General features: G+C 38.5%; 1 protein-coding gene across 4 annotated transcripts; it reads left to right on the plus strand.

Annotated features, from left to right (window-relative positions):
• The first annotated feature begins 2,388 nt into the window (after window positions 1-2,388).
• Window positions 2,389-62,519, plus strand: SLC38A11 (solute carrier family 38 member 11). 4 transcript variants are annotated; one of them, XM_010801973.4, is made up of 13 exons: window positions 2,389-2,897; window positions 3,577-3,694; window positions 5,859-5,933; window positions 12,110-12,244; window positions 13,467-13,532; window positions 14,850-14,956; window positions 17,093-17,172; window positions 37,764-37,834; window positions 38,501-38,662; window positions 41,542-41,654; window positions 48,236-48,367; window positions 57,563-57,838; window positions 60,743-62,519. In XM_010801973.4, the coding sequence occupies exons 1-13, from the start codon at window positions 2,859-2,861 to the stop codon at window positions 60,824-60,826; spliced, it is 1,458 nt and encodes a 485-aa protein (XP_010800275.1). In that variant the 5' UTR covers window positions 2,389-2,858; the 3' UTR covers window positions 60,827-62,519.
• Window positions 62,520-104,648: the final 42,129 nt, after the last annotated feature.

The raw sequence follows: 104,648 nt of genomic DNA on the forward strand, positions 1-104,648 counted from the left end.
ATTCAATCATATATGCTAATCTGTGTCCTATTAGAATGGCCAAAATGTAGAACACAGACAATTCCAAGTACTTACAGGAACTCTCATTCACTCATTGTACTTGGAGAATACTCAATATGGTCAGGATATTGTTAACTTTGTCATGGAGTGTTGGATTCAATTTACTAATACTTTATTCAGGATTTTGAATATATATTTTTTAGTGAAAAGGCTGTAATTTTCTTTCTCTTAACGTGTTTACACCCAAATTAGGATTACTAATTCTGAATATCTCAAAACTGAAAATGTTGCATTAAAAAAACCCCCACAATTTTAAAAGAAAAAAACTGGGACAAGATACGTGCAAAATACTGTTGGCATCCCAGATATATAAATAACTCTCACAATAAGAAAAAGACTAACAACCAAAATCAAACGGGCAAAGAATTAAAAAATGAGATTAACAGAGGACAACCAAAATATTTAATTATATTCATAAAACATTATACAAAGATCCACATCACTATATATTGTTAATACAAATCTATACAATAATTACATACCATTTTAAAACTCACAAGAACATCAAAAATTTAAAAAGAAACTAAGTCCTGGTGTTAACAATGCAGAACAGGAATTCCATCTCTGCTGGTGGAAGTGTAATTGGGGCTATCAGTTTCTAGAGCCGTTTGGAAATATTTAGTGAAGTTAAATATATGCAAGAACTACTTCCTAACAACTCTACTTCTAGAAAAATGGTCATTTAATATGCTCCACAAGAGTGCAAAATTAGAAATAATCTTAAGGGCTTCCCTGGTGACAAGATGATAATGAATCCACCTGCAATGTGGGAGACCTGGGTTCGATCCTTGGGTTGGGATGACCCCTGGAGGCGGGGCATAGCAACCCCCTCCAGTATTTTTGCCTGGAGAATCCCTACAGACAGAGGAGCCTGGTGGGCCACAGGCCATAGGGCCACAAAGAGACGGACACAACTGAGTGAATAAGTACTCAGCACAGGAGGATGGCTAACTGAACTGCTGCTGCTAAGTCACTTCAGTCGTGTCCGACTCTGTGCGACCCCATAGATGGCGGCCCACCAGGCTCCCCCGTCCCTGGGATTCTCCAGGCAAGAACACTGGAGTGGGTTGCCATTTCCTTCTCCAATGCATGAAAGTGAAAACTGAAAGTGAACTCGTTCAGTCGTGTCTGACTCTTAGCAACCCCATGGACTACAGCCCACCAGGCTCCTCTGTCCATAGGATTTTCCAGGCAAGAGTACTGGAGTGGGGTGCCATTGCCTTCTCCGAACTGAACTAGTGAGATAGATAAAATGAATATGCTGTATCTACATATAACATAATAATATTGGAAACAGTATACTGGGTAGACAAACAATAATGCTAACAGGAAAACAGTGCAGTTTGGGACCATCTTTATAAATCTTGAAAATATGCATATCGTTATATATTGTTTGGGCTTCCCTGGTGGCTCAGCTGGTAAAGAATCTGCCCGCAATGCGAGAGACCTGGGTTCAATTCCTGGGTTGGGAAGATCGCCTGGAGAAGGGAAAGGCTAACCACTACAGTATTCTGGCCAGGAGAATTTCATGGACTATATAGTCCATGGTGTCGCAGAGTCAGACACAACTGAGTGACCTTCACTTCACTTCATATAGTGTTTACGGCTGCAAATGAATGAATTAAAATATAAAGCATGGCTACAAAAGATGCACACAAGCTTCATGAATTAGTTGAGTCTAGCAATGAAGCGAAAGGAATGGGGAAGGGCAAAGGGATGTCTATTGTGGCATTAAATGCTTATTTTTGCAATGTGAAAAAATATGACAAAATACTAACTCTTGTTACTTTGACAGTGGAGAATATATGAAGTTTATAATTCTCTTTAGGTTTTTCTACGTTTTTAAAATGTTTCATAGTTTTACATAAATATTTATGAAAAAGAACCTCTTTAATTATTTGATAAGTAGATGTTATATTACCATTCTTACAGTCCCTGAAACTGTTCTCTAGCTATTCTCTTTGTGATTGAATATTCTCTGGGCCTGTTTCCTCATCTTAGGGTAACAGGGGTGAACAGAGGGTCATTTAAGATTCTTTGTGGCTCAGATACTCCAAGTGCCTTTTCTTTCCCATCCCCTGACACTCCTCCTTACCCCCTTTTATGGTTCAGTAACTGACTCCACTATCCTTCCATCTTCCTTTACTTAAGTCATCTATTCTGAAAAGTTACCCAGCGACATCTGACAAAAGCATTCTTAGTAAACAAGTTTGCTAAAACTTTAGAAAAGTTTTTTGTGTATTTTCCATTTAAAACTCTTAGCTTTTCATGGCTTATCTCTGACCTAAAAGAAGTAGAGGGAGCAGGAGAAGGTGGCAATAGAAAAGAGGTTCCGTAAGTGCCTTCTTACCTGGGTATCAGATTCCAGCCAAGGGGCAGCTAATTTGGGAATGGACTAGAATGAGGCCATCTTAACTCTTTGTGCCATCTGGGCAGGTCAGCGTGGGCACAATAAACTGTACTTTGTAACTGGAGGTTGAGTGGGAGGGTTAAAAAAAAGAAGAGGGAGGGGCGAAATACGGCGAGAGAGGGCCACCTTCTTTCAGAAACAAACACCCTGTAGCATCTCCGCCTCAGCAGGAAGGTGCGTTTGTCTGGGCAAACCCGGAGGGGAAAGCGCCTCGCCTGCAGCGGCCAAGTGAGTTGGGCCGGCAGCCCGCGGGGAGGTGGGGCGAATTGCTTCCGCAGAGCCTCAACCCGGCTCTCTCCCGGCGCCCTGACGCCGGGCTCGGAGGTCGCGGAGGAGTCGAGGACCCGCGCCCGCGAACCTTCCACCCGCGGAAGACCCGGGTGCAGCCATGGGCTACCCCGGGCAGAGGCCCGTCATCCCGCCGCAGGTAAAACTGGAGATGGGACAGGTTCTGAAGGCAGGACCGTTCAAGTTTCCTTCACCTGCAGGAGTTCAGCTGCCTTTACCTGCAGGAGTTCAGCTGCCTTCACCTGGGGTCTTGATTTAGCACCAAGATTGAGGGCAGGAATAGAAGGGAGCGGAAGAGGATGAGATGATTAGATAACATCACCTACTCAATGGACGTTAAGTTTGAGCAAACTGGGAGATAGTGGAGGGCAGGGAAGCCTGGCGTGCTGCTGTCCATGGGATGGCAGAGTCAGACACGACAGCGACTGAACAAGGTTCTCCAGGAGAAAAAAATTTGCCTTAATCTTTTTTTTTTTTTTGGTCAGGCACTTTTCAATATAACCCCTTTCGTTTCACACACACACACAAAAATCACATTTGCTCCCTGGGAGATCCTGTACTCTAGGAGTTCATGCAGCAGTCCACGAACTTGGCACAGCTGTAATCAGCACATTTTAGGATGGAGTGTGTTCAGAAGCTCTGCATTACTAGATATTATTGTTACTTTTTATTATTATCTTCATCTTCTTACCGTTATTGACATCACTTGTTATTATTACTAATATCGTGTTAGTCTCCTACATTGCGTATTTATTTTAAAATGTTCAAAATTTTTGATCTAAGTCTTTATTCAATCGCATTTTTATATACTGAAATAGAGCCATCGAGATGACAGAGAAACCCTGGTTTCTGAACATAAGCACAAAGGGAAAACTTGTCGTCAGTCTGCTGCCGTTTTTAATGTTGTCAACTCAATTATAGGGTCTGGTATAATAGGTAAGTGTTTTTTTGTTTTGTTTTGTTTTTTTAATTTTTCAATGAAAAGGCCAAATTTAAGACATTTATTATGTTGCTAGTATTCATAGATTATTTTTAAAGGAAAAAAATTTAAATTATAAAATTGGTAATTTTTTTTTTCGTAAAAGCCTTCCTGTTTTCCGGTGTGCACACCATCAGTCTTTTATACTAAAGATGGGGTGGCAATTCACACACTGTTTCTACATTTGAGAGTATCCTCCGTGTGTGGTAGATTAAGGTGAAGCTGCAGATGGAAGATAACTAAAAAAATTTTTTCATGGGCTGTATATCAATTGATAATGTTACCAAGTTTACTTTTTTCCCTGTTTCTGGAATGTCTACTGTTACTTGAATCATCTTTCTATAACCTTTTGGAGGTGTAAAACCTCCAGATATTTGAATATATTGCAGATACAAAACTTTAATGTGAAATGTAGCAATCTTGTGAAAAATCAAATCCATGTAATATTTCCTTACCCATTCAAAAAGTATTAAAATTTAAAGTCCAAACTTATTGTGATATATTAATTTTAACTGTAATCAATAAATAGAAATTGTTTTTAAATGGATTTTTAAAACAAAGGAGTCAAGTAATCCGAATTCAAAGAAATGAGCAGCTCATATTTTCCCAGTCTGAAGCCAGGGGTAAATTTCTGGCAAAATTAAGTGTATTACATTATAATAATAAAGGCAGCTTTTTTTTTTTCAGTGCTTCTTATTCTTTTTGTTATTTGAAAACATCCAATTTAAGGTAAAACTGAGACAAATCAAAATCCTTCAGATGCTCCTTGAGACTATTACTTTTTCTCTGTAATGTTTTGACATCTTAGTCACAGTCATCTGGATTGAGTTACTTCTCTTAACTTTCTCAAATTGATGTGTTTCTTGATTTTATTTTCCATATATAGACAATTTTTTTCATATGGTAGATAAAATGTAGGAACTGACACAAAGTAATAGCAAGTAGGGGCAAAGATTTGTTTGAAATTCTGCCTCCATGTGCCGTGGAGGTGTAGGCAGAATCCCAGAGTTAATTCCTAATATGAATACTTGAAGCTGATCCATGTCAGCAACCTTGAAAAGTACCTCTTAATTAGGCTCAGCAGATTTTTTAAAGGGGAAGGTTTTCAGGGAATAAAGCATTCTGGATGGAAATAGTTTATGTACATTTTATTTTAAATTTTTCATTGTACATAATCTAAAATTCCCCATTTCCCCCCCAAAAAAGTTTATAATAAATAATGTTATATACTCACTTCAGCTTTATAAAAAATACCTTTGCCTACTTATTTTTCTCTCCTTTTCCTACAGAGTTGCCCATCTTGACCCCAGAGTTAGTCTTTCCTCGAATCTCATAACCTTTCTATTCTTTATTTTCTAAGACTTTTTTTTTTTTTTTTTGGTGTGGACCATTTTTAAAGTTTTTATTGATTTGTTACAATGTTGCTTTTGTTTTATGTTTTGGTGTTTTGGCTGGGAAGTATGTGGAATCTTAGCTCCCTGACCAGGGATCAAACCCATACCCTCTGCATTGAAAGGTGAAGTCTTAACCACTGGACTGTTGGAGAAGTCCCCCAAACCTTCTATACTCATCATTGTCTCTGTTTTCCCAGCCAGCCTGTAAGGAGAGCTCTGAGTCATTACTCTCCACATATTCTAAGTCATCTGTCCCCGCACCCTGAAAGTGAGAGTCGCTCAGTCATGTCTGATTCTTTGCGACCCCATAGACTATACAGTCCATGGAATTCTCCAGGCCAGAATACAGAAGTGGGTAGCCTTTCCCTTCTCCAGGGATCTTCCTAACCCAGGAACTGAAACCAGGTTTCCCGCATTTCAGGCAGATTCTGGTAAAACCCCGAAATGAACATTATTTGTGTGAATTGGCATCTGTTTATCATGTGATGCTTTCTTATCATATTCTTCTACCTCATAAACTCACTCTGTTGACATGTCCTTAATTTACAACATTTTATTCTGTAGTAAATATTAATATGCTAACATTTAATTTTAGTATTCATATGCACTGTTTACAACTATCTCATATAAATATGTTAATATTCTTAACTGATTATATACAGTAATTGGGGAAAAAACCTATTTGTATGTTTTATTCATGTGATGGGTGGCACATTTTTTTTTCCAGGATTGCCTTATTCAATGAAGCAAGCTGGCTTTCCTCTGGGAATATTGCTTTTATTCTGGGTTTCATATGTTACAGGTAAAAAATACTATATAACTGCTTATTCCTGCAACTTAAATTATGCAATGATTGTTTTACACAAACACACATACACATCCCCCATAACTGAATTTCCTAACTAAAAAGTACATCAAAGAATCCTAGAGAATTTAGACATTTATGACTGAGGAGATTTACTTTTCTTGCTAATCCTCTGAACAGATTAGAAGAGTGTTGTATATTACCAGGCCTAAATCCTTTTCATGTGCCATTTTCACTTTCTGCCAATAGTGGTAGGTGGAGGAGTCATTTTAAAGACTGATTAAGGCTGAGACTGTACTCTGAAAATATAGATGTCAGGAATTCCTTTCCCACAAAAAACATGGACAGGTGCTGACATGGACAACCTTTTCAAGCTCTGTTCATGCAGGTGGCACCAAGAGCCCAGGTTCTCAGCCAGTGGGGGTCCCCACACCACCACCCCCACCCCTGCCAGTCTTCAAAGGCAGCAGTAAGGCACTTCTGTATCCCTTTTGTCCTGCTTCCCACTTTTCATGTAATAAACCTATGTTTGGCCACTTCCCCATCTAAGTACAGACTTTACGACTAGTCATCTTATCTTACTGTGTTTGCACCCCTGCCCTGTCGTCCCCCAAGTACCCCTCATGACAAACACAAAGGCTTTCCTCTGCCTTAGGATCTCTGTGACACAGACAATCCTCCCCACCTCTGCACTGGTGGCTGCTGTGGGCTGCTATGTGTGATCACCTAGCTGCCTTTTACCAGGTGATGCAAAACACCTCAGCGGTCCCCTTCAGTGGAGTGGCAACCCGGGCCTCAAGAGTGTCACCTTCCTGTGAGGCTATGAATCCCAGCCATCATTTCCCCACATGACTGCTAGAAACCCCAAAGCTGGCCTCCTTGCCTCCAGAAGGGACCCACGTGTGGTGCAGTTGGAGCTGCAGAGTGCGACCTCTGCTGGTCTGGGCTGCCTCCGGTCTCCACCAAGACTTTGTCCTTCTGAGCTATGCCCCTGGCTTATCTTTTCACTCTCCATCTCCTGAGAAGCTCCCTTAAATCCCATGCCCAAGAGTCTCTGTGTTAACTCTACTTATGGAGACTCTAAGATGCCATCCCCTATAAAATCTCAGTCTTCCAAAACCAGCCTGTAACTCAGCCATCTTTCCTGAGAAATAAAGTGAAGATTGCCTCAGAGCCTACACTCCCTTCCTCCCTGCTGTCTTCTCATTACCCCCAACCCCCCAAACCTAAGCTGCTTTTAGCTTCTACAGCACTTAATTTGTAGCTTAAGTAATAGGAAATCTGTAACTTGGTGCTTATTCAGAGTTGCTGGTGTTTAATTTTTATGTTATTCAAGAGAACATTTAGCGCACTAAAAAAATCCCATTCAAGGATTTACCCATGTTGTTTTTAATTTCCTGTTTCCCAGTCAATCAGTACAAACAAATAATTAATTTCCTCCCAGGCATAATAACCATGGCTTATTTAAGTGCACTGTGAACATTTGCACACATCATAAACCAGAAGGTAGAAAAAAAATTAAATATACATCACCTAAAATCTCAACAAACACTTGAAGAGAATGAATAGTTTCTTAAAGCAAAGTCACATTATGCATACACAGATCAACTGATGCTGTATATAAACCTACAGCAGTGTCTAGAAGCAGACCTTTCCCAAGTCATATATTACAAAATTACTAATCAGTGGAAATTAGTTATTCTTATTAATTTAGTTGCATGATGAAAATCCTTGTATAGTTTTGATAAATAAAGGATGACCATGCAGAAACAAAACAAAAAATTGTAGACTATGATTCTTTTTTAAAGTTTCTTAATTAGGATTCTAAGAGCAAAATCTACAAATAGGGTTATAATATTGAGTTATTCTTTAAATTGACACTGTAATTATATAATTGTTTGTCTCTACAATTATTCTTTTGTCTTTTTAAGGCCTTTGTCTTTTTAATGAGATATGTTCAGTTCAACAAATGGTGTTTCTAAGTTCTGTTTTCATGTTTGTGAAATGTTGGGGAAAAAGAAAGAATGGTAAATATTTACAGCAAATGATTTTTAATTTGCTTTAAGGTTCTCATATTTGTTGATTAGAGTAAAATAATTTTTATTGTCTAAGCCTATGTAGTGATGTAAAAGAAAATTCACCTGTTGAATAACATAGATTCATTCATGGTTTATCTGTGATTTGCATATAATATATTTAAAGCAAGATCAAAATGTTATAATGAAAGGAAATGTTATAATGATTGATATTTGAGATTCCTAAAACTTTTGAGAGATTTATTTATAGCCTGTATTTTACATGTAAATGAAAGCATCTATTATTGACTAAATTCTTAGCAAATTGTTACTTTTAAGCAATACATTTTGAACTTTGGTAAAATTTAGCAGTCTCATTGCAACCACACAGTTCTTCATCAAAACTTCACAGCAGCTGTGAAATTGGTTACCTCCTATTACCAGTCCTCACTGATTCTCTTCCTTGGCCAGTAACTTGCTGTTTAATTTTCCTGCCTTTAGCCTATATCTTTAACTTTCTGGTCTCTCCTTCATATTACTGCAAGAGTTATCTTTATAAAACCTCAGCCTGATCTGTTATTTCCCAAGTCAAAATGTTCCAAGACTTTGTTATGACCACAGGAAAAAAAAAACCATTCAAATTCTTTCGTGGTTCAGCACAGTTTGCACTTCTAGTCTCAACCCCTACTAATCTGACGTCTCTTTCACCATGTCACCGTCACTGCCTTGTGTGGCACTTGGATTTTAGCCATTCTGTATGATTCCATTACCCACATATAGACTATGCCTTCACACTGACTGCCTATGGATAGTCCCCCTGCTTGACATTATTTTTTCTTCTCTACCCGGTAAAAGCCTGTTTATCCTTCAGGACACTACTCAACTCTTATGTGAAGCTTTTCCTACTGTTAAACAAAGGATATAGGATAAATTACTATGTCATTTGTGCTTGTAGAATATTTTAAAATTTATTTATTAGGTCACTTATCATATTAAATTTCTATCAGATATGTAGACATCTAGCAATCTTGCTTTGCTGATCGTTGATTCATTCAATAGAGTTTTACTAACACTGCTGCCATTATAGCAATAAAGAACATTTTTCTTGCCACGTGAAGCTCACAATGTAGTATGTTAGGCAGAAAAAAAAGCACATAGTTGTGACTTTCATAAAAAATACCATAATATAAATATGTGCGTGACAATAAGGATTCTGGCATTAAACCTAGCCTCAAAGGAGCCGGCATGTTTTGGGGAGGAAAAGACCCCTTCACTGACTGTTTATGAAAAAATGTGAGTGAGCAAAGAAAATAGAAGGATGCTCTAAGCTGATGGAAATGTGGAAATGCAAAAGAGAACGTGTAAGTCATTCTATCTGGCTAAAGTATAGGGTTGATGTTGGTAAGAGGGAATATACAAAGTTAGAGAGGCTTGCAGAGGCGTTTGTGAAGGCTCCCTTGTAATGATAATCATTACCATTTCCTGATGACTGGCCTGACGCAGCCACTATAGTTAATCTTTCTGACTCCATGAAGTAGGTATGCATGTTTTACTTTTTATGAAGGTGGAAATTGAGACTTTGGCAGGTTAAAATTATTTGCCTAAGGTCAGCAGTTACTGCCAGAGAAGGCAATGACACCCCACTCCAGTACTCTTGCCTGGAAAATCCCATGGACAGAGGAGCCTGGAAGGCTGCAGTCCATGGGGTCACTGAGGGTCAGACACAACTGAGACACTTCACTTTCACTTTTCACTTTCATGCATTGGAGAAGGACATGGCAACCCACTCCAGTGTTCTTGCCTGAAGAATCCCAGGGACGGGGGAGCCTGGTGGGCTGCTGTCTATGGGGTCACACAGAGTCGGACACGACTGAAGCGACTCAGCAGCAGCAGCAGTTACTGGCAACAGAGTTGAGATTTTGGTTAAATGCATATATGGATTCTGGGGCTAGACTACCAGGGTCTGAGTCCTGCCTCTTCCGTATGAGCTCTGTGACGTTTAGCAGTTTGCTTAAGCTTCTGTGCCTCACTTTTCTCATTTGTCAAATGCAGGATTGTAATAGCACCTACGTAGGGTTTTAGTGATGGTTAAACATGTCAATAAATATAAAGCATTTAGGAAAAGGCTTACCCACAGAAAGTGTTGTTAAGTATTTGCTAGTGTTTTTGTGGTTGTCATCATTACTGTCATTCTCATCAGATTCCAAATGCAATGCTTTTTCTAACATCACATGCAGCCTATAGAAAATAACTAAAAAATAGCAAAAGTTTTCATTCCTGTAGCATCTGTAGCATGCCAGGCATTGTGGTAGGCATTTAAACATCATCACATCATCCTCATAGACTCTTCAAGGTTAGGGTATTGCCTTACTTTTCAAATGAGATTCAGACTTTCATTCAAGATCCCACAGCTAATAAACAGTTTTTCTGAGAAAAATTATGAAAAGAGTTGATTTTTATTCAAAATCACTAGAGGATTTTCCTGGAGGATTTTAAGCAGAAGACATGGTCAAATTTATGCTATGGTCATATTCATCTGGTAAGAGAGAAAATGTCTGGAAAGTACTGGTAAGGAGAGGATGGTGAATGAGAGAACTATTAGGAGTTTTTGCAGTAATCCAGGCAAGAAGTAATAGAGGGGTAAGCCCTTAAAGCAGGTTAGAGATTAGACGTGAGGAGATACAGTTGGATAATTTATGATGCAGTAGTTAATGGATTTAGTGGACAAAGGAAAATAGAAGCTGGTGGATAATGAGAAATATAGTGTGACTCTCAAGTTTCTCTTGATACTATTCACAGTTTGGAGAAATATGAATGCAGAAACAGGCTCCAGAACAAATATATAAATTAGAATTTGGACGCCTAAATCAAGATGCCTACAAGATCTTCAAGGTAAAATATTTACTAGACAGCTAGATACAGAAATCTGGAGTTTTGGGAAAGTCCTGACTGGAGATGCAAATTCAGGAGTTACTGACATCTGTGTGAAAATTGAAGCCATGGCCGTGAATAAGACACAGTAAGACATCTGGAAGAGTGAGGGGAAAAAAAAATCCCAGAATCCAGGATTTGGAAGAGTTAAAGAAACTGGTGAAAAAACTAAGTATAAATGGCTCCAAAGGTAGGAGGAAATTCAAGAGAAACTGGCGTCAGAAAGGAAAATGCTACTGAAAAGGCAAATACAATTAATATGTAAGAGGTTTCGACTGGATTTATCAACTTGGAGCTCATTGATGAATTTGTTAAAAGAAATTTCAAAGACGTGAGAGAATCAAGGTGGAAATGATATTGCACCGATTTGTATTTTCTTCTTTGTACTCTAATACATTTCCAAATAACTTAAAAGACCAAAAAAAAAAACTTGTAATAGAAACATGAGCAAGACTAAAAAGTAAGAATTTGTTTTTCTTTTTTCTTAATGTAATTTTCTTACACTAAAAAGTAAGAATCATACCTTCTGCACAGTTGTATATCCAGTAGAGTTGCAGTATTATTCTCTAGGTGTTCAAAAAGCATTGAGTTAAATGAGAGAGAGACTAACTTTTCATTATACATTTTTCTATATATTTGTATCTTCAATGTCAACTCTAAAATTGGAACTTAAATCTCTAAACAGTAAATTTCAAAAAAATTCTTAGAGTAGCCTGTTAACCATAATAACGATAAAATAAAGATATTGTACTCTGTTATAAAACAAATTATCTGATTGTCCTCAATCTATTTTTTTTCTGAATGTTTCACAGCACATTTTATTCTCAGTCTTCACATGTTGAATGCCTGTGAAATATTGGATAATCTAACTTCCGTTGCTTGAACATTTGAGCCACATCCTGTTAATAGTTGTTGCATTGGTTGTGTTAGGAAAGTGAAATAGGAAACTGAAGCTTTAACTTTAGTCTGCATACCCTCTTCTGTCTAGTTCATTGCATGGATATGTTAAGTCTGTTTGCATCTTGATTTAAAAATATATAACTGGAAGCAGTACAGTTTCATGAAAGATAATGTTTTAAGAAAATAAAGTAAGCCTTGCCATGGTAATTTACTTTAGCACTGAACTCTTCTTTGAAGCCTGTATTTTTCTTTAAGTCAAAATATATTTTTAAAAACCTTTATATTAAATCTAATCTGACATTTGTTTAATGGTTATTTTTGCCACAGATTTTTCCCTCATTTTATTGATAAAAGGAGCTGCCCTTTCTGGAACAGACACTTACCAGTCTTTGGTCAATAGAACTTTTGGCTTTCCAGGATATCTCTTACTCTCTGTTCTGCAATTTTTGTATCCTTTCATTGGTAAGGATGAATATGAACATGAATATTATAATTACTTTCATAAATACACAACCATTTCTGAATAAAATAATTTTAATAGTTGTTAGTCATTAAAGAATACTAATAGTTGTATTTTCCACACTGAGTGTTTAGCTATTTTTCCATTGTTTTCTGTTCCTTTTGGTCTGTTTTCTAAGTATTTCATTAAAATAAAGTAAGATTGCTTTTCACTGGATTAATGCTTGTAATTCCCTAGTTTGGTGAAGAATATTAGGTTGACCAAAAAATTCATTTTGATTTTTCCATAAGCTATTATAGAAAAACCCAAACAAACATTTTTGACCAATCCTGTAGAATGATCTGGGAATAAAAGTAAATGAGAGAAATAATAGATTTCTTCTAAGCTGAAATTTTTTTGAAAAGCTAAGGATTTGTGGAAGTCATGTCCAAGATAAGTTTGCACCCAGTACTTCTAAAATAAGTAATGTGTTAACATTCACCAATGGCTGAATTGATTTCATTTTAAAAATTAATAACACAGAAGCTGTTATTCAAACCACAAGTTCCTTATGTCTCTACAGAAGGCTAAGAATATATTTCCCCCAAATATTGCTTTTGAAGTCTTCACAATTTTCTAATATTTTTCCTCACTTTGAGTAATACATGTGTTCCTAAAGAGTGTTTGGCACTGAACTTTAATAACACAACAAAACACATGTTTTTAATATAAATTTATTTATTTTAATTGGAGGCTATTTACTTTAAATTATTGTACTAGTTTTGCCATACATTGACATGAATCCGCCACTGGTGTACATGTGTTCCCCATCCTGAACCCCCCTCCTATCTCCCTCCCCATCCCATCCCTCTGGGTCATCCCAGTGCGCCAGCCCCGAGCATCCTGTATCATGCATCAAACCTGGACTGGCAATTCATTTCACATATGATAATATACATGTTTCAATGCCATAACAAATCTCATTTTAAATGCCTACCAAAACTCACTATTATTTAAAGATGTTCTGAAAAGAATCAAAGTGAACGTCTTTGTAATATAAATTGATATTCTCCCACAAATCTGCTGTCTAGTTATTTTTAAAGTCTTAGGTATTTGCAGTCAAAGTAAATATTTGAAAGTAAGCTTATTCCACTATTAGAGAAGTGATAATTGTTTACTTTCAAAATATTCAAGGTGAAATATATGATGACTTATTGGTGACTGTTGTTTTAATTATGTTTTTAGCTATGATAAGTTACAACATAATAACTGGAGATACTTTGAGCAAAGTTTTCCAAAGAATCCCTGGAGGTACGTCAATATATTTATTTTGTATAGTTATTTATATAATCATAATAATTTGAAAGTAAATATTTGCAAGGGAGGAATTGGATGACTTCAGATATCCAGTGATATCTATGATCCAATCTGATTCTAAAGTATTAATCCACTTTTATGTATAATTTAGCTCTAATTTAGCTATTTAAATATTATTATTTATGCTACATAAATGCTACATATCATCAATTCTCTGTGTATCATTTTTTCATGTACTATTTATGCTACACCATTTTTTAAATAAGCAGGCTAACCTTTGTCCCCATTATTTGTATTACAGTATAATTTAATGTAATAAAACTAACCCTTTTTCATGTATACTTCTGTAAGTTTTGACAAATTATCCAGTCATACAACCACAGCCATAATCAAAATACAGAACAATTCCATTATCTCCCCAAATTTTCCTCATTCCCCTTTGTTGTCAAACTTTCCCTCATCTCCAGCGGTTGGGAATACTGATCTGACTTCTCGTCCTGCTTTTCCTTTTCCCAGAATACCAAAGAAAAGGCATCTTGTAGTAGCTAGCCTTCAGGGGTCTGGCCTCTTTCACTTAGGATATTAAATGTGTCTGAGGGTTTGTTAGTGATGTACTCCTTTTTTTTATTATTTGCTGAGCAGTTTTCTGTTATATAGATATAAACAGTTTATCTGTCATTCAGTTGAGGGGCATTTGGATTGTTTCCTGTTTGGCTTGATTATGAAAAAGCCTCCCTGAACACTTTAGCAGACCTTTTCAAAGTTTGCCAAAGCTCCACTCCCCGTTCATCCTTTCACCATATCATGGCTATTTGAGTAATTTAGAGATTGTGAGTCTTTTTGTTTTGAAAGTCCCTCTTCTAAGCCACATAATCTCCAGTAGTAAATACACTCTAAAGGGACAAAGGAAGGTAGAAGCAGGAAATCTGATTTGGAGGCTACTAAAATAATGTGAATGCAAAATACTATAACACTATTTGAGTATAAGTTAATCCTTGATGTTATTATTTCATAGAACCATGAATAAGTTTCATGGTTCTATGAAACTTATTCAAGATTGTAGCCTATCAGGCTCCTCATGGGACTTTCCAGGCAAGAATGTTGCAGTGGATTGCCATTTCCTTCTCCAGGGTATCTTCCCGACCCAGGAATAGAACCCTGGTCTCCTGCATTGCAGGCAGATGCTTTACCGTCTGAGCCACCAGGGAAGCCCTTATAGTAATTGTCATTTTTATAATTAAATATTTGACTACTTGGGTCACTGGTATTATTCATATCTATAAACACTGTATAATAATTATTGTGTTTCAGTTGATCCTGAAAACTTGCTTATTGGTCGCCATTTGATTATTGTGCTTTCCACGGTTGTCTTTACTCTGCCTTTGTCCTTGTATCGCGATATAGCGAAGCTTGGGAAGGTAATTTCTACATTTTAAATACGCAAAGAGATGCACTACGTTACCTGCATTAACTTTGTAAAATTACTGCCTGTATGACCAAATTCTTAATTACAGTATTTATCTTTAGTTACTTACACTTGTATTAGAGTAAACTTTGTTTGATAGTTTATCTTATTTGGGAGAACTGATAGTTAAATACTTGATGAGTATGAAATGAATAGGTCCCTTTCTTTTTCCTTTTTTAAGGCAGATATTCTGATATCAGACAGAACACTTTAATTTTAGAAAATATTAAGAACTATATTAAACCAACTCTATTTACTGAAAAAAAAATCTATCATTTTTTGTAGATAGTTTAGACAATTTAAAAATAAATTAACTTTAATGAAGTAAGAATGAATCAGTTAATTTTTTTGTTGTAAATTGGCTTTGTAAATGGCTTAATTTTTTTTTTAATTACAATGTCTGTTCTGCCCATTTTTATCCAGTGAATTTAAATATCAGTATATTGATTGATTAAGAATCTGGCCAATATTTATGATTCTTATTGCTAAAGAAAAATGGTGATTTATTTGTAATAAAACCAATCAAATAAGTATTCAACTCACCACATATGCTTATCTCTATACATTAGCCTTTATCTGGCTGTATTTTTCTCCCTCACTCTCATAAAATGTTTGTATTTTACCCAAAATGTTATTGGTGTTGCATCTACATTATGCCAAGCATTCTGAGGAAAAAAAATTTTTTAGAGAGCGAGTCATATTTTTTCAATCTATTTTGAAAAATCCAACAGTTGATTAATTTTACTTTTCACTGTGATGTTGGTATGTATACGCAGTGGTGAAGTCCCTCCTTCCAGGCAGAGCTGAGAGTGGGGATGATATTCCAGTTTTCTGCCCATGCTGTCTTCTTTACATTACAGGGATCCAGAAATAAATAAAATTGTATTAAAAGGGACTTTTTGGGTGAATTATCTGAAATATATGAACTATTTCCCATTTCTCATGTTCAGTATAGACATAAATGTTTTCTTCTGAGAGCAAAAGGCAAGGCATTTATGAGAAGAAAGCTAATATTCTATCATATTGATAACATTTGAACATTTTGTCCTGAAATGTGCCTTACGAATGTCATACTGAAGTATCCCAATGCAAAGCAGAGTAGTTAGGAACACTCATCTGGAGTCAGGCTGTGTATCTAAATTCCCCTTCGGCCACTTTCTTGCTGTGTGACCTTGGGATTTTTTTCTTAATATCTCGGTGGATCAGAGGACTCGTAATAAAACCTGCTCTAGTTTAAAACTAACAACCCAAGAAATAAGATTAATGACAAATGAAATAAAAGCAATTTTATATTTTTCTTATCAGATAAAAAATTCTAAAATGTCTTTATTCATTATAAAAAATTGAATAGAAACACAAATTTAATGTAATGAGTGAACATAACACACACAGGCCAGTTTATATTTTAACCTGTTGAAATAGTAACAGAAGAGAGAGAGAGTAGCAAAGAAGACTCTGGAAGCGCAGCTGCTGCTACTCAGTCATGTCCGACTCTTTGCAACCCCACAAACTGTAGCCCGCCAGGCTCCTCTGTCCATGGGATTTTCCCGACAAGAATACTGCTGTGAGTTGAACCCGTGTGTCCTGAGTCTCCTGCATTGCAAGTGGATTCTTTACCACTGAGCCACTGGGACAGACCAAAGGGTGAAACTGCATAGGAAGAATGGACTAATAGAGCTGGAAAGCAGAAGGGAAGAAGCAGAGGCATCCCAAAATGTGTGTGAGTGGGTAGGTGTGCGGGGATGTTGTGTAGGAAGGGCCAGGGTAAGATAGACAGTAGCAATAAGCAATTATAGATAGAAGAAAAGCACAAGTCAACACTAAAAACCTGACAAAAAGTGAAAACATACTTCACTTTATGAAATAGTCATATTTGGTACTTGTTCTATTTGTGGGAAAAAAACTAAGAGTATGATCTGATAAAAATGTACATGCCTGAGATTATTAACAACAATTGGTAAGAATGAACTACTAAAAGTATATCCTAAAAGCTACATAAATTTAGTCAAGTAAAAAGTAAATCACCTAATATTTTCGATTACATTGTCTCTTCTAAACTGATGCTATATCTTTACATTTTCTTTTGCAGATCTCTCTTATTTCTACAGTTTTAACAACTCTGATTCTTGGAATTGTAGTGGCAAGGGGAGTTTCACTGGGCCCACACATGTAAGTTTCCTTGCTTTATTGGTTGATATTTGACTTATACCCATCATTTAGGCTTTCAGATGATATACTATAAATGCAGAAATACAAAATTATGATAGTACCAGAAGCATCATTTAACTATTTGATGAAATGCAAGTATGATTACATTAAAGTAGACCTACATTTTCCCTTGGACCCTGCATGGCTGATGAGATTAAACCATGTTTACTTATCATTTTAATAATCTGCTCAAAGAATTAAAATAAGGAAGGGATTTTGAATAGTGAGAAATAGGAACAATTTAGTGCAGTGGTAGAAAGCAGAAGGAGGGAAGATGATAGAGGGTAGAAATTTCTGTGTCTATCCCAGAGTTAAATATGTTCTTAACAAAATATTCAACAGTCTAGGCTAAAATGAGAATGATAAAGAATATAGTGAATGTTTGCTCTATTAAATAAAATACAGTCACCTTGAAAATCTCTTTTTTCTCTGCTCAGATTATGTTATTTTCTTGTATTAAGAACTGATTAAACATTTGTGAACTGATAGTGATACTTGGTAGTAATATTTGTTTTTTTATATTATTTGGCCAAATAAAATGTTGGCAACTTGGCATTGGGTCCTCAAATTTTAAAAATGTTACTTATCAGTAAAATTTGAAGTATAGGGTCTACTGATCTAAACCACACAGTTTTTTGCTTTGATTACAGAATAGATTTATCAGATGAGAACTGGATAATTTATGTCTGTAGTCCCAAGAGAATGCTAGAATGAAACTAGCTTAAATTGGCTTTAAACACAAAATTGGGTTCCCACTGCTGCTGCTGCTGCTGCTGCTGCTGCTGCTGCTAAGTCTCTTCAGTCGTGTCCGACTCTGTGCGACCCCATAGACGGCAGCCCACCAGGCTCCCCCGGTCCCTGGGATTCTCCAGGCAAGAACACTGGAGTGGGTTGCCATTTCCTTCTCCCATGCATGAAAGTGAAAAGTGAAAGTGAAGTCGCTTAGTCGTATCCAACGCTGTTCCCACAATGCACAATAAATATTTGTTGAATAAATTAGTAAATAATACATTATGGAGTTGCTGTGATACCTTAAATATTTTATTTATCCTAAATAAGACAAAATTAATTTAAGACATAATGTCTAACACAGTACAAGGAACATGCTGGGTCTTCCATTAATGTTATCTATTAAGAAAAAAACCTGGTGAATAGCTGTAATTGATAACACCATCCCCAAGGTAACATTTTTTTCCTACTGATCATTGTTCTGCAAAATCACTTCATTTTCCACTATATATGCTTATGTCAGGCTTCTTAATTTACCAGGAAAATACCAAAAATTATGCCTTAAATTTATTTGAAAAAAGTGTGAAATATCTGAACTAACTTTATTTCATATGGTCTTTTCAAAAAGCATTTAGTTTTTAAGGACTTCAATAAAAGGGATGAGTACAAATATCCATAATATTTATATTAATCTTCTCTTCAAATAACTTAGGAGAAGGCAATGGCAACCCACTCCAGTACTCTTGCCTGGGAAATCCCATGGATGGAGGAGCCTGGTAGGCTGCACTCCATGGGGTCACAAAGAGTTGGAGACGACTGAGCAACTTCACCTTCACTTTTCACTTTCATGCATTGGAGAAGGAAATGGCAACCCACTCCAGTGTTCTTGCCTGGAGAATCCCAGGGACGGGGGAGCCTGGTGGGCTGCCGTCTATGGGGTCGCACAGAGTCGGACATGACTGAAGCGACTTAGCAGCAGCAGCAGCAAATAACTTAGTCCCAGGTCGTAGTTGTATTAATCACTTTGGGCTACTAGAACAAAATACTATAGACTGGGTAACTGGAATAGCAGATATTTATTTCCCCCTATTTCTGGAAACTGGCAGCTTGTTGGGTTCTTCCTGACTTGCAGACGCCTGCCATCCTGCTGTGTTCCCAGTGGCAGACCATGAGAGAGATAGCAAGCTCTCTGGTGTCTCCTTTTATAAAGACACTAATTCTAAACCTAATTATCTCCCTAAGCCCCTCATCTTCAGACACCATCGCACTGGAGGTTAGGGCTTCAGCATACGATTTTGTGGGGGACACAATTCAGTCCATAGCAATAGTGTTTTTGAAATGTAGCTGGTTCACTTCAATGTGGCCATATATTCTTTCATCTAGTAAGCACTTGTTGAGTGCCTATTGCTTCTGTTTTGCTGGGCTGTGCCTACTGCATGTTGTTCATGATCAACTATGGAGAAGGGATTTATTTTAAAAAGAAGAAATGACAGTGCAGTATTAGGAGTGAAAAATGGAAGCATAAATGAGGGGCAGTGGCAGTGCTGCAGAGTCCTTAATAGTCCAAATTAAGGAAGGCTTCCTAGAGAAAGAAAAATATGATACGGGAGTTTTGAAAGAGGAATCTGAATTTTCCAGATAGATAAGAGTATAAAAGGAATTACAGGCCTTGGAAATGTAAGCATAAAAGCACAGAAGCACATATTAAATTCTACTAGATATACTTAGCATCTATCATTTGTGGTTGCTGCTGTTTAGTCACTAAGTTGTGTCCAAGTCTTTTGCAACCCCATGCATTGTAGCCTGCCAAGCCCTCTGTCCGTGGGATTTCCCAGGCAAGGATATTGGAGTGGGCTGTCATTTCCTCCTCCAGGGGATCTTCCCAGCCCAGGGATCAAACCCACATCTTAACGCTTTGCAGGCAGTTTCCTGCATTGCAGGCGGACTTGTTACCAACTGGGGTAACAGTTGGGCCCACGGGGGAAACCCGTAACAGTTTTTATATTGGTACTATACAGGGCTCTGGTTTTCAAAGGCGGAGTTCAGAGCCATAAAAGGCTAATAGCAATATCGAACAGAATACAATAATAATTTTTGGTTAAAATGTTAAATGTATAAGACAGCTATTTTAATTGAAGCTTTTATCATGAAAAGGAATTCTAGAGAATAAATCAAGTTATAATAAAAGGTGTTCTAGATTTGATATAGGGTACTACAGGGCAATAGTAAAGGGGAAAAAAACAAGTAGCTGAAAGGTGGAAGTAAATAAATGTCATTAGTTGAGCCCCAGCAGAACATTTTAAAACAATGATGTTCAACTCTGCTTCATATTAGAATTACTTGAGTAGCTTTAAAAAATGCTGATGCCAGACCCCCACTTGCAGAGATCCTGAAGAAATTGATGTAGGGGCCACGCAATTGGGTTTATTCCTTAATGATTGTGAGTCTGTGAATGAAGATCTAGAGCTTCTTAAGTTGAAGAGATGAAAATCACAACTACACATTTTAACTGACACTATTTTCTAAAAATAGACCAGAGATTTTATGTTATTTATTTTAGTGATTGTTGTGTCATTATTTTTCATGATTCATCCTTCACTTTTTTTTTTTCATTTTCTTATACATACACAATGTGTGAGATACTGTTGTGAACACAAATAGAAAATCTCTCTGCTCTGAGGGACTCACAGTTCAGTGGGAGAAATATGATGATGAAATAACTGTCATATGTGCATTGTATCTTGATAGAAAGGAAAGAGGAAGGAGAAGCCACTTCCTGGTGGCACTAAATGAATCGATTTTTTTACAGCCAAAGAGCTATTTATTTCTATGGTAAACAATATGTGACCTGTATATTTTAACCTTCCTCTAATGCTAATATCATATTTTATCTGAGTCTTTGATATTTTCCTAATAACAGGGATTATTTACTTAACTATTCCAATATTTAGATGTTAAAGAAGTGTGTTTTTAATACTGTGCTGCCTTTTATTTCTGTTTAAATACTACTGCAAACAACTTCTGTTTGTCCAGATTTACAGTCAGGCTAATCAAACCCTGTGTTCAGGGGCTGGCATAGTAGCTAGTCAGGCAGGCTTCTTTCTGAAAATGTAACAGCCTAGAATGCCTTAAATCCATAAAACATGAGAAATTCAATACTCTATGTGTGTTTTTCCTCATTTTTGTTCAGATGAATGATCAGAAATGCTGTACTTTTTCATAGGGCTTTTAAAGTGGTATTTGAAAAAGATCTTTAAACCTGCTATCAGAAAAAGAGGAAGGTCTGCAGTGGCTAGTGCTATTGACCTTGTTACTATGGAAACACCTTTTTAGTGGTCGTGTTTTAAAAATAAAACACACAATTCAATTTCCTTTCTCATAACTCATAGGGCCATAAATTCTGCTTTTTGATATGATTTCAAATATCTCACAGTCCAACAGCTTTCGGTTCTTTCTGGAAATAATGTTCAGTTTTATTGTATTTTCTAACCTTTTGCTTTCTAAAAACTGAGGTGCCAAGGCAATTTAATTGCTTTCCAGAAAGTGTGCTAGTATCAAAATGCAATAACACAGTTTTCCCATTTTTTTTTTCCAAACTACAATCAGAAGCATTATCACTGTGAAAACCTTCATTCTGTGCCTCGCTAATATTCAATTCTTTACATTCAGGATGGAAGTAATAGTATGCAGACCAAATTTATATCTATTTTCTCCTCATAAAACATCTCTTTTACAATAGTTTAATCAATAGTGCAGTGTTCCAAACATAATTTCCTAAAAATGTATCTACACTTTTAATAGGTATTTATGTATATAAAATATGTCTTTTCCGAGGATCTCAATATACTTTAGTTTTGTGAACCCCTTATTCATTCTAACCCTGAAATTCCACAATTAAAGCTGCAAAGAAACAGGAATTACAGGGGGGATTAAAGAAGGATCAGAAAAAAATCGTAAAGACAGAAGAGTAGTGCATATTTGAAAAGGAAATTATTTGTTCTGGCAAATACCACTGATATTTTTTTGATGATGCATAAATTATTGCCTTTTTTATTGCAAATGAAAAACCATAGAACTGGCTGAAGCAAAAGAGAATTTATCCCCTCACACAGCTATAAAGTTCAACGCTGTTTCTATTGTTATATTTTCGTTGTGTTTAGGAGCTCAATCAGTAGAATCATAGTTTTTCTTTTTTCATCTTTAGGCTTTGTTTCCGACTTTGGCTCTAGTTTCTGAAGAATTTCCCCTCCTTGTGACAAGACAGCAATGGCAGTCTTAGCCTACAACTATTCAAGTCCTATCCCATAAAAAGAAAAGGAGCTTTCTCTTTTTTTTTTTTAACCTCAAACCTCACTTCAAGTATTAGTGTGAATTGGTTCTAATAAGAACCCATGATGATCATGCCCTGTATTGAGTTGCTTATGTTTATGTTACGTACCTACCCTTGAAACTAAGGATAGGATCAGCTCAACTAAAGCACGTAGGCTATGGGTCGAGGAAAAGGTACCCCAAAGGAAATAAAGGCAGTGATGCCAGGAAAAGACTAGTCTGGGGACTTCTCTGGTGGTCCAGTGGTTAAAAATCTGTGGGTTGGATCCCTGGCTGGGGAATTAAGATCCCACATGCTGCAGAGCAGCTAGGCTCAAGCACCATAACTAGAGAGTCCATGCCACAGTGAAAGATCCCACATGCCACAATGAGACTCAAGGCAGCCAGATAAATACATAAATCATTTTCTTAAGAAAGAGTAGCCTTTGCGTAGTGCAAACTATAGATGTTCACTTTAAGTGGTAGGAGTTTCAATCAAATGATATAAGTGGAAGCTAACTTGGAGAAAATTAAGATATAAGTTAATTTGTCAAAAAACAAAACCTTTTGTCTTTTAAAAACATCAATGTATGAAAATCTGCTGACAAACCAGCGGCTTAAGTTATTAAGATGTCTAAAAAATATCTTTTTACCATAGGAGATATTGAACATGTTATAGATCAAGCCAAAAGATGGAGCCAGAGATCCCCAGGAGATCTTGAAAAATTGGAACTCATAATATAAAGTGATCCTTGGAGAAGATGGAAGTGATGGGATAATAAAAATGATCTTGGGACAATAAAAATTTCATATGAAAACACTTTCTGGCCAAGAAAATTTTCCTAAGGCTACTTGCGTAGTAGTCAAATGTGCTCACCCATTTGTTAAAATACCATTTGACTCCAAGTTCTGGAGCACTAGTGTTAAGTGTTCTCAGACCAAATGCCAACGTGAAGCAACAAACAGAACCATCATTTGACTTGAGTTTGCATGAAAATAGAAAAAAGACAGCTGCAAGGCTATATATTCTCAGAGAAGATGAGGCTAGTCCCTGTCACAGTGGAGCTGGAGGAGCAGTCTAGGCTGGTCAATATTATGAACTCATTCTATCCACTATCAATTGTTTTGTATAAATGGCTGACTTAGTGAAGCTTGCCCCCTGTGTTATTTCCAGTTAGGACCCAGACTGGTCTCTGGTATAGATCAACAACCAGAGAGCAAAAAAAGAATAGCCTGTTCTTTCACTTAAAACATTTATTAAATATCGTAACTGATACCAGTCACTCTTCTAGGTATTGAGGCTACAAAGATGAGAAAGCACTGTCCCTGACCCCAGATATTTATAGTTTGTGGATGGGGAGAACAGACATTTAATCTTAATATAATATTTAATAGAATTATTACACAGTGCAATGGAAACAGGAAGAAGTGCCCTTAGCCCAACCTGAGCAGGCAGGAAATATGTCAAGATAAGGCAATATGTGATCATCTGCCTTTAAAACAATTATTTGGGTCAAAAAAGGAGAGAGGGGGAGGGTAGGAAGCTAATGCTGGCAGAAGTGAGTGCAGCCCAGAGGTGTATATAGTCACCTAAATTTTTTTTTAATTTATTTATTTTTAATCGGAGCATAATTGCTTTAAAGTGTTGTGTTGGTTTGTGCCATACAGCAACATGAATCATCCATAGGTACACATATGGTCACTCCCTCAGGAACCCCCCCCACTCCCACTCCTCTAGGTTTGTGACCTAAAGTTCTAACATTAGGAGATACATTGGAAGGACACTGCCATTGGTTAGGGAAGCAATCAAATGAAATAAAGTTGCCCCTCTTGAGAGTTTTCTCAAAAACTCTATCTTTATTTTATGTTTTTCCTGTATTTTATCATAGGTTTAACAATGGTCATGTCTCCATATCATCTCTTTTGAAAAACTACCAAGTATGGTACTTTCTCAATCTACTGACCTCTGTTCTCCCATCCCCAGCCACTGTACAGCTTCTGTATTTGGTGATTCTGAAAGTCTGGCTAGAGTGTACAAAGAAATGATCATAGCGACCAACATGGAAGGAAAGCTTTACATGTAGTGCTGAGAAGGTAGGATTTGTTCTTTAATGATGGGTCAGTTAAAGTTCTTCAGCAGGGCAGTAACCAGAGCAAGACTCCATGCTGAACTTCTCTGGCAGCAGAAGTGAGGATAGATGCGGGTATAAAGACCTGAGAGGAGGCTATCTATAGCAAAGGCATTCAGGCAAAAGGCATCTGGAACAGGATAAGAGACAAGGCTGATAGAAAGAGGAGGAAAAAGAGGAGGGTATTGCCAAGGTTTTCAATTTGGACAACCGGAATGGCAGATGGTCCAGAACTCACTAGCAAAAGAAGAAAATGGAAGAGTCTGTTCAGTCAGTAACCACTTACTAAATGCTTACTGGGTCAGTCACTTTTCTAGGTGCTGGGGATGTGAAGATCAGTATTGCCCAGTCCCTTTCTGCAAGCCTCTTATAACTTTGGTGGTGCGGTGGGGTGGATAAACATGTAAAAGATAACCTCAATAGACTGACAGAATTAAGAGCAGGTGCCGATGGGAACATGGAAGAAAAACCCCAGCTTCTTTTAAGTTGTTAACCAGGATAAAAAAGGAAACAAGTCTGGAAAAACACAGAAGTTTTTTGTTTGTTTTTTAATATCAATTTTGAGTAACCGTTGAGGTGGAGAGGAAGGAAGAAGAAGTTTTGGAAATGCAAGTCTGGAGTTTAGGGAGATTGTATAGAGACAAGATTGTATAGAGACAGCACATAACAATAAGGTGAAGAGAGGTATGACCCATGTAGAACCCCAGGTAGAACCCCAGAGGGAAACACAGTTGACCCTTGAACAACATAGGTTTGAATTGCTTGAGTCCATTTATATACAAAGTTCTCTCAGTAGGAAATACTACCACAGGATCACAATTGGTTGAATCCAAGAATACAGAACTCAGATAGGGAGGATCAACTACCTATAAGTTATACCTGGATTTTTCACTGTTCAGAGGGTCAGTGCCCCCAAGCTTTGCGTTGTTCAAAGGTCAGGTGTCATACTCTGGAGCTCACACATCTGAAATTACATTTATTTTAATGGAAATCTTGAGCACTTGCATTTAAAAACAAAAGAATAAGTTTTGAGGTTTCAGGTGATACCCAGGAAGAATGTTCCTGAATAGCGTATGTGTTCACGCAGACTGCAGTTGTGTGTAGGACTGACTCAGAAGAAAAGTAAGCTTGGAAGCGAGGAAATGGCAAAGTGCTGTCAGCTGATGCAGAGCTGGGGAAGTGGGCAGAACTGTTTATGTCACTAATAGCTCGTGGTGTGACAGGAAACATGGAGCCTCTGTTTGTGTGCCAGCCAGAGCACTTAACTCCCGGATGTGCCTGGTTGAAGAGGTTAATATGTAAGGCTCTCTTAAAAACGCAGGCTCTGCTGAGATTGTATGATTTGGAAGGTGCCTGCGTTTAGCTGAAAAGGGTTTTTGCAGGTACAACATGTGATGTCCCACCCTCCTGACTGGAGGTCTGATGTTCTGGTGATCTGAAGCAGTCCCTCTGCAGCTTGTTTTCTCCAGCCTTTGAAGACTAGAGATGCATTTGGTAGGGCTTGCTCTCTACTGCTTGACCTTATTATTCCTCAGCTGCTATAAAGATAAGGACAAGTATGTCTTTTAAAATAGGGTGCAAAGCTTGAATCCAAGAATCCAAACAGATAATTTTCCAAAATGAATTTACCCCCCCACCCCCAAACCAGCCCACATGGCAAACAGAAAGAAAAGGTTTCTGAAAATTTTATAACATCTGTCTGGATTTTTCAGACTAAGAGAAACAGTCATTCTTGTAAAAGTATTTACAAACTGCTACAAGCGAGTCTCCATTTCCATTAGTATTAAAATATGTTACAACACTAGAAGCACTGCTCCTTAAACCATCTGAACCTTATAATAAGCCTTCATTATGTTGCCATCATGTATTTGAAGCTTTGTAAGATGAACTATGGACAGAGGTTCGTGACATTGTACAGGAGACAGAGATCAAGACCATCCCCATGGAAAAGAAATGCAAAAAAACAAAATGGCTGAGGAGGCCTTACAAATAGCTGTGAAAAGAAGACAAGCAAAAAGCAAAGGAGAAAAGGAAAGATTTAAGCATATGAATGCAGAGTTACAAAGAATAGCAAGGAGAGATAAGAAAGCCTTCCTCAGCGATCAATGCAAAGAAATAGATTAAAACAACAGAATAGGAAAGGCGAGAGATCTCTTCAAGAAAATTAGAGATACCAAGGGAATATTTCATGCAAAGATGGGCTCGATAAAGGACAGAAATGGTATGGACCTAACAGAAGCAGAAGATATTAAGAAGAGGTGGCAAGAATACACAGAAGAACTGTACAAAAAAAATCTTCACGCCCCAGATAATCACGATGGTGTGATCACTGACCTAGAGCCATACATCCTGGAATGTGAAGTTAAGTGGGCCTTAGAAAGCATCACTACAAACAAAGCTAGTGGAGGTGATGGAATTCCAGTTGAGCTATTTCAAATCCTGAAAGATGATGTTGTGAAAGTGCTGCACTCAATATGCCAGCAAATTTGGAAAACTCAAAGGTGGCCACAGGACTGGAAAAGGTCAGTTTTCATTCCAATCTCAAAGAAAGGCAATGCCAAAGAATGCTCAAACTACCGCACAATTGCACTCATCTCACACACTAGTAAAGTAATGCTCAAAATTCTCCAGGCCAGGCTTCAGCAATACGTGAACCATGAATTTCCAGATGTTCAAGCTGGTTTTAGAAAAGGCAGAGGAACCAGAGATCAAATTGCCAACATTTGCTGGATCATCGAAAAAGCAAGAGAGTTCCAGAAAAACATCTACTTCTGCTTTATTGACTATGCCAAAGCCTTTGACTGTGTGGATCACAGGAAACTGTGGAAAATTCTGAAAGAGATGGGAATACCAGACCACCTGACCTGCCTCTTGAGAAACCTACATGCAGGTCAGGAAGCAACAGTTAGAACTGGACATGGAACAACAGACTGGTTCCAAATAGGAAAAAGAGTACATCAAGTCTGTATACTGTCACCCTGCTTATTTAACTTCTATGCAGAGTACATCATGAGAAATGCTGGGCTGGAAGAAGCACAAGCTGGAATCAAGATTGCCAGGAGAAATATCAATCACCTCAGATATGCAGATGACACCACCCTTATGGCAGAAAGTGAAGAGGAACTAAAAAGCCTTCTGTTGAAAGTGAAAGAGGAGAGTGAAAAAGTTGGCTTAAAGCTCAACATTCAGAAAACAAAGATCATGGCATCTGGTCCCATCACTTCATGGGAAATAGATGGGGAAACAGTGGAAACAGTGCCTGACTTTACTTTGGGGGGCTCCAAAATCATTGAGCCATGAAATTAAAAAACGCTTACTCCTTGGAAGGAAAGTTATGACCAACCTAGATAGCATATTCAAAAGCAGAGACATTACTTTGCCAACAAAGGTCCATCTAGTCAAGGCTATGGTTTTTCCAGTGGTCATGTATGGATGTGAGAGTTGGACTGTGAAGAAAGCTGAGTGCTGAAGAATTGATACTTTTGAGCTGTGGTGTTGGAGAAGACTCTTGAGTCCCTTGGACTGCAAGGAGATCCAACCAGTCCATTCTATAGGAGATCAGTCCTGCGTGTTCATTGGAAGGAATGATGCTAAAGCTGAAACTCCAGTACTTTGGCCACCTCATGTGAAGAGTTGACTCATTGGAAAAGACCCTGATGCTGGGAGGGATTGGGGGCAGGAGGAGAAGGGGATGACAGAGGATGAGATGGCTGGATGGCATCACAGACTTGATGGACATGATTTTGGGTGAATTCCAGGAGTTAGTGATGGACAGGGAGGCCTGGTGTGCTGTTGTTCATGGGGTCGCAAAGAGTCGGACACAGCTGAGCAACTGAACTGAACTGATTTCTTGTATTTTTTTTTCCAGAATCAAGACTTGCTTTTGGTTCTGTTTTGAATCATGTTTCATTGGGTGTTCAGTTTAGCTTTAAAAATTTTTTTTATTTTTTTTTAAGCAGTTTTAGCTTACAACAAAGTTAAGAGGAAGGTACAGAGATTTCTCACAAACCCTCTACTCTCACACATGCATAGCTTCGCCCATTATCAACATCCTCTAATAGGATGGTACATGGGTTACAACTGATGAATCTAGGTTAGTACATCATCATTACCCCAAATCTGTAGTTTACATTAGAGTTCACTCTTGGTATTGCACATTCTGTAGGTCTGGACTAATGTATGATGACATGCAGTCATCATTATATAAACAGGCAGTGTATTTCACTTCCCCCAAATTCCTGTGTGTTTCCTCTATTCACCCCTTTCCTCCACCCCTAACCACTGGAAACTGCTGATCTTTTTACTGTCTCTATTGTTTTGCCTTTTCCAGTTGACTTTTCAACTACAGTTGAAGTCATAGACTAAGTAGCCTTTTCAAAGTGGCTTCTTGTTCAAGTAATATGTATGCAAGGTTTGTTCATGTTTATTCGTGGCTTGATAGCACATCTCTTTCTCATACTGAGTAATATTCTATCATCTGGATATACCAGAGTTTGTCCATCAACCTACTGAAGGACTATCTTGGTTGTTTCCATGTTTGGCAATTAGGAATAAAGCTGTATTGTACTGGTGTGGCAGGTTTGTGTGTGGAATATGTTTTCAAATTCTTTGGGTAAATACTAAGCGATGTGATTGCTGGATCCTATGATAAGAATGTGTTTAGTTTTGTCAGACACCATCAAACTGTCTCCCAAAGTAGCTGTACCAGTTTGCACTTCCACTGACAATGAATGAGAGTTCCTATTGCTCCACATTCTCACCAACATTTGGAGTTGTCCGTGTTCTAGATTCTGGCCAGAATAATAGATGTACTATTTTTTTTTTTTTTTTCTTCTTGTAAGAGGTACGGTGGTATCTCAGTGTTGTTTTAATTGGCATTTCCCTGGTGACATATGATTTGGAGCATCTTTGCATACATCTGTTTGCTCTCAAGATATCTTCTTCAATGAGGTGTCTGTTAGAGGATCAAGGGATCTTTGGCCATTTTTAAATTGGGTTGTTTGTGTTCTTATTGTTGAGTTTTATGTGTTCTTTGTATATTTTGGAGGTAATGAGTCTTTTGTGAGATGTCTTTTAAAGATATTTTTTCCTCGTTTAGCTTTTGATTTTGCTTAATTTTGTTATTCCTTTTCAAATGCTCAAACGTATAAGATCGTCTGCCAGTCTTGTTATTTTCACTAGAGACCCCCTTTCAGAACCTCTGTCCTCTTTCTTTACTAGATAGAGTAAGTTCTCAGTTTGCTGTCCCACTGTCTTTCTAGGGCTTCCTGTCACCTCTATTTTGTGTTAGACAGCCTACATTCAGTTTCTCAAATCTTTCTTTTTTCTTTGTTTTGTCCTTTTGCTAGAACATCCTGAGTCGCTTCCTGGTGTGTCTGAGTCCTGCACACACAGGGCTTTAGCAAAGAGAATCAGCTGTCTCACATCATTAGCTCCCTCTATGTTGCTGTACCTTCTTCCATTCTCAGCAGTTTTAAGTGACGTTGTAAGCATCCACTTCCCTTTTTTCAAAATACCTTCTCTTAGTGATGTCTCTTCTTCTACCACCCCCTCCCCTGGGGATTTGTCTTCCATTTAAATCCCTTTAGTATCATTCTTGTGAGGCTGAGACAAGAAGTTAGGTTCATGTGTCCCATCCACTGAGTTTAATTGGATGTCCAAGTTTAACACTTGATTATTAATTTGCCTGCAGATTTAAGTACAAATCCAAGCATTTTATTTAAAATACCTTTTCCTCTTTAGGAAAGCTATTCCATTGTTTGTGAGGCTTGCACTGTGCCATGAAAAACAGCAGAGAGGTTGGGGGGAAAAAAGAAAAACTACCTGTATTAGCACTTAATTGAAAGTTTTGGGAAGAGATTTCTGTGTAAAAAAAGGACTAAAATAAGATTTTATATTACTTTGCTAAATATTTCTTTAGCCCCCCCCAACCCCCCACAAAACTGGGAATCAATTACCTCTGCCTGTTATTTGTGCATTCAGTGAAGTTACTGCATCTTCAATTTGGTAAAGATTAATTTTCCATTGCTTCCAAAGACTGTTCAACACACACACACATACACACACCTGAAGATTTTGTAATATGTGCAAGGCCATATCACCTTATTGAAATAAAACATGAAAGTGAAAGTGAAGTCCTTCAGTCATGTCCGACTCTTTGCGACCCCATGGACTGTAGCCTACCAGGCTCTGCGGTCCATGGGATTTTCCAGGCAAGAATACTGGAGTGGGCTGCCATTTCCTTCTCCAGGGGATCTACCCAATCCAGGGATCGAACCCAGGTCTCCTGCATTGCAGACAGATGCTTTACCGTCTGAGCCACTAGGGAAGCCCATAGGACCTCCAAATAATTCCTGAAAGTGAAACTTTCAGTTTCCTAATGTAGCAAAATAAGATAGCTTCTATCTCTCTATGAAAAGGTAGTGTTAAGAGTTCAAGAAATGAACTTAAATGTCCCTGTACTTATTTATATGTTTAACGATGCTGATGATGAAATCCATAAATATTCTTTCATAGTGTTTCCCCATGGTGAAATACAAAAGAAAAACATTTTACTTTGGGGACATGGACAGAATAAAATGCTTTCTATAATCAGAAAATTATATAACAAAAAAATAAGAATAACCCTCAATTTATGTGTGCATATATATATATATATATATATAGAGATAGAATCTTAAAAATTTTAAAGTTAATGTTATACTTTTTTTCCTCTCAAGTGATTAGTCTAAGATGTTATCCAAGTGGTGATTAAATAGTCAGGCAATTTGCCTCTCTGTCCATTTTAGATGTAAAATATCTTAAGGTTCAATGAGTGCCCTCTTTTATTCAAATGTTTAATTATCTTCCACTGGTGGTAGTCTGCATACCACTGTAGCAAAATTTATATCACTACAGAGCAGCTCCTCAACTTAGCTTGGGAAACTGACACTGGAGCTAAGGTATAAACCCTGGCATGAGGTGAGCAACTCTGAGTACCCTGAACTTGAGTGGCTTTCTGCAGCTGGAAGTTGCACTAATTTGGCAGACCGGGTTGTGCAGAAAATTGTTTGGGGTATGGTGGGTGGGAGAGAATACCGAATATTTACTGTGAATATCCAAAGCATAAATGAACCTTTCATCTTTTTCATCATTATCAAAACCAGTTACAGATATATTATCTGTTATCAAGATTAATCATTCAGTTATTTAAAATAAGAATCACTTACCTTTCTCACAGGCCCTTCATTTTCTGCAAGAGTATGAATACCATGGCAAACATTACATTTCATGTACTTGCAGGTCCTTACACCCAGACTAAGACATGTATTATTACTTTAGTGGCAAGAACATGAACAAAGGGAAAAAGAGCGGAAAGAGCCCCATCTAACAGTGGTTGTCCACTATATACCACACTTCTATTCATTTTCTCATAGCCCTTTTAAAAAACACTTACTTAGTGTGCTGCATGAGGTCTTAGTTGTGGTGCATGGGCTTAGTTGCCCTGTGGCATGAAATCTTAGGTCCCCAACCAGGGATTAAACCCAAGTCCCCTGCATTGGAAGATGGATTCTTAACCACTGGACCACTAGAGAAGTCAGATATGTAAAGTAGAATTAATACTGTCTCTGTTCTACAGCAGAGAAAACTGAGACCAGTGTCATTAAGTAATCTGCTGAGAGTCAGCCTGCTAGTATATCATAAAGGTAAAATTTAAATCCAAGTCTGTCTGACCCCAAAGTTCATTATTTTTTTTTTCCATTTCAGCTTGCTGTAATTATGTTTTTTCTTAGTCAAGACAAAGTTCTTTCACAATGGGAATTAAGTTCACTATTGTTCTACTTGTCCCTTATTGGTAATATTAACCACAGTTTTATCTATAGTCAGCAGGAATCACATTAAATGAAAGAAGCAGGCAGGAGCCAAATGGGGATTAAAAGCCGGTTGATTCATCATTAGGTAACACTGACACTTGCTGAAAAGACACTGCTGACGTCAGTGGACTAATTTCAAAGCTGTTGGCTTCCATTGCAGACTCTAGAAACACACCAATAAATGTGGTTGGTTTCAGCTCTCAAGGAAATGAACCTTTACGGCACCAACAGAAGAATCTAAACCGAAAAGAAACCAGAGAGCAGTTCTATTTGGAGGTTTCTTCAGAACAAAATTAGCCTCTCTTTGTGCAAAAGAAATACTCCTGAAGAGTTGTATGTTAATTAATGTTAATTTGATTTTGAAAAATCATTTGAAAACCATTTCTACTTCACAGGTAACTTATTGTGAGTTATTCTTTAAAATTAAAAAAAGAGAAGTGCTCATCCTATAATCTAATCACTTTGTAAAACCAGATTGTCTTCACTTGATTCATAATAATATTTCAATACGACTACTATGTACTGTGTTTTCCCTCTGTTTCTATTCATAATGACAATTTTGATTTATTTCTCAGTATTTTTTTTTGTTTTTTTGTTCTTTTTTTCAAATTTTTTAGTAGCCATGGTTCTTTATAAGTTCACAATATATTCTTGTTTATTGTTCCATTCTTCTACTTGCCTCTCAGAAAGCTCAAGTGGCTGAAACTTATGATGTAAGCTACACTACAGGAAAAATGACCCTTCTTGAAGTAATTTAACTGTTTTAGACCATTAGAAGGTAATTATGTTTTTTGCAACAGAAAATACCTATAGAACTCCATTTAGATCTCTGTTGTCCAACACAGTAGCAAACGGCCACGTGACTTTTTTTTTTATTTTACAATTTTTTATTGAAATATAATTAATTTACAGTGATGTGTTAGGTGCAGGTGTACAGCAAAGTGATTCAGTTTTACATATAAATGTCTGTGTATATATATGTGTGTGTGTGTGTATCCTCCTTAAGACTCTTTTCCATGGTAGGTTATCATAAGATACAGAGTAGACTTCTCTGTGCTAAACAGTGGGTCCTTATTGTTTACTATTTCATATATAGAAGCGTATATGTTAATCCCAATCTCCTAATTTATCTTCCTTTACATGTGACTATTTAGATAAAATTAAATAAAATTAAAAATTAATTTGCCCTAGCCATAATTTTAAATATTCAGCAGCCACATGTGTCTAGGGGTCATCATGTTGGACAGCACAGATGTAGAACATTTCCATCAGCATAGAAAGCAATTGTAAGGGAGCAAAATTTGCCACCCCAAAATACGTTTCTTTGGCCAGCGGATTATTTCAAACTGAAAACAATCAAGACCTGAAAGACTCAGGAAGCACCTTTGACCTTCTTCCTCACTGCTTAAGAGAAGTAGATAGAGGGACATTCCTGAAATAGAGCTATCGCCAGATACCAGCAAAGAGTATGCACTAGGTGTGGAGGAGAAACGGGGCAGGGCCAGAGTTCAGAGTCCACTACGTGGTGTGCCCTGTCTCCTCTAGGCCCAGCAAACATTTGTTTACCAAACATTTACTTTTCCATCTCCATGTGAATTGCCTTCCTCACTTTTGAAGTCCCAAACCACTGCCCCCAGCAGCCTCTTTTATCTTTAACTAAAGATGGTATTTAAGGTAAGGTTTTTGGCCATTTGGGCAATTTCCCCTGAGTCTCTCCTATGTATGCTACTGCTGCTGCTGCTGCGTCGCTTCAGTCGTGTCCGACTCTGTGCAACCCCATAGATGGCAGCCCACCAGGCTCCCCTGTCCCTGGGATTCTCCAGGCAAGATCACTGGAGTGGGGTGCCATTTCCTTCTCCAATGCATGAAAGTGAAACATGAAAGTGAAGTCGCTCAGTCGTGTCCGACTCTTAGCGACCCCATGGAGTGCAGCCTACCAGGCTCCTCCGTCCATGGGATTTTCCAGGCAAGAGTACTGGAGTGGGGTGCCATTGCCTTCTCTGACACATTTTATATTTACCTTCTATTAATTTAACCAGGTTTATCAATTTTTATCTTTATGGTTTTTGCTTTTATAGATTTAAAACAATTTCTGTTCCATCAATATTATGTTTTATTCTTTGAAATTAAATATTAGTTTGGAGAGAATTGACATGACATGATGTCAGTTGAGTCTTCCTTCATAAATATGGTATATCTCTCCATTTGTTTGTCTTTCAATAAAATTATATCATACTATTAATATTATGCATATTTTTTAGTTTTCTTTATCATTGCCATTTAAAAAAACATTTTACTAGTTTTTGTTTGTGTACATCAATCCTAATGATTTTTGTGTATTGAGCTTGTGTCCAGTAAAATTGCTGAATGTTTTTATTAATTCCAATTGCTTGTCAGTAGATTCCCCTAAATATTCTGTTTGCATAATTATATTATGTCCAAATAATTTATCACTTTCCAGTGATTACATATCTTATCACTATGTGTTATTTTATTACATAAGCTAGGAAATCCAGTAGTATATTCTGGAAGCAGTGATAGTGAACATCATCTAGTGCCTGCCTTTAATTGTAATATTTCTAACTTTTCACTTTTTTTTTTTAACTTTTCACTTTTAAATATGTCATTTGCTATGGGTTTTGGTATACATTCTTTATTAGGTCAAGAAAGTTCTGCTTTAATAATAGCTTGCTTAATATACTTGTCGGAATAAATACTAGATTGTGGGCTTTTCTACATGTTTTGAAATGGTCAATGATAAGCTTTTTATTCTCCATTAATCTGTTAATGTGATGAATTATACTAATAGATTTTTCTATTGCACTACTACTACTCTTGCACTTATTGGAAAAACTACTCTTAGACATGATTCTTTCTCTTATACATTGCTTGATTGCATTTGATAATATTTCGTCTTCCATTTTAAGCTTCTAAAATCAGAGCCATCTATGCTTTACATACTTATCCACACTGGGTATCAAGATATCACAAAATATATCAAGAAACTTTCTCTTTTTTTGTGTGTGTGGAACCATTTTTCTGGACTTCCTGTGGCTCAAACAGTAAAGAATCTGCCTGCAGTGCAGGAGACCAGGGTTCGATACCTCGGTTGGGAAGATCCTCTTGAGAAGGGGATGGCAATCCACTCCAGTCTTCTTGCCTGGAGAATCCTATGGACAGAGAAGCCTGGTGGGCTACAGTCCATGGGGTCACAAAGAGTCAGACATGACTGAGCAACTCACACACACATTTTTCTGGAACTCAATCCCAGGCTGATTTATAAAAGATTGGAAAACCATATTCAGTGTCTCCTTCTCTTTCTAGATTTGGGCATGTTTTTCCCTATATGTAACGTATTTTTGGTATTTTTCCTCTTATGAAATCAACATCGTTAAGATGAACACAGAGAATCCAAAATTATTGTAGTTACTATTTCTCCATCTTATCTAGGAATTTCAAGGAACCATATGGACTAGGAAAAGCATTTTAAACTTGAATGAAGAAACATAAAACTCGTGCTTTTTTATTACTCATATAAGAGTCAAAAAATAGGGTACCACCACAATCTGTACTGAAAGGAAAAATTAATGTTACTAACATGCAAAAACCCTAACAGAAGTAGATCATTTAAAATATTAGAAAGTTAAAAATCTTCAAGCTTCTACAATTATTAATGCTGCCTTTTCTAAAAAAAAAAAAAAAAATTTAAGGACTCTGGGCCAAGTTTATATTTTTCCACATTAACGTGGGAATTTGACAGGTGTGCTGCTGTGGGTGATGGTCACTGCAATAAGAGCAGTGGAGGCAGCAGGTGGCAGCAGCTCCCACTCAAAAATCTCTGAGAGTCAGCAAGCCTTGTAACAGCAGGAGGCCTCCCTTGTATGCCATTTCGTTCTTTTGAGTTTGTAACTGCTCATTTCAAATATGCAAAGCAGTGACATAATGCATGAATCGCACTAACTCTGACCAAACAAATGAGACATTTTTTTGTGTCTACGTTGAGAATGAATCACAAACTTATGAAATAGATGGTTTTACACCTGGTGCCTTTCTACTTTCAAGGACCCTTCTTTCCTCTCCTCCTCTTCCATCTTTATGCATTTTGGGGGTCTCACTCAAGGCTTTCCTTTTCAGGGAAGCTGGCCATACTTTTGGACCTTTGCTACCTTCTATTAAATGACACTGTATAATAATAACAATGTTGAGACATAAGCTGATAATACTATTAACCATTTATGGAATACTTACCATATGCTAGGTTCTCTCCCAGATTTTACATATTTTTCTCATTTAATTTATGTAATAACTCAGTGAATTAGGCATTATTAATGTTATCCGCATTTTATATATATCAAAACTGAAGCACAGGGACTTCCCTGGTGGTCCAGTGGTTAAGAATCCACCTTGCAATGCAGAAGATGTGGGTTCGATCCCTGGTTGAGGAGCTAAGATCCCACATGCTGCAGAGTGGCTGAGCCCAAGCACTACAACTACTGAGCTCAGGTACCCCAGTAAAGAGCCCCTACCGCAACGGAAGATTCCACGTGCTGCAACTAAGCGCTGACACAGGCAAATAAATAAATTAGTAACTAAATTTGAAAAAAAAAAAAACTGAACCACAGAAAGGTTAAGTACTTTGTCTAAGATCACTAATAAGTAGATAGGGCCAGAAGATCAACACAGACTGGAGCCTGTGTTCTTGACTGTTCTTCATGGAGACCAATCTGTGACTATAGACAGATTGGCAGATACTTTAATGACACCGGGAAAGAGGGTTATTCAGGCAGTTTCAAGTGCATATATTTCTAAACCCTCTTTGAGAAGTGTATACACAGGTGGCAATTGGAGGTGACTGACAGCTCAGTAAGGAAGAGATGGACAGACCAAAGAGACAAAGCTCAGCTTCTTTACTGACTGTAGAAGCTTGACCAGATGTGTCACCATCCAGAGCTTGACCTTCCTAATGCTTTAAATGGTGATAAGAACACATCAGTGTTACTGTGAGGATTGAGATAGCATAGGATAGTTCCTGGAACATCGTTAAGGACCTTTTCAATTAATATTAGTTCAGTCCACCTTTCTCGATAAAGTGTAGTGCCAGCTGTGAATTTCCTTTGGGTAGGATGAGCCTGGAAGAATGGGTTAGAAGGAAATGAAGGGCTGCATTGATTAATTGAGGAATAATTTTGCTTTATTAATGTCATCTTCCTCATTGAGTATCTCAAATATACATAACAAATATTTTATTAAATTGACAAGCAAATAAAGTGACAGTATTAAGTAATCTATTTTAAATATGTGAAACTAGATTCTTTCCAAGTATATTTGACATACATTTTCAAGGAGCAAGGTTAACAGATTACATCAATATTCCTGGGGAATTTATTTACAATTTAAAAAGATGAATGAGGACTCCTTATAAATTTCTGACTTAAAGATGTTCAGCTTATAGCATGACATCATTTCTTGTTTTCTTGTATGCTTATGCCTGTGTTTGTTTAATCATTCTTTAAATTAACCGATTCTCTTCTAGACCAAAAACAGAAGATGCTTGGATATTTGCAAAGCCCAACGCCGTTCAGGCTGTTGGTGTGATGTCATTTGGTGAGTACATGGTTTCCAAGGTCCTTTCTCAACGTGGGGTCTTCTGTACCATGAAAAAGTGCGTTGCCTCGTATTTGTGTCTGGAAAGCAGATGTCCTGTTTTAGACTTCCTATTAGCAGCGTATGATCCAGTTTGTGCCAACATAAAATTAGGCACAAACCATTCTCACTCATCACTAAAATTTGCTTCAATTTTAACAAGTCTTTTCCTCATGCAGAAAACTCATTAAAGTCTTGTTTCTTAACTTGAAAATCTAGCAAGTGTTAACAGACTTATTCCTTGCACACAAAGTATTGTGAATTGGCCAGGAGTCTAGAGTGACTCTGTTATATCCCAGATGGGAAAGGAAGCCCTGGGCTGAAAATATGGTGTTGTTTAGATTTCCTTTAAGATTGGAAAGGCCAGTAGGAAGTGGGAGAGAAAGTTGGATAGGCCTGGTTTATATCAAGAGTGACATGAAAAGATCACATAAGCCTAATACAAATGAAATTTCTCATTCCTACAGCTGTTAGAAAGATTATTTCTGGCATCTCTAGTAAATTAGTATATTTGAACTTCAATTCATTAGTATTTCAAAGTAGCATATGTCTCTGAATTTTCCAAGAGAAAAGGACAACTATGTGATTTGCTTTAATAATGCTTTTTCCCCCCCCCTTGTATTGCAGCATTTATTTGCCACCATAACTGCTTCTTAGTTTATGGTTCTTTGGAAGAACCTACAGTAGCTAAGTGGTCTCACATCATCCATGTGTCTACCTTGATTTCTGTATTTATCAGTATTCTCTTTGCTACGTGTGGATACTTGACATTTACTGGCTACACCCAAGGTAAAAAGAGAAATTCTATCTTAACATGTTTTGGTTCATATGGAGTGGTGCTATCACTTCTCATTTTAAGTATTATTATACCCAATGCCCTACTTCAAAGTAGAACACATTCTCTCCTCTACCTTCCTCCCTTTCCTAATTTTCCTAATCTTCTCCTTTTTAAACTGCTAAACTTTTTCTGTAGTCCGTTCTCCCTCCTTTGATGGTTTCACTTCAAAGCACATGAATTCTGGCTTTCCTCTCTACTAGTCCACTGCAGTTTCACCTTCAAAGACAACAGTATCCTCTCATCAAGGCTAACAGTCTTCTTGGTTCTGATTCTCATGGACCTCTCTGAATCACTCAACAGTTCTGAGGACTCCCCGTAGAGAAAAGAGCCCAGCCATATCATCATTCACTCCCTCATGTATTTTTTTTTTCCTCTGAGTGCTTCCACTTTGCTTTCAAATCCTATCTCCTCTCCTTTTCTTCTGTTCATCCAACAACCAAGGACATTTCTACTTAGTTGTTCTACTTTTGCTTTAAATGCAAAATATCATCTTTCCTACAAAACCAGCCCATTTCCTCCCCACCTCCACTCTCACCCCAGGACACTGAATTCACTTCTTTCTTCTCCATCCAACAGCTGAGTGGTCATCTCTTCTATGTCCTTGCCTCTTGCATTGCCTCATCTATGTGTGCTAGTTAGGGTAGTCTGACAGCCTGCTAAACGCCGTGATTCATGCATTCCATGGCTTCTGCAGGTCTATTATTGCATTTGACCTTCAGACAACCCTAGGAAGGTAAGTGGAATAACTAGTTTTACCCCCTGCCTAGAACACAAAGAAGCAGAGTAACTTGCCCAAGCTGGCTGGTGACAAAGTGGAAACACGGCTCCTGACTTTCAGTCCCATTTTCTCCTCATTCCGGCTTGCTGTCTACCCTGTTTTGGTCACATATGACCCACTAATAGCTGTCTCTTAACCTCTAGTTCTTCTTGGCTCACTTTTCAGATGACATTGAGGTACCCTTGGGTGAATGGTGCCTTGTTCTAAATTTAGGTTACAGGTGACTATGATTATAAGGAGAGAGTTCTCAAGAAACAAAGAAAGATGACTTAAAAAAAAACAGTGATTAATACCATAATCACAATGCTATCAAAAATATAATACCTGTGTGTGCCATTAGAGTATAATAATGAAGCGACCTTGAAAGTCTTGATAAAAATTGTTTCAAAACATTGCCATATGTCACTAAAGCTGCACAGTTTGAAAGACAAATGGCCTTTAGGCTCCAATCTCCACAGAATCTTGGCTTCAAAATGCCTTTTCTCTAAGACAGAAACCCTTTCTCTTAGTCACACCTTCCTGGTGGTTTTTATCAGTAGTAATTGTTCAGGTATAATTAAGTCTTTACATAACAAAGCTGACAGGTTGATTTTGATTTTTTTTTTTCCTTTTCTAGCTATAATTCCCTAAAACACACTTACAGTCAAGCTTGAATAAGCTGACGTTGTTTCTTTAGGCCATTTTGCCTTAGGCAAATCCAGTCTTGTTGTGCACACTGCAGGCTTCTTTTCTCTTTCATTTCACATACTCCAGCTTGTGAGGCAGTGACAACTCTCCATTGTTCTTGAATTTTCCAGTGACTTTTGAAAAGATGCAGGGCCCGTATTTTAGTGGAAGTTAGAGAACAGGGAGTTTGAGTCCTTTTTCCTAGAGTGTTAGAATCTTTTCTGTCAACCTTGAACCAACCACTACTGTGACCCTTGCTTTGTGATTTAATCTCCTTCTGCCCAAAAGGGACACTAGAAAATAATGTACGTTTACTCCAGTTAAAAGAAAGGAGGGGAAAAGAGTCACTTAAATAAGTCTTGGGAAGAAGCAAGTCATTTAGTCTTTTAATGAAAAATAAGTATACAGAGGATTATTATTAATTTTTTTTATATATAAACAGTGTGGCAGAGTGTGACTTTTATCTAATTTTCTATTCAGTTTAATTGAAAACTGTGACCAACATTTTAAAATGTAAGTATTTTATTTAGGAAATAAACAGCCCCAAATATTTGTTTCTATATTGGGAAACTTTTTGTTGACATGATCTGTGCTCTCACTAGATCCTGTATTTCTTCACATGTGTCTAAGAAAATAGTCTCTAAATAAGAATTGGTTCAAGGTATATATGGTCCATCATTTAGTTTGGAACTAATTAAATATAATACTTTGCCTGGGAACTAACCATATTTTCACCATTTTCAATCAGTGCATTTATACTTGGGTTCATCAGATACCATGAAAGATAGTGTATGTTTGGAATTCCTTGCTGTAGCCCTGAGTTTGTGATTAAACTCCATAGAGTGATATACAGGAAATTCAGCTCCTTACATGTACTAGTCCTACTGTTCCTTTCAGGATTGTCCTTGATCTAAGAATAACATTTCAAAAGGAAATTTGTTTATTTTAACAGACTTTTTTTTTTTTTTAAATAATGAAGTCACTTACTTACTAGAAACAAAGACCAGAAGCAAGTTTATAAAACCAGTGCACAAGAATTTAGGGAGTTGATTCTGGTATAAGAAGACAATGGATAAAAGTATTTTTCAGATGTTGATACAAATTTAAGGCTAATCTTCTAAAAACAAACAATGAGAGTAAGAGAAAAACCATTAGTGATAAATTTGCTTTCAAGTGGAGCATGTGCTAGTTTTAATACCCAGCAGTAATTATGTAGCTTTTGAATGCAAAATTTATATTTAGACTTAGCTGTCTGTTGTATTAATTAAATTAAATGATGTTTATGTACCTTTACTCATATAATAAATATTCAATATCTCATTTATTACATATTTATCTCAAATATCCAGTATCTATTAAGTAAATCTATTTTATATTGTTCTCTAGGAGACTTGTTTGAAAATTATTGCAGAAATGATGACTTGGTAACATTTGGAAGGTTTTGCTATGGAGTCACTGTCATTTTGACATACCCCATTGAATGCTTTGTGACTAGAGAGGTAAGCACAGTCTCTTTCGACACTTTTAACTAGGTCATTTCTCTACTACATTAATTTAGTACAATTTATAAATCATTTGATTCTGCAAATTCCCAAGTGCATGACAAGAAACATAATTCATGAAATTTTCTCTTTTACCCAGTTTAAAGATAATTCATATTCAAATGTTTACGAGTTGTTTTTTCAAAAGTTGGTTTTGAAAATCATGTTTGGTGGTTTAGTTTATATTAGCATAAGTATAAATATTTATACAACTGCATTCCAAAATGAATGTCAGCCTTTAATAGAGTCAAACCAAGATTTTCTTTTACTCATTCTTACAAACAAATTAAGCAGTAAGGTTTAAAACATGTTTTACAAAATTGTCTTTTGGCTAAAATGTTTTATAAGTCAACATGTATAAAAGGCACCATAGGACAGATATGATCAATTGTATTATCTTTTAAAAGACTAAAATATTTTGTCTTACATGAAAACTTAAAATGTATTTTAAATCATTAGTTTTAGAGATAATTTTATTTATATATTTACTAAGTTTATAAATATGTATTTTATATAAATATAAATAAACATTTATTTATGCGTATTTATAAATATGTTTATTATGAATTTTTATCTATACCTGTATATTGATATATTTCACTTATAAAGTCATCTCCAAGTTATATTATATCATCTATCTGGATTCATAGAGGAAGATTAGGTAAAAGAGAACTAATTCCTTTTGCAGAAAGTTGGATAATGTGGCTTTGTCAGGAATCCCTTATACAGTAAGCTAAGAATCCACTGTACCATTTAGCAGAAAAACATGATCCTGTTTCATAGAGGTTCTTTCAGGAATCACACTGAAAAGGCTTAGTCTTAGGATCTATTCCTAGAGACTGTTTACACAGAACACTGTCAATGGATCTAATGTGTGAAGTGAAATGCCTGCAAAGCTTCAAATACACTAACTAATGGGCAGGCTTCTAGAGGCAGACCAGTGCTTGCCTTATGCTGATTCTGGGTAAGGAACAGCACAGGGGAAAGGAATGAAGACACGGTCAGTGCTACGTATGTCCCTTACAGTTAGCATTTGTCCTCACTTACAAATATATAACCCATAGGCCAGCTCACCTCCTTGAATACAGGGAACAGTAGATTGAACTTGAATAAATTTAAATCAAAGAGCTAACTATTGTTGGATGCAGGAAATGGTTTTATTTTAGTTTCTACCCAATACTTTAGGTTCACATCTGATCTCTTGATCAGCAGTGACAGATGGCTTATTCTCATGTGGTTTCTGGTGAGCTGCTCGTGGACTTCTGAGTCACTCCACCTGCAAAGCTTGTGTCTTCAGTACTTGAGACTTGTGTTTCCTTTCTAGCTGCCATGACAGGAAGACAGAACTAAATCAAGATCTCTGCCGTGGTAGCAAATAGTAGGCAGAGGAACTTTGTATATTCCTCACCCATTCACTTCCTTTTTCTTTCTCTCCTTTCTGCACACACACACACACACACGCACATGTGCACACACACACACACACACAAATATATGATTGGCAATAATATAATCAAAGTGATTTCTACTCACAGGTAAAGTAGCTGGCCATGTCCAAGGGTGCCACAATACCAGTCTACCCCCTAATAAATATCTGCACTAGTTTGCCCCACTGAGTAAACTTCCTCATTAAGAATGCACTCGAAATGAGAAAATATTTGGAAGGACATTACCAATTACCAAAAACCAAAATGAGTAAAAATGATTAGTGAAAGTGAAAGTCACTCAGTCGTGTCCAGCTCTGTGTGACCCCATGGACTACAGAGTCCATGGAATTCTCCAGGCCAGAATACTGGAGTGGGTAGCCTTTCCCTTCTTCAGGAGATCTTCTCAACCCAGAGATTGAACCCAGGTCTCCCACACTGCAGGCAGATTCTTTACCAGCTGAGCCACAAGGGAAGTCCAAGAATACTGAAGTAGGTAGCCTATCCCTTCTCCAACGGATCGTCCTGACCTAGGAATGAAACCAGGGTCTCCTGCATTGCGGGCAGATTCTTTACCAACTGAGCTATCAGGGAAGCCCAGTGATTAATATCCCCATTTAATTATTAGCAGAGTTATGACAGTATCCACTCAATGGGGCACTGTTACTTAACTAGAAATGTTACTTACAATAGCTTGGGGAATTGACTTCCTTAAGGTCCCCAGCATCTGATCCTGTCCTACCATTTCCAGCTCTTTTCTCATGGTTCTTTTGCACAGTTAACACCCTATTTACTGTCTCCTCCTTGTCCCCCATATGTATCTTTCCTGTTCTCTTTGCTCTTTTTGACACTGTCTTGGTCTATAATTCCGCTATAAATCCCATCTGTGTTTCAAGCTCTTCCTCAAGCCAAAGTAAGACAAGGACATTTCAGGAATACAATAAAGCCAGTTAATCTCATGGACACAGAACTAGATAGCTAAGTTCAGTTCAGTTATTCGCTCATTCGTGTCCAACTCTTTGCGACCCCATGAACCGCAGCACGTCAGGCCTCCCTGTCCATCACCAACTCCTGCAGTTTACCCAAACTCATGTCCATTGAGTCGGTGATGCCATCCAACCACCTCATCCTCTGTCATCCCCTTCTCCTCCTGCCTTCAATCTTTCCCAACATCAGGATCTTTTCAAATGAGTCAGCTCTTTGCATCAGGAGGCCAAAATATTGGAGTTTCAGCTTCAACATCAGTCCTTCCAATGAACACCCAGGACTGATCTCCTTTAGGATGGACTGGTTGGATCTCCTTGCAGTCCAAGGGACTCAAGAGTCTTCTCCACCACAGTTCAAAAGCATCAATTCTTCTGCGCACAGCTTTCCTTATAGTCCAACTCTCACATCCATATATGACTACAGGTAAAACCATAGCTTTGACTAGACAGACCTTTGTTGACAAAGTAATGTCTCTGCTTTTTAATATGCTGTCTAAGTTGGTCATAACTTTCTTTCCAAGGAGTAAGCGTCTTTTAATTCATGGCTGCAGTCACCATCTGCAGTGATTTTGGAGCCCCCAAAAATAAAGTCAGCCACTGTTTCCACTGTTTCCCCATCTATTTCCCAAGAAGTGATGGGCCCAGATGCCATGATCTTAGTTTTCTAAATGTTAAGCCAACATTTTCACTCTCCTTTTTCACTTTCATCAAGAGGCTCTTTAGTTTCTCTTCACTTTCTGCCATAAGGGTGGTGTCATCTGCATATCTGAGGTTATTGGTATTTCTCCCGGCAATCTTGTGTGAACCTTGTGCTTCATCCAGCCCAGTGTTTCTCATGATGTACTCTGCATAGAAGTTAAATAAGCAGGGTGACAGTATACAGACTTGATGTACTCCTTTTCCTATTTGGAACCAGTCTGTTGTTCCATGTCCAGTTCTAACTGTTGCTTCCTGACCTGCATGTAGGTTTCTCAAGAGGCAGGTCAGGTGGTCTGGTATTCCCATCTCTTTCAGAATTTTCCACAGTTTATTGTGATCCACAGAGTCAAAGGCTTTAGCGTAGTCAATAAAGCAGAAATAGATGTTTTTCTGGAACTCTCTTGCTTTTTCCATGATCCAGTGGATGTTGGCAATTTGATCTCTGGTTCCTCTGCCTTTTCTAAAACCAACTTGAACATCTGGAAGTTCATGGTTTACGTACTGCTGAAGCCTGGCTTGGAGAATTTTGAACATTATTTTACTAGCGTGTGAGATGAGTGCAATTGTGCGGTAGTTTGAGCATTCTTTGGCATTGGCTTTCTTTGGAATTGGAATGAAAACTGACCTTTTCCAGTCCTGTGGCCACTGCTGAGTTTTCCAGATTTGCTGACATATTGAGTGCAGCATTTTCATAGCATCACCTTTTAGGATTTGAAATAGCTCAACTGGAATTCCATCACTTCCACTAGCTTTGTTTGTAGTGATGCTTCCTCAGGCCCACTTGATTTCACATTCCAGATGTCTGACTCTAGGTGGGTTTTCACACCATCCTGTTTATCTGGGTAGTGAAGATCTTTTTTGTATAGTTCTTCTATGTTTTTTTGCCACCTGTTCTTAATATCTTCTGCTTCTGTTAGGTCCATACCATTTCTGTCCTTTATTGAGCCCATCTCTGCATGAAATGTTCCCTTGGTATCTCTAATTTTCTTGAAGAGATCACTCGCCTTTCCTATTCTATTGTTTTCCTCTATTTCTTTGCATTGATCACTGAGGAAGGCTTTTTTATTTCTCCTTGTTATTCTGTGGAACTCTGCATTCAAATGGGTATATCTTTCCTTTTCTCCTTTGCTTCTCACTTGTCTTCTTTTCACAGCTATTTGTAAGGCCTCCTCAGACAGCCATTTTGCTTTTTTGCATTTCTTTTTCTTGGGGATGGTCTTGATCCCTGTCTCCTGTACAATGTCACAAACCTTGGTCCATAGTTCATCAGGCACTCTGTCTATCAGATCTAGTCCCTTAAATCTATTTCTCACTTCCACTGTATAATCATAAGGGATTTGATTTAAGTCATACCTGAATGGTCTAGTGGTTTTCCCCACTTTCTTCAATTTAAGTCTGAATTTGGCAATAAGGAGTTCATGATCTGAGCCACAGTCAGCTCCTGGTCTTGTTTTTGCTGACTGTATAGAGCTTCTCCATATATGGCTGCAAAGAATATAATCAATCTGATTTCAGTGTTGACCATCTGGTGATGTCCATGTGTAGAGTCTTCTCTTATGTTGTTGGAAGAGGGTGTTTGCTATGACCAGTGCGTTCTCTTGGCAAAACTCTATTAGCCTTTGCCCTACTTCATTCTGTACTCTAAGGCTAAATTTGCCTGTTACTCCAGGTATTTCTTGTTTTCCTACTTTTGCATTCCAGTCCCCTATAATGAAAAGGACATCTTCTTGGATATTTAGAAGGTACAAGACCTTCTAAAAGGTCTTGTAAGTCTTCACAGAACTGTTCAACTTCAGCTTCTTTAGCATTACTGGTCAGGGCATAGACTTGGATTACCATGATATTGAATGGTTTGCCTTAAAAACAAAGATCATTCTGTCGTTTTTGAGATTGCATCCAAGTACTGCATTTCAGACTCTTCTGTTGACTATGATGGCTACTCTACTTTCTAAGGGATTCCTGCCCACAGTAGTACATATAATGGTCATCTGAGTTAAATTCACCCATTCCAGTCCATCTTAGTTCGCTGATTCCTAGAATGTTGACATTCACTCTTGCCATCTCCTGTTTGACCACTTCCAATTTGCCTTGATTCATGGACCTGACATTCCAGGTTCCTATGCAATATTGCTCTTTACAGCATCGGACCTTGCTTCTGTCACCAGTCACATCCACAACTGGGTGTTGTTTTTGCATTGGCTCCAACCCTTCATTCTTTCTGGAGTTATTTCTGCACTAATCTCCATTAACATATTGGGCACCTACCGACCTGGGGAGTTCATCTTTCAGTGCCTATCTTTTTGCCTTTTCATCCTGTTCATGGGGTTCTCAAGGCAAGAATACTGAAGTGGTTTGCCATTCCCTTCTCCAGTGGACCACATTCTGTCAGACCTCTCCACCATGACCCGCCCGTCTTGGGTGGCACTGTCTAGTTCTAAATTGTCTTTGATCTTTTCTATCTTGTCAAAAATTAATAACTGTTTGTTTTATTGGATTGTTTGAATCTCTCTAATCAGGATGTTAATTCCTAAGAATAGGAATCATCTCCTAGACATTTTCTCTTAACATAATACAGTGTAGGACATATTAAGTAGGTATTAAATAGGTAACTGGGCTTACCAGATGGTGCTAGCAGTAAAGAACTTGCATGCCAATTCAGGATATGTAAGAGACACAGGTTTGATCCTCAGGTCAGGAATATCCTCTGGAGGAGGGCATGAGAACCCACTCCAGCTTTCTTGTCTGGAGAATCCCATGGACAGAGGAGCATGGTGGGCTACAGTCCATGGGGTCTCAAAGAGTTGGACATGACTAAAGAGACTTAGCACACACACAAAATAGGTAACTGTTGAGTGATTTCCTAATCTGAGTGTCAGTGGAAAATGGTAATCAACTCTTCTCCATTTTTGTTAAGGAAAGGCAAGATAAAATAGACTTAGCTTGTACCAGATAGGATTTAGATTATATGAAGTTAGTTTCCTATTAGTAAAGAATATTAAACATGCATTATTATTAAAAGATATTGTGCTAACTCTTTCCTTAGAAGTCCTTCAGATAATATAAATAACATCTGTAGTTTGTGTTAATAATAACCTTATTGGACTCAGGGAAAAAGAATAAGGTAACTTCTCAAGGTCTCTCCTACACTTCAGAAATATTTTTGTTCACTCAGTAGTATGCCATGTTCTGAGTCTGGAATGTAAGCCAATGCCTGTCTAATAGTTCAGCAAAGAATACTTGTTATTGATGTGTGTGTGTCTATGTGTAAATAGTTTGGAAAAGATACAACATTCATTCATATGACTTAAGATTTGATTGATTGCCTTACTGTATTTTATATAGTCCCAACTACTATAATATAAAATTCTCTTTTAAAACTCCTGCACAACTCTGAGAGTCCCTCTCTAAATAATCTGTTTCTATTTGGCAGGTAATTGCCAATGTGTTTTTTGGTGGGAATCTTTCATCAGTTTGCCACATTATCGTAACTGTGGTTATCATTACCGTGGCCACACTTGTGTCACTGCTGATTGATTGCCTTGGAATAGTTTTAGAGCTCAATGTAAGTACATTTGAAGATTCTAAAAATCTCTTTTAAAGTTATGTTTGCATTTAACATGAGATATATTTTTCCTTAATAAAGGTGTCATTTTCTGAACTGGAATGAAAATGTGCTTGTTATAGTAAATATTTGCATAGATGATATTATGTGGTTTATATTTTTAGAGCAGTGGTTCTTCAATGGGGGAAATGCCTTTCTGTCCCCACCCCCAGTGGACACTTAGCAGTGTCTATAGACGTTTTGAGTTGCCACAACTGGGTAGGCTGACGCTGGTGGTATCTAGTGGGTAGAGGACAGGAATGTGGCTAAACATCTCATCATGTGCAGGGTAACCCTTACACAGAGAATTATGCAATCCAAAATGTCAGTAGTGCTGGAACTGAAATACTGGTTTAAGTAGTTTTTCCATATTTTATTTTCTATAGTGCATAGATATAATTGAAAATAAGTATAAATTAAACAAATCTAGGGGAAATTCCTTTGCAGAGTAAAGACATGTCTGAAGTGAAGTGAAGTGAAGTGAAGTCACTCAGTCGTTTCTGACTCTTTGCAAGCCCATGGACTGTAGCCTACCAAGATTCTCCATCCATAGGATTTTCCAGGCAAGAGTACTGGAGTGGGTTGCCATTTCCTTCTCCAGGGAATCTTCCCAACCCAGGGATTGAGCCCAGGTCTCCCACATTATAGGCAGACACTTTACTGTCTGAGCCACCAGGGAAGTCCTAAAAAAGACAGGTCTAGAGAGATTCATTAAAATATGTAATGAAGGACGTTATATCCACTTACCCATTCACTTACCTTATTAAGTATTTCTCTCTCTCTCTCTCATTTCCTTTGTAATCTCTACTGCTGATTTCCAAATCGATGTCTTCATCATATCACATTTGAATTAATATTGGGGTTTTGCTTCAACTAGCACATATTTAAGTTCTGCTTCCAATTTATCACCATCCTGCTTAAAAACTCTACTTTTCTCTCAACAAGCACAAAATCTGTTGCCTTTATCATCTGACCCCAAGCTATCTGTGGAAAGTTATTTACCATTAACTTCCCAAAATCTACCCACAGCTCTAGTCGATCTTGTTTTAGACCTATGAGTAATCCATATTAATTCTTTCTTTTATCCTTTGGTTTATGTTTATTCTTTCCTGTAATTATTTTTTTCTTTCATTTCTCTCCAAATCTTACAAAGATTTAAAGTCTAGTGCAGCTTTAATATGTTTATTTATTGATCAGATATATATTAAATAATTACAATTGAGCTTTGAACAACTTGGATTTGAAATACGGAGTCTACTTTTACACAGATACTTTTCAATAAATATGCACTACATGAACCTCAGTTGGTTGAACCTGCAGACATGGAGAAACAGAGTATGCAGAATCATATGTGTTATATATGAGCTTCCAGCGGCTCAGTAACCCCCTCACTCCCACGGTATTCAAGGGTCAGTGATACACTATGCCACAGAAGCAGACATACAGGATGGGAGGAAATCAGAAAGGATCTGTGCTTTTGTGGAGCTTACAATCGCACAGGGAAATTTAAAAGTTCAGCTACTATAGAGGCAGTGAAGAAGAGAAAAGGATGTGGGTGTACTCCTAAAAGACACTTTTTAGAAAAGATTGACAGAATTTGGTAACCAATTCAATTGTGAGGTCAGGGGGATAGAGGGGCACATCAAGAATGACTTCTTGGGACCCAGCAATTCCTCTTCTGGGTATTTATCCAAAGAAAACAAAAACACTAATTTGAAAACGTGTATGTACTGTGAAGTTCTTGACAACATGATTTCAACAGCCAAGATATCGAAGCAACCTAAGTGTCCATCAAGAGATGAATAAATAATATGTGGTATGTATATACAATAAAATACTACTCGGGCATAAAAAATAAAATCTTTCCATTTGCAGCATCATGGTTGGATATTGAGGATATTATGCTAAAGTGAAATAAGTCACACAGAGAAAGACAAATACTGTATTATCCTACTTATATCAACGTATGGAATCTAAAAAAAGATTAAACAGAACAAAATGGAAACAGACTCATAGATACAGAGACCAAATGAGTAGTTGCCAGAGAGGAGGGGCAGGGGTGAAATTGATCAAGGAAACTGAGATACAAATTCCCAGTTATATGATAAATAAGTCACGTGTATGTAATACACAGCATAAGGAATATCTATAATATTGTAATAATTTGTATGGGGACAGATTGTTACTAGGGTTGTTCTGATGATCATTTCATAATGTATGTAAATGTCAAATCACTATTTAGTGCACCTAAAACTCACATAATATAATATGTCAACTGTATTTGAATTTTTAAAAGTGACCCCAAAAAAGTGACTCCTTGATTCTACTTTGTGGAAATAGGATAATGAGATCATTTGGTGAAACGTGAATAGAAGTGATTATACTGCTTTAGAGCCTTTCCTCTTCCCCTTCTACAATCCTTCTGGAATTTCTACTCAAAACCACACCACTTAGCATTGATCAATCATGTCCCACAGGGAGGGTGGGCTTTTATAGATAGAATATCAAGTTATCTTTTACTCACTCCATTGAGAGTTAAAGGGGAGGTGAAGGTATTATTCCTTCCAGGTGCCATTTGGATTTGAAATCCCGGACAAAGGTAGTGGAAGATTCAGTCAGGAACACACTGTTGGGAGTTTTCCTGTATCAGATCATGTGGAAAGTAGAGAGTAGGCAACTCCCCCAACCTTCGTATGACTAGGGAAACATCTGTTCCACCAGCAATGGAAAGAAAGTTCATAGGAAATATGGAAAATTATCCGAGGTAACTTTTACCTACTTCCTCATTTTGCATAGGCTAAAGGCTAGTAGGTTCACTGAAAGTCATGTCACGTTCCAACCTCAATGTAAATGGATGACTGCAACCTAAATATAACTTGATTTAAGTACTACCTTATATCATGTATGGTCTGGACTGTCCAAAGCTTGCCTTTGCTATCAAAGTACAAGTTCTTTAGAGACAAGAATGGAGCTTAATTGCCTTCTCCATCCCCCACAGTACATATAGCAGAGTGCTAAGAACACAGTGCTCAAATTACTGCATGGGCCACTGTCCATTGGGAGCACAGTGAAGGATTTCTGTCTACAAATGTTCCTGGACACAGAAGGCATTCTTTAGTAGGCATGATCAGTCCTGTCTGACTCTTTGTGACCTACAGGCTATAGCCCACCAGGCTCCTCTGTCCATGGGATTTCCCAGTGAAGAATACTGGACTGGGTTGCCATTTCCTACTCCAGGGGATCTTCCCAATCCAGGGACTGAGCCCACATCTCCTTCATCTCCTGCATTGGCAGGTGGATTCTTTACCACTGAGCCACCTGGGAAGCCTATTCTCTAGTTGTGGCATCAAGCAATTAAGTCTTACAAAAAATTGTTGGGGCTGACAGTAATAGTAATCCTTTAATTATACTGAGGAGATGACCAGCACAATTCCCAACTCTGTTATTTCTTGTTTTGTGAAGTCTCATTTGAGGTCGCATGTTTGTTTGAATACTGTAGGATTGTGATATGAGAGAACATATGTTTATCAACTGCCTTACTACTCACTATTTTGATAGCCTAACAGTTTTTGTTCCCTTTAAGTTAACCAAGCATACCCATATTGCTTATTTTTCAGGAATAATATATTTATGTATATTTGACCATTACTTTCTGTTAATTCCAAATCTCCCTGACACTTTACATAACAAAATTATAAGCACACAATGGTGGGCTACAGTCCATGGGGTTGCAAAGAGTCAGAAATGACTGAGCAACTGAGCACAATCACATTAAATATTCCAGTTGTGCCTAAGTTGAAATTTTTTGTAGTTAAGACAAATTCTGGTGTTGTAATAAAATAATGATATTTCATGAAAATCTGTTATGAAGTCAAGATCTGAGCTGAGTTTGAGGACTATTTTAAAAATTTAAAACATGATTCTAGATCCTTAGATTAAAAAAAAAAAAAAAGAAAAACCTGGCTATATAGACATTTAAGAAGAGTGCCCAATTGTCATGATCTAAGAACTCAATTACACTAGTTTTAAGAAATCTGAGATGTTCATTCACTTCCAGACCATCTGAGTGTGTATTTTTTTAATCAGTGAAAGTCTTTTTGTAAGTGCAATGTCACAGTCAGGTCTTTGTTCAACTCTGTTTTGTGTGGGTATTTGTTATGTTTTTAACATCAGATCAAGCAGCAGGTCACACAGCCCTTTAGAAGCAACTAAAGCATGTGATGTTTCCCCTCCAAACAACAGTGTGAGCTGACACGTAGGGAGCATTTACTCTGAGTCAAGTGTTTTGCATATATTATCATCCTTAATCTATATAAATTTCACATATGAAGATATAGAGATACAGAGCGATTGGCGCCATTAACAGGTCACAATGGGTTTTTTTAATTGAAGTATAGTTGATCTCTATGGGCTTCTCAGGTGGCCTTAGGGGTAAAGAGCCCACCTGCCAGTGCAGGAGACAGAAGAGGCATGAGTCCGATTCCTGGGTCGGGAAGATGCCCTGGAGGAGGGCATGGAAACCCACTCCAGTATTCTTGTGTGGAGAATCCCATGGACAGAGGAACCTGGAGGGTTACAGTTCATGGAGTCTCAAAGAGTTGGACATGACTGAAGCGACTTAGCACCCACTCATGCAGAGTTGATTTATAACATTATATTACTTTCAGGTGTACAACTTAGTGATTCAATATTTTTATAGATTATACTCCATTTAAAGTTATTACTAATATGAAGCAATGGCTATATTTGCCTATGCTATATAATACATCCTTATAGCCCCTCTATCTTATACATAGTGATTCGTATCTCTTAATCTCCTTCCCTTATCCTATCCCTCCTACCTTACTCCCTCTCCACTGTAGCCACTAGTTTGTTCTCTATATCCGTGAGTTTGTTTCTTTTTTGTTATATTCACTCATTTGTTTTATTTTTTAGATTCTACTTATAAGTGATGATACAGTATTTGTCTGTCTGACTTACTTCACTAATCATGATGTTCTCTTCGTCCATCCACATTGCTGGAGATGGCAGAGTTTCATTCTGTTTTGACTGAGTAGTATTCGAGTGCATATGTGTGTGTGTGTACATATACCACATCTTCTTTATTCATCCATCTGTCAATAGACACTTAAATAGCTCACACTAGTTTTAAGTGGTAGAGAGTGAACACAAGCTTTCAAACCCTGTTGCCCATGTTTTTAATCATTATGCTAGTCAGAAATTTCCTAAGTATAAGGCTTTAAATCATGCAAAATAAATGTATTCATGTCTCCTTCCATTTTTTAAGTTAAAAATCTATGCATTGAGTTTACCTGTAAGTGAGGTTAACAGTAATTCAGAATATACATAGAGAGACTTTAAAAAAGGATTAAATACAAAAAAATGAAATTAAAAGTTTTTCATTTAAGCTGATACTGTTTAGCTAATAGCCTTTACCTTAGTTAATAAGGTAGTACCTAAGAAATTCTTTTCCTATTGTGACTTCTGAATCATCATTAAGTAGAGTAAAGATCTTCACAGGTGATGATATAATAGAATCAGACCTTCAATTTGCAAAGTTAAGGAAATGATATTATTCAGTATAACTAAAATAATATAGAATAAAATTATTCAGACTTATAGTAGTTATTTAATAAAAAAGCAAAACCCCATTTAGAACTTAGCTTCCTTTTTATTTTATTGTTTTCATGGCAGTAGAACAAAATGACTTATTTTCCAAGGCAAATGCACCCTCAATTTTAAAGGATTCATTTTAGAAACAAAATAAGTTCCATTCTTGTTAATAACAATCCAACATCTTGGCACTAGTGTTGCTGTTAGAGAAAGGAGGCATCTGCAGTAATTGGGTCCTTTGGGTTTCCACTTGCAGCAGAACAAAGAGAAAAGATGGAGCAGCTGGTGCCTGTGGCCAGGCTAACCAGCCCAACAAGCACGGTGTGCGGCATACAGCGGAGGGAAGAAAGCAAACCTGTTACCCAGCAAGAGCACACAGAGTAGGCGAGCCGTAGTGCAAGCCGCCAAAGACCTCTGAGCTAGAGTTTCTCTTTAAGGTATAGGAACACATTTCACGAGTCCAGATTGATTACAAAATAGAAATTTTAAGGATGTTTAAGCACTCTTTTCTTTAGTTTTCAGCCTCCTTGCATCAGATGAGAGGTTTCTGTTCAGGTAGGACAATTCAAATACTTTTCCCATCTGTACTGCCAGTAAAAATATTCAACACCTTCTGTTATTTCCCGCCTGCAAACTGCAAAATGCCCTGGTATCAGTAGTGTTTTTTATCAAAGGATAGTGCTTTCTCCTTTTATAAATAGGCTATATACTTTCTTGTCTCTTGATAAACAGTTATGGCATTTATGTGCTGTCAGGAAATTTTGAAAATTATTACTAAGCCAGTGGTGTATCCTCTGACAAGGCTATATTAGATAGATGAAATTAGTTGGACTAATTTATAGGGAATGGACTTCCCAGGTGGCTCAGTGGTAAAGAATCCTTCTGCCAATACAGGAGACACAGAAGATGTAGGTTTAATCCTTGGGTAGGGAAGATCCCCTGGAGGAGGAAATGGCTACCCAGTCCAGTATTCTTGCCTAGAAAATCCCATGGACAGAGGAGCCTGGCGGTCTACAGTCCATGGGGTCACGAGGAGTCAGACACGACTGAGCAACTGAGCACACACATACACACAACTTGTAGGGAATAGAGCAGATGTTTTTATCATTTTACTGATAATCTTGGGTCCTAGCAACAATCTCTACCAAGACGGAGCTTTCAAATATTAGGGAAGGAACTGCTATCTAGACAAGATACTCAACTGGACTTCTTCCAGTACAAACATCAGCTATAAACTTTTCCCACTAATTGCTACTTTCTCAACCTTTAAGAATTATGACATAAACAGAACACCCATTGCTTTGCGCTGCCCAGCAAGTTAGGTTTGGAAGAGTCCCAAAATGCTGACTGATGACAGCTTCTGAGCAGCAGCTGGTTGCAGTTTCCATCCGGATAGCACTTTCACACTCCACAGTTCCTGATGAAGTTGCTTCATGTGTTCCTATGAACGGCCTTTTATCACTCTTTAACACAGACACACACACATGCACCTACTCACACATGCATGCACTCACAAACATGTTTAGTCACTAAGTTGTGTCCGACTCTTTTGTGACTCCATGAACTATAGCCTGCCAGGTGCCTCTCTGTCCATGGGATTCTCCAGGCAAGAATACTGGAGTGGGTAGCCATTCCCTTCTTCAAGGGATCTATCCAAGCCAGGGATTGAACCTGGGTCTCTTGCACTTGCAGGCGGACTCTCTACTACTGAGCCACTAGGGGACTCCTCCTGTGTTTGTATTTTTTATTTTCAAAAATTATTTCATTGAAATCAAAGGATAATTATTATAAGCATAGATTAAGTATTTTTTATAATTCAAAAAACATCAGTTTCAAATGTCATAATGGAGCCTAAGAAATACATAATTCATTTAACTCTGCTGCTGCTGCTGTTGCTAAGTCACTTTAGTCGTGTCCGACTCTGTAGCCATATGAAAATTAATCCTTTATATGCTGTGTACTTTTGTAGGTATTCATCTGTGTTCAGGTACTATGAATAGCAAAGTTATATTGTTCATATATTTCAAATTAGAAGATGACACTTCTTAGTATTTTCCCATGCTTATGTCTGTGACTATAGAAATATTTTCCATGAAGTATGGTTCCTCCTATTTTTCCCCAAATTTTTAGCTGCTGCCTGGCCAGTCTGACTTCATGTGCTCCTCTTAATTGATATTTCTCCTGACTTGCTGTTTTTTGTTAAAAACTTGTATTTTTGAAATCATATGATGTTGTATATTTTTGGTAGGAGAGTAGTACTTAGTATAAAGCAAAGTAAATTCAGTAAATGGTGATACTGAAAAAATCTTTCTTTTAAAAATATTTTAAGGTATAATCTGTTCTTTTACATCACCCAATTTCAAAATCAGTTTTCTATGATTTTCCCCTGGGGTTACTTTACCAAAATAATGTGAAAAAGTTTTCAAACTGTAGGTGATAGGTGTATAGGGTTTTGTTATATGATTCTTTCTACTTTTCTGTATATTTTACAAATTTCCATAATAACTTTTCAAGTTTGGAAAATATATATTTTGTGGAATGCTTCTTTTTCATTCTTAACCTTACCATATTTACTGAGTGCCTGTTTAAAAAAAACAGCTTGTGTTTTATGACTTAAGAAAGTACCATTTATCATATGATTATATTTAATATATTTTAATCATATGCTTCTTTTATTTGATATATAAATAATGTTTAATATAATCAAAAATATATTATCTAAAATACATTTAATTTTAACATTATTTCATTTGCAGAATTCCTTACAGATTTAGCCTCCTCAAATGGAAAGTCTCTTTCCTTTGAAGTCAGTAACTTGTGGTCTATTTATATTAGATAGCAATACTCCCTGTAATTTTCAATCTGACATTCCCCCTCAGGTTGGACTTATCCATAAACTAATGTGGGAGAGGGAGGATGAGTCATAGCTATTTAGTTCTGCTGTCAATTTTCTAGGGTAATTAATGTGAGTAGTTTTACTTGAAAGAGGATTTAGAAATGCTATTTCATGCTAAGTACCCTGAGGGGTACAGTTTTCCTTTCTCATATAGATAGGCACCTACTTTCTTACAAGGTCAAGAAAAGAGAAGAGATAAGACGCATGCCCTATGTATACCTCCGAATATTCCTGTTTTGTACACAGTTGACAAACAGACCTCTCAGTTTTAAAAGGCAAAGTAGGTACACAGCAATTTGAGATGAAGAGTATAAGGAAATATGATGTGACTGAAAATAAGCGAACTTTGAAGAGTTTGCCAGGAATCAGCCATACCATCTGCTTTATTTTTTATATTATTTTTTGATTATTATTTCTTTAGCTTGATATACTATTATATTATTTTACTTTTCTCATCTGTAAATATACTGTCAGAAAAGGAAAGTCTTTCTTGGAATTATTTTTCTTTCCTCTGTTTGATTTAACTGAAGCTGTCATACTTGTCACATGCATGATGATAGATAGATTTTTTAGGTGTTTTTTTTCCAAACTGTCCCAGAAAGGCTCCACTCAGTAACATTATCTTATTTCTTGTTTTCAATATGCAGGGCGTGCTCTGTGCAGCTCCCTTAATTTTTATCATTCCATCGGCATGTTATCTGAAGCTGTCTGAAGAACCCAGGACACACTCAGATAAGATTATGTCCTGCGTCATGCTTCCCATTGGTGCTGTGGTGATGGCTGTTGGATTCGTCATGGCAGTCACCAGCCCTCAAGACTGCAGCCACGGGCAGGAAATGTTCTATTGCTCCCCGGACAATTTCTCCCTCACAAACATTTCAATTTCTCATTTGCAACTGACAACACAACTTTCAATTTTAAACGTCAGTATCTTTCAGTGATTTGCCTCCTTTAAAAAAAAAATTCATTTTTATAGACTTCTAAATTGCATAATAACATTCACACATGTTTTAATCTCCATATTATAAAATTATTACTTTGGCATTTATCAAGATTTGGTTTCTTTACTCTTTAGTCCAATGTAAAAGATAAAACGGAAAAGAAAGTTGAATGTATTCTATCTTAAACCAGGGAAAATATAAATGTTTTAATGACTGTACTGCACAAATCTTAAAGGCAGAAGGAAAAGTAAGGTCTTTGACATTTGCTGCCATCCTCTCAAAGAACTTTTCTCTTTTTAAACCAATATATTGTGCTCTAAAATGAGTAGATGATTGTGGGTTTAAATTTTCTGTGTGTCCTTTAAGAAAAACATAGAGGGCTTTTTGTTTTTTTGAAGTTTAAGGAAAACTCAAGACGATTAAAGAGGCTAGATATCCCAAGACCAAGTGAAGCTCTCCATTGTCATTTCAGTCGCGTGCCTTGTTGAGAGGGAAGTGACTCCCTGGAGTAATGAGTAAAGTCCTGCCCATGTTAGGAAGCATAACTCATAGACTGGGCGTACAGAGCAAGGTCTGTGAGGAATCAAAATTACCTCGAAAGTTTTGATCCTGTGAGAATATAATGGTAGTGCCATTAAATAAAGTGTAAAATGGGGGAAAACCACAAGTTCTTCTAAGGCACAAGCTCAAGGGATCAGTTCTGCATCAGCTTTGGAGTTGTTGAATGTGAAGAGCAGGTGGAAGCTGAATTTTCAGACTAGAACCTCAAGAGAAGAATCAGGGCTACACAAGAGGTATTCTCATTACTCTGGGGGTCCTTGGAGAGACTCTTGGATGCTCTTGTTGACTAGATTCTCCAGAAGGAGACAGAAAGATGGAGTGTGCCATGTCAGGTATTTATTCTCTTTCATGGTGGCTCAGACAGTAAAGAATTTGCCTGAGATGCAGGAGACTCGGATTCTATCCCTGAGTAGAAAGATTCCCTGGAGAAGGAAATGCCAACCCACTTCAGTATTCCTGCCTGGAGAATTCCATGGACAGAGGAGTCTGGTGGGCTACAGTCCATAGGGGTCCCAAAGAGTCAGACATGAGTGAGTGACTAACACACATAACTAATGGAAGAGAGGGGGAAAGCAAGATCAGGTGGGCTAAAAGGACCTGTAGTGCAGGCTGGCAGAACCTCAGCCAGGTCTGCAAGGAATATGGAGCATATATGGCCCTTCAGAGTTGTCTCAATTCAAATGAAATAGCCAAGTCTGAACACCCCTGCCTCCAATAGTCCTTGCACGTGGGCAGCTCTTTGCAGCTGAGCAGACCCTAAAGGAACTGAGAGCTGGAGGCGGTTGGCTGATGGCTGGGTCACCAATGCTTCCTTGTGGGTGGGTGGGGGGCGGTGGGGATCCTGTGTTCATCACAACTGGCCTCAGTTTTTAATAAGAATTTTTTTATATCTCAATGAATATTTCATGTTTTAATACCCATGACAATCTTTTAAAAAAACAAGAAAATTTGGGCCCATTTGGATGGCTAGCTTAAGTCATGTATCACCCATGATTTCATTTCTCACCTTTTCATTTGTGTTTCAGTCAAGTTATCAAGTTGACCGTCTATAGTATTATATTAATTGCTGTCGAATAGGGAGAAAATATGACAGAGTTAATACATACCTGATGTGTTTGAACAAATCACAGCCAAAAAAAAAAAACCATAAGAAGTATATAATGAATATTTCACAGCAGTTTGAATACAGAAGTGGTGAAAGCTGAGTTGTCATGTGACTTATAATAAGAAAGGCCTATTGAAAGCAAAAAAAAAACTGCCCCTTAGCCAGCAGGGCCATGCTCAGGCTTTGAGTGGTAGCATTCACTTCAACAAAACATCATCCATGCCACTAAATTAATACAAATTCTTTTGGCTATATAGCTTTTCTGCATTTCATTTATACAGTTGGTTTTTGTAGTTGGTTAAGAATCATAAAGGTAGGTGATTTATATCCATTTTTATATTGATATGTGTTTTGGTGAAATACTAATCAAAATGCTTTCATTCCTAACTGAGAGAATGTGAGAAAATTTTGCAGCAGTTCATCCCTACATTACTCAGGACTGAGAAACACTGACCTACATAGTTATTAGATAAAGTCATAGGAGACGAGGTTTCCAAGGGTGTACAAAGACAAGTACGTCAAGGATAACGTAATTTAGTGCTTAACCTTCTATTATCTTGTACTTTTGCTATTGCTTCAGATACATTAACCTTGGCTCAAGTTCGTGAAAAGTTCCAGATAGGAACTGAGTCCTGCATTAATGCCTAACAAATATTTGTTCTGGTTTTGTGTTTTCTAAATCAACTGTAGAAAAAGACTACCCTGGACCCAGTTATTAGCTACAAAGTTTACCAGCATCTTTCAAATTATGGTCGAATAAGTGTTAGAAACACATCTATTTCACAAGAATACTTACTAATATTTTGCCAACGTTCAGAACTTTGAGAACCACCCCTTCTATGTTCTGCCTTAAATTCATGAGGTTTCCACTGAAACTTATTCCAAGCTACATTTTACCCCTAACAAAACAACTTGAATATTTAACCCAGTTTTGCACCGTGGCTTATTTGACCTTACAAAGTTCTTCTTAATTTAAAAAAGGAGGAGAGGGAATAGTATCATTACACGCTAAGGCAAACACAGAGCACTACATTTCCTTTAAAGGATATAGATTGGATGGCATCTGTAAAACTTACTAATTGGGTCCTTGTACCTGTCACTTATAATAGGATCTCTAATCTCAACGCTAACTTCCAATATCAAAACAGGGAGATTGCTTTGCCTCTGACCGGCTACAGTGGTATCAAGCAATAATTGTTGTCTCTTGTCTTTCCTAAAAGGACTCTGAAATCCAGGTTATCCAACCAGGAAAATCTCAACTAGTCCTCCTCTGGAGTCATACTGTGCAGCACACATCACCTTAATGAAAGATTAATTTATTGGAAAGGACCAGGCTTCCTTCTGGTTTATCTGCGGTGATCTTCTCAGGGAAGCAGTGCTCGTCTGTTTTTTAGTAGAGCTGGCCAGTGACAGGGCCAGGTGTTGGCAGTTATTCTCAAGCATGGATCAGCAGGTGACCATGAGATGAGGGACCCATAAATGCTTAAGTGACATTGATGGAGGTAATAATTAGCTGCACCAATCAAATAAGCCTAAAGGAGATCAGTCCTGGGTGTTCATTAGAAGGACTGATGTTGAAGCTGAAACTCCAATACTTTGACCACCTGATGTGAAGAGCTGACTCATTTGAAAAGACCCTGATGCTGGGAAAGATTGAGGGCAGGAGGAGAAGGGGACGACAGAGGATGAGATGGTTGGATGGTATCACCGACTCAATGGACATGGGTTTGGGTAGACTCTGGGAGTTGGTGATGGACAGGGAGGCCTGGTGTGCTGTGGTTCATGGGGTCACAAAGAGTCAGACACGACTGAGTGACTGAACTGAACTGAATCACATAAGCTCCTTGAAGAATTTGTAATTATTCTAAAAAGTGTAGAAAGGATTTGCCCAGATAACAGAGTAGACATGCAGAGTGAATGAGAGGTACCATGAGCAGGAGAACATAAGACTGGGAGAGAAAGAAAACAGTACCGTCATCCTCTAGAGCCGTGGTTCACAAACGTCAACACGGGTCAGAATCATTGAAAAGAAAGTGAAAGTGTTAGTTGCTCAGTCACGTCTGATTCTTTGCAACCTTATGGACTGTAGTCCACCTGGCTCCTCTGTCCATGGAATTCTCCAGGCAGGAATACTGGAGTGGGTAAGCCATTCCTTTCCCTAGGGGCTCTTCCCATTCCAGGGATGCAACCCAGGTCTCCTGCATTGCAGGCAGATTCTTTACAATCTTAGCCACTAGGGGAGGCCCAGAATCATGGGAGGGCTTGTTAAAATACAGGTTGCTGGGCCCCACCAACAGAGTTTCTGGTTCTGGGATGAGGCCCGAGAATTTGCATTTGTTCAAAGTTCCCAGGTGATCTGACTGCTGTTGATTCAACAACCATATTTGAATAAGGATGATGATTGGACAAAAGATGGGGCCATTGTTTCAGAGGCTGAGCAGAAAACAAGCAGCGTGTAGAAATGCCAGGCTGGAGTTCAGAAGGAACGGAGAGTGGAGACAGGAGAGAGAGCTCTTGGCAGAGTAACTGTACTTTTCCTTTGTCTCTTTGAAAACTCATTTGAAGAAACTCAAGGAGGGGAGAGGAGAAACCCAGACAGGAAGATTAGTGAAGAGTAATGACAAGGGAGAGGAGGACAGCGAACAAAGAAGGAAACAGATTACGGTCTAAAGACAACACAGCTGCTGTGTTAAGCAGAAAGCCTGGTTTGGAACCTACAGGCATTCAGGGAAAATTGTGTGAGCTCCATAGTTCTTATTATGAGAAGGAAGAAAATATACGGTTTCCTCAAAAATACACCAAGTTTTCCTAGGACTAAACCAAATGTCTTACTTGGAAAAAAAATCTCATTTGGAACATGAGTAAAACTGGGTTGTACTCATAATAACATCATGCAGATAAAGAATGCATGCAACTATCTTTAAAGGATCATTCCACTAAAGTCTGCTCATTGAAAATGAAGATTATCAATAAATTTAATTTTGGAATTTTTTACTATATTGTTCCTTTATAGTGGTATGCTAAATGTTTCATTTTTTTAAAAAGGCACATAGAGATTTAGCCTGTCCTTCATTCCTAACACCTACCTGATATGGTTCTTACCAACTCACACCCAGACTAATACCACAGCCTCTTACCTGAGCATTCTGCTTCCAGGCTCCCCTCCCTTCAAGATTATTTGTGCATCACTCCAAATCATTTCACTTTATAAATGAATGCTTTAATAACACCAAATACTTGTTCAAAAGCTTTCCATGATAAACTCTTCTGCTTACAGGATAAGGTACAAACTCTGAAGCTTGTATTCAAAGCTTTTATAATATGGCCTCAACCTGTCATTCTGGCCTCATCTTCCATGACAGCAGGAAGGAACCTTTTTTTCTGGACTAACTAAAGCATTGCTTTATATCAAAATTGCTTTCTGCTGCTATTGCCATTGCTCTTGAATTCTTGCCATTTTCTCATCTGAAATATCCAAGCCCTCCTTTCCCATCCTCAGCACATTCTATTAGTCCTCCAGTCTTCTCCGCATGCCATCCCTGACAACTCTGCTGCAAGGTAATTCTACCTCCTTTGGAATTCTTTGTCTTGCAGTTGTATGAAGTTGTATGTATGTCTTGAAGTTATATGAAGAAACCATGTCCAGCCAACCAGACCAAAAGTTGAGGACAGTGTGTTTTACAGTCTTTTATTCTTCATAGTCCATAACATGGTGTCTTGAACGTAGTAAACACCTAAGTATTAGAAGTGAGATTGATAGTATAAAAAGGGAAAATGGTTGATTGTACTTATAGCCAAACCTATTAGTTTAATTGCGCTTTTCCAAATATAATGATTGTCATTCAGTGAAGTAGCAAGTTAATGTGATGCAGTCATTCATCTAACAAGTTGGTTTAGGAAATTAAATTGAGGTTCTTGTTTTGCTTCATGAAGCACAGAAGCTTCACAGAAACGGTTTAGAATATTCTTTAAAGAATTCTTCAAGTGCATACCAATCAACACATATCTTTTTGTTCATTTTGACTGCTAAATAAAAATTTTCTTGCCTCTTTCTTATTTGCAAGCTGCTCGGGCCTAAGACCATGTCATACTTAGTATTTTTTGCCAATATATACTCATATATCTTACTCATTCAAGATGCTTGGATAAACACTGAATAACTTGAATTTACCTAATTCAAAGGTATTTAAGTAAAATTTATAATTTGCAAGAAAAACTTACCTTAATTCTTTCATTTGTTATTGTTCCTAAAGAAACAAACAGTCAAAACTTTAAAGCATACAATTACCACCTTGTTTAATCTTATCTGACAGCTTAGTAACTTGACAGAACACTAAAAAGAAGAGGTGGTTTAGGAACATGCAGGCAACAATTTAAGGAAAACACCTGAGGCAACAAAAGATTTTGCAGTTTAAAATTTGAAAGGCTTTGAAAATTTTTATTTCCAAGGCACAGTGGCAGCTGTGTGTTTATTATCTTTTAATTTTGTTTTGCCAGAGGACAACAGGGCTAGTTCCAGAAAAACAAATCCACTCCAGGCTTCTTACAGTCAGGTCCCTCTCATCTCAGTAGTGTTCGTTAGCTCTTTAGGTTCTGGGAGAAAACATCTTCTAAGAGAAAAAGCAAAATTATTGTACCCCAGAATGACAGCCTTTGGGTGACTTCTGACATTCCGTACACAACTCTGCATTCTTGTAAAGTCTTAAAAAGAATTTTCTAAGTTACCTTAACCATTTTAACTATTGTTTCTCTGTTTGCAAGACATAGACGAACTGGAAGTTGAGTGATAGGACCTTGGGTTTTATGTGCTCTGTGTTTCAAAGCATTTCATAATAAATTTAAATTTGTTTAAAAAAACTATAAGAATAGACAAGGAAGGAGTTAACAGTAAAAATATTTTTTTAATAGGGCTTAGAAAACCCCTGGATTTTGTAGAAGGGGGTAGTTGATTGCACAAACCTAATGGGAAATGCTAGAAGACATTCTGACCTTTCAAAGTAGATATTTTAAACAAGACTAAGAAATTTTAAAATATTAGCTTCAGGTGGAAATTTTTCTCAGAACAAATGATTTTAAATGTATAATCTAAATGCCAGCTGAGGACTCCTCACCCCCAAGTGAACTGGTTAAACCTGATCCTAAACCCCATCCCACACTCAGGAGCCTACTCCTTAATTTTGGTAAATTATCCTGGCTTACATTCTTACGCTTCTCTCTGACACCATAAACCAATGTTCTTTTGCTCCGTACCTGTAAAAGTCCATGACACTCCAGATGCAAAACACAGTCCCTTCAACAATTTCCATAAAAACCTATTCACATCATTTGTTTTTGTTGTTCAGTTGCTAAATCCTGTCTGAGTCTTTGCAACCCCTTGGGCTCCAGCTTGCCAGGCTTCCCTGTCCTATCTCCCGGAGTTGGCTCAAATTCATGTCCACTGAGTCGGTGATGCTATCCAACCATCTCATTCTTCGACGCTCCCTTCTCCTTTTGCCTTCAGTCTTCCCCAGCACCAGGGTCTTTTCTAAAGAGTTGGCTCTGCATGCATTGTGTATATTCTGTGTTGTTGTTGCACCTTTTGAAACTTTAGAGTGCTTAGGAGGAAGGGTCACATAGGCTTCACCTCCTAAGCTCCTCCTCTTCTCATTTTCCATCTCCTTCAGATTAACCAGCGCCTCTTTCACTGTGACTTCCTCGGTGAGGTCCCAGCACCTCCAAGCCTTTAGAAGACCCCAATTCCACTTCACTCCGTACCTTGTCATTGTATTTTGTCAACACAAATTCCATTCTCTTCCTAGGAAGAGCTCAGGTGGAAGCTGTGTCAGCACCTTCATGTTTTTCCATTTCCTGACAAACATGTAAACCATCATTTATATTCTGAATTGCACTTCTGGTGGCTTCACTGTCTATAAAAAGAGAGGCCCAGAAGACTTCTGCTTGCAAAAAAAATTAAAACTTGGAAAAAAAATTAAATTTGGGTTTATGGCATTAAACAGAAACAGTTCCATTTAAATGGGTAGCAGAAGGTTGACCAGCTCCCACTGTGGTTTCCCAACACAGTGAACCCGCATGGCTTAAAGCTGTGTTCCCACAGGCCCCTCCTGTGTGTCTCCAGCCAGTGTAGTTTCTCACCTCAACACGTGTACTATTCTCCAAACAACAGCTGTGTGTTTGCCTACTTCCTCTGCACACCGGATAAAACTGGCCTTTCAGAATTAGATTAGAGCAAGCCCAGCTGTTATGGAAATCCTTAATCACTTATTTTTGCATGCCTTTTTTTTTTTCCTAAATAAATATTAAACAGCTTAAAACCCATAGTCATTCATATTTTTTCAGTGTTTAGACTGCCTTGCACAGAGTAAGTGATCAAAAAAAGGAAGGATTGAGCTATGAAAGTTGATTTGGGAGAGAGATTAAGAAAGGGAGGGGAGAACAACCTGGAGAAAATAAAGCAGCATCACCAAGTACCAAGTGTCTAGGGATTAGGTCCCATAGAAGAATAAGAGCTCACATGGAGCTTGAGGAATCCTTCAACAAGTTCATTTGTTCTACCATTTCATCTGTGCAGGAGTCATCACTGCCATTGCTGACCCACATGTGAGACCAGTGCTCATTCTCATCATCATATCTGATTTTCTATTTACTGGGAAGGTATTTGCAGGAAACACTAAGATAATTTTTTAATAATTGTGTCAAATAGATCCATAAATTATTTAATTCCCCGCTTTGACTAGAGGAAATTTTCTAAAAGCCGAACAGAACCCAAGCACAGACCAAATAAAGACAAATGCATCAAACCCATAACTGGGTTCACAAAGGTGCAGCATCTATTGGTAATTAGGAGCTGGGAGGTGGTTATACTGCCTACCTGAAAAGTAGAGCCCATGGCCCAATAGCACCGGCCTCACCTCGGGAGCTCTTTGGAAATGCAGATTTCAAGGCCCCACTCCAAATCTAATGAGCCAGAATCTGCATAAAAACAAGAGCCCCAGGTTGTTCACCTTCAAATTTGAAAAGCACCAATGTGCAGGTGGCCCTGTTCTTTGGGAAGGGGCTTCCCAGAATCCGCTAGGAATCTTAGTTAAATAAGAAACCACCTCCTGGAGAGTCTATTACATCCACATAAAGGGCTTCTGTTACTGATGAGAATGTGTGATAACACATTCCTGGGAATTAAGGGAGGAAAAACAACTGTAAATCATTGATTTATGGCAGTAACAATTAAGTCCATTTCTGTCTATTGTGTTTTTCTTTCTGGAACAATTATGCATTTAAAAAATGATTTTTTCCAACATGGTCTAAAATTGAAACACATTGACCATATATTTTCTTTGGATCATAATGGCAGTTGTTTTTTTGTTTTTTTGTAACTGTGGTAGAAGCATGGTACAAATGAGGAAAACAAGATTTCCTGTTGATTTCTAGTTTGTATGTAAAGAGCCCAAATGAATAAACCAGAAAGTTTTTAGCATGGAAACATGTCTTGAGTTTATGATTTTATCTGTCATAGACAAACAGCAGGGGTGGGTGTGGAGTCAGGATTATCTTGGCAATACATATTTAAACTCTGAGCATAGTGTTTATATTTAAATGTATAAAGAGGATATCTTAATAGATTAATGTATGAAAGTGACCAAAATTCTCTTTACTTATAGATTAAGTCAGTAGGTGATTAAGCAAAATATTCACTGTCATAAGATATGTGCTTTAGACTGAAGAGCAGCTTAAAATACATTTTGCTTTAATGAAGATGAACATGTAATTATGTTAACATTAAAAACTTAATGAAAGGTATATGCTTTACTTGGGCATCCCACGTGGCTCAATTGTAAAGAATCTGCCTGCCAGTGCAGGAAACATAGGTTTGACCCCTGGGCTGTGTCGTCGTGTGAGGGTTGGAAAAGAATTTCCAGACATGAGACAAAATGGGAGGGAAATAAAGTTTATTCGAGTGGGAGACTCTGTTAGAAAATCGGGCCTGCTCAAGGAAGAACCAACGTTGAACAGGGGTCTTTAGTCCACTTTTATACCCAGGGTACAAGGAATGGGATAGGGGTCTTGCAGATCATTTGTTGATTGGATGAAGCAAGTATCCAGGGTGGAGGGAAGAGTAAGGCACATACCTTCTCCTTATGGGGCAGTAGGGGAGACAGGTTATACTGCTCAAGAGGACTGAAAATCCATTAATAGTTACAACATAGGGGAGGGAAGGATGATAAGGGCCGCATTTTTGTGTTCCTGCATTCCAAGACCCTCCTTGGTTTTATCTGCTCTTTCATCCTTGGGTCACTACTGGCCAAGAAGATCCCCTAGAGTAGGAAATGGCAACCCACTCCAATATGCTTGACTGGGAAATCCCATGGAAAGAGGAGCCTGGTGGGCTATAGTCCATGGGGTGCCAAAGAGTCGAACACGACTGAGTGACTGAGCACGCACGCACGCTCTATTTAGAAATAAGCAGAGACTTCCCTGTTGGCACCATGGATAGTAGACCTGCCAATGCAGGGGACACAGGTTCAATCCCTGATCCGAGAAGATTCCACATGCCGAGGGGCAACTAAGCCCATGTGCCACAACTACTGAGCCCAAGTGCTGCAGCTGTGGAGCCCATGCACCTCGATCCTGTGCTCAGCAACCAGAGACACCATTGCAATGAGAAACCCACACACTGCAATTGTCGTAGCCACGCGTTCCGGGAAACAGACTCACTCAGAAGGACAATGCAGATAGTAGAGTGCAGTTTATTACACCGGCAGGCCCAAGGCAGTCTCCTCTCAGCCAAGGACCCCAACCAGTTTTTGTGAAAACCTTATATACCCTAAGTGTACTTGCTCAAACCCACCTCCCCAAATTCCTTGAAACTAGTCTGGACAAGGTAAAAGAGAGATACGATCAAAGTTAACCCATGATTCATGTGTCACAAGACTAGATAAACAGTGGACATTTATCAATAGGACTGTGGTCATATCACGATAAACATTATGACTTTGTTCTGTTACAGAGATAATTAGCATATTCTTTTAGGCAACGGAGAGTCCAAGTACAAAGTCCTGAGGCTCTTTCATCCGGGGGGTCTGGTTTTCCATTGGTATGCCACTTGTATAGACACGGGGCACAAAGTTCAGAGTCCATTGGGAGGGTGACCATGCGTGTAGCCTAATGTTCGCAGCCAGGCCTAGGATGGAGTCCAGCTCTGTTTCCTCCTTCACAATAAAAAATAGTCCCTGCTTGCCACAACTAGAGAAAACCTGAGCACAGCAATGAAGACTCAGTGTAACCAAAAATTAGTAAATAAATAAATGTTGGTGGGTAAGAAGAACTAAGCAAAAGCTTAGTCATACAATTTAAATTTTGTGAGGGTTTGGTATCCAGAGAAGGGAGAGTATTTCTCATTCTAATGTCAAGAACCCTTGACTATGAGGGTGAGCCACAAAAAGTCCTATTTAGGTGAGGAAGACTGGTTTCCTCAGCCACCATGTGACAGGGCTTGAGATCTGAGTCCAAAATCAGAAGAATGAGTCTCAACCTTGTCCTTATTCTCACGTGCAAGGGATCTAATCTTTTAAACCATTTCCCTCACCTGTAAAGTGAAGAAATCATAATATCCTAGGTTTCTGTGAGTCTTCTGATCTGATATTGCTAGTGCTCAGTCGCTCAGTCATATCTGACTCTTTTGCAACTCCATGGACTGTAGCCTGGCAGGCTCCTCTGTCCATGGGATTTTTCTAGCAAGAGTACTAGAGTGGGTTGCCATTTCCTTCTCCAGGGCATCTTCCCAACCCAGGGATCAAACTCATATATTCTGCATTGCCTGCAGATTCTTTACCACTGAGCCACTTGGGAAGCCCATTAACTGTATTACATGTACTTATTTTCTCCCATTTGCTTTTTTCTTGATGAATTAATGATATCATGCCTTATGAATAATGTATTAACTTTAAAATATTTGTTATTTATCTTTTAATTGTGTTGTTGATTATTTTATCTGATGAAGTTTTTATTTTACATAGCCAAATATATATATTTTTAAGATTTTTTTAATAGTATTTGTAAAAGTTGTTCTTCCATGTAAGAGTACAGATGGACTGGTTCTGACTTTCAATTTCTTGCCTTTATGATTAGGCAAAAGTGATATGGATTCAGTAGAAACTGTAATTTGAGTTGTGAATTGTGATCTTTTCTCAAGCTAACCGTATGCATTGCTTTTCTCTCTGGTGATGCTGGGTGTGGCAGCAGCTCCAAGTCAGCCACCCCACCAGAAGGGTAAATACAGACACATTTTCAAGTTTTCTGTAGCCATATGAACATGCTGTTATTCACTTTCAGTGCAGTAGTCAATAAATTACATGAGACATTCAACGGTTTATTATAAAATAGGCTTTGTGTTAGATGATTTTGCCCAACTGTAGGCTAATGCAAGTGTTCTGAGTACATTGAATGTAGGCTAGGCTCAGCTATGATGTTCAGTGGTGTATTGAATGCATTTCGACATATACCATTTTCAACTTATGATGGATTTATTAGGACTTAAGCCCAGGCATATAGTAGAGGAAGATCTGTAGATAATTCTTCACACCAATCTTCTAGCTTTGAATTAGCTACAATTCACTCATGTCCTTTATTTTTATTATAAAATTATAAAGTACAAATTGTAAATTAAAATGAAACGTGTGTGTGTGTGTGTGTGTGTGTGTGTGTGTGTGTGCACTCAGTCATGTCCAACTCTTTGTGGCCCCGTAGACTGTAGCTTGCCAGGCTCCTCTGTCCATGGGATTTCCCAGGCAAGGATACTGGAGCAGGTTGCCATTTCCTATGCCAGGAGATCCTCCTGACCCAGGGATCAAACTCTCCTAAGTCCCCTTCATTGGCAGTCAGGTTCTTGGAAGCCCCTTAAAAAGGAATAACAGCACAAATCGAAAACAAAGATCACCACAATGTTAATATTTTGGTTTACTACCATATAGCTATTTTTCTGTATATATTTTTTCCAAAATTGAGATGATGATATTGTGACCTAATAAGAAGTATAAATTTAGTCTCTACTCCAATTCCTGACATAGAGCTCCTAAAACCCTTGTAATTTCCTAAACGATAGGGTGCTCAAAGCATCTTTTGTCCTAATAGTCAATCAGTCTTTGACACAGATTCCTTATACCAGAGCATTTAAGACCCTTGGAATCTCTAGAAAGAGGAGTGTCCTTTTGTATCCTAATGAGAGGACTGTTCTTTCATTAGCATACAAAAAGGCATGATTAGAAGTTTAAACTTTTATTCCCACCTGCAATCTGTGGGGAAGGGGAGATGGAATGGAGATAGATTTAATCACCAATGGTCAATGGTTTAATTAATCTTAAGTAATGGAATTTCCCAAAGACAACAGGGTTGGGAGAGCGTCTTTCTGGGAGGGTGGCCTGTGTGGAGAGAGCATGAAAGCTTTGTGCGGCCAACCAGCCCCAATACCTTGCCCTGTACATCTCCCCTGACTTGTATCCTTCATGATAAATCAGAAATAGTGAGTAGGTTGTTTTCCTGAGTTCTGTGAGCCATTCTAGCAAACTGTCTAAACTGAGGAGGGGATTGTGGGAGCTCCTGATATAAGGCTTAGTCAGAAACACCAGACATCTGGACTCATGACTGGCATCTAAAGCAGGAGTGATCTTATGGATGACAAAAGACAAAGAAGCAAAACTATCAAAAAAACATGAAAATCAGCTTGAAGAGGTTTATTTCCATGGATCAAAGACAGGATGATCAGAGCATCAATCAAGATAATAATAGCAGTGATTTAAAATAAATCCTATATTGTTATAAAACATTGGTTCTGTTTCCTGTATTGTACAATATATCTTTGTAGCTTATTTTATACATAATAGTAACTATTTGGGAACTTTCTTTTCATATTTTATTATTTTTTAGTATTAAGGGACGGAGAAGGCAATGGCACCCCACTCCAGTACTCTTGCCTGGAAAAACCCTTGGATGGAGGAGCCTGGTAGGCTGCAGTCCATGGGGTCGCTAAGAGTTGGACACGACTGAGTGACTTCCCTTTCACTTTTCACTTTCATGCATTGGAGAAGGAAATGGCAACCCACTCCAGTGTCCTTGCCTGGAGAATCCCAGGGATGGGGGAGCCTGGTGGGCTGCTGTCTATGGGGTCACACAGAGTCGGACATGACTGAAGTGACTTAGCAGCAGTAGCAGCAGTATTAAGGGAAAAACTGTATGAGCTCATAATCTGGTGCTTGTGAAAGAAATTTTATCTGTACCCAACTTAAAGAACAGTTAGTATGAGATGATAGAGTGCTCCTGGGACTCAAATAATATTTATTAGTAATACTTTATTTTCCTTTTTGTGAAAAAATTGTCATCAATCATTAATATTTTTCTTAGCTTTCTGTTATTTTTTTGTCACAAATGTAGTTGGCTAGAATATAGACAAAGCAAGCTTATGTTCTAATTGTGTTGAAGATTTATAATTAATGGCCTTCCCTGGTGGCTCAGTGATAAATAATCCACCTGCCAGTGCAGGAGATGTATGTTCGATCCCTGATCAGGAAAGATCCCACATGCCGAGCAGCAGCTAACCCTGCGTACCACAACTATTGAGAGCCTGTGTTCTAGAGCCCAGGAGGCACAATTACTGAGCCCATGTGTCACAGCTACTGAGCCCCTAGAGCCCGTGCTCTGCAAAACAGGCCACCACAGTGAGAAGCCCACGCACGACAACTAGAGAGTGGCCCCCACCTGCCACAACTAGAAAAATAAGCCGGAGCAGCAAGGCAGATCCAGCACAGTAAAAATAAATAAACAAATAAAAAATTTTAGAGGTTTATAATTATTATCTGCTGTGATTTTTTTTCTTAATGTAGTTTTTCCAGCATGCAAATGTGACTAAAAGACAGACAGTTTCCAGATGGGGCACTCAAATTTAAGGCATGAATAAGTCGCTTCTCAGTGGGTTCCTTTGAGCACTTGCTTCGGACAAGTTTCTGGGTAATCACAATGCAAAATAGTTCCCCCCAAGACCACACATGAAAGATCACTGATTTTTTCATTTTCCCTCTTCTTCTCAGCAATACTCAATCCTGGTGATGTCCGCAGGAACACAGCACCTTCAGAGTGCATAGCTTACACAACTCACTTAGGATCGCAGAATCACAGACTAAAAAACATTTGAAAAGGCTCTAAGTCTCTATTGCAGTGTGAGAAATTTTCAGAATACAGATGATATAGTGTTGAGGTAATTTGCAAGTACACAGTCTCACATTCCTCAATAAACTTGGCACAGGTTTAAAGTTTTAAGCAGTCTGTTCTTGGATGGCTTCACTTCTATTCCGCTTAGATGCAGCTGGCCCCTCCTTTGGCCTTGACCCAGGGTGACTGTCCTTTCTTGCTAGACTTACCATCATCCAAGGCCTCCTCTGAGTTTTACTCCTTTCCAAGTCAAGTTTTTTGCAGTCACGTGGAAACTGTTCTGGTAACTCCAAATGTGAGCTGAGAAGTTTCTGTCCAACCTTCCTCTGAAGTCTGGGCAACAACAGCTTGCCTGAATAAGCATCCTTCTTGGAAGAAAAGCTATGACAAACCTAGACAGTATTAAAAAGCAGAGACATCACTTTACCAACAAAGGTCTGTATAGTCAAAGCTGTGGTTTTTCCAGTACTCACATACAGATGTGAGAGTTGGACCATAAAGAAGGCTGAGCACCAAAGAATTGATGCTTTTGAACTGTGGTGCTGGAGAAGACTCTTGAGAGTCCCTTGGACTGCAAGGAGATCAGACCAGCCAATCCTTTAGGAAATCAACCCTGAATATTCATTGGAAGGACTAATGTTGAAACTGAAGCTCCAATACTTTGGCCACCTCATGCAAGGAGCCGATTCATTGGAAAAGACCTAGGTGCTGGGTAAGATTGAGGGCAGGAGAAGAGGGCAACAGAGGATGAGATGGTTGGATGGCCTCATCACCTCAATGGACATGAGTTTGAACAAGCTCCAGGAGATAGTGAAGGACGGGGAAACCTGGCATGCTGTAGTCCATGGGATCTCAAAGAGTCAGACACAACTGAGCGACTGAACAACAATAACAAGCATTCTCCCATAATAAGTATATCCCAGGTTTCCTCATAATTGTTTTACTTTTTTTCCCCTCTCTCATTCATATGCTTCAAAAATTTTAGAACTTGTATTATCCTCTTCTCTTTCTACTCCTGATCACACACAGCTAAGGGTTCCCCACCACCACTCTCCAGGCCAAATTCTAATGGAAGTTTCTGTGAAAATGTGCAGGCTCTAACTGCATCCTTAGACTTGTAAACTCTGCCTCACAGTTGAACTCTTTGACCCAGAAAAACATGGAGAATCACACTTCGCAACTTAATTGCAGGCAAGACAGATTTGTGATAGCCATGTGTAGAGCACAGCCCTGGGGATATTCAGATTCCCTCAGACCCTCTCTTCCAAAACCAACTTTGTTCTTTATACAGAGAAGCAGAAGTGCGCCAGACGCACTGCGTTCCTGGGAAAACCTATAGCTAGGTACTGAGTTATGTGGAAGTTTGATAGTCCATTCTTTGCTTCAAAGTGGGACAAATCTAAGATGTAATTTATGACCGGAGTACCCTGTGGAATCTGAGACTCAGCAATCATCAGAAATTACTCTCTTTCTTGTCTTCTTCCCTATCTTCAGTCCTGCTTCCTCCACTTCCTTCCCTGATTCTCCCAGGAACGCTTAGTAAGTCTCAAATGTTGATACATAAATCCGAATCCTCATCACAAGATTAGCTTCAAGAGAATTCAAACTGGGTCCATGCCACGAACATGCCAACATTTAATTACAAACAATCCCCTGAATTCTGATCATCCCAGATTTACCAGAATTTGAGAGGAAGAAGTTTGTACTCCCATTCTAGCTGCTCCCCACAAAAAAAAAAAAAAAAAAATCTAGACATAAAATTATGCTAGGGAATTCCCTGGCAGGCCAGTGGTTAGGACTCTGCACTTTCACTATCGAGGGCATAAATTCAACTAAGACACCACAAGATGAGCGATGCAGCCAAAAACAAACAAGCAAACAAACTATACCCTACTAATTCTTTATATTGTATTAATTTCTTGGGTATAGGTTTAAAAAAAAAAAAACTAGTGTTCAATTCCATATTTTTAAAAATCAAAATTTACCTTTGTTAACAAAGGTCCCCCAAAATTTACCTACGTGGGTTTTTTGTTTTTATTTTTTGGTATAAATTAAACAGAAAAGGGATGGATTTGTAACCTGAATACAATCTCTTGTTCTTTATCTTTGCTCCCAAATATTTTATTTTCTTTTATAACACATGGCTCAAAAATGTGATCAGTTCCAGAAGTCATTACGGTTGATTTGTTTTATAAATCTAACTTTACCACATTTCCAAGTTCATTATATACTGTTTAAGCCATGTATATACTGGCTTCCCAGGTGGCACAGTAATAAAGAATCCTCCTGCCAATGCAGGAGATGCAAAAGACGTTGGTTTGATCCTTGGGTTGGGAAGATCCCCTATAGGAGGAAATGGCAACCTGTTCCCATATTCTTGCCTGGAAAATTTCGTGCACAGAGGAGCCTGGTGGGCTACAATCCATGGAGTTACAGAAAGTTAGCATATATATAATAATTCATAATTTGAATTTTTCACTTAATGTCAAATTTTTAGAGTTTTTTTATGTTACAAAACATTTTCAAATACATGAAAACTCTATTAATGAACACATATTTTTATGGTGAATAAATTCACTTTAATTTTATATTTTCCAATTTTTCTCAGTTATGAATATAATACAGTATAAAAAATTTTTTTACTGTGTATAAATAATCTGGAAGGAAATACACCAAAATATTATATTTGTGTTAGGATGTTTTCCTTTTTTCTGCTTGTCTTTATTTTTTAAATAATTATCATGGGAATATTTATTTTCATAGTGATAAATGTCAAGTACGAATGAACAATAAAAGAAAATAGAAATGTTTAAAAAGCATAACTTCCAAAAATATGTAAGCTCACATGATTTTTATAGATTTTTAAAGACATCTACATGTTAACCCATGAAGAAAAAGTTCCAGATCATGGTTTTTTGTATTGAAAATCACAAGCTATGCTTCCTCCACCTAAAGATTACTTAATTTTAGAGCACAATTCACGTTTGCTAAATAAATGATGTTTTGTAATAAAAAAATTAACTTTTATTTGGCCTTGTGTTCATTAATTGATTAAGCAAAATATTTCACAATGAGCATCACTATGATGAGGCAGGTTTTTTTGGTACTTATATAACATGCAGAGATTCAGAATTCATATTCACATGTAAAAACCCTTAATCAAAACAAGAACATCTACTAACATAAGCAGATTGAACAGGAAACAGAGCAAGATGCAAGAATTTAATATTTGTCCTCCCTAAATGCAAAGTAATCATTTGTGTTTGAAATGTACACTTATCAGTATTCTGGTTATCCTTTTATATATTTAGTCACTGATTTTAATATCAGAGTTCTAAGGAAAGGCTTTAATCTAAAAAATATATTATATACTGTTGAGTACCTTCGACTTCAATTTCAGACTTTTCTCACTTCAAATGTGAACTTGTCTTAATCCGTTGGAAAGAATGTGAAGATTTATGGAGCTAATTTATGAAACAGCACTTCTACTGAGAAAAGAGTTCTCTCATATCAATACTAAATAAAAATATGACTTAGTTTGATGTAAAAATTTCAGTCATTTATAGGTGTTTCCACAATGATTCTTCCCTTAAACTTGTTTCAAGTATATTAAATATGTAACATCTCTATATCAACATTCAAAATGCATTAAAGCATCTAAAATAGTAAAATATCACCAAACTTTAGCTCCCACTCGATTTCCATTCAGTAATCACCGTCATAGCATTTCTTTTTTCCAGACATTCTGTCTGCCAAGAGCAAAACCATGGCAAAAATGGGCATAATTCTTAGGAACAGAAATCAGAAATAAGATAAAGCCTCATAAAACAATCAAAATTAAAAAAAAGGTTTAGTAACATGAGACAGCTATGCCATCATAGCAAGGGGCTCTGGATAGTCTGTCTCAGGGGGTCTGCAAAATAAGACAATTGTGTGTGTAGTGGACCCATCTGGACTCAGGCCGAACTGAGTCACTTTGAGTTCAGTCACTTTGGAAAGTCACTTTGACCTTTCCAATAGCATGAGCTTGTCATTATTCATGGAGGAGAAAGTCTTTTGTGTCATCTACAAAATTTGACCTCTACAGCTTTAGCTTTATGGGAAAAGTGACACGAACTTACTTTCCAGGCAATGATTTAAGAAGGAAAAATATTTATGAGGTACAAGATTGTGATGCCTTATAATTCAAGGTGTAAGAAAATAAGTTTTTTCTTCACCTTAGAGGTTTTTCATTGGGGCAGATAAAAATATATAAATAGTTACATACATGTGTACATTAATGAAGTATTTGGAGAGTTAACATTTTAAGAGCTCATGTAATTAATGATGTCATGCATGAACTCAAAGTAAGAAAAGTCAGTGTGAATGACCTTTGAATTGAAAAAAAGCAGTCTCAACTGTCCTCAGTAATTATTTTGGCTGAATAAAGTCTGAAGCAATGAAAGAGGTTTCAAAGTTCTATTACAGAATCCATGAGACTCAATATAGTTCGTAAGCAGTGAAGCCTTGGGAAGAATCATGGCAACTTATTTAGATTAAAATCTAACAACTAATAAAAACATTATTCTTGTTGTAGTCATCATACACAGCCCACCTTCTCCAGCTTTGTGAAAAAATTAGAAACAAAGCCAGAAATTTTTTCTAGAGTTATTCTAGTAATTTTGATCAGCTATAACTAGTGTTTGAGACACAGATTTTTAAAAGATATTTTTTTCATGCTCTTTACTTATCATCCAGTGCACATCCCTAATATTTGCATATCAATTAATCTTCTTTAGCTCTCAGTAATGTGAATGTAACTAAACAGGTCAAAGACAGTGCCAAGATTTTCACACTGTTTCTTATTTAAATATTAATCACACCCACATATGAAATACCTAAGAAACTTTGCTGATGAAGAGCCACACTTAGGCTAGAATCCTGGCCCCATGGCTCATTGCCCCCCTGGATGAACTGTAGAGCACCCTGGGGACCAAGCACTTCTCCCAACATGTTAAGGCTCGTTGTAGCATTCTTTTAGCTTTTGCTGTTTGTTCAATATAGGAAGCAAGTATATAAGGAAGCAGTGATTTTACCTTATATTTGTTCTTAGCCAGTTTCTTTTGCCCTACACCCCTCCCCGCTACTTAGAGATTCACCCCAGCTTGCCTCCTCCAACTCTAGTCTGAGGAGCGCCCTTTGTTGCCCTGGCTGCCCACCAAATTTACCCAGAAAAGGCCAAAACAAATAGCACCATTGACAGACATTACTAAATGTCTGTCACTTTGCCAGGAGCTCCAGCAGACTCACGACCCCCAGGGGGTTTCCAGGAGTGAGTTGAGTCTAACACACAAATCCTCGGGCTTTCTGGAGCTCTCTGGATCTCTGCCTATTGATCAATGCTCTTCTCATAGGCAGGGGGTGACTATGATTTCAGAATGATTTTTCTGACTCATTTACAGAGCTTGCCCATGGCATCTGAGTATAACACAGGTAAAGATGATGTCCCTTCAGGAGGAGAGAGATTGGTAAATAAATGGCTGCCTAGTCACACCAGGAAAGCAACAGCATTCCAAACTATGCCTGCCCACTAAAACCCCATGGTATAGGATTTTAAAGTAATGTAAGACTTTACTAACAGTGGGAAAACCACTGAAGGACTATGTGTTTTTAAAAGATTATTCTGGCTGCTATACAGAATACAGATGGAATAGGACAAGGATGGAGCTAAGGAGATGAATCCAGAGTCCGCTGTAGTCATACAGGGAAGAAAAGATGCAGCTTGGTTTAAGGTACTGACAAGTGGGTGATAGTACAAGGAAACAGTGTTCCAGTTTACAAGAGTTTATCTGATGACCTTCTTTGTGGTAAAAATCACATAGCAGAGCTTATCACAAAGGCCGCTTCTAGTATCTCAAAGTACAACTGTGTCATCTCTGTGTCACCATGTGTCTATTAGCTATCCTGTCTATGCTTCAACTTCCTCTTCCAAGAAACAGGCCAATAGTAGGCCTTTTGCCTATGAGGTTATTTTGAGAATTAAGCACTAACACTTATAAAGTTCTTAGAATGGAGTTTTGCACATAGTACAAATAAATACAGCTAATATTATTAACTTTCTGTTCTACAGAATGGCAAATGGGTGGGCATAAGTCAGTCTTTCAGTTGTTATAAAGAGAAGGACAAAAAGACAACCTTGCTTTACCCCACTGGTAAATATTAACTGATTCATGATGAGCTAGTCCTTCTACTCACTGGCTCTGATCTTGCAGTACTATGAATGTCTCTATTGAACAGAATTCAGTTTTGTCCACAGCTGATTCCTGCCCTTGCAGTCAAAACATGGGAGTCTTTAAAAGACACAGGCAAGGTTTTGTTATCCTAACAGGGTTTTCCCTACAGGGAGAAGTTAGGGTATTTCTTCCCTTCTCTCCGGGCATCCTGAAGAATCTCTAACAATGTCTATGTCTCTTCTGTGGCTCTAGTCCTGTTAGCAGTATCCTCCAAGTCATCTTCGGGGCTTCCCAGGTGGCTCAGTGCTAAAGAATCCATCTGCAATACAGGAGATGTGGCTTTGATCCCTGGGTTGGGTGATCCCCTGGAGAAGGAAATGGCAACCCACTCCAGAGCTCTTGTCTAGAAAATTCCATGGACAGAGGAGCCTGGTGGGTTACAGTCCACAGGATCCCAAAGAGTTGGATACAACTTAGCAACTAAACAACAACAAATAGCATCCTCACCCTTTGCCCAGTGACTGGTCCACCTCTCATCATGTGATGTCTAGCTGTAGCCTGAGTCTAACTTCTGGTGTCTGGGAACCACACACATTTATCTATTGTCCTTCCAGTCCGAGAGTGATGATCAGAGTTTCTCCGAGGTGCTTGCACCACCCCTTGTCTAGCTTCTCTGTGTTCCATCACCTGGGTGATCAATTCTCTGTATTAATTCCCTCTGTTTGAGAGATTGAAGGTAGTTTCTGTTTTCCTGGCTAGATGATGATAAAACATTCATGGAGTTGATATATTCATGGAGTTGATGTAATACAACACATTGGCAAAGATCAGAGCCCACTATGCACAGAATTATATAAACATTTGGAGGCAGGAAATTTGGGAAGGCATAGTTTATCTTCCATGAGCTTTCATAATAATTTTATCCATTTATTTATTTATTTTGGCTGCCCTGGGCCCTCCTTGCTGTGCTCAGGCTTTCTCTAGTTGTGGCAAGCAGGGGTCTACTGTTCGTCGCGGTGTGCAGGCTTCTCATTATGGTGGCTTCTCTTGTTGCAGAGCACAGGCTCTAGGGTGCAAAGTTTTCAGTAGTTGTAGTGCATGGGCTGGGTGGTGCTGCTGCCAGACTCTAGAGCTTGGGCTCAGTACTTGTGGCACACCGGCTTAGTTTCCAGGGGGCATGTGGAAACTTCCTGGACCAGGGAACTCGAACCTGTGTCTTCTGCATTGGTAGGCAGATTCTTATCCACTGCACCACCAGGGAAGTCCCACAACAATGGTAAATGATGCTTAGACTTTTGTTGGGAAGATAATAGCTGCTTTTTTAAGAAAAAAAAGAGAAGTGTAAAAATAAAACCTTTTTTTACTAATTACTATTAATAAGTGAATTAATAAACCTCTCCTCTATTGTATTAATACTTGTGTACTTCACAGTAGGGTTTGGGATAGGAGGTGGAAGAAGCAGTGTTTATATATATCAGATTCAATTTCCGTTTGTTAGATCGGAGCTATTTAAGATAACATAGATACCAATTTAACATCAACTCTATGATAGCAAAGTTTGTGAGAGATGGGTAGGAGAGAAATGAGGATTTATTAATCAAGACTCATCTGACCCCTACTCCTGCTAAATGAAAGACCCGCAGGAGGCAGTGACGGTTACTAAGGAGGAACAAGCAGGCTTTGTAATCACAGCTTTCTGCTTGCCTGGAACAAGAAAACAGAGGCAGGGAGAGATCCTTCCTTCCAGGGGCAGACTGGATATGTTCCTTTGAAATACATTGAAGTATCCAACCTTACATTCCACCTTAACCCCTAGGTAACTTCTCTTCAAAGACGTATCCTGAGCTTTCTCTTTTTACCCATGAGCACAGACACCTGTTTAGACATTGCACATAAGAACATCGGCTCACATGACTTTAAATCTTACAAATCAGTTACAGTCTTCTTGGCAATTGATATATCCCAAGGGCCTCCAACAATATAAATATCCAAGAATAACTCTTAGATATCCAAGAATCACTCAATCTGAAAGAACTTACTTCAAAAAGTATAAAATATTTTAGAATTTGTAAAGAGTGTATCACATTTATTTTGTAGCCAACCTAGAAAGTCTATATGCCAAACAACAATCATTATTAACTCAGCTATAAAACTCCTTAAGATGCGTCTCTTAATTTCTCTTCATTACATGCTTTCCTGTAAGTCAGTGTCTATTCTACCACCTTAAGATTCCAGGAAGGGATCAAACAGCAATGAGGGTCTTATCTTCCACACGAAGAACTACCTTAAGCTTTACAAAGGCTGCAGACAGCTCGCCTTCTGTGCTGGAGCCAGAGAAGAGTGAACAAAATCACTCCCCTGTTGGTAAGGCGGAGTTGGCAGCTGTCTCTTAACAACTGAATCCCAAGGCTAAATAGCGCTACAGTGTCTTCTTGCATCAGCCTCAGTCTCCTGGAGCACATTCAGAGTGTCTTTTTTTTTTTTTTTTTTTTAAGATTTTAAATAATAGTCAATTTTACAACTTTCTACTATAGTAGTTTAAAATCAAAATGTGTTATCAAAGCCGACCTCACTTCGAAATCAATAATAAAACATCAAAAAGTATTACAAAATTATAAACAGGCCAACAGAAGGCTGAGAAAATTTGTACATATGGTATAGAGTACATAAACGCTATACAGTATAGAGTACATATTGGTATAGATGAAAGAACCCAGTTTAATTATATTGCTCTTGTGCCTGAAAAAAATACTTGACGTTAAGTTCTTTCCACATTAATTCCTAAATAACTTCTCTTCAAAGACATATCTCTTGAACTTCCTCTTCCTATTAGGAGCGCAGAGCACAGTTTGTACACTACATAGGAGAATTCCAGGATATTACTCACAGGTCTTTAATTAAATCTCTCCTCTCCTTTTTATTTCAATTCTCTTCCTTTCCATCCCTCTTTTCTTTCTTCAAGTTTCTTTATTTAGCAAAAACCTGATCCCTACCATTTCCTTAAGTTCCAACCCTTGTCCGGAGATTTACTCTATTCCTTTTTCCACAAAAATATCTTAAAATTTTACATACACTCACTTCCTAGCTCTTTAAATTGTTTGAAATCAAGAGGTTACTGCTGCTGCTGTTGCTGCTGCTAAGTCACTTCAGTCGTGTCCGACTCTGTGCGACCCCATAGACGGCAGCCCATCAGGCTCCCCCGTCCCTGGGATTCTCCAGGCAAGAACACTGGAGTGGGTTGCCATTTCCTTCTCCAATGCATGAAAGTGAAAAGTGAAAGTGAAGTCACATTTTAAAACTTCAGATGTCTTTTGTGAAAATTAGCAACAAGATCCCACTGTCACTAGCAATTGACAAAATTGACGATAAAACCATTACAATATTATTAAGAAAATTCATTCAGCTATTGGAAACTATTTATGGGATTCAAGGTCCAGAATGTAATCTACATGCTTCCATTGCATCATTCCTTACTCTTGGGTTGTTTTCTTTGTGGCAAAGCTGGTCTGAATTGTGCAATGAGTAATGAGGAAAAGATCTGTGTTTCAGTATGAGTAAAGGGGTAGTAAGAGCAGTATTTCCTCCCCTAAGTCAGGAATAGGCAGAATGGTAGCCTCAGCAGCATCAGAAGGGAAGATGAGAACTAGCAGATGAACCAACGAGAGGACCCTGTTCCTAAGCACCCCTAAGGCAATAAACGGAGAAACTTGCAGGAAGAGCTGAGGGAGCTCATTTCTGGCAGACTCATTGGGAGTTCAAATCACTGTGATTTGGGTTACATGTATTTCTAACAAATTTAAAGAAGAATAAAATTCATAAAAGACTCAGATATTAGAAAACTACACTGTAAATTTTATGGATTTTACTCAAACAGTAAATATTCATTCAGTGTTTTCTATGTATAGGGAAGAAAAGGAGTTATAAAAGGACTCTATTATTGAGAAATTCACAATCTACAATAAAAATTCCAAATAAAAAGAGGAAATTATAAGACCCTTAAAAGTAGTCAAAATTTCATGAGCATATATAAAAAAGAAAAAATTATTTCTGAGATGAAGATTCAGGTAAGCTTTAAGTGGATCCATGAAGGGTAACACAGTGACAATGTCTAAAGGAAAATCTAGATGACAGATACAGGTATAAAACCCATTTCCATCATGCATCAATCAAGGAACAGAAAACCCGAAGTATAAATTAAGCTAACTTGGCTTTAGTCTTTTTGCCCAACAAGAATGTCTGGCTAAGTGACAGTGCAGCAGCTCCCACCCAGTATTATCCATGCCTCGGGCTCTTTTCATAGTTTTGCTTATTAGATCTTCCCTGGTGGATCAGACGGTAAAGCCTCTGCCTACAATGCGGGAGACCTGGGTTCAATCCCTGGATCAGGAAGATCTCCTGGAGAAGGAAATGGCAACCCACTCCAGGATTCTTGCCTGGAAAATCCCATGGACGGAGGAGCCTGGTTAGGCTACAGTCCATGGGGTTGCAAAGAGTCAGACACGACTGAGCGACTTCACTCACTTAACTCACTCATTTTAGTGTTAGACCCCAAACCTGATAGTCCCTGCTTCATCAGGCATCTCAGCCCTGCTTCTGAAGAACAAGGACGAAGGAAGACACATAGAGGTGACCATACAACATGGTCAAAAATCCCTAGCAGACTGCAACTTAAGTCTTCTTGGTTGGAACTATGTCACAAAGCACTTTTTGCTCTATGGGGGGTTGGGATATATAGTTGTTGTTGTTTTTTAATCTAGCCACACTGTTCCACCCTTTCAAAAAAAATCAGGGTTCTCCTAAAGAAAAAAAAAATGGAAGAAAGAGTATTATGGTGGTATCAGCAAGGATGTGCCACAAACCACTTATTAATAGTGCAGCCTAGGTACAAAACACTAATTCTTCTTAATGTCAGTTTCTTCAGCTGTGAACTGATTATAATAATACCTTCTTATTAGGTAATTGGAGAAGGTGATGCCACCCCACTCCAGTACTCTTGCCTGGAAAATCCCATGGTCGGAGAAGCCTGGTGGGCTGCAGTCCATAGCGTCGTGAAGAGTCGAACACGACTGAAGTGACTTACAGCAGCAGCATTAGGTAATTGAGTGGGGATTCAGTTCAGTCAGTTCAGTCGCTCAGTCGTGTCCAGCTCTTTGCGACCCCATGAATCGCAGCACGCCAGGCCTCCCTGTCCATCACCATCTCCCGGAGTTCACCCAGACCCACGTCCATCGAGTCAGTGATGCCATCCAGCCATCTCATCCTCTGTCGTCCCCTTCTCCTCCTGCCCCCAATCCCTCCCAGCATCAGAGTCTTTTCCAATGAGTCAACTCTTCACATGAGGTGGCCAAAGTACTGGAGTTTCAGCTTTAGCATCATTCCTTCCAAAGAAATCCCAGAGCTGATCTCCTTTAGAATGGACTGGTTGGATCTCCTTGCAGTCCAAGGGACTCTCAAGAGTCTTCTCCAACACCACAGTTCAAAAGCATCAATTCTTTGGTCCTCAGCTTTCTTCACAGTCCAACATCCATACATGACCACTGGAAAAACCATAGCCTTGACTAAATGGACCTTTGTTGGCAAAGTAATGTCTCTGTTTTTCAATATGCTATCTAAGTTGGTCATAACTTTCCTTCCAAGGAGTAAGCGTCTTTTAATTTCATGGCTGCAGTCATCATCTGCAGTGATTTTGGAGCCCCAAAAAATAAAGTCTGACACTGTTTCCACTGTTTCCCCATCTATTTCCCACAAAGTGATGGGACCGGATGCCATGATCTTCATTTTCTGAATGTTGAGCTTTAAGCCAACTTTTTCACTCTCCACTTTCACTTTCATCAAAAGGCCTTTTAGTTCCTCTTCACTATCTGCCATAAGGGTGGTGTCATCTGCATATCTGAGGTTATTGATATTTCTCCTGGCAATCTTGATTCCAGCTTGTGTTTCTTCCAGTCCAGCATTTCTCATGATGTACTCTGCATAGAAGTTAAATAAGCAGGGTGACAATATACAGCCTTGACGTACTCCTTTTGCTATTTTGAACCAGTCTGTTGATCCATGTCCAGTTCTAACTGTTGTTTTCTGACCTGCATACAGGTTTCTCAAGAGGCAGGTCAGGTGGTCTGGTATTCCCATCTCTTTCAAAATTTTCCACAGTTTATTGTGATCCATACAGTCAGAGGCTTTGACATAGTCAATAAAGCAGAAGTAGATGTTTTTCTGGAACTCTCTAGCTTTTTCGATGAGCCAGCGGATATTGGCAATTTGATCTCTGGTTCCTCTGCCTTTTCTAAAACCAGCTTGAACAACTGGAATTTCATGGTTCACATATTGCTGAAGCCTGGCTTGGAGAATTTTGAGCATTACTTTACTAGCATGTGAGATGAGTGCAGTTATGCGGTAGTTTGAGCATTCTTTGGCATTGCCTTTCTTTGGGATTGGAATGAAAACTGACCTTTTCCAGTCCTGTGGCCACTGCTGAGTTTTCCAAATTTGCTGGCATATTGAGTGCAACACTTTCACAGCATCATCTTTCAGGATTTGAAATAGCTCCACTGGAATGCCATCACCCCCACTAGCTTTGTTCGTAGTGATGCTTTCTAAGGCCCACTTGACTTCACATTCCAGAATGTCTGGCTCTAGGTCAGTGATCACACCATCATGATTATCTGGGTCATGAAGATCTTTTTTGTACAGTTCTTCTGTATATTCTTACCACCTCTTCTTAATATCTTCTGCTTCTGTTAGGTCCATTCTATTTCTGTCCTTTATCGAGCCCATCTTTGCATGAAATTTCCCCTTGGTATCTCTAATTTTCTTGAAGAGATCTCTAGTCTTTCCCATTCTGTTGTTTTCCTCTATTTCTTTGCATTGATCACTGAGGAAGGCTTTCTTGTCTCTTCTTGCTGTTCTTTGGAACTCTGCATTGAAATGGGTATATCTTTCCTTTTCTCCTTTGCTTTTCGCTTGTATTCTTTTCACAGCTATTTGTAAGGCCTCCTCAGACAGCCATTTTGCTTTTTTTGCCTTTCTTTTCCATAGGGATGGTCTTGATCCCTGTGTCCTGTACAATGTCACGAACCTCCATCCATAGTTCATCAGGCATTCTATCTATCAGATCTAGTCCCTTAAATCTATTTCTCACTTCCACTGTATAATCATAAGGGATTTGATTTAGGTCATACCTGAATGGTCTAGTGGGGATTAGAGGTAGTGTATTTAGGATATCAGTGTGGTCCTGATATGGTAGGAGCACAAGGTAATATAAAGCTGCTTTTATTACTGTTTGGTTGGTTGGTCTGTTAACCAACAGACCAAGACTATTGCTTGGTTGACAGGCTGTATTAGATTTCAATAAATAAATATGGGAAGAATAAAATTTAAGATAAAGAAAGCAAGATTGCAAAAACATGGAATTAGGAAAAATGTATAAAAAATTTAGCATGTGTTCAGAAAAGTTTATATAGTTTAGGACGAGAATCATCCATGTGAAAGAGGAGACATGGATGGTAAAGCTAGAGAGTTAGGTGGGAACTGGATCATAGGATGGGGAGGAGGGATGTAAGAGTCAAGTCAGGAGACTTGACATCTGGGAAGTCAGTGAGGAATCAGTGACGGTTCCAAAGCAAGGTGAAGTTCAAGCTACGCATTATACTGACCACTTTGACAGCAGTGCATGAGATATATGCCAGAGCTGGAGAGAAATCAAAGCAAGAAGAGTAGGGGAATTAATTTCTATCCACGCAAAGCGCAATAGAAGACTAAAGTAAGCTTATAGCAACAGAATGGAAAAGACTGATTCAGGAGTCATTTTTAAAGCTTTAAAAGGACAGAATTTGGCCTCCAAGAGAATATAAAAGGTCAGAAAAAAAGATGGTGCCAAGGTCATGAGCTTAGCTTCAAGTTTAGGTGTGTCATCACCCAGGGTGGAGGGTACAGAGCAGGCCAGGGAGAAAGAGGACTGAATTTAAAAAGGAACAGAATGGAAGGGGAAATTAAAAGAAGGGGAGAGAAGGAAAATTACTAAGAGTAGAAATGCTTATCCATGTAAAATAAGACATATGAGGAGATCATATTCTATGGGGTTGTTTGATCTGCAAAAAGAATTTTCTCAGGCAAATTAATGAGTTGAGTCTGTAATAGCTAGATGCTTAATCCTAGTCATGCGCTCATTTGGCTGTGTGGGGCACCACCCATGTGCCCTGTAGAACGTTCCTTGTTGTTGCAACTGTATTAGAATAGAAATAGTCCCAAAGTATGCAAACAAGCTTCTGAGAAATTCCTATTAGTTTTTCACTCTCATTAGGATGTAAAATTATTCCTCTGGAAATATTTGGACACAGTTTGTCCTTCCTAGAGGTGGAAGGATGAGTTAATTTACCTCTTTGGTATCACTTGCAACATGCAGATCCTGGGATCCTCGGTTCTGGGCTGGGTTTCTGCAGTTAACAGTCACAATGGAAACCTAAGGAGAAAAGCAGACTGGGACAATCACTGCTGGAATCAAGGCACTCAGTCACTCTGAGAACAGAGTAAGGAATATAAGCGGTCTATTGACTGAAGTGTTTGCTTATCATTTTTAGCACCAGACAGTTAAAACTGGGCAGGAAGCCCCTTTGAAAAATGATGATCTTAAAAGGTTGAGAATTAATTATTGCTTTGATCTACATTTCTGGAATTTTTGGTTATGTAGAATTTAGCATTGTATGAAGGCTCAAATCAACTAAGTAAATTCTTAAGGTTACAGAAAGGGATAATTGAATTCTAGAATCCTATTTTTGAAGAGTTATTCTGAAAAAGATTTTATTGAAAGCTTTTACACAGATTCAGTCCTTTTCATTAATTACCCATTATTATTCCAAGTAAAAAATTCTTCATTTTAAGCTTCAGAAACCCTTTTTTATGACATCATATGTGTTTCTTCTAGTATTTTGGTTTACTTTAGTAATAATTGTTTATCCCTAATGAAACCACCTATGTCCCTAATGACACCACCCATATGGCAGAAAGCAAAGAAGAACTAAAGAGCCTCTTGATGAAAGTGAAAGAGAAGAGTGAAAAAGTTGGTTTAAGACTCAGCATTCACAAAACTAAGATCATGGCATCTGGTCCCATCACTTCATGGAAATTAGATGGGGAAACAGTGACAGACTTTATTTTTTTTTTTGGCTCCAAAATCACTGCAGATGGCGACTGCAGCCATGAAAGTAAAAGACGCTTGCTCCTTGGAAGAAAAGCTATGACCAACCTAGACAGTATATTAAAAACCAGAGACATTACTTTGCCAAGAAAGATCCATCTAGTCAAAGCTATTGTTTATCCTGTAGTCCTGTATGGATGTGAGAGTTGGACTATAAAGAAAGCTGCTGCTGCTGCTGCTAAGTCGCTTCAGTCGTGTCCGACTCTATGTGACCCCATAGACGGCAGCCCATCAGGCTCCGCTGTCCCTGGGATTCTCCAGGCAAGAACACTGGAGTGGGTTGCCATTTCCTTCTTATAAAGAAAGCTGAGCGGTGAAGAATTGATGCTTTTGAACTGTGGTTTTGGCGAAGACTTTGGAGAGTCCCTTGGACTGCAAGGAGATCCAACCAGTCCATCCTAAAGGGAATCAGTCCTGAATATTCATTGCAAGGACTGATGTTGAAGCTGAAATTCCAATACTTTGGCCACCTGATGCAAAGAACTGACTCACTGGAAAAGACCCTGATGCTGGGAAAGATTGAGGGTATGAGGAGAAGGGGATGACAGAGGATGAGATGGTGGGATGGCATCACCGACTCAATGGATATGAGTTTGAGTAAACTCCAGGAGTTGGTGATGGACAGGGAGGCCTGGCGTGCTGGAGTCCATGGGGTCGCAAAGAGTCAGACATGACTGAGCGACTGAGTTGAACTGATCTGAATGAAACGCCACAGGACGTACCTGCTGAGCCTCAGACACTTAATTAGTATTGATGTAAAAAGACACAATTTTATTATTCTAAATCTTCTCACTTGTGATTAGGACAATGTGGTTGTAAATAAATTCATGTTAGAGGACTGACTGATTAAAAATCATGCTTTTCTCATCTTTTTTATTTTGTGAGGTTACAGATCCCATAAGCTTATGGCCCTTAACCTTAAAGCAGTAAAATTGCTAAACTGGGTATTGTATGATATTCATAAATCACCTTACAATGGAAAAAGACTGAGGCACATCCTGAAGCTGGCAGCCATCTGTAATAAAACTAAGCCGTCTCCTTTCCTCCTTCAGGTTCTTGGAAGCATTCTCTTAGTCTTTGAATCTCACTATGAGGTTCAAGCCTGCTAAAAGAACAATGTCTTAAATGTATATAGGACCTTCATTGTACAGTTTTTTGGCATAAATACCAATGAAGGAAATAGAAGACATCTGTTATAATATCCTTCTACCTTGCCATAACTACAAATTTTATAGCCTTAAAAATCGAGGGTTAAGTCGAGGTCATCCAGTTAGAGATTAATTTTTTAACACAAGGTATAGTGTTCCATTCATTACCTTATCTTTATTACCTTAAAAATTACACTCAGCATGACTTATAAGTTTAAACTTCATAAAACACAGGTTAGTGTCTGAACCAAGGTATCATGCCTTACAAGCAGCTTGCTTAATAAACCCGTTTGCTCAGCACATACTGTCAAGTTAAAAGAATTCAAAGAACTCAGATTTGGTTGCCTTTAATAATTCTCATTATGACCTACTAAATTAAATTACAAATTGAAATGTAGCTGTCAATGGTGCTGTTATGGCTAATGAAAAGTTTTCAGTCCCTAACACACACATCTCCAGAATATTTATTTTCATGAACGTGTTCCATTTGCCAAGTACTAACAAAATATGTGTAGGGCTAAAACTTTGTGTTTGAATTCTTAAGGAAAATCACAACACCTAACTCCGAGAAGTGGGGATATGGGTAAGATTCCATTTAGGATTGTGCCAATTAATCACTGCTTTCAATTAGTGCTATTGATCTCAACTGCATGCCAGAGGCTGTGCAAGGCCCCTTGTCATGAACACTGTGACATCTCTTCCCCCTCAGACACGGTGAGGTAGACATGGCCATCTTCACTTCACAAATGATATTTCAGGATTCTGAAACTTAATTTGATGTTTTGTCCATAAGTTTCAGACTTGCAAAATAAGTTGATGTCTGCATCTCGCATTGGGGCTCAAGTATAAGGTAGTACTTGATGAAATTTCAGTATTTATCTTGAATTGGTTAATTCATTTATAGATTGGGGTGATATTATTAGCAAACAAAATAATTCATACTTGAATAAAGTGAAAATTCAACTGGGCTGTGACAGTGAAACATACTGTGGAACCTTGTGTGTTTGTATTAGTCTCTCAGTCATGTCCAGCTCTTTGCAACCCCATGGACTGTAGCCTGTCAGGCTCCTCTGTACATCAAATTCTCCAGGCAAGAATACTGGAGTGGGTTACCATTCTCTTCTCCAGGGGCTCTTCCTGCCCCAGGAATCGAATCTAGGTCTCCTGCACTGCAGGCAGATTCTTTACCATTTGAGCCTCCAGGGAAGCTATATATATATATATATAAACAAATAAATCAATATTTCATTGATATATATTTCTATATTATCTACATGTTTATTGGAGCAAATATTAAATACAACTAAAGAAAGTAAGTTATCAGAAAATGGTTAATTTTGGCTAGATTTATTTAAAATCTGGCGAAGTCTACTTTTAATTTATGTTGCGTCTCTGTAATATGTGCAGTGGAAATTAATAACAATAATAATGAAAAACACATATGTTCATGTTCAAATGTATTACTATATGCCATGTAGTTCTATATATATTAACTCATTTACTCATGCCAATATATCATGCCTTCCTGCTTGGCTTTATATAATCCTTTATTTTTCATATCTAGCTTTGAGGATGATATTAACTGGCTGCCCAGACAAAAAAGCGGGTCAATCATAGTGATGTGTATCCAGATAAAATTAAGTCACTGTAGGATCTCTGTTTCTATTTGGTCAGCTGCATGTCATGATCACCTTTGGCTTAATCTATGGTACCACACCCAGAGTTAGCAAAATGATGTAGGAAGTCTGAACCTTTTATATTGGTCCTAGATCAAAACCAGAGAAGGAAATAGAAACCCACTCCAGTATTCCTGCTTTGAGAATCCTGTGGACAGAGGAGCCTGGAGGGCTGCTGTCTATAGGGTTGCACAGAGTCGGACATGACTGAAGCGACAGCATACGTACATGCATTGGAGAAGGAAATGGCAACCCACTCCAGTATTCTTGCCTGAAGAATCCCAGGGACAGGAGCCTGGTGGGCTACATCTATGGGGTCACACAGAGTCGGACACGAATGAAGCAACTTAGCAGCAGCAGTAGCAGCCACATTTACTCTTCATAACTCTTTAAATTCAGTTCAGTTCAGTTCAGTCCCTCAGTCATGTCCGACTCTTTGAGACCCCATGAATCACAGCACACCAGGCCTCCCTGTCCATCACCAACTCCCGGAGTTTACTCAGACTCACGTCCGTCGAGTCTGTGATGCCATCCAGGCATCTCATCCTCTGTCGTCCCCTTCTCCTCCTGCCCCCAATCCCTCCCAGCATCAGAGTCTTTTCCGATGAGTCAACTCTTCGCATGAGGTGGCCAAAGTACTGGAGTTTCAGCTTTAGCATCATTCCTTCCAAAGAAATCCCAGGGCTGATCTCCTTCAGAATGGACTGGTTGGATCTCCTTGCAGTCCAAGGGACTCTCAAGAGTCTTCTCCAACAGCACAGTTCAAAAGCATCAATTCTTCGGCGCTCAGCCTTCTTCACAGTCCAACTCTCACATCCATACATGACCACAGGAAAAACTATAGCCTTGACTAGATGGACCTTTGTTGGCAAAGTAATGTCTCTGCTTTTGAATATGCTATCTAGGTTGGTCATAACTTTCCTTCCAAGGAGTAAGCATCTTTTAATTTCATGGCTGCAATCACCATCTGCAGTGATTTTGGAGCCCCCAAAATAAGGTCTGACACTGTTTCCACTGTTTCCCCATCTATTTCCCATGAAGTGATGGGACCAGATGCCATGATTTTCATTTTCTGAATGTTGAGCTTTAAGTCAACTTTTTCACTCTCCAATTTCATCAAGAGGCTTTTTAGTTCCTCTTCACTTTCTGCCATAAGGGTGGTGTCATCTGCATATCTGAGGTTATTGATATTTCTCCTGGCAATCTTGATTCCAGCTTGTGTTTCTTCCAGTCCAGCATTTCTCATGATGTAATCTGCATGTAAGTTAAATAAGCAGGGTGACAATATACAGCCTTGACGTACTCCTTTTCCTATTTGGAACCAGTCTGTTGTTCCATGTCCAGTTCTAACTGTTGCTTCCTGACCTGCATACAGGTTTCTCAAGAGGCAGGTCAGGTGGTCTGGTATTCCCATCTCTTTCAAAATTTTCCACAGTTTATTGTGATCCACACAGTCAGAGGCTTTGACATAGTCAATAAAGCAGAAATAGATGTTTTTCTGGAACTCTCTTGCTTTTTCCATGATCCAGCAGATATTGGCAATTTGATCTCTGGTTCCTCTGCTTTTTCTAAAACCAGCTTGAACATCAGGAAGTTCACTGTTCACATATTGCTGAAGCCTGGCTTGGAGAATTTTGAGCATTATTTTACTAGCATGTGAGATGAGTGCAATTGTGCGGTAGTTTGAGCATTCTTTGGCATTGCCTTTCTTTGGTATTGCTAAGTAACTTCAGTTGTGTCCAACTCTGTGCAACCCCAGAGACAGCAGCCAGCAGGCTCCCCTGTCCCTGGGATTTCCAGGAAAGAACACTGGAGAGGGTTGCCATTTCCTTCTCCAATAGAGATTTCTATTGTCCCCATTCTGCAAATGAGGAAATTGTAGCATAGAGGAAGTCAGTAACTTTCCAAGTTTATATGTGCAGCAAATGACACACAACACAAGCAATATGATGCCTAAACGCAAACCCTTTAACCTTACTCTCTATTCCATACCTATTTGAACTCCCCTGTAGTGCACTTCAAGACCTATGAGGTCATATATCATTTTGATAGTTGTCCTTTGGCATTGAATTCCAAATTCCTACTCCCAACCTGATTAGGAAATTAGAGAACCAAATTACATTCAACTCATCTCAACGCAAATTTGTTGAGAACCTATCAGATGCCAGACAGTCCTCTGGTTGTTTGGAACATATCAGCTCCCTTTGGACAGCTGAAGTGGTTCAGTTCAGTCCCTCAGTCGTGTCCAACTCTTTGAGACCCCATGAATCGCAGCACGCCAGGCTTCCCTGTCCATCACCAACTCCCGGAGTTTACTCAGACTCACGTCCGTCGAGTCTGTGATGCCATCCAGCCATCTCATCCTCTTTCGTCCCCTTCTCCTCCTGCCCCCAATCCCTCCCAGCATCAGAGTCTTTTCCAATGAGTCAACTCTTCGCATGAGGTGGCCAAAGTACTGGAGTTTCAGCTTTAGCATTATTCCTTCCAAAGAAATCCCAGGGCTGATCTCCTTCAGAATGGACTGGTTGGATCTCCTTGCAGTCCAAGGGACTCTCAAGAGTCTTCTCCAATACCACAGTTCAAAAGCATCAATTCTTCGGCGCTCAGCCTTCTTCACAGTCCAACTCTCGCATCCATACATGACCACAGGAAAAACCATAGCCTTGACTAGATGGACCTTTGTTGGCAAAGTAATGTCTCTGCTTTTGAATATGCTATCTAGGTTGGTCATAACTTTCCTTCCAAGGAGTAAGCATCTTTTAATTTCATGGCTGCAGTCATCATCTGCAGTGATTTTGGAGCCCCCAAAAATAAAGTCTGACACTGTTTCCACTGTTTCCCCATCTATTTCCCATGAAGTGATGGGACCGGATGCCATGATCTTCGTTTTCTGAATGTTGAGTTTGAAGCCAACTTTTTCAGTCTCCACTTTCACTTTCATCAAGAGGCTTTTTAGTTCCTCTTCACTTTCTGCCATAAGGGTGGTGTCATCTGCATATCTGAGGTTATTGATATTTCTCCTGGCAATCTTGATTCCAGCTTGTGTTTCTTCCAGTCCAGCATTTCTCATGATGTAATCTGCATATAAGTTAAATAAGCAGGGTGACAATATACAGCCTTGACGTACTCCTTTTCCTATTTGGAACCAGTCTGTTGTTCCATGTCCAGTTCTAACTGTTGTTTTCTGACCTGCATACAGGTTTCTCAAGAGGCAGGTCAGGTGGTCTGGTATTCCCATCTCTTTCAGAATTTTCCACAGTTTATTGTGATCCACACAGTCAGAGGCTTTAGCATAGTCAGTAAAGCAGAAATAGATGTTTTTCTGGAACTCTCTTGCTTTTTCCATGATCCAGCAGATATTGGCAATTTGATCTCTGGTTCTTCTGCCTTTTCTAAAACCAGCTTGAACATCAGGAAGTTCACTGTTCACGTATTGCTAAAGCCTGGCTTGGAGAATTTTGAGCATTACCTTACTAGCATGTGAGATGAGTGCAATTGTGTGGTGGTTTGAGCATTCTTTGGCATTGCCTTTCTGTAGGATTGGAATGAAAACTGACCTTTTCCAGTCCTGTGGCCACTGCTGAGTTTTCCAAATTTGCTGGCATATTGAGTGCAGCACTTTCACAGCATCATCTTTCAGGATTTGAAATAGCTCCGCTGGAATTCCATCACCTCCACTAGCTTTGTTTGTAGTGATGCTTTCTAGGGCCCACTTGACTTCACATTCCAGGATGTCTGGCTCTAGGTCAGTGATCACACCATCGTAATTATTGGGTCATGAAGATCTTTTTTGTACAGTTCCTCTGTATATTCTTGCCACCTGTTCTTAATATATTCTGCTTCTGTTAGGTCCATTCTATTTCTGTCCTTTATCGAGCCCATCTTTGCATGAAATGTCCGCTTGGTATCTCTAATTTTCTTGAAGAGATGTCTAGTGTTTCCCATTCTGTTGTTTTCCTCTATTTCTTTGCATTGATCACTGAGGAAGGCTTTCTTATCTCTTCTTGCTATTCTTTGGAACTCTGCATTCAGATGCTTATATCTTTCCTTTTTTCCTTTGCTTTTTGCTTCTCTTCTTTTCACAGCTATTAGTAAGGCCTCCCCAGACAGCCATTTTGCTTTCTTGCATTTATTTTCCATGGGGATGGTCTTGATCCCTGTCTCCTATACAATGTCACGAACCTCATTCCATAGTTCATCAGGCAGTCTATCTATCAGATCTAGGCCCTTAAATCTATTTCTCACTTTCACTGTATAATCATAAGGGGTTTGATTTAGGTTATACCTGAATGGTCTAGTGGTTTTCCCTACTTTCTTCAATTTAAGTCTGAATTTGGCAATAAGGGGTTCATGATCTGAGCCACAGTCACCTCCTGGTCTTGGTTTTGTTGACTGCATAGAGCTTCTCCATCTTTGGCCTCTAAGAATATAATCAATCTGATTTCGGTGTTGACCATCTGGTGATGTCCGTGTGTAGAGTCTTCTCTTGTGTTGTTGGAAGAGGTAGAAAACAGAAAAGAAAAAAAAAAAAGAAAGAAAATCTTCACTTGAATTCTCCATAAAGCCAAGCCCGTGACTAAGGGCTAATTAAATGTAGGTGGTTAATTCAGGAGTATGATCTCAGTGGACAGGACTTAGAGATGGTGGGGGTGGGGGTGGGGTGGAAAAAAGAATGTGGAAGAATCAATCAATAGATGAAATAAGTTGGCCACCATTCTGGTTGTTCCATTCCATGGGGTACTTTGTGGAAAGTGTCTGGGAACCTCTGCCTGAGGGGAGAAAATGCTCACCTCCCATTGGTCTAGAATAGCGCTGTAGGAGTAACCCTCCCCGCCCCCAGCTTCAGGTTACACTTATTCCGTACCCAAATGAAGTACACTTTGACGCTTATTTTGTACTCAGCCGGTTTCCATAGGTAAAGGTAAAATGTTAGTCTCTCAGTCGTGTCTGACTCTTTGTAACCCCATGTACTGTAGCCCACCAGGTCCCTCTGTCTGTGGGATTTTTCAGGCAAGGGTACTGGAGTGGGTTGACATTTCCTTCTCCAGGGAATCGTCCTGACCCAGGGACTGAACCCATTGCCCATAGACTACTTTATCCTCTGAGCTTAAGGTTTCCAAAACTGTCTGCAAAGAAGTCCTAAGGCTGGAAATTGAAGATGTGAGTCTAAGGTGAGGCAGGTTCAAGTTTCACACAAGCTGCTTGAAGCTGATCAAAGCCCTCAGGGAACCTGTGTTCATGGCCAAAGTTGGAATCATAGGTGAGTTCAGCAGAATGGAGAGCTTTGGACAAGTTGTGTTCACTGCGACAATGAACAAATACTAGTAAATCATGCAGTATTTGAGAAAATGACAGATGCTAATGATAAATTAAAAAAAAAAAACAACAACAAAGCAGTTGAAGGAGATTTGGAATGGAGAGGGTGAAAAAAATATATTTATTGGGTTGGCCAAAAAGTTCGTTCAGATTTTTACATGTGATGTTACAGAATAAGTCTGAAACCTGGGTACATTGGTCAGGGCAGTCCTCTTTTAAAAGGGAAATAATTGAGCAATGACTTGAAGCATGTGAAGGAACAAGTCACACAGATAACTGAAACTGAAAACATCTGAATACTCTCAGTCATAAAGAACTGCTGAGTAATTTCCATCTCTAATCTTTTTCACTCTGACATCTCTTGTGGGGGAGGGGCAGATTTTAGATGTTCTATAAAATGATTGTTAACCAAAAATTTTGGTATGGTTTTCAGGCACCCCATTGACTTCTTTCCATTTACTCTGGTTTGGTTTCTTTCCTGTCAAACAAGGCAAGTTTGTATTATTCTTAGATAACCAAATTAAGACTAACAGGACAACAATGTAAAGAATGTTTCCAAACCAGACCTCTCCCTTGGACTCCAGATCTAACTGGATCTAACTGCTGACTTAACATCCACTTGCAGGTTTAATGGACCCTTCACATTTATCATGTCTGTAATTAAACTCTTGGTACTCCCTCACCGCATAGGTACCATTTTAGTTTTCAGTTCAGTTCATTTCATTCTTTCATTTTCCATATCATAATCTTGGTGCCATCCTTGCTTCTTTTCTTTCCTTTACTTTCCATATTTGCTTTGTTATCCTTCTGTAGACTGATACAACTTCCTTTGGATCCTGTCATTCCTCTCTTAAAAGTCTCTAGTGGCTTCCTATAAAAAGAGCTGGACTTCCCAAGCAAAATCCAAAGTCCAACTCTGATCTGCAAAGGTCTTCTGTGTTCTGACTACTCATTACCTCTCTGACCTCATCCCTAGCTCCTTTCTTGTTCCAAGCAGACACCTTCCTGCCCTTAAGCCTTTGAAGTTGATTTTTTTTTTTCTTTTCCTGCCTGAAATGGTCTTCTCCTAGATATTGGATGATTGAGTCCTTCAGTTCCTTCAGATTTTTCTCAACTGTCACATTCTCAGTGAGGCCTTCCGCACCCGCAAACACGCCCATCCCCACCCAAGGGAATAGTACAGGTTCCCCACCTAACACTTCAGTGGCCCTTCTTTGCCTCATTCTTCTTAGTGTTTATCACTAATACCTTCCTTATCTCTTTGATTTATTGTCAGTCCCTGCCACTAGCATCTAAGCCCCTGAAACAGTGCCAAGCCTATAACATGCTCAATAAATTTTTGCTAAATGAAAAAATAAACAAATGGTTCCAGAGCCATCCATTTGCCTCTAGGATAGTTATGATGATTACAATAGAAATCCAAGGGGGGGAAAAAAGTTCAGCTTTTGACCATCAAGGTGTAAATTTTTAGGCAGTCCATAGGCTTGAATGTCAAAATTTGTTGAGAAACAAAATACTTTTCTAATTTATTGAGCTCCCATGAATGTATTAAGAACCAGGTTGAGGGAATTCCCTGGTGGTCCAGTGGTTAGGACCCCACGCTGTCACTACCACGGGCCCAGGTTTGACTCCTGGTCAGGGAACAAAGATGCACAAGCTGTATGCTGTGGGGAAAAAAAGAGAGAGAGAACAAAGCTGAGCAAATGGGATGGTAGGGTTTTATTTCAGATCAGAGGGAAGAGGAACCCCATGATTTGGCATCAGCTACTTTCTTTCAGAAAGGAGGAAGGAGTAGAAACCTTTCCCTTCCAGGAGGGGTAATATTGGAAAGAAAAGGAGAGAGGCAGAGAAAACAACCCTTCAGAGGTCTATTATGATCTACCTATACCTCTCAGGACTAAAATCCTGGGAGCTGGGTATTGACTAAGTTGAAAGGCAAACAAGAATCAGGAGCTTTGACCCCATCTCCCACTTTGTACTCTGGTACCATGAGACCATGCTCATAGTGGGGACCCAACCCAGGGATTGATCCCAGATCTCCTGCATTGCAGGCAGATTCTTTACCACCTGAGCCCCCAGGGAAGCCCAACAAGATAGCACACATAGGAAAAGCAAATAGTTCTGCCCTAGTCAAAATAAATAGACCATAATTTCCATAGATTTCACTGACGAACACCAGCAAGACACTCATGGATTGGAGCAGACTGGGTTAGCTAAGTCAGTGGATGTCAAATATCAACCACTGCAAATCCAGACCAGCACAAAGACCATAATGAGGACCTCATCTCTCCAATGAGGACCCTCAATTTCCCTTCATCTAATGCCTTCTTTTGAAGGAAGCAAGCACAGGACAAATAGTCTTGACTTTTAAATTTTGAGTTTTTAGTTGACTAAATGTTTGTTTCACATAATCAAATTCTGTCTAAGCTGAAAGAAAATGATATACCTCGAATTGACAAATCAAAATTTTTTCTTTTAACTTCACCATGAAACTCACAGAATCTTAGTTTCCCGACCAGGGATGGAACCAAGGCCACAGCAGTGAAAGCTGGAACCCTAACCACTGGACTGCCAGAGAATTCCTGGCAAATTGAAAATTTGATCCCTATCTCAGTTATCCCCGCTGAGTGAATTCACAGCTCAGGAAAACTTTATCAGTAATAGGTAAATAAACATATGTAAACCTACGGCTAATTCATGTTGATATATGATAGAAATCAAACTCGGAGAAGGCAATGGCAACCCACTCCAGTACTCTCACCTGGAAGATTCCATGGACGGAGGAGCCTGGTAGGCCACAGTTCATGGGATCACTAAGAGTCGGACACGTCTGAGTGACTTCACTTTCACTTTTCACTTTCATGCATTGGAGAAGGAAATGGCAACCCACTCCAGTGTTCTTGCCTGGAGAATCCCAGGGACAGGGGAGCCTGGTGGGCTGCTGTCTCTGGGGTCGCACAGAGTCAGACACGACTGATGCGACTTAGCAGCAGTAGCAGCAGCAGCAGAAATCAAACTAATATTGTAAGGCAATCATCAATCAATTAAAAATAAATAAGTATAATTTTTTTTAAGCAACACTTTTTTCAAACATCTGTATAATAATGAATTTTCTACTCTACAGCTAAAGCAAATACATGATCCCTTACCTCTTTCCAGGAAATAAGTTGTTGATCTGAAACCAACCTAATTAATCAATTCTTCACATGTTACTTCACAGGGATCATTATAAGGACAGGACAGAATTTCAACTCTGTCCAGGATCTTAGGGTCTACACTTCTGAGAAAAGTTCTGTAGACAAAAAAATAAACTTTTATAATTATGGAAATGTTGGCTCTCAATGTAATCTGGAGTGTATCATATATAAAAACATATATATATATATATATAATACTTACATAGTTTAGTCTACTTTCTTCCTTTCCCAAGTTTCCAGTGAAATTCAGGATGTACTTTCCTGTATATTCATCATGTGGTCAACCAACACCCAACCTAGGAACTAGTTGGGTTCCTATCCTAAATTGTTTCCAAGTGGAACACCAATCAAATATACAGTTCTGTGACTGCAGGTAAAACGTACAAATCAGAATATCCTTTTTATTTATTAATTGTTTTTGGCCCCAAAGCATGGCTTGTAGGATCTTTGTTCCTGGACCAAGGATAGAACACAGGACCATGGCAGTGAAAGTGCCCAGTTCCAGCCACTGGACTGCCAGGGAATTCCAAGGATATACCTTCAGTTCAGTTTAGTCACTCAGTCGTGTCCAACTCTTTGCAACCCTGTGGACTGCAGCATGCCGGGCCTCCCTGGCCATCACATATCCCAGAGTTTATGCAAACTCATGTCCATTGAGTCAGTGATGCCATCCAACCATCTCATCCTCTGTCATCCCCTTCTCCTCCCACCCTCAATCTTTTCAGGCATCAGGGTCTTTTCAAATGAGTCAGTTCTTCACATCAGGTGGCCAAAGTACTGGAGTTTTAGCTTCAGCATCAGTCCTTCCAATGAATATTCAGGACTGATTTCCTTTAGGATGGACTGGTTGGATCTCCTTGTAGTCCAAGAGACTCTCAAGAGTCTTCTCCAACACCACAGTTCAAAAGCATCAATTCTTCAGCCCTCAGCTTTCTTTATAGTCCAACTCTCACATTCATACACGACAACTGGAAAAACCATAGCTTTGACTAGATGGGCACTTGTTGGCAAAGTAATGTTTCTGTTTTTTAATATGCTATCTAGGTTGGTGATAACTTTTCTTCCAAGGAGCAAGTGTCTTTTAATTTCATGGCTGCAGTCACCATCTGCAGTGATTTTGGAGTAAAAAAAAAAAAGTCTGTCACTGTTTCCACTGTTTTCCCATCTATTTGCCATGAAGTGATGGGACCAGATACCATGATCTTAGTCTTGTGAATGTTGAGTTTTAAGCCAACTTTTTCACTCTGCTCTTTCACTTTCATCAAGAGGCTCTTTAGTTCTTCTTTGTTTTCTGCCATAAATGTGGTGTCATCTGCATATCTGAGGTTATTGATATTTCTCCCGGCAATCTTTGATTCCAGCTTGTGTTTCATCCAGCCCAGTGTTTCTCATGATGTACTCTGCATATACCTTAATTAACATAATATTTGTTAATTAAACTATTTTCTTGTAAAACAATGTAAAAATCTTGTTTTTATTCAATAGCAGTTTCTACTTTTAATTCCATGTTTGTCTGGGAAAGACTAGTTCAGTGGCATCTATAACAGGATCTCAGCTTTTGCACTGATCATGTAACAAAGAAATTTAACCTGTAATTTGCTGAATTTAATTGCTATTTTTGAAATAAAAATGAGTAACAGCCTATTGTTGTTTTTGTTTGTCAGTAACTGGTTAGAAAAAGTTTCCTGGCTGAACAATTAAGCTAATATCATAGTAATTACTTAAATTATAGATTGGTGTTGAAGACTTACTGGGGAAAATTGATGGTCATGAAGAGTTACTGACTAACCAAGACCAACTACTCCATTCATCTTATAAAATCTCTCTCCAGAATAAGGCAGGCACAAATAATTTCAATATTACTTGACAAAATATAACTTGATCTAGGTATTCAAGTCATCTAAAATACGTAACTGGTTTTGTTGTATACATAAAAATGAAAGACATTCTATAAGAAATCTAAAGGTAAAGCAAAATATATACATATTTCACTGTTCTTTTTCCAAGTGCAATTTATTAAAAATACCTAGCTCATTTTCCCTATGAAAAATAATTTAAAAATAAATTTCTTTTTTACTACTAATATCTCTATTTACTACTAATATCTCTTATTACTTATTGCTCCTACTGATCACATTTTACATTCAATCATTGATACTTACTCTTCTTTCTCTCACTTACCCAATTATAGTTGCTCTTAAATAAGTAGCATGAGTGTGTGCATGCTAAGTTGCTTCAGTCATGTCCAACTCTTTGAGACTCTATGGAAATAAGCAGCATATCATACTCAAAAAGTATGCTGTCTCAATTTTCTTCAATGAAAAAATGATCAGAAGGGAGACTTCCCTTTGTGGTCCAGTTGTTGAGAGACTGCCTTCCAATGCAGGGTATGCAGGTTTGTTTGATCCCTGATCTGGGAACTAAGATCCACATGTCCCTGGGCATAGAAAGCCGGCATGCTGCAACTGGAAAGCCCTCACGCTGTAACAAACATCTGGTGCAGCCAAAAACAAACAAACAAGCAAAAAATCATAAGAAGGGTATGTTGATATCAAAGCTATCAATGAATTTACTTATTGGAAAATACTGCTGCAAATTTAAAACAAAACAACGAACAAAGCTAGTAGAGGTGATGGAATTCCAGTTGAGCTCTTTCAAATCCTGAGAGATGATGCTGTGAAAGTGCTGTACTCAATATGCCAGCAAATTTGGAAAACTCAGCAGTGGCCACAGGACTGGAAAAGGTCAGTTTTCATTCCAGTTCCAAAGAAAGGCAATGCCAAAGAATGCTCAAACTACCACACAATTGCGTTCATCTCACATGCTAGTAAAGTAATGCTGAAAATTCTCCAAGCCAGTCTTCAGCAATACGTGAACAGTGAACTTCCTGATGTTCAAGCTGGTTTTAGAAAAGGCAGAGGAACCAGAGATCAAATTGCCAATATCTGCTGGATCATGGAAAAAGCAAGAGAGTTCCAGAAAAACATCTATTTCTGCTTTATTGACTATGCCAAAGCCTTTGACTGTGTGGATCACAATAAACTGTGGAAAATTCTGAAAGACATGGGAATACCAGACCATCTGATCTGCCTCTTGAGAAATTTGTATGCAGGTCAGGAAGCAACAGTTAGAACTGGACATGGAACAACAGACTGGTTCCAAATAGGAAAAGGAGTACGTCAAGGCTGTATATTGTCACCCTGCTTATTTAAATTACATGCAGAGTACATCATGAGAAACACTGGACTGGAAGAAGCACAAGCTGGAATCAAGATTGCCGGGGAAATCTCAACAACCTCAGATATGCAGATGACACCACCCTTATGGCAGAAAGTGAAGAGGAACTCAAAAGCCTCTTGATGAAAGTGAAAGTGGAGACTGAAAAAGTTGGCTTCAAGCTCAACATTCAGAAAATGAAGATCATGCCATCCGGTCCCATCACTTCATGGGAAATAGATGGGGAAACAGTGGAAACAGTGTCAGACTTTATTTTTCTGGGCTCCAAAATCACTACAGATGGTGACTGCAGCCATGAAATTAAAAGACGCTTACTCCTTGGAAGGAAAGTTATGACCAACCTAGATAGCGTATTCAAAAGCAAAGACATTACTTTGCCAACAAAGGTCCATCTAGTCAAGGCTCTGGTTTTTCCTGTGGTCATGTATGGATGTGAGAGTTGCACTATGAAGAAGGTTGAGCACTGAAGAATTGACACTTTTGAACTGTGGTGTTGGAGAAGACTCTTGAGAGTCCCTTGGACTGCAAGGAGATCCAACCAGTCCATTCTGAAGATCAGCCCTGGGATTTCTTTGGAAGGAATGATGCTAAAGCTGAAACTCCAGTACTTTGGCCACCTCATGCAAAGAGTTGACTCATTGGAAAAGACTCTGATGCTGGGAGGGACTGGGGGCAAGAGGAGAAGGGGACGACAGAGAATGAGATGGCTGAATGGCATCACTGACTCTATGGATGTGAGTCTGGGTGAACTCTGGGAGTTGGTGATGGACAGGGAGGCCTGTCGTGCTGCAATTCATGGGTTCGCAAAGAGACGGACACGACTGAGTTACTGAACTGAACTGAACTGAACTGAATGATAAATTACCAAGAAATAGATCTGGTGATTTTTATGTTGAAACAGAGTAAAAGCCTAAATTAACCAACTGATTTGGAGAAATATGATCTTTTCCTCTCATCTAACATTATAGGAACATCCAAGACCAAGAGCAAGTTAGTCATCAAATTATAAGTGTTTCCTTTAAAATTTATAAAGCTAATAGTTTAAAAATACAAGCTAAACACTCTTTATGCTGTAGTAAAATCTCAAAGTTAAAAATCATCAATCAAAATAAAATTATAAAAAGTTAAGTGTGAAATCTCAAGTGGATTTAATTATATTTTAGATAATATACCTTCAAAAAGTTGAAAACATGACTATAATACAAACATAATGTCAACTGTAGAAAAACACACAATGTAAAAGTTGCAAGTTATGCCTTATTAGGGGCCCTTATTGAGGACCATGGGCTTCCCAGATGACGCTAGTGGTGAAGAATCTGACTGCCATTGCAGGAGACACAAGAGATGTGGGTTCAGTCACTGGGTCAGGAAGATCCCCTGCAGAAGGGCATGGAAACCCCCTCAGTATTCTTGACTGGAGAATCCCATGGACAGAGGACCCTGGCAGGCTAACAGTCCATAAGATCACAAAGAGCTGGACATGACTAAAGTGACTTAGCACACATTCACGCACATTGAGGGCCATAGCCTGGGAGACAGCTTTTCAGATAGCTTTGAGGAATTACTCCAAAGAGATAAGGAAAGAGCTAGGCTATATAGGAGTTTTTGCTGGGAAACAAACAAATGAAAACAACGTGTACTCAAACACCAAAAGACTTCTGCTAATCACAAAAGACAAACATCTCAAATTGGCTGACAGCCAGGACCCACTCTGCTCTTGGAAGCTCTATGTAATCCCTTTCATCATCAAAGCAGCAACAGTGAGTTGAATCCCTCCACTCTTCAACAATTCTTGCCTTTTTTTTTTCCTATCAGCTAAAGACAACTCGGCTTTTAAAGAGCACCTGTGATTCAGTTAGGTGCAACTTGATATAGTCTCCCTTCTGTAGGTCAATTGATTAGTAATCTTAATTACCTCTGTAAAACCCCACTTGTTCTGTAACATAACATAGG

This window comes from Bos taurus, chromosome 2, assembly GCF_002263795.3.
Source record: "Bos taurus isolate L1 Dominette 01449 registration number 42190680 breed Hereford chromosome 2, ARS-UCD2.0, whole genome shotgun sequence".
Taxonomy (NCBI): domain Eukaryota; kingdom Metazoa; phylum Chordata; class Mammalia; order Artiodactyla; family Bovidae; genus Bos; species Bos taurus.

Bases quoted from the DNA above. Each gene is read 5' to 3' on its own strand.
- SLC38A11 (XM_010801973.4), top strand. From the start codon at position 2,859: ATGGGCTACCCCGGGCAGAGGCCCGTCATCCCGCCGCAG. The intron at 13,533-14,849 runs GTACGTCAATAT...ATTGTGTTTCAG, and splicing joins TTTCCAAAGAATCCCTGGAG to TTGATCCTGAAAACTTGCTT. The intron at 57,839-60,742 runs GTCAGTATCTTT...CTTTCCTAAAAG, and splicing joins CACAACTTTCAATTTTAAAC to GACTCTGAAATCCAGGTTAT.